At 36.4% G+C, this 144,179-nt stretch overlaps 1 protein-coding gene across 3 annotated transcripts; it reads right to left on the bottom strand.

Moving 5' to 3' along the window:
* Nucleotides 1-63,045: 63,045 nt before the first annotated feature.
* LOC100255190 (DNA (cytosine-5)-methyltransferase CMT2) lies at nucleotides 63,046-141,722 on the bottom strand. Of its 3 annotated transcripts, XM_010666729.3 has the most exons (24): nucleotides 140,020-141,722; nucleotides 139,237-139,369; nucleotides 108,089-108,123; nucleotides 106,065-107,940; nucleotides 103,324-103,358; nucleotides 103,088-103,193; nucleotides 95,696-95,800; nucleotides 95,486-95,605; nucleotides 95,177-95,270; nucleotides 80,647-80,852; nucleotides 80,477-80,542; nucleotides 80,136-80,384; nucleotides 77,807-77,865; nucleotides 77,664-77,730; nucleotides 77,198-77,527; nucleotides 76,858-76,926; nucleotides 76,691-76,777; nucleotides 76,484-76,571; nucleotides 64,903-65,024; nucleotides 64,720-64,824; nucleotides 63,963-64,006; nucleotides 63,826-63,895; nucleotides 63,647-63,750; nucleotides 63,046-63,432 (listed from the first exon to the last, which is right to left on the bottom strand). In XM_010666729.3, the coding sequence occupies exons 2-24, from the start codon at nucleotides 139,357-139,359 to the stop codon at nucleotides 63,294-63,296; spliced, it is 4,299 nt and encodes a 1,432-aa protein (XP_010665031.1). In that variant the 5' UTR covers nucleotides 139,360-139,369; nucleotides 140,020-141,722; the 3' UTR covers nucleotides 63,046-63,293. The 3 variants fall into 3 exon arrangements, with proteins under 3 accessions (XP_010665031.1, XP_010665035.1, XP_010665041.1); XM_010666733.3 differs by lacking the exon at nucleotides 140,020-141,722 and having other exon boundaries at nucleotides 106,065-107,934; nucleotides 139,237-139,541; XM_010666739.3 differs by lacking the exons at nucleotides 80,136-80,384; nucleotides 140,020-141,722 and having other exon boundaries at nucleotides 139,237-139,544.
* Nucleotides 141,723-144,179: the final 2,457 nt, after the last annotated feature.

The following is a 144,179-nucleotide window of genomic DNA, read 5'->3' as shown; positions in this document are numbered from 1 at the left end:
CCCTTGTACATTTAGTACATTGACCTTGTACACTTGGTGTAAATGCCTTGTACAATTGTAGAAATTCAACCTAGTTACAACTGAACTAATGCATATGGGCGAGTTAACCACATTCCAATGTCATGGCTCAGTTAAAAGGGGGAAAATGAAACCCAATTTAGGTTTCTATTCATCATAAGTGCGCTATCTCATCCAATGAATGTGTACAAAGGGAAATGATGAATGACTATGAGGAATGTCCCCCTTAGAAAAAAATAAATGAGCAAACAATTTTTTTCAAAATCATTTAAAATTCTTCAAAATAGGTGGCATTGTACACACTTGTACAGTTAGCACATTTGCGTTTTACACTTAGTGTAAATGTCTTATACAATGACAAAAATTTGACATAGCTACAACTAAAAGCGTACATATGGGTGAGCTACCATGTTCCAATGTGATGCCTTAGCGAAAAGGGGAAAGTGAAACCGAATATAGGTTTCTATTCATCATTACTGTGGTAGGTCATCCAATGAACATGTATGAAGTAATAAAATTGAATGGGATGAGTGCGTGATCAAGGAATGTGTGTGAGGGAATGTTCCTCATCCTTTCAAAATGGAAATGATTTTAAAAGGATTGCAAATCCTTCAACATAGGTACCTTTGTACACCTTTGTACATTAAGCACATGTACCTTGTACACTTAGTGTAATGTCTTGTACAGAGACAGAAATTCCATACAACCACTACTGAATGTCTGCTCATGCATAGGTTAATCATGTTTGCAATCTTTGGTTCATAAAATAAGGAAAAACTGAAGTATCAATTTGTTCCCTAACTACTAGTCATCATATTAATAATCTTCTACTTGAACATAAAGGAGTTTCAATCATGTAATTAATAGGGTTGTGTTTTGGATCATAGCAGAATAATTTTCACAAATATGAATGTCACAATTCATCCCTAAACATAATAAAAACACACTCAATCTTCCATTAACCTAGGTTTGAATTCTAGAAAATATACTTACCCCACAATAGGGCATATACCCTATTTAACATATTTCCATCTTCACAGGAGGTTGTTGGGCCACTGCCATCATCACAACCACAGTTGTAGCAGCTTTATATCTTCATCAGAGTTCTTCATTTTCTCCGTTTCGTCGGGTGGACCAACTTTTCTGCTTTCGAAATATGTTTGATTTGAAGGATAGCTATTCTGAATGAATTGCATCATCACCGGACAATCTTCTTCCCCAAAGCTCATCGTCTGGACGATACCCATTTATGCTCTCTGGACGATAAACCCAACAAGCAGATGCTAAAGTGAAAAAATTTCACCCAAGTAAACTGCCATTTTTGAGGAGATATTTTCCATAAGATTCACTATGAGTTTCTTGAATTTACTTATGCTATGCTACATTCCTATGAGCCAAAATGGATATGATCAAAACCTCATTTATCCCCCACCCTACATCCAAAAACGCTCTATTATTAAGTTAAAATTTTTTTTAAACACCCCAAGACGAGATCAAAACGACTGTCTTTCCTAAAAACTTGTACTAACCTAGGAAATAAACATCCAACACATCATCAAAGGAACCAACCTGATCAAATCAAAATGTGAGAAAATAATTCAAACCCCCTCCCCCTCCCCCTCCCCCCCATCATTTGGATTTGGGAATGATGATGATAAACTACCTACAAACGCTTTTCTAAAATGCTCACAATCCTCAGCTGCTGAAGAAACCGATTGGGGGACAGTCACAGTCGTCATCGTTTGTGAGTATGCTGTTTACGGAGGGAGAGAAATGGGTAGGAAGGTGGTGACCCTTACGGTTTTATTTTAGAATTTTCAGTTAGGTGACATGACATTTCAAGTTTACCAACTGTGAAACCCATTAATTTACAACCATTTGAGTTGGAAATATAAAGGGCATTTTGGTCTGTTAACATCTGATATCCTTACCATTAATTAGGTAAGTTACATGGACCATAACTTAATTTTTGGGCCCAGCTGGGCCCAAAACACAATTCTCCCTAAATTTATCTCTATTTAAATAATAGTATCTTAGGTTTCCGTATATAATTTTATTTTTTTATGTTAAAACATAATTATTTTTAATTTCATGTAAAAATATTATTAATTGTACATACACAAATGCTATGAAGATATATTTCAAAATTAGTTAATGAAATTAATTTGAAAAATGTTTTAAGTGTACACACAATCTATTATTATTTTTATCAATTTATCTTTCTTGAAGTAATATTAGATATTTAAGTTTAAATATATAAATTTCTTATTGTTAAAGCATGTTTTTTCAATTTCATTAGTAATTTTTAGTTTAATATATTTTTTATTATTAAATTTTAGGGAGAATTATGCTTTGGACCTAGTTGGGCCTAAAATTTGGCCTTCAGTCCATGTAACTTGGCCATTCAAGCCTAAGACCCACCAAAAGGCTAAAAATTGAGAAAAAAAAGGATATTATCCTTCAATATTTCCTAATAAGGTCTTTGTTGATTATGAAAAATAAAATAAAATTACAGGGAGGAATTTCAACACTTGGTTGTATTGTTGCCTAATGACCCAAATATTTCCCAAATCTTTGAAAGGAGAAAACCAAAAATCCTCAAATATTTTAGTTTAGTCCTAGTTTCCAAAGACTCGAATGTCGTTGTCATGCCCTATCATGGTAGCCACACTTAAATCGTTGTTGCTCCTATAGGCATTGCCATTGTCTGGGTCACCTTCTCGCTCTTTCTCTCCCTATCTTTCCTTCATTGTCATCTCCAACCATTATTTTGCGATTCAGATCTCTCGCTCCAAGAATCAAAACCACCACACTTTTTTCATCTGTCTTGAGATTTGAGATTTTCTAGGTATTGATTATTGCTTCTTTATGGTTTTTATATATGTTTTTCCTTCGTTTGAATGCTAAGAAAATATTGGAAAATGGACATGGACCTTGTGTTTGAGTGGTTGATTTTCAATGCCTAATGCATTTGTTTGGTTTTGTTTGAGAATTTTTTGTTTATTTTTTATTTTTAATGGTAATTTGTTTTGTCTTGTATGCAACAGACGATGTATATTTGTTTTGGATGGTGGAGTGTTTGATAGGATGATAGGTTTTGCTTCTTGTTTATTTTGTTAAATTTATGGATTTGTGTAGGTTGTCAATGAATCATATTAGAGAGGGTTGAGAGTCTTCCGTTGGTGGTTGGAAGTGATTTGCAGGAGGATTTTTTTAGACTGTTTTTGATTGATGGCATGATTTCGGAAAAGAAAAAGAAAACAACAATCTTAGTCTTGATTATATTAAATGGTAAATTCATGTATACATTATCTTGAAGGATGTATCATCTCTGTTGAGCAATATGATATTTTCTATCTAGGTTTTCATTAATTTGAGTGGTGGATCGATTTTATTTGATGATATGTATGATATTTTTTCCCATTGGATCAACTTAGTTTTTTTAATAATGGATCCTGGTGATAGGATGTCGCTCACATTAATTCATATGGGAACATTATATATTCTAAAATGAAAATAATTTTTGGATGACATTGAATATGAATAAATTGTGCTTTATATTTGGAGAGGTGTGTTGTCTAATAAGGTTTATTTTTTATTTTTTATTTTTATTGTTTTAATGTTGTGGATTTTTCTTTGATCTCAATTTGTGTCTTGGTGGTTGAAAGAGGCTTAAGGTAATTGCATTGTTTGGATGACAACCAATGATGCATGGTATAAGAATTTGAGAAAAGTGTGGGTTATGTTTGCTCAATAATGTGAAAGTGGTGTCTTATGTTTGAACAGGTTGATGGATGTTACAAATAAAATATATTGTTGCATTTTCGTGAAAGATAAATTTATCCAAAAAAAAATGATGGATAGTGGGAATATGTAGGTAGAAGAAGCAAAGGTATTCACATATATAAAGGAATGTCATTTCAAGAATTCACTCAAAGAGTATTAGAGAAATTCAACATCTCCCCTTATGTGATGAAAATGCACTATACCCTCAAGTTTAATCCCAAAGTCATCCAAGATTTAAAAGATGAGGATTTTTGGATAATGTGGTTTCCCACAGTGATGACTTTGCAATTGTTTACATAGTGGAGTCACCCCATGTGGAAGCTATTAAAGAAAATAGGGAAAGTTGTGTTTGTAAGTTGCTATTAGGAAGATATATGGTTTTGGAAACCCACGTAAATGAAATATGAGATGTCCTTGTTAATGGGAAAAATATTATATTTCTCATGCACTATATATTATTTAGGTATGCATTTCCAAAATTGTCCTTTAATATTTCTTTGTCAGCAGCCATCAGTCTCCATGTCACCAGGCAGGTGTACAATTTAATAAACACCAAAATCTGAAACCCACAAAACACCCGACTCGAGAAACATTTAAAAGTTGGGAAACTCTCTCTATCACTTCCTCTCGTTTTGCCCTAGCCCGATCTAAAAAAATTCCTATTTTCATAGCTCGTTTGATACAAGAAGGTAGGTAGCCGATCTGTTTATTGACGTTCTGACCAGGCGATGAATACCCATCTTCCCAAAGCCGTTTTCGTCTGATTTTGACCTAACCCTAGTGTGTCTCTCTTCAAGGTTGACCACCCAAACCCGATAGGCATCTTCTGAAAACCTTCAACGAAGCCAAAGTCAAGACATATCTTCATATTTCTACATCAAAGGTTGAATTTTTTAAGGTTTTTGGAAACTGAAGTGGAGCTTCCTCTTGCTGTGGATTAATCAATCATAGGTGAGTTTTCCATTTAAGGATTCGTTTGGCTGGTGAGAAAATATTGGGGTGAAGGTGTTATATTTTGGGGTTTGTTGTGTTTTGATTAATGTTTTCTTGAATGAAGATGATGGAAAATTTGTTTTGGTTAAAGAAATTTTTAGATGGACCCACTTTTTTTTGAATCGATTTTTTTTTTCTTATTTTTCTATTATGTTTCGGGGAATATGTTGATATGGATTCTCTTTCTATTTATGTTCACATCCATACGAGTTTAGTGTGAAATCAAATCGTGAAGCAGGATTTTAATGTATAGAGAAGGGTCAAGGTAATTGGGTTTGATTTGGGTAATAAGGGTCTGCAATTATTTGTCATGACTTTCTTTTCTATTTGCTTCTTTTGTTTGTTTGCATGATTCAAATCAATCTAAAATCCAAAAGATCTTAGGTTTTAAATTTTGTTTTTGTTTGTTATTTGTTGTTTTAAATTTTGATGATGATTCAAATTTAATTCCTATTTCATCATATACTTGTCCTTTTGAGCCTTCTATTTACTGGATAAGAAGTGGAGAGGGGGTTTGTACCCTCAGCTCACCATACTCTATTTTAGGTTTGTCCGTTAAGGACACAAATAAGTTTTTGAACGTCCATCGGGACCCTAAAAGAAGCAAAATATTGAGGCGTCATAGGTTGGAAACCTAAAAAAGTATCTAGATGAAAGAAGGGGTTTGATGGTAACCATCTAGAAAAAGCATTTGTAGAAACTGGGTTTTGTTCAGAAACAAACTCAGGCAGAAATATTAATTCTAATAAAAGAAGCACAACTCAAAAATATGTTGATGGAAAATGTTGGAAAGAAGACTAAGAAACTAACCAAATTAAGTCCTAGACAAATCAAATCAAAGAATACCATCATGCTAAAGTCCAATCTCAACTAAAATTAAGCCTTTCAACAAGTTCCGAATTCAATACAATACACTTCCCTCCAAATTTTTTGTAATAGAGACTATAATGGAATTCTAGCACTAACCTAAATCACGCATGACTCACTCAACAACAAGACAATAATGAGTGAAAATCTTGAGGAGATTAAAGTTCTGTTTGTGAACAAGATGAAGAAATTCACAAAATATAACTTAATATCCTTCTTTCTTAGACATTAGTCAATTACAAATCTAAAGGTTTTAGGAAACAACTTCACCAATGTCTTGATCTATGAGACCCAAACTTTTCAACTTCATCCAACATAACCATGACCACATGACATGACAAGGGTGTGGGTGTACGATCCTTGGTGGATACTACTTGTATTTTGCATCAAATATTGACTATTGCTATTTTTTTTTTTTCAAAAATAGGCAATAAATGGAAAAAGAAAATTTTTTTTTCAAGGATATGTTACTTTTTTCTTTCTTATTGAGTAATTGATTTTTTTTTCTTTATTATGCCACATCTAAATACCATTCAAGATTCTTTTCCAAACGAGTCATTATGTTGTAGAATTTGAAATATGAAGGATCAAACACCTACACACACCAACACAATACCCATACCTAAAAAGTAACATAGGTGTTGGCAATTATTAACTTAATTATGATTTTTAGCGGCACACATGGCCTAGTGGTAAAACCGTAAGCCTGGGGTGAATTGTAAACTCAAACAACTTGGCTTGACTCTTATAGGCTTTCAAACACCCATATTTATTAGATACAAGTGTTCTATGAGTGATTGCATGTATTTTTCATTTTTCATGTTTCCCCCAACTTAGGAGAAATTCTCAAACACATTTTCAGGTAGAAGAATATTTTAGGAGGGTTTCTACTAAAAAATCTTATGCAAGTTTTAGGTTTTTTTTTCCACCTAAAAATAAAATAACTATTCTAATTACTTGTAAGTTACTAAATGTTAGATTTGGTACAAGATAAGACATAGGTAGATGTCCACCAATATATTCAATCAAAATCATACCCCAAATATGCTACTGTTGTAAATTCTGAACTACTAAAATTTAGAAATGGGATCCCTGATCCACCATTCCAGTTTGTCAGAAACCTTCAAGATAGGAGTTAGAAATAGTGGAAGCATTCCTTAAGTAGATTCAAGACACGAAGGTAAAAAGAGAATGTTAGGGCAAATTAGTTTCGAGATTTAACAAGGATGGGAAGTTCTCTATAAAATCCTTTCATGGATCATCAGGGTTAGTTTCTCCAGTTCCTTTTTGAATCAAACACATAAAACTTTTGAATCTTCCCATTTTTTTTTTCAAGCGAAGGACTAACAATTTACAGGAAGAAATGATGATGTATCACCCACAAATTGAGTGCCTTTTTGGTGCTCAATTCATTCAACTGAACTTGTGAGAATGAGAGATTTTTTAGATTGTCTTTCCTTGCAACTGGAATATACTAATATTCTTAAGAAGAGGGTGAATCTACACAGTCAAGGCATGACAACAATACCATGGATATATGAATCATTCCATGGAATTATGAATCATTCCATGGAATATGAGTATGATGTTTTGCAAGATAATCTTCCAAAAGGGGAAAAAAATTGTGACTATAACATGGCCAATTGCTAAGGGGCTTCTTGAACTTTGCTGCGTGTCTATTTTTAGCTCATAGTTCAATTCACATACAAATTAAATTAATCTTTATTTATATTGGTGTGTTTTGCAAATGCATTTTGGGAGCAACTAAAGGTGGTTGCATAGAGGAAGGTGTGAATTTTGTTATATTTTGTGCACTTTGAACCACTTACAACATTCAATTCTTTGGTCATGATTAAGATAGAAAATACACATTATTGCTTAAAGGCTATTAATTGATAGGCTATGTTTATGCTATGCCTGTTTTTTTTTTTGTTCTATAAAACTTTTATGACGTGCTTGGATGTCCTATTAAGCATAAATCACTAAAGTATGTTATTCATTAACATATGAAATCAACTCACACTGTTATTCGAGTAGCCTTATTTTTAATTTTCATGGCATACTGTCTTTCAATTTTTCTTTCCCTATTGATTTTCTTGATCATTCTATTATCTGTGTTTGCTCCATCTTTAGATTGATTTTCTGACTTTAAATATATGAAAATGACATTGCATTGCTTCATTTTATTGGATAACACATTGTGCTTATTCTCTACATGAATTTCTATATATATTATAAGAATATCAAGGTTGGGTGGGTTGCATGTACCTTAGTTTGTGTTTAAGTTGCAAACATTTCAATGTTACCCTTGTATCATCAAGATTAGGTTATATATGTTGATTAAGTTTCGAAGATGGGTTAAGGTGCCTCATTATTGTACTTGACATGAGCATCTCCCTTATCTTATGATATATCAAGGTTTTGGGGAAGAATTACATTTATTAATATTACCTTATAATGTAAATTGCGTGTCATATTGATACTTAAGTTTCTTGAACTCACTATCGACCTTAACTGCTTACCAAACCTTAGGTACTTCCAAACTCAACCTTAGGTAGTACTTTAGTTAAGTGCAAAACTAAATGCCAAAATGAGTCAATAACGATATTTAAGCTAACATCATTATAATTACTGAGTGATCCTTAATATAAAGAAATCTTATATTCATACATAATCCCTAGTTACTTTTGTTGTCGTTTTGTTTGTAACAAGTTTTTATGTAATTAAGGAAATGGAAGGGGACATGTTCTGCTACATTCATGAAGGCGGTCAGCTAGTTAAGTGTGCTGGTGGGTCCGTAGAATATTAGGGTGGTCGGACTGAATGCATTGTTGTTAGCTTGCATATGTCACATAGTGATTTCATTTCAAAATTGTTTGATGAATTGAACATTGATCGGGATTCAACCAAATTGGAATTCACAGTCAAGTTTGACCCATCATGTTTACTATCGTTGGATGATGATGCAACCATACTTAAGATGTTCAGATTCAATGAAATGTTTTGTCTTGTCTATGTCTCACCATCAAGTGAAGTTGCTGCAGCTTGTATTGCATTGACTAGGTATATATAGCCTTACCAACATCACATTCACTTTGTCTAATAACTTTTGAAATATATGTAGATGGATGAAGAATTTGTTTTTATGTTTTATTTGTAGTGCCCCTACCCCTATTGTTGTTTCAAATTCAGCACAAGTAGTTTCCTTCGGTGATGATTCGCCAATGGATATCTATAATGACTATCTTACAATTGAGTCATATGGGTTTTCCTAAAGATGTGTCGAATCAAATATACTTGAACATGACTCAAGGCGGTTTGAAAATTCCATTATGGGTAGTGGACATACCTTCCCTAATGCTGTCGAGTTCTTTGATGCCATGTATTTGATGTCAATTGCTAGTAGATTCTATTATTGCTTCAAGAGGAATAGTACGAAACACATGACAGTAGTTTGCACAGTTAATGAATGTCCTTGGAAAGTCACCGCTCATGCAGTAGGGGATTAGAACATCATTCAGGTTCACATTTTTCGAAACCTCCATAATCATAGTTTGGAAGATGTTGGCGCATCCCAACCTTTAGTGAGATCCAATCGTGTCTCACTGCTTATTGATGATGTTATACGGTCTACTCCTGATTACCAACCCTGCTAAATTTCTAAGGACTTCCAAAGGCAACATGGGATGCAATTGATGTATCTTCAAGCATAGGATATCAAGGAGAAGGTGAATGAGCGCATTTATGGAGAGCCCAAATATTATTATAAATTGTTGTCTTGGATGTGTGCAAAAATGGTTGCAACAAAGTCGGGAAGCATTGTTGAGTTGAGGCATTCAAGTGATGGGCATTTTTAGCAACTCTTTGTTGCTCATTCCATATCTATCCAAGGGTTTGCAATGCGGTGTTGACCAATCATTTCTATTGACTCAGCCTATATGAGTGGCCCATATAGGGGGCGTTATTTTCGGCCACGACATACGATGCTAATGACTCCATGTTTCCCTTAGCCTTTTGTGTGATGAGCTTCGAAAACTATGAGAATTGATTTTGGTTTTTGCAAAACTTGAAGAAGGTTGTTGGAGATAAGGAAGTCGTTATTATCTCGGATAGACATCCTACCCTCCTTCGTAGTGTTCCTAAAGTGTTTGGACTTGAAAACCACGCCTACTGTTACAATCACTTGAAGGGGAATTTCAGCTCTCTTTTGAGCAAATATAACACAAGAGGCAACAAAGGTAAATAAAATGCACTCCAATTCCTTGATAGTATTGCCTATGCAAGATTAGAGCACGATTACAATGTTTTCATGTTTGAACTACAAAAATACAATGACACTTTGGCCACATGGGTTGAAGAAAATGCACCCGAACATTAGGCTATGTCAAAATTCCCAAAACAAAGATGGGATAAAATGACCACAAGCCTTGTCGAGTCGTTTAATGCTTGGTGAAGGAATGAAAGACATCATTCCATTTGTAACTTTCTAATGGAGCATATGGCTAAGTTAGGTTTTATGTTTGTTAAGCATAAAGATGAATCGAATAATTGGAAGGAGTCTAAAGGGCAAAAAATTGAAGACAAAGTGTTGTAGACAATTGCCAAGGGTGAGGTGTATCCAGTCACTCCTTTCATGAAAGGAATATTTTGGGTTTGTATTGGGATGACCTTCTTGAATGTGGACATTATGAAACGTACTTGCACATGTAGGGGTTGGGAAATGTTGGGAATCCTTTGTGAACATGCGGCAGCCATTATTCTTTCCATCGGTTAGCATGTTGCTCATTTTGTTCAAGATTGGTACAAATTCCCAATGTAAGAGTTGATCTACTCGGGCACCTTCTCCGGTATAGGGACCCATGACATGCCATTTGTGGATAATGATGGTTTGGTATGATCTATCACCGGTGAAGTTTTCTTCTCTCTTAACCCTCCCCATACCAAACGCCTTCTCGGAAGACCAAAGAAGAAGCACATTGAGTCCTAATTTCAAGATAAATGGACTGCCTATTGCTGTAGATGTCATAAGTCCGGGCACACCAAGAAAACAAGTAAAAATCCTTTGTCTTAAGTGCCTTGCTGCTACTTTCTTCCATTATTGAAACTTTGTTCCATTGTATTGCCATTATCCTTTTTGAAGATACTTTCTAAAGGGTGTTACCAACCAAGAACATATTTCTAAAACTTATCATCGGTGTGTTGTCATGGTTAATATTACATCCAAATTGTTATCATAATTCCTTCACTAAATTTTTTAGTTGGATAATGTTGTTTAATAGCATAATTTACGATATTTCAAACTTCAAATTTATGTTATATGGTAAATATCAACCATCCGTTTGTTCAGAATTGTGTCGTACAATACTTGAGCATAAGTTATAGTTGTACGAAACAAGCTTAAACAAATTGGAAAACAAAATCCACCATTTAGAGACAAATGGACAACAAACCTATAGACCGGAAAATTGATATTCAAATAACATTAGGTCCTCTAACAAGATTTCATCCTTCCATACCCCTCGTGTTACAAGCTCCATCATAGAATCCAGATCGTAAAAAACTGCAACTCAAGATTCAATTTGAACATAAACAAAAAAAATTCCATTTGATGAAGAGCTTTGATACAATGATAGTTATATAAGGAAAATGCTCAAAACTTCATTTCCTTGACCTAAAATTACATATGATGAAGAACCATAACACAATCCAAACTCTATAAGGCAAATTCTCAAGAGCTCATGTTCCCCAACCTCTACTAGTCTGAAACAGGGCAATGTTTCTATTAGAACTCTAGTTTTGATCAGACATATGTATAATGTACAATCACCTCCTTCCAAAATCATGTAATCAACCTATGCCCTACCACATGTAATTCACCAAAATATATGGGATTTCTCCCCCAACTTTTACACTCTTGTCTTTTCAAGAAGCATATCTTGAAAACTAATAGTATGAGGTACAAGCAAAAAGAACAAAGGTAAAATATGCAAATGGATTAAGCAAATCGAATAATATAAATAATAAACATGTTTGGACCTCCCAATCCGGAGAAACCCGTAGCCAAAGCTTTAGATGCCAAATAGGGTTAAATAAGAGAAAAACAGGAGGGGGAGGGAGGTTTGAGTGTGGCATAAAAGGGGGAAGAAGAATAATTTTTTTATCCAACTTCAATAAGCTGGAAGTGGCTGTAGATGTTTTTAGCTCCAAATACAGTAACACTTATATTTAAATTAATGGTAAATATCCATATTTTCCTTTAATTATGTTCCTATGGATGGGGGGAAGAGAACCTCATGGTTATCAAAACCACTTAGGCAATAATCTGAACCTGCAATTAGAGAATCATTATTTCAATAGTAAGATGTTTGAACCTTTTCTTCAAGTATGCCAATGCATAAATTAGAAGGCAATAACAAATGTAGACATAGTTAGTTGTCCCTATGATAAGCATTAACTAAAGCCTCTATCCCCATTGTCCAGTGGTTCCACTACCATGTGCCACCATATTAAGACGGAAATAATTTATGGCATGCATACTAATTTTAAGGTGGTCATCTTACAATTCAATATACAAGCCATGCCCTAAATATTATCGATTCACCTGATTCCATGTCTCAGAAGCACTTCAAGAATGCAGAAGGCCATCTTAGGCACCTTAAGAATGAGACTTTGGTCAAATGATAATACATCATATTCCACTACTTTAAAAAACAAGATTTCTTTGATTTTGTTCATGCACAGATTGATGGTCTTCTACAGTTTCTACTTTCTTCATGTTTGTCTTAATAGAAATTATTATCTTTTGTTTGAATGATAGTAAGTTGTTAGTAACTCGCAAATTTTGTGTGCTACACCCATTTCCACTTGCATGAAGTGTGTTGCCAATGGCTGGATCTATGTGCAACTAAATAAACTTTCACTCAAAAACACTAAAAGATTTCTCAATAGCATGTATAAAAAATGACCACAGTTGTGAATCTATGAAGTTTGTACTGCATATTCCTATAGAAGAAAATACGTTGGCAAGGACATTATTGGTATACTTTAAAATTTTTGTGGCTAATGAATTATTTTGGTTTGAGATTGCTTCTATGCCTAAAATTTTCATGAATCATGCTTTAAACACTCATTGCAATAGGTACATGTTTGTCATTAAGACAAACACACATGCAATTGAATTGATATATGTTGTACCATATCTTTTTTATCATCATATTTGTTATTTATTTTCCTTTTTTTCTTCTTCATTGTATTTCAATACTCCATAGAAGCTAATTTTTTAGTTTGCTTATGCTTATTTAACAATATTTTCATGCAATATTGAGAACTTGTGGGTAGCACTAATGAAGGCTTTTGGAAAGCATTAACTAAGATTCTTAGTTTATCCATTTGTACTTGTAATGCATCATTTATAATATGATTCAAGGTGAAGTTATTGGTAGAAAAATAAAGACTAAAGAGTTTTGATGGTGGGTTTTTAGTAAGAAAGAAAGTAAGCCACGAGAATCGTGAATTGTCAAAGTATGAGGCAATGTTTGAGTAGCCTAAGAGGAGAGAGGGGTTGGAGAGTGTTGGAGGATCAAAGTTCTAAGAGGAGAGTTTACATATTCTTGGAGAACCATATGATGGGCTCAAGAGCTCTTTCAAAACAAAAAAAATCAATCCCTTCAAAGCAAAGCCTTTGAGTTCTTTGTATGAAGCTTAAGGGGGACAAACCATTTTTGAGACGAAAGTGCCAACTGATAGGAGGCTTGTAAAGCCCAAGGCTTAGGGTTTCCTTGACTCAGGATGTGGAAATGATGACATGTGCCTTTTGGATCTGCTTAATCTCCCTCTTTCTCGATCAATTTGAAATGAGTCCAATATATGCTCTGTATATCTTGTCTAAACATACTTCCAGCACTATTCATCAAGCCAAATCCTTGAATAAATCATAAATATATACAGATGGGATGGATACACTAAACACATGTAGGAGTGATGCAGTGCCAAAGTGATAACCACATCATTGCAGAGCAGAAACTAAGATGACCTAGCTATTCAATTATATTTATATGCTTGATAAGTTCTGCTTTATTTAAAGTATCAAGAACTCAATTTTGACCAAATATAAAGCATCGAATATGTGGCCAAACTAATCATCTTGATAATGTACTCCGTATGCTGTCTTTAACCTTTTATCTTCAATTGAAGTTAATGACTACTATGTAGTCCATAGTAGTTGATGGCTACTTTATCCAAGGTTGATGTTGAGCTAAATTTCATTAAGGATATTTTGGACACACCCTATAATATGTTTCTATCATGGATTTGCTCATTTTCTTGTAGAAAACCCATATGATGACAAAAATTGTTTTTGATAATTAATGTTTGTTTATGAAAACATTGGTGGCTTGCTCCAATCACGAATAAGTTATGGCACATTTGATGTGGGTGTGAATGCACTTGCAAGAATGCAACTTGTCCATATGAGTTTTCTACATATAGATATGACAAAGATGCTGAAGTCTGTCTACATTGACAACTGCATTCAAGACTCTATGCTCTCCCATTTTTTCATTTTTCCAATTTTATGGCCAAATGATGTGGAAAGTATGGTGGAGTAGTGGCTTCTGTTGGTGTTTCTTATCATTGTGATGAAACAAAAAAACTAAAACAATCCTACAAGAGCCTTTAATATATGGCAAAGGAAATTCTTCAGGAATAACTTACATATGAAAGTTTGAACAAATTGAAAGGTTCCAATAAGCTATCAATGTCAATACCTAAATATATAACATCCTTTATGTAAAAATCTCATCTTGGTCCCTATGCTCTCTTGACCTTTTATCTTTAGTCGAAGTTAATTGATTATGTACTCCATACTCAAAGGCTACTTTGCACCTTCATCCAAGTTTTATTTTGAACCAAGTTTCATAACAAAGGTCATTTTAGACACAACACTTAATAAGTTTCTAGCTATTGATCTACTCCATAACTTCAAGAACTCAAGTCTAGGACATCTTGGATTCCACTTTGAAGTAACATGGCTGCTGTATTTGCATTGCATCATACTCTGATTCATGCCCAATTGGTGTCTCAGTTGATTTGTGTCCAGCTGGTGCTCTTTGATTGAGGGAGTAATCAACAAAATTTATAACCTATATCACCATGCATTAGGATAGATTTAGCTAATATAGCATAGTGGCTCTAGGATCGTTCTCTGGGAAGGGTTTTCAACTACCCAATTGGTGTCTCAACTGATTCATGTCCAGCTGGTGCTCTTTGATTGAGGAAGTAATCAACAAAATTTATAACCTATATCACCATGCATTAGGATAGCTTTAGCTAATATAGCATAGTGGCTCTAGGATCATTCTCTGGGAAGGGTTTTCAACTGCCCAATTGGTGTCTCAGCTGATTCGTGTCCAGCTGGTGCTCTTTGATTGAGGAAGTAATCAAAAAAATTTATAACCTATATCACCATGCATTAGGATAGCTTTAGCTAATATAGCATAGTGGCTTTAGGATCGTTCTTTGGGAAGGGTTTTCAACTCACAACTGATACCAATTCAAAGTTAAATTGGTGCTTTTTCATTTCAAGGTTAGCTTAAGAAATAAAACACAAACTTTGGTTGAACGAGGTTTTGCTTCAAGCTAACTAAAAAGAAAGTAATGGAAATTACTTATGAAGAAAAACATTCCTTGGAGGTTTAGGTTCACAGGGGAGGTTCCTTATGCAAAAATAGAGCTCCGGTCATTTGGTTCATTTCCTCGCATTAGAGAATTAACATATAGTCAATTCTCTAATCGGTGTTGTACAGATGTATCCTTTAAATGGCTTTCAGCTCTAATTCCCTCTCACTGATGCAACGTGCAATGGCTCGTGCCTCTCACTTAGCATTTGCCATTCAAGGTGATCTTTAACTTTGGACTTCCCTTCTCAAGCTCGCAAGAGATAACTAATGGATGTCTCCTTGGAGTCCAAAAGCTTACCAAGTGTTGGCAATTCTAGAAAATCCTATCGTCAAGTCACTTCCCAAAAGCTCGCAAGAGGTAAACTAGTGCATCTCCATGGATGGAGATCACTTGCCTTACCAAGTGTTGGCTCAAGTGAATTGAAGGTGTTTTAAGTTAACTAAAAACATAGAAATCATTGAAGGATCACACTTTCTCTTCATTAATGGCTGAAACCAAAAAGCTACTAATTCTTGCACTTGGAACCTTTCTTGGTAACCTTAGCTCCAAGGAACTAAAAGTCTAGCCACTCATTCTCCAAGGAAACTTACTCAGAGCTTGTTTGGCTAGTAAGAAAAATTAGATGAATATAAACAATCAAAACAAGTAGGTAAGGCAAAGCAAAAACTCTCAATTTTACTTCTTTCTAAAAACTATACAAAGCGTCTGTGTACAAGCCTTGTTTTTCCATCCGTTCCCCCTCTGAGGAAACTTACAACCATTATATATGGGTTTATTTACCCTTTGTTCTTGCTTAAAGACTAAGGAATCCTATGATAGGTGGGTTACAAGGAGAGTTTGGGGATTTAAACATCAAATATCTAAAGCAAAAAATATCAAAATGTTGGTCGCAAATATCGGGAAGCTTCAGGAGAACACCTATGCACTGTGCAAAATGGCTGCGAAATTTTTGCAGCAAAAGGATAAGATTTTCGCAACAAAAGGCTGATTTCGCAGTCGTGCAAAAATCTTCCTTCAGCTTGGAGTGATCTGCTTGCAATGGCTGTAACTCCTTCATTTCAACTCTGAATCGCGCACTGTTTGAAGCATTGGATTGTTGACTTCATGAGCTTCGAAACGACATATATCATGAATAAATTAAACTTCAGGAAGTGCTCCAAAAGTGGCTGAAATGACTATCATCAAGAATGCTTCATGGCTGGTTCTTCTTTGCTTCCTCTCCTTGCATTCCGGATTTGCTTATGGCAAAGGACTTTAAAGCTTCTGTTCTTCATGTTTTTGAGCTTTCCATTGCTTTGCCAAGGATTCCAAAGAACTCTCCTCAATCTCGGATTGCTTTGGTGATCAAATTACTAACAAAAACACCAAAACTTACACACTTTGATTAGAAATGCTTGCAAAGGTCCTTAATATGTTAATTGGGTTAAAAGGTGATAACTACTACTCAAAAGTGTTTAAAAAAGTTAATTACAAGCTATCAAATAGCACTTTTTGAGTAGTAATCATACTCTTAGAGTGGAAGATACCTTTTTATGAATTTGTATCAAACCCTCTTAATATTATGATAAATCTTAAATGTTAAAAGGTAGAATCATCTAGAGGTGAATAGGCTAATTCAGTAATATTCTAGCTAGCTATTTAAAGTGTTAGTAGTCACAAAGGAGTTGGTATCTAAAATCGAGTGGAGGAGGCCCACCTCATGTAGGAGATAACTTCTATTCCTTGACATCTTATTTGTAGGTATTCACATAATATGGGTATCCAATACTCACAAAGGTCTACCTAAGGAGTTGGTAACCATGTTGAGTGTCATTTTTGTTTTAACGATTAGACGTAAAGTGAAGAGACTTACAGAAAATGTGCTTGTGGTGGTGCAAGATATGAGGTATCATATAAATGGAGGATACATGGGACTAAGATATTCAATTGAAGGAATAGTTCTTAATAATTGATATTTTCTAGTAATGTAAACCTTATGGATAAAACATTAAGTCCAAAATCAGGAAAGAAAAATTCATGATTTATGGAAATTTGGTGGTCAGTGATAGGAAAGGAAATACAAAATCTTATAAACTTGAAGTAAGTTTCATTCAATTAAAAATCATCTTTATCTTTTCTCATTATGATGTTTTTGCTAAAGAATTGTGAATTGCTTTTCATGAAAAATTCTATTCATGAATTGCAATTTTGTTATCAAATTCTCCAATTAGCAAGTAGTTCTAGTAACAAATGATTGTAATCATTTACATGATTACACACCCATATATAATCCGTGTAAGTTTCTTAACTAAGCTTGTGAGTTATGAATTAATGCAAAAATCATTTAGAAGGATAAATCTAAAACCTTTGTTTCACACACTAGTTTGTCATTGTAACTCCTATATAATTTCTGGTATTTGTGTGATGGCCTTTGTACATACAAAGAGGAAATTCACTTGGAATCTTGATACTTCTCACCCATAAATATCTATCTACTCTTTCATTTGTCTTTGGCTGGTGTATCTATTCAACTCTCAGATATTTTCTGATCATTATTTCCTTGCAAGAGTGTTGGATAACTTTTATTTATCAATGAGTATCTTACGTATTCTTTGAATTGAAGATAGTTTAAGCTTACTGAGGACTTATTGAGTTCTTGATCACAGAATACTAAATCAATTCTGGTAGAATTTTTTTTCGAAATCATTAGTGGAAAATCACCAATCCAATTCATCTAATAAATCTCTTGCCTTTTCCCCCATTATTTAAAAATGTGAAGATGAGGTCGAATATAAATGAATATTTATTCTTCTACCAAAAGGAGGTCAAATTCAATTTTAAGAAGCATTTTTCATATAATGGGTGGAAAAGGGGTAATGAGGAATAAAACTACTACAAATTTTTATGTGTCCATGTGGGTAAACATGTCAAGATCCCAAATCCAAACATTTTTATGGATGTATTGGTGCCATCATTAATAATAGGTGACTACTCTTGTCCATGCTTGACTTTATGGAGTGATTAGGCTCTATGTAACTCATGGAAGACCCCAGATACTTCTACATTTCTGATTAATTTATGGGAAATCATAAAATATAATCAATAATTATTATGTGTTCTCACACTAAAATACACGTAATTAAGAGGCAACAAGCACTACAATTAATATTACCCCATAACATAGAGCCACATTGCTTAGAAACCGATCACTTCTCACCAAAGTCATGCCTTTAACCACTTTCTTGAAAGCTGGCCTTGAGGATATGTCCTCCCACCATGCCTTCACTTTGGGACGACTGTTTATGAGGGAAGCCCATGGCGTCTTCATGAAGTAGTAAGTGTAAGAAAGATGGTGATGATCAACCAAGTTGTAGAAATCTTCTGCTAGGCACTTTGTGGTGCTCAGTCTGGCCTCGTACACATCCAGAACCTTACCCAACTTCTCTAGATTTACATCAATAATGGCTTAATCAACCATCTTGCCTTGTAGAGGCAACACAAAGAACTAGTGCACAATTTGGTATATTGTAGGGTGATAGCGTTGGGATTCAACCTCCAACCATACATTTACCAATTCACCTTTTTCTACTTCTATTATAGTATTATTCATTTAGGTTGGATGTCACCATTGCATGGAAATGGAAACCTCCCAACTGGTTTTTTTAAAATTTTGGAAGAATTCTGATAAACTATTAGAATGACGCACTATAAATGTGGTCAGTTAATGTTCTTATGCTTTTAATCAGGAATTCAAATTTAAATTTGGTTAGTTCATTACCCATTCTATTACAGTTGATACAGTGACTGCCCTAATCAAAATCCCTAGTGTAGATTTGTCCACCAAATTGCCATTCTCCGTCCTTGTTGAAAACAATCAATCAAAAGAAGCTCTCCATTTGCAAAAAACATGGACAGCAAACAAAGGAAACGAAAAGATTATGCAGTTCTTTCAGTAATTTTTATAACTCTTAACCTTTAGGCATAACTTAAATATTGCGACATATTTGTAATATTTTTTTTTTCTTATTTCATGTTGTAGGTGAAGTTACCGAAATCCCGATGCTCAGGAAAAAAATTCTTGACAGTCATTGAGACACTCCCAATAGAGAAAAAAAATGTCATAGTGGATATGGGATTCGGGGGTTTGCTGCAGCTGGGTTGCAAAGAGTTGTGGTATGAACTAATAACGTAAATAATCGCCAATTACGACATTGGTTATCATCGATTATGTAAGCAGACAAATGTTGTTGCCACAGTTACTCCCCAAGATGTTAGAGAGGTGATAGGCATCTCGGACAATGGCGTGGACATTATCATTTATAATAGGCGCGACATACCCAACAACATACGACATTTAGATATTGGAAGATAATATGCGTAATCTGCTGCTTGGCGATGAATTCAAGAAATCCTTCCTCATATTTTCCTGTGCCACTATCCTTGTCCCTAACTCAAAACTTGAAGGGATGCATGACTTGTTGGACATGATTTGGGATAGTGATGTGGTTGTCCACAAAAATTGGGTGAAGTTCGTGCTACAATATGTAGAGGATGGAATAAGGGATTGTTGTAATAGTCATCCGACATACATTAGAGGTTGTATGTTGTTTTTTCAGGTAGTGTGTTATCACCCTCTTCACATGAATGTCATATGCGTTTTTCATATTAATTTGTGAAGCTGTTGATCTTCAAAAGACTCCTCTAGCTCACTTATATTTGCTTCCCATTGCACAACATTTTCTATATCACCAAGTTCTACATGTTGTTTGTTCAAGTTGAAGTGGGAACCCCACTATGTGCTGCATGGACAAATGACCAAATTAAGTGGCGTTTAGCAGCAGAAATTCAGGCTTATGGAAAGTATGGTCATGTCCAGGTATTCTCAAATTCAGCAACTCTGTAAATGTAGATTGGTTTTATCATTAATTTTTGTTTCAAATATAATCATCTATGTTTGTTTGATGTATGGGCAGGTTCTACAACCAAAACAACCAGTTGCACATATGGTTGTACCTCTATATGAGGCCACATGCTCACATTTTGATGACCCCACCGAGGTACTCCATGGCTATAAAACTTTAGAAATGCACAAAAACTTGAGCACCGTGATTATTATAGTTGACCTTGCTAATTGATACTCCATGTGCCTATCACTAGACCATTGAAGCACCAGTGATTCGAAAATCAGAACAGCTTCTAAGCCTCGCTTCATCTTTGGCATAAGACATTGCCATACTATGTTCATGATCCAGTGGAGGAAAAACTGGTTGTGCAGTCCCCTCACCACATGCACCAGTAAATGTCGAACCAAACAAAGAGGAGGCAAGCACCGACGTTCATCCTTGTAATGATCAATTTATTGGAAAATGTACCGGTTCAGCAAGAACACATTCTTCGCTAGAAAATGGCACTACTACAACAGTAGATGCTTCCCCATTGATTGACCAACAGTCATGTCCACCTTCCAATAAGGGTGCTGAATTGATTAACCTAAAATGGTGAAAATTGGTTTTGAAGAAGATGGTGGCAGCAACCTGGTTATCCCTACCTCTAGGCAGAGATATAAACAGACAGCGAAAAGGCTTTTCAAGCCTGCATCCATTTGCAAATCCCCATTTGTGTCTCAATGTCTTGGACAATTTCCTAAAATCAGCCATCAAGAAAGGTTGGTTGTTGATTATGCATTGGCGGAAGACGGTGAGCCGAGGTATTTCACATTAGTTCACCATATATTGTTAATGCGAGCATAATTTTTTTAGCTTTCAGCTATTGATTTAACGCATTTTGTACATTGTAGTGAGATATTGTGCAATATGAATGGAGCAAACATCACATGGGATGAGCTTTCTTCGCTGATTGGAGGTCGTTGGGTTAATAGTGTGGTATGTGTTAAATGTTTCTACTTGCTCCATGGAGGTTAAATAAGAATCATATAATTTTGTTTTATGCTTATTAACATGTGTACATATTCAGATTATAGGAGTGGTGTGTCACATGCTGAATTCAAAACAAACACAACCACCGCAAGCACACTACTTTGACCCATCAGTCTTGGTGAGGCCTTTATCAGACTTCTTTAATGTGTTTCTCAATTATTTTTAATTGGACACCATATATTGTTAATGCAAGCATAATTTTTTCAGCTTTCGGCTATTGACTTAACGCATTTTGTATATTGCAGTGAGATATTGTGCGATATGCATGGAGCATACATCACACAGGATGAGCTTTCTTCGCTGAATGGAGGTCGTTGGGTTAATAGTGTGGTATGTGTTAAATGTTTCTACTTGCTCCATGGAGGTTAAATAAGAATCGTATAATTTTGTTTTATGCTTATTAACATGTGTACATATTCAAATTATAGTTGTGTGTCGCATGCTGAATGCAAAACAAACACGACAACCGCGAGCACACTACTTTGACCCATCATTCTCGGTGAGGCCTGAATCAGACTTCTTTAATGCGTTTCTCAATTATTTTTAATTGGACACTATGTGGTGAGCTGTAAAAACACTTGTATAGGTGGTGCTGGGCAGCCTTACGAACAAGGCTAAAAAACATGAAATAAGAGATAGGTATAAAATGTTTCTTGATGCTAAAATTATGGGACACAATACTCAACTTGTGAGTTGGTACTAAAAACTTGTTAAAATGGAATTGATTACTACTCAAAAAGTACTATTTCATAGCTTGTAATTAACTCTTTTAAACACTTTTGAGTAGTAGTTATCACTTTTTAACCCAATTAACATATTAAGGACCCTTGCAATCAATTCTAATCAAATTGTGTTAAAGTTTTGGTGTTTTGATAACTTTTTTATCACCAAAGCAATCCGAGATTGAGGGGAGTTCTTTGGAATCCATAAGCAAATCCAGAATACAAGGAGTATGGGATCCTGCTCATTCCACCCGGACGGGAATCATAGCTCATTCCACCCGGGTAGGAATTCCATCCGGCTGTTGCCACATTCCATCTGGATGTATCACATCCGGAATTCTGCTACCACAACCATTCCATTTGGATGTCTCACATCCGGAATTCTGCTGCCGCCGCCATTCCATCCGGATGTCTTACATCCGGAATTTAGGAGCCGGATGGGAGAGGAGGGCGTTTCAACTTCTCCGAATATACATATCCAGATCCTCTAATAGTGCTCACCCGGAGAATTTCGCAGCCATTTTGCACAGTGCCGCAGTGTTCTCCTGAAGCTTCCTAATATGTACGACCAACATCTTTAGATATTTATCTTTAGATATTTTTCTTTAGACATTTTGCTTTAGATATTTGATGTCTAAATCCCCAAACTCTCCTTGTAACCCACCTATCATAGGATTCCTTAATATGTAAGTAAGAACAGAGGGGTGAATAACCTCTTATAAATAGTTTGTAATTTCCTTTACAGAAAATATCGATGATAGATCAATCAGAATGTAATCTCTCGGGAGCTTGTTCTCAGATGTAGAATATGGGAGCTTGTTCTTAGAGACGCATCCTTTGTATAGTTTTGTAAGGAAGTAAAATACAGAGCACTTACTCTGCTTTTCATATATATTTTTGTTTTCTCATTCTTTTTCTTTCTGGCCAATCAAACTCTGAGGATTTTTCCTCAGAGGATGAGAGGCTAGGCTCTTTGTCTCTTGGAGTGAAGAAAACCGGGTAAGTTTCCAAATGCATAAATTGGAAGTTTTGTTGTTTTAGTTTTTAATGAAGATAAAGTGTGATCCGTTAATGGTTTTTATCTTTTTAGTTAACTTAAAACGCCTTTAAATCACCTGGGCCAACACTTGGTAAGGCAAGTGATCTCCATCCATAGAGATGCACTGGTTTATCTCTTGCGAGCCTTTGGGAGGTGGTTTGAAGGTAGGATTTTCTAGAATAGCCAACACTTGGTAAGCTTTTGGACTCCACGGAGACATCCATTAGTTATCTCTTGCGAGCTTTTGACGGGTAATCCAAGGTTAAAGATCACCTTGAATGGCAAGTGCTAGGTGAAAGGTATGAGCCATTGCAAGATGCATCAGTGAGAGGGATTTAGTGTTTGAAATCATTAAAGAGAAGCATCTGTACAAAACCGGTTCGGGAAATAACTATATGTTAAATCCCCAACTCAAGGAAAATAAACAAGTGACCGGAACTCTCCTTTTTGCATGAGGAACCTGAGCCCAGTGATCTAAACTCCAAGAAACACTTTTCTTTGTAATTAAAATCAGTTACTATTTTTGGTTAGTTTAAAACCAAACCTTTTTCCATTAAAGATTATGTTTTCTTTTAAAGCTAACCTTGAAATGAAAAGGCACCAATTCAACTTTGAATTAATATTAATTATGAAGTGAAAACCTATCATAGTGAACGATCCTAGAGCCATTATGCTATAGTAGCTTTGTCTTTGCTACCCTAGTTTATGGTGTAATAGGTTATAAATTTTGTTGATTACTACCTCAATCAAGGAGCACCAGTTGGACATGAATAAGCTGATACACCGACTGGGCACAAATCAGGAATCATAGCCAATTATCCATTTCATTTTTAAAAAATCTGATTTTTTTCCTACTGACTTATTAATGGAAATGTCCTCAATCATCATGCAACTTTTCTTTCCAGTGTGTGACAACAACCATTGGTACGCCCATGTTATTAATATTCCAGCAGCGTGAGTCAAAATATTATCTTCTTTGCCTTTATGAAGGGGTAACGACATAAGTGTCGTAATGAGAAGATTGTCTGAGGTGTTTGATAAAGCCTTCTATGCTCATGGCATGCACAGAAAATTGGAGGTGTCTAAATTAGTGCATGTGTAATCCCCATATTGTACAACAACGAAATGGGTAGATTACTTTCGTCGTGATAATTTTCGTATCATGAGCTATGTGATGGTAATGTAGTATTTTTCGCTTGATGCATGTATATGATTGGTGAAATGCAATTGGTGGTGTAGATATGACTATGGGATATTTGCTATCAAGTACATGCAATATTGGAATGGGGCCACACTAGCACATTCAACCGCGGAGGTAAGCACAACTAAAACATTATTGTTTGGTTTTGTGGAAGTTATTCCATACTAGGCTATGATTTTTGTGTGCGTTGTACAAGACAAGATGCATCTATAAAAATTGAGGCTTGCTGTGAACTTGCTTACCAACGAGGCAAACAATGCTAGAGAGAAGGTCATGTAGGCATGTCCAATGTGACGTATGAGGGTTGTGCCCCTTTTGTTAGTTGCAATTTATAATAAACTCAAGCTTGCCTATAACAAACCAAAATCTTCCTTTCCACATCACCCATGATAGTGGAATTTTTTGCTTAGGAAGCGGCTAAGGGTAAGATTTTGATCGAGGACCAGCTAATGAAAAGAGGTGTCATTTAGAAAATTTTTGCTGCTTGTGTGAAAAAGAGGAAGAGCTAGCCAATGACATTATGATCCAATGTAGCCTAGCCATAATCTCTAGAATTTTGAACTCTCTTAGTTTGGACTTTCTTAGATTATTCCTAGGTCATCCAAAAAGCTCTTATTAGGGTCGCATGGTAGACTTGTTAGGAAAAATCACAAAAGTTTGGACAGTAGCTCCCATTTGCTTTTTCTCAACATGGAGAGAGAAATAAGGGGATTTACAAAGTTTTGGAACTTTCGATTCAGACTCTAGAGGAGTCTTTAATTCATTCTTTCTTCTAATGGTCTAAGTATTTCGATTTGCGTCTTCTGTTTTTATTGAGTTTCATAAATGGTTTAAATCCTCACTAAGATTCTAATGCTAGCTTATTTAGTCCTAATGGGCATTCATTGTATACCTCCTGTGTATATGGGTGGCACTCCCTTTCTTAGGTGCCTTTTATAATAAATTCTTTCTTATTGGGGAAAAAAAAACAAATTAAGAGCAATTCTACTAAAGGAATCCAATAAAAATAAGGCAAAGTAATTTGGCATAGATTGGGATAGAAACTTGTTAACAAAATCAATAAAGAGAATGAAAAACAACAAGAACTTTTAACACTTTACTCACTATCAAAGACTAAACGATTAATGTCAATGTTAACAGATTAAGCAACTGTGCTATAAAAGAATAAGATAGAAAAGAGGAATGACCAACTAAATAATATGGTGTCCTGCTGTGGGGTCTCGATTACACTGAGACCTTCTTAAAGAAGTCAAATTTAAAGGTTCTATTATTTAACTCAGTCCCTTGTATCTTAACTTCATACATATAAAACTAGAAAATTTTTTCTCTACTTAAGTGTGAGAAACAACTAGTTTGAAGGGTTGAAATGTTGATATTGGGAATGCTATCTTTTATGGCTAGTATAGTTGATTATTAGATCACATGAAGGCCCTGATGTAAGGGAGAAATGAGAAGATCTTGGTAGAATGGATGAAAGGTATTCCATAGATCATGAAGTAGAATAAGGGAAACTTGTCACTCTATTCAGTGCTCCAGACTTTCTACAGTCTCAAGTCATTTTTGTTAGTTTCTTTGTTCCAACAGTCATTCATATTCTGAAATCAATGGTTTCACAATTTACAACATTGAATTTCTCTTTTAATAGCTTCTACTTAAACACATCTTGTATAGATTTTATGCGTAAAGGTAGAATGTGACATCACATGGCCTAATACTCCTTGTATGTCAACATGGCCATGTTTAACATGTACATATCACCAGCAACACAAGTAGGATGCTTAAAACCTTAGGACATAGTCATGCTTATATATCATTTGAGTTTTCACATGGAAAGTGAGAACTATTGCTTCCATTGCTCTAACTTATGCTTAAGACATTAATTTTTTAGGAGAAGATTATCATGTAATTCTGGAAGGAATGTGAGTTATTGAAATTATATATACACACATGCACATATAGATAACAACTATTTCACATAATTAGTTTGGACTTCTTGGGAAACTTTGATCTGTAACCATCCAATCCATGGAGCATATCAAAATTTTCTTATTGGATCTTTATATGGAGGCATTGGGTTTCCCCTTACAAATGTTATGCTTGACTAACAACCTTCAAAAAACGTGTATCAATATGTAGGGAATAGATAAAAGGTGGAACAATGATCTGGAAAGAGATGATGAGATACAAAAGAAGACAATGAGAAAATGGAATGGATGATGATCAACTCATATTAGTACAATAAAGGAAAGTCATATCACCAATGATGGAATGGTGGATAAGACAGTGATCTAGAGACCCTAGTAAAAGGTCACTCATCTCTCATACCTAACACATATCTACCATGACCCGAGAAGCATAGGATACCGTAGAACTCTCACATGAACCCTCGACACTCCAAATGCATGACAAGAGTGGCTCAAGGAGTGAAAACTCATGAAAATCTCATAGGAACCCACAATGACAAATATACCCAATAAACAGACCTCAAAAGTTGACATAAGTGCCCAATAGAGCAAGATGCCATATACAAACATATCATTGCGTTTTTTCTCTTCTTTTTTTTTGTTTTTGTTTTTGAATGCGCATGTTCTGATCATCAATAAATCGAACTCCAATGGGAAAGATACAAGGAGTGAACAAACTCTCTCAAACCATTGATGAATACATGAACCCCAACCCATGAGACAACCTCTCAAACTAAAATCTCCGAATCAATGACAAATGATGGGATGGATGTAGTGATATGACTGCCCTCTTTTACACCAAGATGTGAAGAATCATCAACCCAATAAAGAGAAGAGATAAGATGAAGCAAATAATGATAAACGCAAGAAAGATAATGAAAATGTGATGATAGTAAAATAGAACAAAAGGGGTGATAAGGGAATGGTAACGAGAATGAGAAGATAGACCTATAAGTCTAAAGCTCATGAGACTTTCCTAGCAAAGCATGCATATACATCAAAGGGCCCCAACCTGGGTGTAGAAATGGTAATCAAGGCTATAAGAAAGAAATAAGGCTATAACATACCATGTGAGGCTCAATGGGCTAGCAACGGTTTAATACATTAATAAAGGTGATAAGGTGTAAGGCTGACCGAAATGATGGCCACCCATCCTGCGACCATAATCTCAAACATAATACTTCTTCAACTGATCCACATTGGTAGGCTCTGAAAAATGGTTTCCATCTAAGTCAGTCAACCATGCAGCCCATTCTAGAGTCAACTCTCGAATAATATAAGGCCCAATCCAACTAGGTCTGAACTTTTCTCTAGGGTCTCTAATCAAACCTCTGAGAATCCTTAAAACCAAATCTCCTTTCTATAATGGTCTAGGCTTAACCCGTTTCCTGAAGGCACGAGCCATCTTCCTTTGATAGGCCTGAATATGATCGGTTGCTCTCAATCTCTTCTCATCTAAAAGGTTAAGCTGGTGAAACCGAGCCTGAGCCCACTCTGTCTTAGAAATCTACTGCTCAAGGACTACTCTCAAAGAACCCATCTCTGTCTTAATTGGAAAAACAACCTCCATACCATACACTAAAGAGTAAGGTGTAGCTCCTGTAGAGGTGTGAAAAGAGGTACAATATGCCCATAATGCAAAAGGAAGTTTCTCTGACGAATCTTGAGAAGTTTCAACCATGTTCCTTAAAATCCTCTTAATATTCTTATTCGTAGCCTCTACTGCCCCGTTGGTCTACGGCCTATATGCTGAAGATCTATGATGTCGGATGCCATACTTCTGTAACAAAGTATCTACCTCAGCTCAAAAGTGCACTCCTCTATCTGAAATCAACTCATAGGGAACCCCATAACGGAAAATGATGTGTGACTTGATGAAACCGGCAACCTTAGCAGATGTCAACCTCGCATATGATGCGGCTTCCACCCACTTGGTGAAATAATCTATGGCAACTAGATGAACTCATGACCACTGGAAGATTTTGGTGAAACCTTCCCAATAATATCAATACTCCATACTGAAAATGGCCATGGCGAGGTCAAAGCATGTAACTCTGATGGCGGTGCATGTATGAGATCACCATGAATTTGACACTCGGGGCATTTCTGAACAAACTGACAACAATTTGTCTCTATAGTCAACCAGAAATAACCCGTCCTCATAATCTTATGGGCCATCATGTGTCCTCCCATATGCGGACCACAAACTCATGCATGAACCTCTCTCATCACTCGATCTGCAGAGGCTCGATCTAAACATAACAGAAGCATACCATCAATTGATCACCTGTATAAGGTATCTCCACAAATCACAAATCTAGTGGCCAAATGCCTCAGTGCTCTCTGATCCTTGGTAGTGGCTACCTCGGGGTATGTGCCAGATCTAAGAAACTGATAACTGTCATGATACCAAGGTAGATCATCCTGGACCTCTGTTTCTCCAATCAAACAATAGTAGGTGGGTGCAAATCTCAACTCAATCAACAATGGACGTACAACTACATCAATCGGAATGTCCACGGAAGAAGCTAGGGTAGCTAAGGCGTCGGAAAATCGGTTATGCGCTTTGGGCAGATGAACATATCTCAAGTCATCAAATCTCGCAACCAGTAACTCCAAATAAGCGTGATACGACCTAAGCTTTACGGCCCTAGTCTTCCAGTCTCCCTGAATCTGTTTGAGTACCAGATTGGAGTCACCAATACCTCCATCTGTCTAATGCCAAGCTCCAATGCAGTCTCTAAACCAAGGATACAAGCCTCATACTCAACTATATTATTCATGATAGGATGTTGATTAGAGAATGTCAAACGAACAGACCTCGGAATGTCATTCTAAGGGGATATCAACAGAACACCTATCCCATACCCTGACTGATTGGCTGCACCATCGAAGTACATGCACCATCCTGATAAGCTAGTCATAACAACAAACTCCTCATCTGGAAAATCATCATCAACTGGTCTATCCTCAGATGTCGGTAGTGAGGCTAGGTGATCAGCAACAATACTTCCCTTAATAGACTTTTGAGAAACGTATTGGATATCGAACTTTGTCAAAAGTACAAGCCATCTCATCAGTCTACCAGTCAATGCAAGTCTATCAAATAAGTATCTTAATGAATCTAGGCGGGATATCAAATGCATTGAGTACTCTGTCATGTAATGCCTAAATCTCCTGGTAGCCCAAACTAGTGCTAAGCATAGGCGCTCAATCATAACATACTTCATCTCATACTCCAACATCCTCTTACTCAGATAGTAAATAACCCCTTCCTTCCCTGAGTCATCAATCTGAGCTAACATACATCCCAAGGCCATGTCTGAAATTGACAAATATAGAAGAAGTGGACGTCCTGGCGTAGAAGGCATTAAAATAGGAGGAGAATGTAAATACTCTTTAATCTTCTCAAATGCAAGCTGACAATCATCATTCCAAACTGTTGGTTGGTTTTTCCTTAAAAGACGAAAGATGGGCTCACATATGTCTGTCAATCTGGCTATGAAATGACTGATGTACTATAATCTGCCCAGAAAACCTCTAATCTCTTTCTCAGTCCTTGGCACAAGCATGTCAAGTATGGCTTTGATTTTATTTGGGTCGACCTCTATGCCCCGCTCACTGACCATATGTCCCAATAATTTCCCAGAAGTCACTCCAAAGGTGCACTTCTTGGGATTTAATCTCAATCTAAACTTTTGGATCCTCTCAAAGAATCTCTCTAGGGCCCCTAGGTGATCTGCTTTTCCTTGGGATTTCACAATCATATCATCCACATAAACTTCAACGTCCCTATGCATCATGTCATGAAACAAAGTAGTAACGACCCTCTGATAAGTGGCTCCTGCGTTCTTTAACCCAAATGGCATAACCTTGTAACAGTAGGTACCCCACTCAATAATAAAGGTTGTCTTCTCCATATCCTCTAGAGCCATCAAAATCTTATTATACCCTGAAAACCTATCCATGAAAGACAACATCGAATGGCTTGTAATGCTATGAACTAACAAATCAATATGTGGGAGAGGAAAGTTGTCTTTAGGGCTGGCTTAATTAAGATCTCTGAAGTCTACACAAACTCTAACTTTGCCATCCTTTTTGGGAATTGGGACGACATTAGCCAACCACTCTAGATACTCAACCACTAATATGAATCTAACACTGAGTTGTTTTTGAATCTCCTCTTTCACATGCAGACTCCAACATGGATGTAACCGTCTCAATTTCTACTTAACCGGTCTGGCATGTGGTAGGATAGGTAAGTGGTGTTGAATATAGAGGGATCAAGACCATGCATGTCCTCATAAGACCATGCAAAAACATCCAAGTATGACCTGAGTAAATGAATAAGTCTATCTCTCTCATCTTGCTCTCTAGGTTGATCCTCTGTGCCAAAATCAACAATCTCAACATCCCCTGTAGCAGGTGAAACTCATCCACAGGATCGGAGTCATCATCATCTATATCAAATATTTGTGAAGTGGATGAGTGGGGTGCAGATATAGAGGTACTATCACAAGAGGCAGGCGAATACTAAAAAAATACTCAAATCCATAAATGAAGCAACAAAAACATCGTCAAAGCGGGAGACAAATCCCAATAAAACATAAAAAAAAAAAGGTGGGTCCACAAGGTCGGACGCTCCCTCAACTAGGCTAACAGTGCCCTCAAACAAACTACTATCATCCTTTAGAATCTCTGGAACAAGAATAATCTGGGTCTCCTCAAGAACCTCAATGGTAGACACCCTAAACATATCAAATGGTGAAACAGGATGAAGCTAAACAATATTAGTAATCTGGATCACGGTCATCATGTCCATCTCATCTCGGTACTCATCATGAGAAACAACTCCATCAATCATCTCAGTAGGATCAATAATCACTCCATCATCAATGATCTCCTCTGGAAAGCATAGAGACAACATGCTAGCTTGATCTGGAGATGTAGGAGTAATCGCCATAGAAACAGAAGTGCTGGGAGCCTCATCACTCAACTGTAACTGGTGAAATAGATGCTGGAGCTTAATCTCTCTATCTGTATGAACCACACTATGAATTTCCTCTATACAGGGTTGAATCTCTGATCCTCTGACAAAGTAGTCGGCCAAACTCATCCTATAAGGTCGAATAAGATAATCAAATGGTGTGTGGGATAAACGGGCCCTCACCCCCTCCTTACGTAGCCGCGCCATGTAACGGTAATCGGCCTCGGTAGGAATGAACCCAAGTCCAAATGTCGTATCATGGTCAATGGCAGTTATAAACTCGCTGGGTCCCTGCTAACGTATGCCAGGTATAAAAGTCATACTCTTCATCATATCAAGAACTACTGTGCTGCTGTGCTGATCAAAAGACATAGCTAAGAAATCTCTACAAAAATCCTCGATCTCAAGAGTCTGTATCTCATCAAAAGTAAACCCAGTAAGAAATAGTTCATTCTCACTATGACTGATCTGAATTACTGGCTCAAAAAAGGCAAACATATCTCTGGTAGACCGTACCGTGATGACCTGCCCATCATGAATGAACTTCACCTTCTGATGAAAGGAAAAAGGAATAGCTTCAGCTTTATGAATCCATGGTTAGCCTAGTAGCAGGTTAAAGGATGTAGGAATCCTCAAAACCTGGAACAAAGTAGAGAATGTGGCTGGACCAACCTGCAAATCAATCACCAAAGTACCCATAACCTTCCTCTTGGTGCTATCATATGCTCTGATTGTCTGAGTAGAAGGACTAAATCTGAAGGTGCAAAACCAAGAGTTACAGTAGTGGCTAAAGGGCAGACGTTCAGGGTTAAGCCATTGTCCAACAAGACAGGTGGGACTCTATGGCCTGAACAACCAATTGTGATATATAGAGGGCGTACGTGGTCTGAACCCTCAGGTGGCAAGTCATCATCTGAAAACACAATGCAAGTGGCCTTGCCTACCGTCATCATATGAATCAATCTCTCTAGAGTGGTGGTAGTCTCTACCCTGATCTGACTCAAGGATCGAATCAAAGCATCTCTATGAGTACTAGATGATGCTAATAAACTCCAAATAGAAATACGGGCCTGAGTGCTCTATAACTGTCTCAAAACTTCATCATCCTCTCTCCTAACCTCCTCATAAGATGCGGCACCCTCAAATGGTCTGACTGCTGGTGGTGGTGGTTGAGCTATCCTACCACTACGAGTCACAATCTGTATCTCTCTCCCCTCCGAATCATCATTCTCTGGCCATAAAGTGAATGGGACAAAAGTATCTTGACATCCAATAACCAAGGGTGTAGGATGAGTCAACTGGAAAGGTGCCTCGTCTGGGATCAAACTGAATGGTGTAGGAGCTTGAGGACCCAATGAAACCCCGTCAACCTCATAACTGTCGTACAAAACAATCGGCTCGGGTAATCCATCATCCCAACTCAACATGTGTATATTATCATCCTTCATAAGGTCTATGTGATGAATATCTCCTAGAGGTGAAGACACTGCGTGTGTAGAATGGGCAGGAAGAGGGTTAGTGGTCACACTTAGTTGTCCCAAGTTAACCAAACCCTGGTCTATCAAATCTTGAATAGCATGTCTCAAAGCGTTACAGTGATCCGTGTCATGTCCTAGTCCCTGATGATAAGAAAAGTGTAGGTCTAATATGAAGCGAGGCGGTACTGGATGAGGTACTGGCTTGGGTGCCAATGGAGTCAATAATTCACCCTATATGAGCTTCTGAAAAGCTTAACTCAAAGGCATACCCAACTGAGTGAACTGACATGATGGCCTCTGCATATAAGTAGTGGTCTATGAAGCTCGGGGTCAGGTGTATGGGGTAGGAGGTCTCTCTGTGACATGTGCAGCAAAAATAGGCTATGAGACTGGATGTAGGTAAGTAGGAGGCATGGGTCTGGAGGGAGCAGGTGGCCTATACTGCACATGGGGTGATGGTGGATAGTAGAATCCAAAAGTCTGTCCAACTGTCTGATAATGTCTAGGAGGTCTCATCCCTGCTGAACTGATAGTGCCAACATCTCTAATCTCTGTTCTCCTGAAGGCTTCTTCCCCTTAGAATCAGTAGGGGAAGACTCGGACCACAATCCTCTAGCAATGCCCTCCTCTATACCATACAAAGCCTGTACCAAAGATCCAAAATCAGTATGGAGAAATCCCATCAAGTGTCTAGCAAATCTAGGTTGCAAGCTCCTCAAAATCATGCTAATTTGATCCTTCTCTGAAGGACGATCAATGATCTGTGCAATCTTCTCCCTCCAGTGGAAGATGAATAAAGTGACTGACTCCTCTAGCCTCTGTATCAAAGCCTCTAGCTCTCTCCTCAAGACATCAATGTCAGTGTTAAATGCAAACTGTCTCAGAAACTCTTGGGCCAAGTCGTCTCAAGTCCTACGACGTGATACATCCAATGAAACGAACCAACGCTGTGCTGCACCACTCAGGGACATAAGGAAAAGCATAACCATCTAGGCCTCATCCAGTTTGTGGGCCCTCATAACTGTACTATAAAGCCTCAAATGGATGCGAGGACAACCTATGGTCATGTATCTCTCAATCTCGGGCATCCTGAACTTGGCCGGAAGATTGGCCACTGGTGCTCCATTAAAATCCTCCCAAGTAATAACTTCGTCTGAAGCCCTCATCTGTCTCAACCTTTGCTCAAGTCTATCAATACATGTGGGTCCTCTAAGGTCGGGATAGGTAATGTGACAGGAGGCGGGGCAACCTCGGTCTGACTATGTAGAGTGAAAGGTATAGCCTGTGGTACTGACTGACTGGGTGGAGAAGGTGGCGATACTGTGGTATCGAGCTGGGCACTCTCCTAAACTGGAACCTGCTGGGCCTGCTGTCCATCTATCCTCTGACCAAGGTTAGCTATAGCCTCCTGGATAGAAGCCATGGCTGCGGCAAACTGGTCAACGGTAACTATCTGTGAGTCCATATCCATCTTATCTAACTGGTTTGATACTCTGGTCAATCTACCTCTAACTCTAATCCACAAAGGTGAATCCAGATCGGTCACGGTAAACCCTCCTAAAAATATGGAAACACTAGATAAGGTGCGGTACGAATGTGACTCTATAGGAATTAAGTGCGTAGAAGTATAGCCCAAATATACTCAATCTAATACGCATCTCTGATCACATCAAAAGGAGACTACGGAAGGGATAACCGTACCCAATCGTGACCAAGGCAGCTCTGAAGGTTCACATATGCACCCACGTGTAGGAAGGAAATCTTAATTGGATCTTGGCTAACCTTCAAGGTTAAGGTGGCTCTATAGGATGAAATGGGTGGGTTAAAGGATCCCTAGCAAAAACGATTGTACCCTCCGACGGTACGCAACCCTCTACACGCCTCCAAGGAGACGGGGTGCTTCCATGCAAGGTGGTCATCACCTCCACACATGCACTTCCTCGCGTTCCTAGGGGGTTTCTTAAAGGTGAAGGCTCTCCCATATCTCAACACTCAGGGATAATCTAAAGTGCACAATGAAGGATGTGGGTGCATCCGAAAAACCTAAGATCTAAAGTGAGTTAGTGGACAAAGACAAGCAATCATACAAACATGCAAGAGAAATAGTTGTCATGCAATAAGCAGTCATACCAAGCAGGTAAGTATCATACAATCAAAGTCCTATCTAGCATATGTGAGAGTGAATCATACTGAAGTGAGCAAGCAATCAAGTGATCATTCAAGGCAATCAAACATGTTAGGACAACTCACCAAACAAGCAAGCAAATTGAATCACCTTGCCTAGAAAAAAGGGGTACCCTCTAATTGACCAATTAAATGCCACATTTTCCTCAACTAGTGTTCAAGATTGATCCTCAAAATCCCCAGTGGAGTCGCCAATTTGTGGACCCGCATTTTTCACGTGCACCCCTACTTGATTGGCGAGACTCGCTTTTCTATTTGTGAAAAATTCATTTTGGAAAAAGTCGGAGTCGCCACTTATTTTATTTTTATTTTAAAGGGAAAATAAAACAAGAAAGAAAAATCCTAAAATGTGACTCCATAATTTTTGGAAAAAGCATGTCTTTGAAAAACCTGAGTCTAGGTTTGGGGATCAGGTTACTTACTGGGAAGGTACCTCTAGGAGGTAGCACCCCTCTAAGCCCTAAAGAGGTCTCTACTGACTAAGTTGAGGGAAACGTGGCAATTAAATGGTTGATCATGGATACCTAGGTAGGCTAGGTGATTTCAAAAAATAGCATACCAAATGAGAAATTCTGATCATAAGAGAGAATCAAAGTGCGTACTTGAATGGCTTCTCAAGCGCTATCATGAAACATAAAAGTTAGTATAGAAATATATCACAACATGTGTCTTTGTCAAAGATAATCAAACAAGCATCAAATATATATCATGGCAATCAGATAGGATAGCAAGCATGGGCATAGTACGCAATGACAATCATGTTCACGGGGTTTAGAAAGTGGGTATTAGGGAACGTACCTGGATAGCATATATAACTCATAGCGTGCTTCCGTAGAACAGAGAGAGGTTAGATAATAAATAATATAGAGCAAAAATCCTAACATGCACATGTAATTAATATAACAAAAAAATGATCGAAGTACGCTAAATTACTAGTCATCACACATGTCTTGTATAGAATTCTTAAAAAAGAAGAAGATAAACACGATTTCAATAAGTAGCAAAGGTGGTAGTAAAAAAAATAAATTTTTAAAAAATATTTTTCTTTTTATGTAAGGGTTTCATTAATTCCCCAATTGATATACACGAATTTAGCTCATAATTATCTCATTTATGTGGGACCACGAGCTTTGATTCATGTCTGATTTAAAGCTAAGATTTTCATTAAAAACCGAGAAAGATGCAAACCGATCAAAAAAATGGTTGCATATTATTTTAAGAAAATGAGATTTTTATTCTAAGAACTCTAAATGAATTTTTTTTTTTTTAAAAAAGAATTTCTTAAAGGGGTCTTCGGAGAAAAAGGCTTTGATTTTAAAATAAAAGGAATTAATTTTTAAAATAATAAAACATAGAAAACAAAATACCAATCAAAATAAAAGGAAGCGAAAATCACAAAATAAAGATTTAGAAAATCATGTCAATTAAAGTGGTGAGGGTAAGACCAACCTTCATGAGTTTCCAGTGGCCTTCAAAAAAATAAGAATTTAACCAACAATCACTAAGGCATCAAATTTATGACTTCCCAATCAAACAAACTAACAAAATATTACCCAAGACTAACATTTAGATTTCAAGAGACACATGAATTAAAATAAAAATAACCAATCAAAGATTAAAGCCAACAAACTTAGCATATGGAGATAATAATATGGAATCAATTAAGGTAAATTAGCATTTTAACAAAATATGATAAATCAAAGACCAAAGTTCAACAATCTTGAAGGTATGAAAACAATGACATGCAATTAACTGGATTGATTATCTAAAATTCCTAAAGCTCATACTAAATGTCAATAGATCAAAGCCAAAATTACCATACTTAAAACATGAAAATAATTACACATGATTGACTTAATTAATTAAACAAAATTATAATCAACTGCAAAATTGGATATAAACGAATTAAATTCAAAGTTAATGAAATAAAAAACACACAAACACATTCAATACTAAAAATAATTAATACTAGATTAAATTAAGAACATCAACATCATCTAATAAGATTGGCTAAACTATCAAATTGAAATCACAAATATATTTAAACTAAAGCAAATAAATAAATTAACAAAATAAAATTAAACTAAGATCGAAATTAAAAATATGAAATTTGTCTAAGAGGGTTAATCAAACAACTGAATTAAAATCATAAACGCATTTAGATTATAAAATAAATTAAAATCAAACTAAATTGAAATTAAATTCTACTTAATAAAGTTATTGGAATATTAAAAACTCAAACTTTACTTGATACAATCATTTAAACTAAAGAATTAAGATCCACGAATGCCTTTAAGTTAAAAACGAATTAAAATTAAAGTAATTGGAATTAAAAACACAAACTTTATTTAGCGTGATTATTTAAACTAAAAACGAATTAAAATCAAACTAATTAGGATCACTAACACATTCAAATTAAATCATAAACTAAAACTTAGTTAATCCGAAATTAAAAAAATAAACTTTATCTCACAACTTATTTAAACTAAGGAATTGAAATCATTAACACATTCAAACTAATAGCTAAATTAAAATTAAACTAATTTGGGATTTTAAAAATATGAACTTTATCTATCAGGAATACTTAAACTAATGAATTAACATCTCAAACACATCTAAACATATAGGATATATTAAAATTGAACTAAATTAAAATTAAAAATAAGAACTTTTCTAATATGAATAATTAAACTAACGAATTAAAATCACAAAAACATATAGGATATATTAAAATCGAACTAAATTGAAATTAAAAATAAGAACTTTTCTAATAGGAATAATTAAACTAACAAATTAAAATCACAAACATATGGGATAGATTAAAATTGAACTAAATTGAAATTAAAAATGAGAACTTTTCTAATAGAAATAATTAAACTAACGAATTAAAATCACAAACATATGGGATAGATTAAAATTGAACTAAATTGAAATTAAAAATAAGAACTTTTCTAATAGAAATAATTAAACTAATGAATTAATATCACAAACACATCTAAACATAAAAAATATATTAAAATCAAAATTGAAAATAAGGACTTTTATAATAGAAACAATTAAATTAAAGAAAACTACAAACACATCAAAACATAAAAGATAAATTAAAACTAAATCGAATTGGAATAAAAAAAAAAAAAAGAACTTTATCTAATGGGATAAATTAAACTAAAGAATTAAAACCACAAACACATCCAAACTAAAAAAGAAAAAATAAATTAAAACAAGAAATTTATTATATAGGATTAATTAAATCAAAGAACTAAAATCATTAAAACACTCAAGACTAAAAGGATGAATCAAAACGAAATCCAAATAAATTTGAAAGCGTACACTTACCTATAAACCGTTATTTTTGGAGATTTTGTGGGCTACTCCTCTCTTTTTTATGGTTATGTGTCGGCTCCTCAAAGTTCTTCGTGCGTCCTCTCAAAAGAATTGCTCTCGTGTCCTCTCTGCCCTCCTAAAAGAAAGTTTCGGTGTGAAAATTCTTTCCGCCTGTTCCCCTCTAAAAAAAAAAATTCCTCTATCCTTGGATTCTCTCCTTTATTTATAAGGCAACCCACTCCTTATGGAATATCTTATTTCCATTTTTTCCTACGTGCGCGTGGATATGGGAAGTCCATTATGTGTGGCTCACTTGGAGATTTCGCCAAGGATGCAGTCGTATATTGTTTGGTAAGTGATCAGATCCCCTTTAATCTTCTTTCCATATGCTCCTGGATGTGCCTCAGTAGTGATCTGCCCACTTTCTATATGTTGATCGGATTCCTTCCAAGTTTCCTTATTTGGACATGATCTCCTCTCCTTGATGGCTCCAAGTCTCATGCAAAATTAAAAATAAAGTTGAAATAAGAAATCATGTAATTGGAAATAGAATAAAATAAAATAGAAAATCAAATCACATAGCCACAAAAATCCAAAATGTCAATTCATGGAATTAAAGAATAAATGAATAAGTGAGCAAATAAACAAATAAATTGATAAGGGTATAAAAATAAATATCAAACGTATGCAATTAGAAAAAAATCAAGAAATTAAAGTAATGCAACGGATTATAATAATTTAAATGTCAAACTCAAACCCTCAAAAATAAAAAATAAAAATTCATTTCATGCAATAAATAGTCAAGTCAATACTCATCCTATCTTGGAAAAGGAAGTAACCAAAATCAAGAACACGCCTAAGTGGGCTATGCCAAAAGAAGTGTCCAAGTGACCTATTTTGAAAGATTGTCTAAGTAACCTAGGGTGAATGTGTGCAAGCTAGAAGGTTCCAAGTGCATCTAAATGGGCTTAAGGTGATGCCTAATGGGTCAAGTGTATCTAAATGGGTTTAGGGTGCCTAAGTGGGCCTAAGTCTAAATTAGGGCTGCCAAGAGTCACAACGGGGTTAGATAAATCCCTCAACCAAAGTCTCTGAGGTGGCTAAAAAAAAGATAAGTTGTATGAGTAGCTATGGGCCACCAAGGAACTATTGTAAAGTATCGAACAAGTATCTAATAGGACATGTGATAGGAGGACAAAATTGAGGGTCTACAAACATAATTGAGTATGAGGCTTGTATCTTTGGTTTAGAGACTGCACTGGAGCTTGGCATTAGATAGATGGAGGTATTTGGTGACTCCAATTTGGTACTCAGACAGATTCAGGGAGATTGGAAGACTAGGAAAGTAAAGCTTAGGTCGTATCATGCTTATTTAGAGTTACTAGTTGGGACTTGAGATACACTCGTCTACCTCGAGCGCAAAACCAGTTTGTTGATGCCTTAGCTACCTTAGCTTCTTCTGTAGACATTTTGACTGATGTGGTTATACGTCCATTGCTAATTGAGTCGAGGTTTGCACCTATTTACTATTGTTTGATTAGCGAGACAGAGGCCTAGGATGATCTATCTTGGTATCATGACATTTATCAGCTTCTTAGATTTTCCACATACCCAGAGGCTACCACAACTAAGGATCGGAGGGCATTGAGGTAGTTGGCCACTAGATTTATGATTTTTGGAGAAACTCTATATAGGCGATCAACTGATGGTATGCTTTTATTATGTTTAGATCGAGCCTCTGCAGATAGAATGATGAGAGAGGTTATGAGTTTATCCTAGTTTCCATATCACCAAGTGGGTGGAAGCTGCATCATATGTGAAGTTGACCTCTACTAGAGTCGCCAGTTTCATCATATCACACATCATCTATCGTTATGGGGTGTTGCATTAGTTGATTTCAGACAAAGGGGTACACTTTCAAGCTGAGGTTGACACTTTGTTGTAGAAATATGGCGTCCGACATCATAGATCTTCTGCATACAGACCACAAAAAATGGGGCAATAGAGGCAACAAATAAGAACATTAAGAAGATTTTGAGGAAGATGGATGAAACTTCTCGAGATTGGTAAGAGAAACTCCCTTTTGTGTTGTTGACATACCATACTTCTTTTTGCACCTTTTCAAGAGCTACACTTTATTCTCTAGTGTATGGTATGGAGTTGTTTTGCCAGTCAAGACAGAGATGGGTTCACTGAGAGTAGCTCTCGAGCTGCAAATTTCTGAGACAGAGTGGGCTCAGGCTAGATTTGATCAACTTAACCTTTTAGATGAGAAGAGATTGAGAGCAGCAGATCATGTTCAGGCCTATTAGAGAAAAATGGCTCGTGTTTTCAGGAAACGGGTTAAGCCTAGACCATTATAGAAAGGAGATTTGGTTTTGAGGATTCTCAGAGGCTTAGTTAGAGACCCTAGAGGGAAGTTCATACCTAGTTGGAGTGGGCCTTATGTTATTCGAGAGTTTACTTCAGAAGGGCTGCACGGTTAACCGACTTAGATGGAAACCAGTTTTTAGAGCCTACCAATGTGGATCAGCTGAAGAAATATTACGTTTGAGATTATGGTCGCAGGATGGGTGGCCATTATTTCGGTTAGCCTTACACCTTATTGCCTTTATTGATATATTAGACCATTGCTAGCCCATTGAGCATCACGTGTATTGTTATGCTTTGCTAGGAAAGTCTCATGAGCTTTGAACTTATAGGCTTATCTTTCTCATCTTTTCTATTATCACATCACCACCCCGTCTATTATGTTCCACCATTTTCACATTTTTGTCTTTATCTTGGCTTTCACTATTGGTCATTACACTTTAGATTCTCTTCATTAGGAATGTTGATTTTTCACATATTAATGCATAGGGGCCAGTCGTATCACCCATTTCATTCCATTATTTAGCATTGATTTGGAGATTTTAGCTTAAGAGGTTGTCTCATGGGTTAGGGTTCATGTATTCATTAGTGATTAGAGATAATTCATTCGTTCCTTTTAGTTTCTCAATGGAGTAAGACTTATTGATGACCAGGGTATGTGCACGCAAAATAAAAAAAACAAAAAAAATGATATGTTTGTACTTGACATCCTATTCCATTAAGCATTTGTTGTTATTTGAGGGTTGTTTATTGGGTTCATCATTGAGGGTTTGTGCGAGTTTCCAAGAGGACTTTTTCGCTCCTTGAGCCAATCTTGTTATACATTTGGAGTGTCGAGAGTTCATATGAGAGGTCTATGATATCCTATGCTTCTTGGATCATAGTTGATATGTATTAGGTATGAGAAATGAGTAACCTTTTACTAGGGTCTCCGGGTCATTGTCTTACCCACCATTCCATCATTGGTGATATGACTTTCCTTTATTACACTAATTGTAGACCCTCAATTTTGCCCCTTGACACTTGCATTTTATCTTATGGGTGTCACATACACCCATGTTTTCATATGACCCCGCCATGGCCCCCTTTTGGCTTTGATCGGTTTCTAAGCCTTGTGTAGGTTCATTTGTGGTCCAATGTAGTGCGGGTGTGTAGTTCATTTTGGAGTTCCATCATGGCTAATTTCTCTAGTTGTTCACATCATGCTATAGGGAAGGAAGTGAGGCCCCTCAAAAATTTCAGTTTAGTTGGAATTCATAAGAGCAAGTTAGAATTTAGAGCACTTGGGCTTGTTTTGATCATATCTCCCTCATCCGAACTTGGAATCATGTACCGTTTTTTTTATGGACACCTTGTTCTTCAAGGAACATTATGTCAAAATTTCAAATTTTTTCTCAACCAGATCGATCGGTTCCCTAAGTTTCAGTTTAGACAAAATTCATTAAAGCAAGTCTGAATTTGGAGCACTTGGGCATGTTTTGATCATATCTCCCTCATCCAAACTCGATCATGCACTGCTTTTTTTATGGACCCCTTATTCTTCAAGGAACATTCCATAAAAATTTAAAATTTTTCCTCAACCGCTCGACTGGTTCCCAAAGTTTTAGTTTAGGCAGAATTCATTGAAGCAGGTCCGAATTTGGAGCATTTGGGCTTGTTTTGATCATATCTCTCTCATCCGACCTTGGAATCGCGTACCATTTTTTATGGACTCCTTATTCTTCAAGGAACATTCTGTAAAAATTTCAAAATTTTTCTCAATTGGCTCGACCGATTGGCATCCGGCTCGACCGGTTGGCATCTGGCTCGACCGGTTGGCATCCGGTTCAACCGGTTCATCGAGTCAGCTTGTATGGAGCACTAATTTTGGTGATTTTGGAGCCCAATTCCTACATGGCTTGGGCCCATGGACTTCAGATCAGTTTTGGGCTGTATTTTGGATCCATTTTGGGCCTTATTTCGGATTCCTTGCAGCCCACCATGAATCCATATGGATCCTTGGTGGGGAAGCAAGTTGAAAGCTTAAGATAGTCAGCTTGCACGAAGAATGAGGAGAGGAGTTAATGGGAAAGCTGATTCCGAGACTGGTTGGAGCTCTTTCCAGAGCTTGAAGGAGAGAAAAACGAAGAGGCTTTGATGGTTGGAGGTCTGGGACTATAAAAAAGGAAAAAAAAATCATATTTGAAGGGACTTCTTTTTCTGAGAAGGAGGACTCTGTGGAATCATGGGGGAAGAATTTTATAAGAGGTTTTTGGAGGGTTTCTTTTCGTGAGTGGTTTAAGGGAGTGGAGTGAAGAGGTCCTCAGACTTTTGGGGGTCTTGGATACATTTGGAGAAGCTTTGCAAGGTGAGGGAGCAGATCCTCTGTTTTTAGAAGAAAAGTAGAGTAAGGAAACGTTGCTCATGTATAGATCGAGGCTGCCTCGCTGGGCCTCACTTGAAAGTGGGAATCTTCTGACATTTGAAAGGCTCTCTGCACATGAAGGAAAGAAGGAGAAGGAGGTCTGAGTTTGGATCTTCACCAGGTAAGACTCATGAGGAAATTTCAGGAATTTCATCTGTTTGATTGAATTGTCTTTTTTTTTTTATGCTCAGCCAATCTTTGGATATCATCTTCTGATTTAAGTAGATTATTCCAACTACATGGATTGTTTTAGACTTGCTATGTATGCACTCATGCTCCCATTCATGGATTTCAATATTCTTTGTGTTTAGTTGATGCATGGGTGTCGGTTTCTTTAGAATCTGATGCATGCTATGTAAGGGTTGGGCTCACAACCACTCTTAACTATTTCCATCCCTCAAAGTATTGCATGAAATGAGGATAAGGATGAAGGTAGTTTGGTTAATTTTTTTTGGCACACTCGTTTTGCTGTGTTTTCTTATCTTTCCTCTGTTTGGGAATGCATGAGAATTTGGTATGACAATTGTGGTTTCCTTCAGATTATCTCTCTATTCAGATGTTGGTGAATATGTCTCTCCTATTGGTTGATTGATGCTTAATGTTGTTAGGTAAGGAGAGGAAGGCCCGGGCTGTGAGACCCTTTTGTTTTTTATTATTCAAATGTTTTCTGGGTTCAGTATAGTTTGGATTTAAGTGGGATTTAGGCCCACCCCTGAGTGTTGTTTTGGTAGGATATCTCAATTGAAATGTGAGAGGGTCTTGATATCATTGGTTTGCTTGTTGAGAAAAAGGGCCACCATGGCCACTTAGTGTGCCAAGGGTAGTGACCTTTGGGCCGTTCAGATCTTAGTTCCAGATTTTCCCACTTGGGGCCTAGTCTTTACTTGAGCATGAATGAGTGGTTAAAGCCTAGGTTGTGCATTTGAGGAAATATTGAATAAAATTCTGATTGCATGTTTGTTTTAGATTTGGGAAATGGGAAGGGTATTGATAATTGATTTGGGGAACTCAGGCCATTCTTGTCACATTTCAGTTGATTAAAATCAAAAGACAAAGTAAAGCTTAGGCTTGGCTTGCTTGAAGTCAAAGTTCTCCTTAGCTTAGGATTTGGGTGGAAGACTTTCGCCCTCCTCGTTTTATCAATGGATGAGGTCTCCATGGCATTCTTTATGTTGGATTTAGGGGCTGCCCATCTTGGACGCTCGGTTTAAACTTGAAGTCAGGGGCACTTGGTTGTGTATGGGAGGGTGCCCTCAATCATCATTGCCTCATACGGTCATTAGTTTAGTTTGAGATGGTGGCCTTCATTTTAGTATGATGGGGTGGTTCTGTGGCAGCCTCGTTTTATAAACGCTTTGCATTGTTTCACCCGGTTCTCCCTCATCCAGGCTTGGAATTGAGCGTTGTTTATTTTTTTGGATTCCTTATTCTCTGAGGAATCTTCTGGTAAAGTTTCAGATTTTTTCTCAATCGGATGAAATGATTGGGAACCGGTTCAACGGGTGGCTTGGTGGCAACCCCGTTTTATAAATGCTTTGCATTGTTTCGGTCGGTTCTCCCTCATCTGGGCTCGAGAATTGAGCGTCGTTTGTTTTTTTTGGATTCCTTATTCTCTTAGTAATCTTATGGTAAATTTTCAGATTTTTTTATCAATCGGATGAATCGGTTGGAAACCGGTTCAACAGGTGGCTTGGTGGCAGCCCCATTTTATAAACGCTTTGCCTTGTTTCGGCAGATTCTCCCTTATCTGGGCTTGGAATTGAGCGCTGTTTTTTTTTTTTGGATTTCTTATTCTATGAGGAATCTTCTGGTAAAGTTTTAGATTTTTTTTTTCAAACGTTTCTACTAGGTAGATCTAGTTTCAAGGTGTTTTGACCCCCATTTTTGTTGTGGCTTGGGCCCTTAGGCTCCAAGGCACTTATAGGCCACCTTTAGGGTCTGAATCCAGATTTGGTTTGAATTAATGTGGGCCCACCTATGAGTTGACGGTATTATTGGCTAGGAAGGCCGGGGGCTTATTGTGAATGTTTGGCTTGGGCACATTTTGATGTTTGATTAAAAATGCTTGTGTCTATTGATTTGCCCCTATTTGCAGCGCTTGGCTGCGGACCCGAGGTACGTACTTGACTTGTTGGGAATTGGATTCATTTGCATGCGTGGGCTTGGATATGTTTGCTCTTTATGTGTTTATATTTCTTGACTAACCTCTTATGTAGCGCTTGGCTAGGGACCTCAGGTACACACCTTTTAGCTTTGATTTGTGGAGACTAAGTGCATGCTGAGCAAATTTGTGTTATCTATGTTATTTGTTTAGCTTGATTGATCGATTGATCTTTGACCCATATGCTCCCATGTACCCAATTCATTAGTAGAGATCGAGTTCAGGGCCTAGAGGGGTGCTACCTCGCATGAGGTACCTTCCCAATAGGTAACCTGATCCCTAGACCCAGAATCTAGTTTTCGCAGACTGTTTTTTCCATACTGGAGTCATTAAGGGTTTTTGTTCTTACTTGATTTTCCCCTTTATAAAATAAAAATAAAAAGTAAGTGGTGACTCCAAACAAAACCGTTCCTCATCGGGGACGGATTTTCCAAAACCTGAAAACACACTTACTTTCTTATTCTTTTAAAAAGTGAGTCGCGCCGGCCCATGAATCGGGTGAGGGTCCACACTAATATGTGTTGATCATTATTCCTTCCACTTTCTCATTGTCTTCTTTTGTGTGTCATCACCTCTATCCAAATTTTTGTTCCACCTTTTATCCATTTCCTACATATTGACACACGTTTCTGATTTGATATCTTTTTCACATCATTCATATGTTTCATTGATGGTTTGACCACTTATCATTTCTTTTATTTCTCCATCGACATTTCCTTTTATTACCTTTAGGTCCATGGCTCATGAGATTTTTTCTATGCAATTACATCTTGTACATAGGGTATGGGTTTGATCATTGGGTATTTGAGCCTAGTTTCCCTTCGTTGCTTTCACCCTAACACCTTGGCCTACGTTACATCCCGTGTCTTAAGACCACCCTGAGGCCGCGAGATCAAACGTTATCCTTGACAGTTTTCACTTGGACGGGCTTATGTAGACTAGTTGAAGTATAGTCGTTACCATGTTTTCTTTTATGGGCAATACTTTTGGAAGCATTTGGTTTCTCCCTCCTGCTTGATATATCGATGTTTGCTAGATTTTTATGTTGGAGATAGTTGCTTGATGATATTGGATTCATCCTTTTGTTGTGCATTAGATATCCATGCTGGGGCATATTTCCATCTTTCTTCGATGAGGTTGTATTTGGGCAGTGGTACAAGGATGGACGATTAGTGTTGGTTGTTTACCTCACGACTTCGACATCATACATTATACTGGGGCATATTCTCCTCTTCTTGTCGAGATTTTGTTTGCACAGTGGTATGGGGATGGATGATTGATGTTGGTTATTTACCTCATGACTTTGACATCAGATCTTATACTGGGACATATTTCCCCATTCTCTTTTAGTATCCTTGAGATTGGGACAATGGTCAGCTTGGTTTCAGATTGAGTACTAGTATGGGGCTTTTGACGATTGATTGTATCAAGACCTCCCCACATGGATTTATTGAGATAGAGGTGGATCGCATCAGGTTTTACTCGAGGAGTGTTGATAGTTTCTTTGATCAGACACTCATGAGATAGATTGTCTTCGTCATTGTTACCTTGTGGATGGGATTATCCAGATGAGCAGTATTTTGTGCACTTCAAGATTTGCTTTTAGATGAGTTGTGATACACACTCCGAGATTTACATTTTAAGGTTTGTCGCCAGTGCAGCTTGTGAGACATATAGAGTTCTTTCAGTTCAGATTTTTTCAAAGGTTTGTCATGATGCATAGGTTTTTGACTCATTGATTTCAATGAATGATTGATTTACTGGTTTTTTTAACAGTGCGAGTACCTTGGATACTGGGGTATATTTTCCTTCCTGACTTCAGTAGTCCGACCCTCAGCATTTTGAATATACGACTTTGAGCTCATTTGCTTCCTATCCACTTTCGAGTTGGTCTTCATTTCTTTTCCATTTAGAGCCTAGAGCTCTTGACCCAGAGTCGATTTTCATTTATGACCCAAAGTCATTTCTTTTTCATTTAGAGCCCAGAGCTCTCGACCTAGAGTCGTTTTTCATTTATGACCCAAAGTCATTTCTTTTCCATTTAGAGCCCAAAGCTCTTGACCCAGAGTCGATTTTCATTTATGACCCAGAGTCATTTCCTTTTCATTTAGAGCCTAGAGCTCTCGACCCAAAGTCGATTTTCATTTATGACCTAGATTCATTTCTTTTCTATTTACAGCCCAAAGCTCTCAACCCAGAGTCGATTTTCATTTATGACCCAGAGTCATTTCTTTTCCATTTAGAGCCTAGAGCTCTCAACTTAGATTTGTTTTTCATTTATGACCTAGAGTCATTTCTTTTCCATTTAGAGCCTAGAGCTCTCGACCTAGAGTCGTTCTTCATTTATGACCCAGAGTCATTTCTTTTCCATTTAGAGCCCAGAGCTCTCGACCCAGAGTCGATTTTCATTTATGACCTAGAGTCATTTATTTCCATTTAGAGCCTAGAGCTCTCGACCTAGAGTCATTTTTCATTTATGACCTAGACTCATTTCTTTTCCATTTAGAGCCCAAAGCTCTTGACCTAGAGTCAATTTTCATTTATGACCCAGAGTCATTTATTTTCCATTTAGAACCCAGAGCTCTCGACCTAGAGTCATTTCTTTTTCATTTAGAGCCCAGAGCTCTCGACTTAGAGTCAATTTTCATTTATGACCCAGAATAATTTCTTTTTCATTTAGAGCTCAGAGCTCTCGACTTAGAGTCGATTTTCATTTATGACCTAGAGTAATTTATTTTTCATTTAGAGCCCGGAGCTCTCGACCCAGAGTCGATTTTCATTTATGACCTAGAGTAATTTATTTCCGTTTAGAGCCTAGAGCTCTTGACCTAGAGTTGATTTTCATTTATGACCCAGAGTCATTTCTTTTCCATTTAGAGCCCAGAGCTCTCGACCTAGAGTTGATTTTCATTTATGACCCAGAGTCATTTCTATTTCATTTAGAGCCTAGAGCTCTCGACATAGAGTTGTTTTTCATTTATGGTCCAGAGTCATTTCTTTTCCATTTAGAGCCCAGAGCTCTTGACCTAGAGTCGTTTTTTCATTTATGACCTAGAGTTGTTTATTTTTCATTTAGAGCCTAGAGCTCTCGACCCAGAGTCGATTTTCATTTATGACCCAAAGTCATTTCTTTTCCATTTAGAGCCTAGAGCTCTCGATCCAGAGTCATTTTTCATTTATGACCTAGAGTCATTTATTTTTCATTTAGAGCCTATAGCTCTCAACCCGGAGTCGATTTTCATTTATGACCCAGAGTCATATCTTTTCCATTTAAAGCCTAAAGCTCTCGACCCAGAGTCAACTTTCATTTATGACCTATAGTCATTTCTTTTCCATTTAGAGCCCCTTTTCATTTAGTGCACGGAACTCTCGACCCGGAGTCGATTTTCATTTATGACCTAAAGTCATTTCTTTTCCATTTGGAGCCCGGAGCTCTCGACCCAGAGTCGATTTTCATTTATGACCTAGAGTCATTTCTTTTTCATTTAGAGCTTAGAGCTCTCGACCTAGACTCAATTTTCATTTATGACCCAAAGTAATTTTTTTTCCTATTTAGAGCCCGAAGCTCTCAACCTAGAGTCATTGTTTTTTTCATTTATAACCCAGAGTCATTTCTTTTCTATTTAGAGCCTTAAGCTCATGATTGAAAGTCGTTTTCTCATCTATAACTCAGAGTCATCCTTTTCCACATAGAGCCTTGAGCTCACGACCTAGAGTTGTTTCATTTTTGTGATCACGGCCCCGTGTTCTGAGCTTACTCTCATCATGTGCTAGGAAGAAAATATCTGGTTCTTCTCTTTTCGTTCTTCAGTATAGTTCACTTCATCCCACTCATTATTCGTATTTTACTCACATTCCCTACACTCGTGATCTCTACCGAAGAGGGGTATATTTGTAGACCCTCCATTTTGTCTTCCTAGCACATGTCCTTTACAATAATTCCTTGGTGGCCCATTACTACTCGCATAGCCTATATTTTCTAAGCCACCTCGGGGACTTTGGTTGAGGGATTCATTTACCCCCATTGTGACTCTTGGCAGCCCTAATTTAGACTTAGGTTCACTTAGATGTACTTAGGCAAATTAAACATAGCTCTAGGCCCATTAGGCACCACCCTAGGCCCACTTAGGCACCTTAGGCCCACTAGGTACCATCCTAGGCCCACTTAGTCACCTTAGGTTCACTTAAACTCATTTAGGTTACTTAGGCCTATTTAGATATATCTTATCCCACTTAGGTCACCTTTTAAGTAATTTTTGTGTGATTGTGTGTTCTCCCTTCTTTGTTTATCTATTTGTTTGTTTATTTATTTATTTATTTTAGGGAATTGTTTATGGTTAATGATCTCGATTCTTTTTATATTGCATGAAATAATATTTCGTTCTTCTAAAATGTGTATGTGATTGGCTTACCTTTATTTGAATTGCATGATTCTATTTCTGAATTCTCAATTACTTCATTCTGACTTTAGTTTTAATTATATTTTTTTGCATGAGATCATGGATCGTGCACGAACTGAAGCTAAGCACTCCTATGGGTCAATTTTTAATAAGCAAATATTGTGGCTACATGAAAAATTCTTTGAGAAAGGGAGATTCAGCCATGATTTGAGAGAACATTCAGCCCAAGACGGATATGAAGAAGAAAAGGCTTTTCTTTTGGAAAAATGCTCCAATTATCATGCTGCAGATTGAGAATGAATATGGAAAGGTTGAAAGCTCATTTTGGTCTGACAAAGAAAACCTTTGCTGCTATTCCTTCCAGGACCGCGGCTGGAGAGAGGAGTTGAATGACGATTATGGGAAGGTGGGCGAAAAAAGGAAGGAGCATGTAGGAAAATGGTAGGGGAAGGCGGTCGTTCGGAAAAAAAAAAAAAAAAAGGACAGCGTGAAAAAAAGAGATTTTTTTTGGAGGATCACGAGACTACTGTTGTTGCCATTGGCATCACGCTCAGCCCATTGTCATCTGAAAGACTAGACATAGAAACCTGGAGCTCTCTAATGTTGGACCATCCACACCATTTGAGACTTTTAGGCCGCATCCTTGAGAGATTTCTCCAGAACAGTCGCACCAAGTGAAAGAAAGAGGAAGGTGATCTGGAATAGCCACATCCTTAAGAGATTTTTCCAATACAGCTGCACCATTGGAGGTGCAAGGTGCAGTCGCATCCTTGAGGGAATTTCCGGAACAGCCGCACCGGTGAAGGACGGAAAGAAAGCTGAGTTTCGGAAACAATTTTGGGTTCAGTCCCTCTCATCGGAGACACCACAACCGCACCAGAATTTTAAGGAGAGAGTCTTCCATCTGGATAGCTACCGACCGATTCCAAAGCGTGATCCTCCATTGTCCGTGCTACCGCAACACTTTGCGTTGTACCCATGCATCTTCGACAACACCCTATGGCCATTGGAGATCTGCACTAGCTTGTTAGTCCCGCCACGTAAACATCACAGCCACACCAGATTTTCAAGGGAAATTCTTCTCTATTAACACACAACACTTTGAGGACTTGCAATGCATGGGTATCCACCACACCATGCATCCTTGGAATTGTTTTTTTAAATAAAAAATCCTACGTGGTGGAAAGGGGCCTTCACGTTTTGAAAAAGTACTTTGAGAACTTGTTGTGCATGGGTATCCACCACACCATGCATCCTTGGAGTTGTTTTTTTAATTAAAAAATCCTACTAGTGGAAAGTGGCCTTCACGTGTGGAAAAAGGTAAACTAATTCCTCCCATTTCAATTTTGTTTCATGAAACATTCAATTCAATTCATACTTGCTTAGGATTTTATCTATTGTTTAGGTTTAATTATTTCCAATACCATTATATTCATGATGTCAATTTGCTAAATTTAGCTTTAAATTATTCCTATTTGGCCTATGCATTTTAAAATTTTATTTTATTGTAAATTCATGTTTAGTTTAGATGTTAATTTTTTATTTTTCTTAATTAAACAAATTAATTATTATTGATTCATTATTCTAGCTTGAAAATTATGATTTTTGTTTAATGTAGTTACAATTTATTATCCTTAGTTTGACAAATTAGAGTTTTTAAGTATTGGTTTAGGCAATTTTTGTTGATAATGGAAAAGTTAGAATTTTTAAGAGTTTGGATAATTCATGATGATGGTTTAAAATTTAGAATTTTGATTAGCATTATGTTTGTTCTCAATTAGGAAATTCATAATTTCATTTAGTTTAGTTTTAATTTATCTTTTAGTTTAGATGTTATTAAAATTTTAGTTTATTAGTTCAATTGATTCCATGCCACTCTTTTCATATCCAAAGGTTGTTAATTTTAATTCATGATTCATCCTTTTAGTTTATTAGTTTTAGAATTTAAGTTGGTTAATTTATTTTATTTTGCGTTGATATATTCATGTTTTAAAATAAATAAATAAATAAATAAAAATTTACTCTAGTTTCGATTGATCCTATTTTGGTTGAAATTTTTTAGAATTTTAATTAGTTTGATTGGTTTCATACTATTTGGTTCATGTTTTAAGATTATTAATTTCAATTTTCTATCAATTCTATGCTTTAGAATTGTAGTCAATTAGTTTAATCCATCCCCATGTTATCATTTCATGTTTAAAAATAGTCAATTTTAATTTTTGACTAATTTTATTTAGTTTATGTGTTTGTTTTCTTTTATTCAATTGATTAGTTTAGTCGATTAGATTTATGACTCCAAATTGTCAATATTAGTTGATACGTGTTGTTTGTACTATTTTAAAGGTCAAATAATATTTGGCGCTTGATTGAGTTTGTCTTAAGATTAAAAATTTTATTTTGTGATTTTGTTTCCGTTTATTTTGCTTGGTATTTTGTTTCTCATACGTTTCATTGTTCTCAAATTAATTTCTCTTATTTTAATATATAACACTTTTCTCGAAAGATCCCTTTAAAAATCTATTTCAAAAACTCATTTACAGTCCTTAGAATCAAAATCTCATTTTCTTAAATAATATGCAACCATATTTTGATCGGTTCACATCTTTCTCGGTTTTGGATGAAAATTTTGGTTTTGAAAAAAACACGAATCAAAGCTTGTGTTCCCAAATAAATGGGATGATTCTAGGCTATATTTGTGTATACCAACTGGGGAATTGGTGAAACCCCTACATAAAAAATAAATAAATAAATAAATTTAAAGCCCTTCCTTGCTACCAGTTTTCACTCAGCCACTGACCCTTTAGATTCAAAATTCGTTTTAACAACTTTGGAATGTTTTTAAAAATTTTACAAAACTTGTATGAATTTCCTCACTTCTTTAACTTGAATTTAAAGATTCGTTTTAGTTAGAAAGTCATTCTGGAATGGAAGATATAAACAAGTCTTTAGGGGCTCTCTGTTTTCACCCAATTCTAGACACCTGAGATATTTTTGCAAAAATAAAATATTGGACGAATTTTTAAATTTAATTCAACATTTTTAATCAATTATAGGCTTCTTTAAGTTGATATTAGACACATAAAATATTAAAAAATATACCTTTTTGAGGGAAATATGATTTTTTTAAGTATTAAATATTGCACATGATGAATTCTGGACATCTGATTAGCTTGAGTGTTTTAAAAATATTTTTGAGTATTATCCGACCTTGGATTCACTTTTTATGTGATATAGACACTTTTAACTATGTTTTATTTTTTGTATGGTTTTATGTGATCATTTATTATTTAAAAAAAAATCGTTTATGCATGTCAGATTTTCTTATCTAATTTGGACTTTGTAGAGTCTTTAGGTGTCTTTGATGTAACATGTCCTTTGAATGAGAGTTTGGCCTTCGGTATGTTGATCTAGATGTTTAGGAGTAGTTTCCTGAATTTTTTATTAATTAAATTCCACTCTAAACCATTTTTTAGAAATTGTTTTTTTATGCTCCCTTTACTATATGTATGCTGATGACTCAGTACTTGTTTGAATTTGTTATCTGCTTTTAGAGTCATTTGACTTACTTTGGCTTAATTTTGATTTTTGCACTGTATACTAAACATAATGAATATGTTATATGATTCATACTTGTCCTAATCACTCTAGCTTTTTTTGTTTTCTTTTTCAGGAATCATATAAATTCTGCATGTTATCCAGATACGTGCTTTATCGCTTATTTTTCAAAATTTTATGAACATGCATAATATTGTGAGTCTTATTTATGCTTGATGTGATCCTGAGGTACTTAGATGTATTCTTGATTTGCTTGGATAAAACACATGTTGTGTGCTATATTTCCAAACTAACCATTGATGTTTTATGATAGCGCTTAAGAAGCGGTCCAGGTACGCATCCTAACTCTCTTTTATGAGTATGATTGGTTTTTCTTGTTTGGCATGCTAGTTTGGAAATCACCTTAGCCTACCATGGTACCTTCAATTAATCAATTGATTGCCACATTTCCCTCAACTTAGTCAATAGGAACCTTTGTAGGGCTTAGAGGGATGCTACCTCTTAGAGGTACCTTCCCAATAAGTAACCTGATCCCCGGACCTAGACTCGAGTTTTCGAGACATGCTTTTCCAAAAATGTGGAGTCATTTTTTTAGGGTTTTATTTCTTGTTTTATTTTTCTTTTAAAATAAAATAAAATAAGTGGCGACTCCTACTTTTCTAAAACAAGTTTTCACAAATAAAAAAGAGTCTCGCTGATTGAGTGGGGGCGCACGTGAGAAATGCGGGTCCACACAAATAACCCAAGTTAATAAGCATCTCCCATCTTTATATAACTCAACTACTATTGCACCTACCGCTGAACTAGCCACCCTTCTATTATCAACAACAATGAGGATTTGTTTTGTGCAAAGTAATTACTAATTCAAGTTGTAAAAGACTCAACTTGGTGAACTCCATAAATTTCGTTAAAGAAAAAGAATTTGTATGTTCAAAAAATAGAAACCAAAAAAAGAAAAAAAAAAAGACATGAAATTTGGTCACATACATGATGTAATTGTTCCTTATAGGTTAATATGTGTATTGTGATTAATGCTGAAATCAAATCTAACTAATTACTACTTTTTTCGAATAATTATCTAATAGGATTCCTAGTCTTTGTAAACAACACACTCACTAGTTTCTTTCAATATTCATTAGGTTTAAGGTAGGGTGATCCTCTTTTCTAAAACTTTTTTTTAATCCTCGCCATACAGGATTTCGGTTGTCTTTTGAGTTTTTCCATAAATTAGCTAAAAAATAGGGAATGGTGAATGGATGCTTTTTGTGTAAAGATGGGAAAAAAAATCAACAAACCACCTTTTGTTTCATTATACCAAAACAAGAATCCTACGGTGACAAGTTGTCTCTTGTGAGACAATCTTTAATGACATCTCATAGGTCAAGATCAGTTGATTGTAAAAACTAAATCATTTTTATTTTTCAATAGGGGTAATTGGTTCCCATAAAGAATGGAGGTCGATTGATTGCAAAACTTTCCAAATAGGTTGAGTTTGATGAATTAATTATATCCTCTTAGATTGTTAAATTCTTAGCAAGAGGCCTACCTTTAACACCAATTGTGAATTAAAGGCTAACACCCAATAGAGAGGCATGGGAGGGGGGTGTTGGCGGGGGTATTGAATTAGGTTTAGAAAAACTTTTTCGAAAAACTACTATTATGAAATAATTAAAAGAATAATAAAAGTTAAGAGATAAGAGTGAGAGATATTGCAAACACATTTATAATGGTTTGAAAATTCTCACCTACATCCACTTCTCCTCAAGCTCCTTCTTAGTGAGGGTTCCACTAGTGTTAAGCTTCAACTAAGTTTCCAAGCACTTACAATTGAATTCATAGCTCCAATGGGCACTACAAGAAACCCTTCAAGTTTATCCCCAATTTGAAGCTTAAATCCTCAACCATACTGTAGTCAAGAGGTTTTCACCCAATCCTAGCATAATTAATTTACAAGTACAAAGAAAGTTAGGATGAAGAGACGGGTGCACTAAGAATGATTTGCAAGTGTAGGTGTAATGCACTAAAGAGAAAAAGAGGGCTTTTAATGTGAGAAACATGTAGGTAAGAATTTTAATGCAAGTGTTCTCTTTTCAATAAATTAATGAGAGCCTTCTATTTATAAATGACTGGGCCTTTATTTATAAGTTTCCAACCTTAGACACCAAAAAGTGCACTAATAGGCCTTTCCCCAATTGAGCTCTGGTCGATTGGTTGACTAGTCGTTGGACATTTAATACTTGATAGGTGATTTTTGGGGGCTCGACTAAAGCTCAATCAAGAAAAGGTACCCCTTAACTACTAAAGGGTTTTCCTCAATCGAGAGAGCAACCCTTCTAAAAGAGAGAGAAGTTTGTTACACCCATCAACCAATCCTCAACTAAGAAAGGGCAACTAATCGACCGGTTTCCTAACTAGTTGATCTGATTCAACCTACCCTCAATCGGTTGGCCTTTTTCAACTCCAAAAGCTATCTTTTTCATTTCAAATCAGTTAGCCTTTAGGTACCTTTATAAAACAATTTTGAGAAGTTTTGAAAATACTCAAATTCATATAAAAATACAGTATTCAAGGCTTAAAACGAGTATGAAAAATATGCATGCTCAAGTAAAAGTCCTAGGTGCACCTACGTATTCATCTTACGTTGAGTTCCTAAGCTTGAAAGGTTTTCATGGATTCTTGATCTTGCTCTCCATGGTTCCTTCCATTATTTAATTTATTTCTCATTTGATTTTCTTGATTAAAACTTGAAACTTAACTTAAATTTACACCATTAACAAGTTAACCATGATTTGTATCAAAATACACTTAAGAGAACCTTTGGGCTAACAATACCTTTGTCTCAAATCACATTATCCATACCCTAGTTGCATTATTTGTACCATGATCACATTTTTAATACCCTAGTCACATATTTTATAGCTTGATCAACTTATTCATACTCTGTTGACATTGTCTATATTTTGGTCATATTATTTATAATCTTGATCAAAATTTTCATATCTTAGTCACATTGTTCATATCCAAATTATTTTTACTTTTGGTAGTAATTTTGATAATACATTATATTAGTGATTTTGCCTTTTATTTTAGTGTTCCAATAGATGATAAAATTTAAAAAAAAATTAATTTTTGAAACAAATACTACATCAGCATGCAAATTATCAATAATTAATTAAACTACTCATATTATCTATAAACTTTTTTTTATAAATCTTCTTGTTTATAATTTACCTCAAAAACTTCATTTTATTAACATATTCTTGTTGTAATTTGTAACACCTCACTTACAACATCACTTTTTAAACAAAAGTATTTTTGTTTGTTTTGACTTATCTTTCACAATCAAATCACTTAACTTTTCTATTTCATGTATTTTTTTTTAATTTAATAAATATATTCTTGAAATTATTCTCTTTTCATTTTGTTTTTTTTTTCTTTGATTTGATAACTCTTACTCTTTATTTTCACATTGAAGAGAACAAAAAAGAAATGATAAAATGTAAGTTTACGTTTAATTTGGAAAACATTTTTTAGTTTTCATTTTCAATTTCATTTTCTATGTTTTTTATTTTTTAAAATACGTCTAGGTAAAAAAAAGTGAAAATTATTTAAAAAAAATAAAAATTGGAAAACCTTATTTCAAATCAAACGATACTTAATGATTAATAATTTTAAAATAATTTGAAACTCAAAAGCAGCAACTGCCTTGAATATGCTTTATAGTTTTCCTTTTGGCACTATTGATGATAATATAAGTAATTAATCTAATTAGTGCTAGAAAGTTAAAGAACTCAAAGGTGATCTAATTAACATTTAAAATTTATAAATTAAAATTCATTATGAATGACTTTACTAGTTTTTTCTTTACACATTATCATATTTAAAAAAAAATCAATATGTAAATAAACTTCAAATCAAGCAAGATTTAATAATTAGATTCATGAATCAATTTATAAATTTTAAAACCAACTGAAAAATATTATAAATTTATAGACAAAAATTAGACCACAATGACCCTATTATTCTTTTTCTTTTTTTTTTTCTTAGACAAATAGACTTTAAATCAAATGAAACTTAACATGTTGAATTCATTAACAAGTGTATTAATTTTAAAAATAATTAGAACTTAAAATTATAACAATTATTATTAAAAATTCATACACTAAAATTGGTATAGAATGAAGTTATTGTTTCTCATTTGCACATAATTGTTTTATGAATTGCTTATTCAACAAATGTATTCCAAGACAAGCGAGACTTAATGTGTTGAATTTATTAATAAGTTTAATAATCTTAAAAATAATATAGAACTCAAAAATAAATTTAATTAATACCAAAAATCATAGATCAATATTAATACATAATGAATCATGACTTGGTTGTTTTTATCATGTATACAACTATACTTTTCCAAAATCTCTCATAGATTCATTCATGTTTTAAATTATTTAATAAATTTTATAATTTTAAGAATAATTTGGAATTAGAAAATTAATCCAATTAATTTCAAACTAAATTTAAACTAATCTAAATGACTAATTGAGCACTAAATATATACATGTTTACTTATTTACATATTAAAAAAATTAAAATTTGTTTATTTTCAAATTTGTTTTAAATAAAATATTATTAAATATTATCATTATTATTTATTTTTAACAAAAAAGTTAACTTTGTTTTTGTGAATGTTAATATCTATAATTTTATAATATATAATAAAATAATATTGTTTACTTCATTTATAAAAAAAATAATAATATTTATGATTTTATTATAATATTAGTATTCATATTTTACTAAGAACTATTTAGTTTTTTAATGTATTTATATTATAAAACTATTTTTATTTTAAAAAGACTTTGATGAAATTTAATTAAATATCATATATATTGAACTTATAAATTCTTTACAACATCAAAATAGAAAAAATATTTTTAAAAACAATTTATTTAAATTGAGTTTATTATTTTTATTATTTTTTATTTTTATTTAAAAAAAAACTATTTGTCCAAGTTTGAAATATCAGTAAACATGGGATATATCTGTACTTTTGGATTTTATAGATATATCGAAAATATCGGTGGATATTTTGACAAAAATATCGATAGAATAGAAATAGTTCAAAATTCATGAAAATGTTTAGAAAACTATAAAAAAAAATTATAAAATAAGTAAAAATATACATATTAAAGTTATTTTATAATTGTAACTAACATAAATATGATTAAAAAATAATATTTATCAAAATTTTATAAAAATTAACTTAAATTCTTTTAATATATTTTTATTTATTTATTTTAAAATTTTAAAAATAATTTTATTAAAACATGTTTTATTAAATTTTAAATAAAAAATTAAATTGATTTATATAAAATATTTTATTTGAGATTTAATTTCTAATTTTTTTATTACAATATGTGGTGACAACTTTTTCTATTAACATTAATTTCTTCAACATATTTATATTCATTTATTTTAAAATTTTAAAAATACTTTTATTAAAACATGTTTTATTACATTTCAAATAAAAAAAATTTAAATTGATTTATATAAAATATTTTATTTGAGATTTATTTTTTTATTTTTTTATTTTTTTATTTTTTATTACAAATATGTGGTGACAACTTTTTCTATTAACATTAATTTATTTAAATAATTAAAATTATTAAAAATTTATCTTATCAAATTAATTTTAATTTATAAAAGATCAGGATTTCATTAAAAAAAATTATATTGTAGTAATTTTTGAGTAAAATTATATTTTTAATATTTTAAAATAAAACATTTAAACTTAAAAGGATAAATAAAAAAAATTAAGAGTGAAGTAATAATAATATTTTAAAATAGGATTAATGAGATAAATATAAAAAATAATTACAAATAAAAGGATAATTGTAGACCCCTTAGATGGGGGCATTTCTTTGGTTTTTTATTTATTTATTACTATTTTATTATTTCTTCTTCTTTTCTTCTTCTTCATCAACCTGATGATGTGTTATATGGGGAGGCTGGACAAGACTGGCAGCCAAAGAGGATTGATGGGTGTGCTTTATTGGGTAGCTAAAGATGATGGGAAGTAGGAAGGAAAATGAGGGGTGAGTTGTTGGGTACAGAGGAGACAGCCGTTTGAAAATGAAGCAACTGAACAAAAAAAGGTGGCTGGTTACAAAGGAGGGGCGAGTTGTAAGGGACAAGGAGAGCATGTTTTGCAAGCTGTCTAGGGATTTTTTAGGAAGAAAGATTTTTTTTTTTTTTTCTGAGAAGAATGGGAGAAAACTTGAGAGTGAACTAGTGAGGAGCCTTAGAAAGAAACTTGAGGAGGAATGGAATTGGAGCAGAGAAGCAACTGAGCGAAAGAGGAAATCATTCTCAAGGGAGGGGAGCTCAAAGACGAGCAACTTTTTGCTTGAGGAGGGTCTTCCAGGTTTGACTAACATAGCTCCTTTTTTTTTTCTTTTTCATTTCCACAAGTTATTTATTTATTTATGGGCATCAACTTGTTGTTTCAGTATGGATAGGAAGAGCCCTTTGTTTGTCTTGGTTGAATTTATTCTTCCATGTGCATACTCTGTTTTTGGTGTTCTTTTTCCCTTCTTTGTACAAGATTGATGCATGAGTTTGTTTCTGAAGCTTGATATATGAAACCCTTGTTTATTTTCCTTGTTAATCTCACTTGTTTTAAGCTTATGGGCGTCACCTGTAATGGGGCTCCGTATCATCATGTGTTTCATGTTCTTGTGTTTGCTTAATCCTCATCACTCCACCACCCTTCTTGCCCACCCATCTAACCCACCTTCAACTTACTTCCACCATTTCCCCATGTGCATGAGGTCCAAAATGCATGGTCACCCTCACCTCATCATCCTTCTAACCGACATACCCGTCACCACCCTCCTCTCTCTCTACATTCACATATCCACTTGCCACCCTCCGTTACAATCACCATACCCATGTTCGTACTACCCACCTGATCCTTCATAACCTCCCATGCATCCCCATTCGTTCATTTCCGTCATTCCCCACGTTTGCATGAAGCTCTATGCATGCATGGGAGCCATGCAAGCATGGCCACCTCTTCATACCCACTTCTCTCTCTACACCACGTACCCATTTTTCAAATGCCCATGAGACCCATTTCTCCCACCAATACTCATTTTCAGCTCATTCCCACCCTTTCTCACGTGCATGAAGCCCCATGCATGGCTACCCATCACACCCGGCTGCCCCACTGCTCGTTTCTCACTCATGCAAAGGAACCTTGCATGCATGGCCGTTTTCATTTTCTTCACACACCACAAACCAGGAAGAAGGGACAAGGAGAGTGAACCCAAACGATCAAAGGTGTGGGAGCGGAAAACCCCCACATTTTCTACGCTTTCTCTTTCTAGAAATCTATTTCTCGGGAAAAAAAAAATGGCTACAAAAGTCCCCATTGGTGTCAGGTTAAGCTTGGTTTCACTGCCATGTGCTTCCAACGTCCGTTCACTTGTCCTCAAATCTGCCTTCTTCGATCATGGTGCATAAAGTAGCAGTTTTTTGAGCTAGAAACATCTACTTGCATTTGATGGAGCTGGTGGAGCACATCCTCATTACTCGTTCTATGTGATGGCCTTCTAGTTTGTGGGCATTGTTTTTCTCCTTGTTCAGGATGTGCTGAGTTCCTTCATGGTTAAATCAGAGTGGTGTTGCTTTGTTCACGTAGTGGCTCCTCTATAGTAGCAATTCTAAGGCAGTTTGGAAGGATGACCCTCAACCTCTTTGTGTTTTTTTTGTTTGATTCAGAAGAGCACAACAAAAGAATCTTTGAAGGAGTAAAGTGGATAGAATTGGTTGTGGAAAGGCAATTCCTGAAGGATTTATTTTTATTATTTAAAAAAGGGGTGGTGGGCAGTGATGGCCTTCCTTTTCTTGATTTGGTATATTGTGGCATGGGGGTTTGTATTAGTGGCAGGGGCAGTTTAAGTTCTCTAAACAAATAAGTGGCAATGGCATGGAGAATTATTGTTATTATTATTATTTTCTCTCACGTGTCAGGTCTGATTTCTGTAAATTCCATCTTTAAATAAATCTTTAAAATTCTGATTTCCAAATTTAATTTCCAATTTCGAAAACTCCAATTTTCACATTCATTTATTTAATCGTTATTATTTTCATTTATTTATTTATTTTAAAATTTCATCTTTAAATAATTCTTTAAAATTCCTATTTCCGAATATAATTCTCAATTTTTGAAATTCCAATTTTTCAATTTCCGAATTTAATTTTCAATTTCCAAAATTCCAATTTTCACATTTATTTATTTAATCATTATTATTTTCATTATTATTATTATTATTATTCTATTTATTCATTTTTTTTTAAAAAAATCCATCTGTAAATAATTCTTCAAAATTCTGATTTCCAAATTTAATTTCCAATTTCCAAAATTCTTTTTTTCACATTTATTTATTTAATCATTATTATTTTCATTATTATTTTATTTATTTATTTTTAAAATTCCATCTTTATATATTCTTTAAAATTTTGATTTCCAAATTTAATTTCCAATTTCCAAAATTCCAATCTTCACACTTATTTATTTAATCATTATTATTTTCGTTATTATTTTATTTATTTATTTATTTTTAAAATTCAATCTTTAAATAATTCATCAAAATTCCGATTTCCAAAATTCCAATTTTCACATTTATTTATTTAATCATCATTAATTTCTTATTATTATTATTTTATTTATTTTTAAAAAAATTTCATTTTCAAATAATTCTTCAAAATTCCAATTCTCAAAACTTTTATTTTTAAATAATTTCCAAGTTTTCAATTTTCATTATTTAATTTTCAAAAACTCTAATTCTCAAATAATTTTTAAAAATATCAATTTCTTTCAAATTTAATTTACAAAATTCAAATTCTTAAATTTAATTCCCAAGACTCCAATTTTCAAATAATTTTCGAAACTCCAATTTTCAAATAAATTTAAAAAATCCAATTTTCTTTCTAACAGTTTTAATTCCACTCCGGTTTTCAAATAATCTCTTGTTTCTCTTGATTTTACATAAGTAAGAATAGATTTTTTCATAATTTCGAAATAATAAAATTTGTGAGACCAATTTATGCAAGATAACTTTTCCAATGAGTAACTTGACCCCCGAACCCATACTCGATTTTTCCCAAACCTATTTTTCCTTCAAGAGTCACACTTAGGGTTTTTATTTTTTATTTTGTTTTTCCCCTTAAAAATAAAACAAAAATAAATGACATATACAAAATGGGAAAGTTAAGAAAAAGCGTCTGACAAAATGGCATATAAATGACGTACGTATACAAAAATAAATAATGTATTTGCTCTAAAAAATCATATTTTTCATTAAATAAATAAAAAAATGAGTTTCGCCATCGAGTGAGAACACATCGTGCCAAAATACGGAGTCTACAATAATATAAAATAAAATAATAATATAAATTTAAAATAAAAGATAAATTAAAAAATATATGCTGATTCTATGGCTTCTTGTATCATTATCTTCATTAGCTGCTTCTATACAATTTTTTTGTTTACTACAATGAATACCTTCATCCAACCAACCGATCCAAGTTACTAGAGGATACAACAAGTTGCCTTCTCTGTTGTATCTACTTATATCAACACATATCATTCAAATCAATTGAAATCTTCTATGTTTCATTGTTGCAGCAAATTCCTTCTGCTGAGCATAAACTAACTCATGCAATAGAAAAAGATAAAAGATCAATTTTTATTTTTTAAAATTTTTTTTTAAAACATTTTTCTCCAAAAGTAAACTTATAAGGTGATATCTTCTAGATTTAACTTTGATGTTCATACGCTCCATCAAGGTTTTTATTTTATTTTATTTTTTTATTTTTTATTATTTTTTATAGTTTTTCTTTCCATTATATGCTGCCAAAAAAAAAAAAAAAATTCCTTTTTCACATGTGCAAATAAATTTATAAATTAAGAGCAAATACATTAGAAAAAGCGTATGACAAAATGGGAGCACAATTTAAGCACAGAGAAGTATACAAAATGGAGCATTAAGGCCAAAAGAAAAGAAAATACATTTGGCACCAATGGCCCAGACTCACCCATTAAGTCTGAAGTCAAGGGAATCAAAACAACGATGGGTGGGAAGTATATTTTGCCTTATCACTTCAGTAGTTCAACCATACCAACATGACCTGGAAATGAGAGATGATTTCAACAAAAATGGAGACAAGATTCCATCAGTTACCTAGACCATTGAATGAGAAAACTTGAGTGGAAGAGTTGCGAGCGCTTCATTCCCACTCTGATTCTGAAACGCCATCCCCAGCATATATCCCAAGGCTCGTGCAACTGGAAATGCAACTGCATTTCCAATTTGACAGTATCTGCATGGAGGATGAAGAGCAAACAAGTTGCAGCAGGCATTCTCATTGCAAAAGATGAATCACTTGCATAGAGAACAGTAACACATGAAGCAATTATTTCTTTTCTTTTCTTCTCTTTCCTTTCATTTTTCCTTTTCTCCAAACACAATGTGTCTTAATGTTCATTTCATCAAGAAAGCATGGTAAAGAAGAAATTCTTCACTAGTATCGATACCTCTCTTTAACTGTCCCACGGAACCTATAATAATCAGGAAAGCCTTGCAACCTTGCACACTCGCGTATGGTGAGGACACGGTCCTGCTCTGGATGTAATATTGCCTACAAGAATTTAGGCCTACAGTTAAATCCAGGACGTTTAGTCACATTGTGAAATGAAGTACTAAGAGAAAATACCTGGTTGCGAAGATATGGAAATGTCAATACAGTTGGCACGGTCTCATCCCACCATAATCTTGCAAATGGCCTACAACATACACCAAAAAGAACTTAGAGCACATGAATAAGTAGCAGAAACGAAGAAAATATCTCACCTTTTAGACTTCCCTTGTTCATAAGAAAAGACGCAATCTGGTACCTGTAATCAGAGAACATAATTTAGAACATTACAAGTGTTTTATTGGTCCTTCCTATGTTGTTATTGCATTCCAATAGGAAACCCAGATAAGAATGGATAATAAACTACAGGAATGAAAAATTAGTAACATTTTTCTTACTGATGTCTACCTATTTGGCAATGAATTTAACTAAACTGGGGCTTCTGGCAGTTAAAACTCTCTCTTAGCTATATTACTTCTCATAGATTACTTATTTTTTATATATTACAGAAGAAAAAGGAGAAAGAAATCGAGAAATTTAATTCAAAAATACTTGCTGCTATCTTTGAAGAGAGTCAATTGCAGGATTTCTATGCATATAATGTTCCAACATTCGCCAGTAGGCATATCTTATATGCAACACACACATTTTGGGTTCAGATGTTAAGAGACGATGAATGTTTGATCTATTTTCTCCAATTTCTTCCCCTGTCCACCGGATATGAAATAAAACTTTTGGTTAAGTTATATTTAATCTTAATATTTCTCAACTTCAATTCTGATGCAAATTGAAGGATAGTTGGCATGATTTCTGACAAACTTTGTATGATTAGTTTTGTCATCATTGCAAAAGCCAAAAGAAAATCTTGAAAACACAGACACAGAAAGCCAGAGAGTGAGAGGAGTCAAAGCCACATTCCCAGTTTGCATGGCCAGAAGGATAATCATCTGTGGAAGCAACAAGACCACTAACCAGTGGATGTCCAGATGGCAAAAGTATTGGCTTCATTGTTGGATCCCGTACAGCCACATTATCAGTTCCTACAATTACACCGGAGAGGTCCCTGAAATTTGCTCCCTACAAAACAAAAGGATTAGGAACCACTGGAGTCATCAAATTCCAACTAATCAATATAAAAGATCACATTTTTCCGACCTTCCTTCGAGGAATTTGACAAATCCGTAAATAATTATCCTCGTTTAATGGGTAAGGCCGATGGTCATATAGTATGGAGTTGTACCCTTTTGTAATACCACTTGATGAAGAACCAGCCATCGCTAGAGAATCAGGAAAGAAACACATCCAAGTCAACAATTAAGATCCATCATAAACATATCAACATTATCTGTGTGTGTGTGGGGGGTGGGGCATGGGATCATTGAAAGGATTGAAGATGTGGTTGACTGTAGGATATAAGTTTGTCTACAGTAAAAATAAAAAATTTCTGGACTAAAATGTAGAGAAAGCTATAAGTCATCTACAAGCCAAATGCTGATGCAGCAGTAATTCAATAAAACCCCAAGCTAACTCTGGTGGATAAACAAAAGACTTGAGATGGAGATGGACACCTTTTCCACATTGAAAATATGTTTCCACAGTGCACAAAACATGTGAGCCTTCACAGAATCAGCTAGGGATATTAGGAATAGAAACGAAATCAACTAAGAAACATTTGTCCAATCAATAAATCCTCCAAGTATCCCAAGTAGCCACTAGCCACATCTATTATAGCAAAATTTTCATCCTACTCTAATCCATAGCGGAAACAACATAAGAAAGTGTTGAACAACCAATTTTCTCAAAAGCTTATCAGAGCTTGATTTGAGAAGAGGTCTCGTGTTTGAGACACTTCTCCACAATCCAAATTATGTCTGTCTCTCCACGTGCAAGTATGGGGCCATATGTGAGGGAGGGTATTAAGAATTATGATATGCATAGTGAACCCAAATCCTACAAGCTTAAACTTTTAGGAAAATTGGTTGTTCAACATGGTATCTGAGCCAACATCCAATAACGGAAAACAATGGCCAAAATGACAATGACTAGAGCAAGCAAGGGTGGCAGCTTTGAGGAATCTTCAAATACCTCTCAAACGATCCCTACAATTGCTCCCACTATTCTTTCAGAAAATTCCTCTGTACAAATAATAACCCACAAATTAAATGGAAAAAATTTTCTTCAATGCTCATGCTCTATTCAAATGGTGATACATGGGAAGGGGAGATCCAACTATTTAAACCGAGCACAAATGATCCCTTGTACCAAATATGGGATGCTCAGAACTCAATGGTGATGGCATGGCTTATTCATTCAATGCAGGATAAAATCAATGAGACATACCTATATTATCCTATCGCGAAGGAAATTTGGGATGCCAGGACTTGCGCATACTCAAATTTAGAAAATTATTCTCAAGTGTTCGAGTTAAGAAATAAAGCTTAAAACATGAGGCAAGGAGACCTTGATGTTACTCAATATCTCAATGCTATAACCAAGTTGTGGCAAGAATTAAACCTATTCACAAACTGTGATTAGTGCTGCCTAAAAGGTGGAGTGCGATACAAAAAACTATTGGATAAGGAAAGAGTCCATGATTTTCTTGTAGGACTCAATAGAGAACTTGATGAAGTATGAGGACAGATTCTTGGACTAAAACCACTACCTACTATTGAAGAGGTATTTGCTAAGGTCAAGAGGGACGAGACTCAAAAACAGGTGATGCTTGGAGATGCTAGATCCATGCTAAGTACTGAAAATTCCGCTTTAACAGCTCTTGGTCCAAAAAACCGAGGAGACCAAAAGAGGACAACAATAGTGTTGGGATTGAGACCCTAAAAGCAAGATGTGATGTAACAAAATCAGACTTGACTATCCCCTAGCTATCCCTTTTATGCATTGATATTGATTTAAGTATTCAACCCATATCTTTTACATTATACATGACTTTGTTGCATTAGGAGTTATACAAAGGATACAAATCATTGGTTCCTTGTAAATAGAGAAATTGTTCAGGGCCAGTTCATGGATTTGGGCAATCCAGTAGAAACTATATTACTAATTAGAGGGATGACTTGTCTTGGCCCTTGCGATGAGTTTCCCATTAGTGCACTAGTATATATGATGTACACTGGACAAAACCTGCAATGAATCATGACTTAAGACTTTCAATTGTCATGATTCATCAAGTTATTACACAATATGGACTCTCCACCTTGAGAAAATATTGAGTCTCTCTTGAAATCAACAGAATGTTTTGACCTATGGATGAGACCTTAAGGTGGTCTTATATCCCTATGGATTGGGTTACTATTGATAGATACTGGTAGCAACAGGTATTCTCAATAGAGAAACCATTATATCTTATGGAATTGAGACAGTGTATCCCCTTGGATGATCCAAAGAACATGTTATCATAAAATTTGTGGCCGTAGTAATTCCCTTAGTGGAATTTGATATATACTCCTTGGAGCTAAAGTATATCAATTGATCACATAATAATTAGGATTTGTAACTCAAGGATTAGAGAGATAATCTTGATAGGTGATAGCACTACTTTGTTAGATTACAAACACCAGTTCATAGGGACTCTACATGTAGTGGATAGTAGGTCACAAACCCGAACTTTGTCTTATTGTTATTTACATAGGGTACTAGAGTGCAATTGATTCTCTTTAGTGAAATGTTGAATCAACTTCAAAATTGGATTATGAGGGAACTAGTACTCTTATGGGACCTAGTGGTCCCCACTTTGAGCTCATACACCATGATGACACGATTTATAAGGGTTAGATTGACTCTTAGTTCACTCTTGTGCATAATGGTGTTTTGGTAAATAAGTAAGGTTGCATAAGGGATAGTGAACAAGTTTACTAGATTAGGTTAATTGATTAATTAGATGGTCTTATGTAGCTAATTAATTAATTAGAACCCATTTGACAAAGTGACCCAAGCCTTGGTAGGCTCAATTTACTCAAGTATAAGACACTTGGTCTTTTAATTCGCCTAATGCCACCTTTGATATACCACTCTTTCTTTCTAGTAGGTTAGTTCATAAGGAATAGTTAGGTCTATCTAAACTAGCTTCCATGCAATTAGTTACTATATCCAAAATAAAATTAGTCTAAATGATTAGTTAGGTCTGGTCTACTGTGAGAAAGAGAGTGATAATAAAACCAACATGATAAATGTTATAAGGAGAACAATCAAGAATAGAACATAATTGAGCATTCAAAGCAGTTAATAATTAATTTAACAAAAATGTAGTGCTCTCAAACTACATGTCCTTTTGCAAGGTATTCTAGTATCATAAAAATCAAGCCTACGTGAGATAGATCATGACCATATTACAAGTTAGAGATCCCTTTTAATTGATCTCCCCACCTTAACCATAAAGGTATTTAAAGGCTAGATCAACATACCTTTAGTTTGACCCATAGACTATGCAAGTGGAACCGCATGAGACACTTCTACTACTTCATATCCAATGTCAAATGTATAACCATTGTCCTTGAACTATAAATGCCACCAAGTAAAGAACCCCTCTATGGAGGTGGTCGCTCCCACCATATCTAGTCTCATCCCTGTGGAGAGTCCATATCTCTTGATTCTTAGGGCTAACCTATTGTGGGAGTGGTATGAACCCAAATTAAGATGGACTTGATAATGGAGGTTGTGGGCTTCCTAAGGTCCTCTCCCACTTAATCTTTTGAGATAAATAAGAGTATTTTAAATCCTTAGTAATTATCTTGATGAATAAATTATTTACTTTGAGAATTTCCAAAAATATTTATTTCCTAATTGAAAATCTAGTATAACAGGAGAATATCAAGATGAAAATTTTAAAATTTTCATGGGAGTATTTTTCAAAGTGAATTTTGATAAATTATCTACTCTCAAAATTTTAAAAACTATTTTTCATAAAATTCTCCTTCTATACACAATTAATTCAATTAATAAATATTTTATCTAGAAAATGTTTTCAAAGAAATTTATCTTCATCAAAATACTAAGGCTTTTGGTAATAATCTTTAATCATAAATTATCTATAATGAAAATTTTCATAATATTTATTTTCCAAATTGGAAACACTACTATAATAAGGAAATTACCAATTTATGAGATTTTGAAAATCTTAAGAGTACCTTATCCAAGAAAGGAACTTTAACTTCTCATAACAAAATTCCTCACAAAGCCTATAGAACCACTGATCCCAAAACCAAGTGGATAGTTTCAAAAGGAATAACATTTTTATTAGCAACATCCAATTTAATAAATAATCTAGGAAAAATCTTCTCATAAAAATTTACCAAGAATACCAAAATATTTTTCTTTAAGTTCTAACACTTATTTTGGTAATTTTCTTAATTATAAATTATCTATCATGAATTTCTAAAATTAATTTATTTTCTTTAAATCAAAATCTTGTGCAAAATAAGAAAAATATTATTTTATAAAGATTTGGAAAAATAAAAACTTTTCCTTAAAAAAAAAATTATTCTTAGAGATCTTAAAGATTTGAAAAGATTATAAACAAAATTAAAATCTCTAACAAGTAATTTAAAAAGGGAAAGAAAGCTCTTAATCCTTTTCCAACTTATTTTTTCTTAAAATAAAATTTTCTAATCATGCACATTCCAATTTAAATAAGTTTTCCAATTTTGAAAAATCTATGAAAATTTATATTCAATTAAGAATACTAAAATATCCTATTTTAGGTCATATATGTGATTAATAAAGTGCATAAAGAATAAATAAGGAAATAACTAAATAGATCATGTTACATATTTGGTAATTAAAAAATGGATAAAATCTAAATTACCAAAATAGCCTTGCAACCAAATATTAGGGTTAGTAAAAATTGAAAAACCCTAAAAGGTCAATTGCCACAAAAAATGAGCCCAAGAAAAGGCCCAAAAAATAAACCCAAACAATCAAAAGGAATTGGACTCGCATATAATCTTGTAACAACATGCTCTTTGAACAACCTTGCTTCAATTGACCATATCCCCCTCGTTTTAGTTTTGAATTGCAAACCGTTTGAAGCATTGGATTCCTAACTTCCTAAGCTTCAAAACCCCATGTGATTTGCCTTAAGAAACTAACTGGAAATAGTTTGACTCAAAGTTGACATCACTGTGCTATCATGCTCTTTATATAACCTTGCCTCAATCGACCATATCTCCCTCATTGCAACTCTGAATTCCAATCCGTTTAAAGTACTATATTCCTAACATCCTAAGCTTTGAAACCATATGTGGCTTGCCCTAAGAAACTCATGGGAGGTAGTGTTGATTTCAAGTTAGAGTTGACATCACTATGCTGCCATGGATCTCGAAGCAAGAACTTTCAAGAATATTTCCATTTTTCTTTTTCTTAAATCACCATAGGATTTCAAAAAAGAAACTTCAAGAATTCTTCCTTTTCTCTTGAGTCACCATAGATGGATATAAAAAACTGAAATTTTTACAATAATAAAAATTTCAATGCCCTTATAATGTAACTTACAACTTATCTATTGAAAAGAAAAGATTTTTACAACAAAATAAAAATCTTATACCCCTTATAGGATGCACAACCCAATCTAGAAGAGAATAAAAAAGCAGAAATCATATTCATTCATATTCATTCATTCAATTGAATCAATAAAAGCATTTCATTTATTCATCCCTAGGGGCCACAACATAATGAACCCAAATCCTAAAAGCTTCAGTTTTTAGGAAAATTGGTTGTTCCAACTCTTTTAGGACATCTTAAGGCACAACACTTCACAAACCCGATGTGTCATCGCTCTAAATTCTAACTTCACACTACTCCTAACTACCACACTTTGTTTTTTACTCCTCTAAGTAACCAAATTTCCCTAGATAAACATGCAATACGTTGAAGTTAATCTCCTATCAGTTATTGAACCAGCTCAATCTGTATCTGTGTATATTTTAACTTTTTGTTGCTCATTCTTCTTAAAAAATAGTCATTTTCTTACTGTACTCTTCAAGCATCTTAAAATTCTATAAATTGCTTCAAGATGCACTTCAAAAAGTGAATGCATATATTGACTTGCATACTAATTACAAAGGCAATATCCTTTCATGTGTGAAATAGGTAAATCATACCAATCAATTTTTAGTACCTTGTAGTATCCATCGGACCCTTAGTTTCTACCTTTCCAAGCTTTACATTAGGATCTATAGGGGTATTTGAAGGTCAACAACCACTCATTCATGTTTCTTTAAGAAGATCAAGAATATATTTTTATTGTGAAACAACAATTCCCTTCTTTTACTATGTTAATTCCATTCCAAGAAAATATCTCAAGGCTCCAAGATCTTTAATTTCAAATTCAGTAGCTAGGTACTTCTTCAAATGATTCATCTCAACCATATATTCTCCAGTTAGAAGAATGCAATCCACATAAATTGTTAACACTATGACTTTATCTTTTGGACAGTATTTCAGAAATAGGGGTGTGATCTGTTTGTGCTTGACAAAACTTATTTTCTTCATAAAGTGGGTGAGCCTTTTAAACCAAGCCCAAGGAGATTGCTTAAGGCCATATAATGAATTTTTTAGTTTACAAACCTTTGAGCCAATCCTTTTATCAAAACCAAGAGGTAGATCCATGTACACTTCCTCCTTTAAGTCTCCACTGAGGAAGACATTTCTAACATCTAGTTGTTGTAATGGCCAATCCAAATTTGCAGCAATTAATAAAAAAAAACTCTAACTGTATCTAATTTTGCAGTAGGAGAAAAAGTTTCTAAGTAGTCAATCTTATATGTTTGTGTAAATCCCTTAGCAACAAGACACGCCTTTTACCTTTGTAGAGAACCGTCAAAATTATATTTGATAGTGAACACCCACTTGCAGCCAACCATAGTCTTCCCTTTAGGTCGAGTTACCACCTCCCAAGTCTTATTCTTTCCAAGGGCCATCATTTCCTCAAGAACATCCTCCTTACACTCTAGAATTTTTAAAGTATCTTGTACATTCTTCAGAATTTCTACACTAGAAAGTTAAGAGGTAAATGCGAGCATGAAAGATGACAAATTCTTATAAGACGCATAATTGGACATAGGATGTTGAGTACAATACTTAACACTTTTTTGGAATGCAATAGGGACATCAAGATCACTAAGAGACTCTCCATGTTTAATATTGGAAGAAGAACATGGTTTAGATGGAGGCTTGCCTTTCCTACTATTCTTTCAAGATTTCACTTTAATACATAGTGACATTTGGGGTTCATCTCAAGTTCAAAGTATTACAAATAAAAGGTGGTTCATTACTGTTAATGATAATCATACTCATGTCTATTGGGTTTATCTTTTAAAAGAAAATTTTGAAGTTGATCAAATTTTTAAAAATTTCTATTCCATGATTCAAAATCAGTGTAATGCAAGTATACAAGTTTTTTGCACTAATAATGGAAAAGAATATTTTCAGTCTATTATTAGGGATTTTCTTGGAAAAAAAAGGGATTATACAGCAAAGTTCTTGTTAAGCAATCCAAAGCAAAATGGTATATCAGAAAGAAAAAATGGACATCTCTTAGAAGTAACTCATTCCCTAATCTTTACTATGAATGTTTCTTAACATTTTTAGGGGGATGCAATTCTCACATCATGTCATTTGATAAATTGCATGCCATCACGAGACCTTCAATTTCAAACACATTTGGATAATCTCAGTAATCTTTAGCCACAAAACTGAGTCTTCTCTTCATTGGATCCAAAAATCTTTGATTGCACCACCTTTGTCCATGTTCATGAACACGACCAAACAAAAATTGATCCAAAAGCTATGAAATGCGTGTTCCTAGGATATTTTGCAACTCAAAAGGGCTATCAATGTTATTCTCTAGAAAAGCATGGGTACTTCACTTCTATAGATGTCACATTCTTTGAAAATCGACAATTTTACACCAAAAATTCCCGTCAAGGGGAGAAAGAAAGTGAAGAAAATTTTTGGGAAACATGTAGGGAAACACCCATTCCTCTACCGAGCCCATCTCAATTCCCATCTCATCATGATTTTGAGCTACAAAATCAGCCAAGTTCCTTGGATTTATCCAAACCAAATCAATCCCATTCCCCTCATGTGTTTGAGCCAATGATGCCTCCTACCAATGAACAAAACATGATAGGGGGAGATTTGCTAATGCAACTAGAGCTACTTGTTTATTCATGAAAGAAGAATTCAGAAAAAAGAGAAAATCCCATAGTTCTTCAACAAGGTTAAGAGCCTGAACCAAATTCAAATACATCTCCTTCAAACTCTGATTCTAGTCTTGAATTTGTTGATCTTGATGAATATTTATATACCAATACATTTGATTTCTACTATAATTCAAACTCTATCTCCTATTCTAATTCAAACTCTACATTGTACTCTAATTCAAAGAAATAATAAATAGATACATGCTAATATTTAAATTAAAGATAAACAATATTCATAGTCTCGACAAAAAGAAATGTTAGGTGAGTGATAGGCCACTACTATTTGCAATTCTTTAGTGGCCTTCGATCACAAGAACCAGACATGTCTTCATCATAAATTTCAAATTGAATGCAAAGTTGAAAACAAACTTTCACAAGTACTTTTGACAATGCTAGATGAATTGGGAGTTTGTTCAAGAACATAAAAACTCTATTTGATAAGTTCCATTATGCAAATAATTCTGCATGGGTTTTCAATATTTCAAGGCAAAAATATTAAGAAGGAAAACTACGTAAGTGCTTCCTCAACTAGGGACTTAATATATGTGCTTTTCCCCAAAAGGGCATTTTTTTTTATTAGGAAAGGTAAGTATAACTAAGAAGTCATGAAGAAGGGTAGAAGATTCTTAAAATCATAAAATAAAGAAGGAAAAGGACTACGTGCATAATAACAAAAAACCCCTTCCACAAAATTGAATAAAGTCCGAAACAATAAACAAACTCAATAGAGAAAGCAACTTTCCCTCTTAGCTACCTAGCAACTTCCTAGTTGCCTAACCTAAATTCCCTAGGAAGGAATAACCCATGCATCTAGAAAGTTCAACAATATGGTCATGCCCCTATGACACACCTCTTTCATGCCTTTCTTTGGAAGACCAAAATTCCTCTTCAATTGCCATCCTAGAATTGCTAGGCTTCCAGAATGCCCTAATAATCACACCCTTATAGTCTTGAAAGGTGTTAGGCACAAGGCAAAAGACATCCTATCTAATAACCAATTGACTTTGAATAAGGACAAGCTAATTGTCTTTCATGTGATTCAATATCACACCTATCCCAACACCATCCTAGGACAACACCTATAGCAAGGCATACGCATCTATCCTAGGATTTATTTCTTGAGCCATCAATTCCTAGGAAGTAGCATTATTACATACCCTAATTATATCTCTACTCGCATGATGCTCCAATGACTCAAACCCATAACCCAACTCTAACACCATTAGCTAGTCCTAGGGCTTTAAGCCATGAGCCGAATAAGTGGTATCAAAAACAGGTCATGAGTTTGAAATTTTGAACCACGAGAGCATCATTTTAGGGGAGGGATTGTAGGTATGCAACAATACCACTCCTTGAGAAATGATGGCTTAAGAAATGAACCCTAGGATGGGTTTGTATGCATTAAGTCAAGATGTCTCTGAATTAATGATTCCTTAGGATGCCTTAGGATGAGTGTAGCCTCAAGATAAGCACAATATCAAATGCCATAGAAGGGTATAGTCACACCTTTACATCTTTACCAACAAGCAATTAACTTTCAAATGAGATGGCAAACATTAGGCCTAAACAGAAAAGGTCACCAACACTCACCTGTTCTAGGTTGCCCGTAAAACACCCATCAGTATTGAGCTCAAAGCACTAAATAGGTGGGGGATTCTACTTACCCCTGACAATGACTCATGGAAGCAAATTGATCAGCAATCTAACAAAAAGGTAATACCCATGCTTGCTTGGATAGTAAGGGGTTTTGGGTATTATGGGAAACTTTGAGATTTGACTCCATGCATAGTAAAAAAGAGTAACCTAATAAAAAATATAAAATCATGAACAGTCCTCTCATTCTCAAAGATTCTGATATTCCTCTCAAACAAATCTATCAAAGAGTAATTGAAAGAGTCTCGTACCATAATATCTCCCCCTAAGGCTCCTCTCAAGCACTGGAATAGAAATAACTAGCATGTCTGCACCATTTTTTTAGGCCAACCAACATAATACAACCTCTCTAGTATTCTTAAGTAAAGATTTAAAGGAGGAAGAGTTGGTCAACCTCTTGTTTTTTGATGACCTTTCTCTTCCAAATCCTTCTTTCCATGGCCCAATACCTCTTGGTTGTTGAGGATGGGGAATGAAAAGTTAATATAATATGAACAATAGGGAAGGGAGGTCAAAAAATTCCTAATCCCTATGCATTAATGTTCACCCTCTTATAGGCCACAAACCAAGCTAAGACTTTGATTTTTAGAAGAGAAAGGTCATTGCAGACCAAGGCCCAATGCCTTGTTCATATAGGATGATGAGCACTAAGCTTTCTGCAATGCTAACAATAGGGAAGGGAAGTCAGAAAAATTCCTAATTACTAAGGGGTCTTGGAAGTCAAAGTTCCATCATGTCAATTATAAGCTAACATTCAGGAAATTTTCAATCTATATAGGAGGTGAGATGAAGGGAATAAATAACAAACAAAAAGAAGCATTTAGAAGCTAAATGTATCAAGTGATTATTTGAAAACATTCACCAAAGAATCATTAAAACCATGCCTATTGCTTACCATCAAAAGTGAACGTTGATTTGACATGAAATCTATCTTCACTAGAAGCTCCCCTTTGAAAGTACCTCAATCTTTCTTATGCCCTACGGTCATCTCCTTCCTATGGGCCACACTGAAAAGCTTATTCTAGCCAATGACATTTGTGGATCATCTTCAATGAAGTTCCAATGGGAAATAGCAGAAAGGATTGCCTCTCTATCTATTTTATGAGATTTCAAATCTTCTTAAATTAGGTATGAATTGGAATTTGGAGGGACCAAGGCAAGGATCATTGGTTTTTTTCAACATCCAATTGCTGGTGTATCATAGAAAGCAAGATTTTGAGATTTCACCCATATTTCTAGTCCCTAACTCAACTTAGGGGCACTTCCTGATGTTTTCCTTATTTTATTTTATTTTTTCAAAAATTTTCAGGTATTGATAATTTGGTAGTTCTCAAGTTATTCATTATGCACATTAAACACCTTACCTAAAAAAAAATGAATCTTGCATAGGATGGTTCAAAATTGAAATGCATTACAGAAGCTTAGCATTCCAATCTACAGATATGCTAGGATATCTAAATCTTCCTTCATTTAATCTAAAAAATGATTAGTGCTGTTGTTCTGGTTCTTGAATTATGTCTCATTCTTGGCTGGTAGAACCACTCAATCGAAAAATTGGTAACCAATGACATGTAGCTAACAGAAATGGTTTATGAAAGATGATGGCTCTCAATCTGAGATTTTTTTTCTTCCAAATTTCACATAACCTATTGCTGGAAAACTTAAGACATGATATTGCATTTGATTAAATATACAATCTAACAAGAAAAAAGAAAAAGAAGACAACAAAAAAGAAAAGATCAAGAATATAACTAGCACATCAAATGTAAATGTCAAGATTCAGAAGGTTTTGCGCATGATACAAATTAGATTAAGACATGATATCAAGATTAACCCCAATATTTTCATTTAGAAAGACAATACATTACCATCTTTAGTTGACCTTATATATTTTTGAAACTCTGTTTCTGGAGGCTTTCCATAAAGCATCTCATCACGAGTTTCATAGTTTGTGACCTAAAACATTACAACCCAAAAATAAGAAAAGAAAAATTACGCGTTAAGTTAGCTGAGATTATTAAATTATGAGAAAGCAGCAATCCAAAAATAAGCCAAATTAAAAGTAGTGATCATACAGCTGGAAGATCAGATATAGCATCACGAAGAACAACGGCTTTTTCTAGTTCACGAGGTTGGCCTTCATCATAAGCAACAATATTGCACTACAACATGAAGGTCAGAGGAGTTAGAAATAGACAGTAATTCAAATTACCCACATAATTTAATGAAACAAAATCAGCACCTCAAACTCAGATGGAGGCCAATATTTTGCAACAACATCATGCGTAGGAAGTGGAAATTGGGGTAGACTCTGCAAGCAAAAGACTATCAGGTAAATGCTCATTTGGACACCACATAGAGTTGAAATCATTCATTCTGTAATATTTAGCAAATCCAAACAAGTATCTCAAGTTGGTTAGGATTTATATAAGTTCTCCCACTGCATGAATAATGCACATTGCACCTTTTTACACAATTGCGTTTCTAATTTTTTTGACTTCAAATTTAGTGTAACTAGAATTACAAAGCCATTGGTAAATTCTTTCCATTTGAAATTAAACTTGAGATGAAAAAGTATTTACCTCACCAGGATGAGCACCCCACAGGAAAACACGCAACCGAAATTGTGGAAGACCATAACAGCCTGCAGCAATCATTCCTAGCCTTGCTTGGTATTTCATGTGCACCAAACGGCTAATGGCATATCTTCCCAAAGAAGCTTTATCCAACTTTAATAGGTCAACCACATTTTCCATTAACACATATTTGGGCTTTAAGAATTTCACTATGTCCATGAAGATTACTATTTGGTGATTTCTTTCATCAGAAAGTGGGGAATCGACATTTCTAAAGCGATTATAACCACTAATCCCTTGGCAAGGAGGGCCCCCACAGATAACATCAACATCACCCTGGAATATATTGATGCATTCAAGATGACAAAATTCTTCAGAAAAGATATCTTTCTGACAGCAATTTTCTGATGGTATGCGTCCAGCTTCTATAATCAATAAAGGGGACAAGAGGAAAGAAAAGAAACCAACTCACTGGGCGTGGCAAAATTTTAGATTTCAGTCCATTTCTTACAAAATCGTATATCCCTTCCTGGCAATTACTGAGAAAAGTACATACAGATAAGCAATACTGAACCCGGTAGAGCATAAATTTATAGTACTCAGCAAATACAATACCTCAATCCTTCAATTGGTTCCCATGTATCTTCACTTGGACCATAACCCTTCCAGCGCACCTAACAAAATAGTGATGCATAGTAAAGGAACCCAACAAGGGATGTGGATCATATTCCAATACATGCACATGCCAAAAGGAAAATAAATCAAATTATTTGTTGTGTTCTTCAAGCATTTTCAAAAGACAATATTATGAATATAATGTTCACAAGGCTTTTTATGTGGTTAACAGTATATTAATTCCTCTAATAGAGCACCCACAAGCACACAGAAAACACACATTTGTTTCTTAAGCTCCTCCAATTTTTCATAAAAACAACAAAGGTTATGATATTGTCTACTGAACCTAATTGATTTGTGTTATGATTTTCAGCACATGACTAAAGAATGGAAATGGATGAACAGCATCTTTTCAACAGTGGAAGGGACAGGCATCCATAACTGGACAAAAAAGGCACTTGAGATCCAAGGCCTAAGAGATCTTGAAAAATATCTCACAAACATAAACAAAGGTGAAAGGCTAGAGTTGATGGTTACCAGAATACTGATAGCAGCACCACCCCTTGAGCAAGAGATTGCCAGAGTTTGGGACAGAACAGTTTCTGCACTGGCCTATAATCTTCCAGTGCCTGACACCAAATCATGCATAGCTTTCACTGAAAATATTTCCTGACTTTGGTGGGGATTAAGCTCTCTAATCATGTAATAAGGGGTGTAAGAAAGTTGCGCCTTTTTGCAAGCGCTTTTAATATATTCTGCTTATTTACCTATCAAAAAAAGGGGGGGGGGGGGGGGGGGGGGGGGGGGTGGAGCGGTGGGTATAAGAAAGGATTTCTTTCTGGAGACCTTGAGGGTATGAATCATAAGAAATCCTAACCACTGTATGCCAAGAAATCCTAGGGCTTGTCAGAGTGCCAATGCTGGTGCTCACCGTCAATGTTCTTTCAAGAGTTAGCAAAGCTTGAGTTGCCTAGGCTGAGTCCAGAACCTTAAACAGTGCAATCTGAAGCCTAAGAGCTGTTCCAAGAACAATTCCTTTTGCAGAAGGCAGGGCACCTTCATCAGGTTGAGTAGCTAAAGCAGGCAAATGAACAGTTAAGACAAGAGAGTGCGATTCTTAGAGCTTAGGTAGGGACAATATTACCCAAACCTAAAGTCTGACACTCTCAAACCAGGGGCAAACACACTTCTTAGAGAGGAAGGGGAGACATATGCTAAAATCAACCTGAGACATCAATGACAGGAGTGAGAAGGCTGGGAATAATGACAAGGGCAACTTACTGGATGTCCTTCAAAATGACAACAAAAAATAAGGAAAAGCTTAGTGCTAGATTAGATAGCATGGAGAAGACAGTTGAGGAAATCATGAAATGAGTGGTTTACTGTCTATCTCCAATCCATCCATTGCTGAGAGCTTGCAGAAATATGCCATAGGAATTTCTTGGGCCAAATTTGATCAACTCAACAGCACTATGAACCCTTTAGAACACATCATGCGTAAATGACCATAGAACTTAACCATGATGCATTTTTCAACTTTAGGAAGCTTGAAACTGGGTCCCTCAGTGGACAAGTGAAGTGGTTGTGTCGAGCCCTTGCAAATTGAGGGATGTAAATAATGCAGTAGCTATATGGAATTATCAGAAAATTCAGATTTATCCATGCATTTTCGTAGAAGAGAGATCTTCTAGGCTAGTTGGAGGAAAGATTTGATGCCGTCATCTTGGTGAATTTTCATTGCTAACACAGAACCTAGATCAAAATAAAGAGAAAGCTCTTGACAAACCTAGGTTTTAAACAAGAAGGAAAAAATAAATTAAAAAAAAAAAGAGCTTGGAAGCAAATGAGCCATAAGACAAGGAAAGATGAAGATTCGGGAACATGAGACAGTGCTTGGAACCGGTTTTTACTCCTCTTAATGCATCCTATGAGAGGGTATTTTATGAGTTGAAAAGGATGCAAAGAGTTCAAATGGCCAGCTCCAATGCAATGGGAACTATTGGAAAGAGACCAGTCTAAGAACTGTTGGCAATCACCCGAAACAAGTCATACAGAGTAGAAGTACTAAAGGCTCAAGGATGTGGTGGAACTTCCATTCAAAAGCGTTATTGAAGAGCTTTAATTGATCAAGGCTTGGCTGTCAGGAAGAAAGGGGAAGAGCAGTAGCAGAAGGCAATGGATGAGGGCTCTCCATTAGGGTATGCCCCAGGGGCGAGGAATATGATTATTGTCATCAATGGGGAGACATGAACAGAAGCGGAAAATAGATACTCTGACACTAAATACGAATCTCTTCAGAGAAAAAATATAAATATATTTTTCTGAGTACCTTAAATTTCAGCCCACGTTTGCCTGTTTCGCTGGGATCACCATAACAAATATCAACAAGTTTCAAAATTTCAAGTTCATCAGTGGCAACTTTAATGTCATGTGGAGAATTTATATTGCTCTTGGATGTTCTCAAGACATTTGACCTAGACTGGGATTTTCTTTCTACAAGATTGAGTGCATACTGTTCACATAGCATTTCCCATTCTTTTAATAGATCCAGAAAATCCTCGGCAGTTTCATTCCTGACCTATAAAGAGATGAAAAATAATATCTGAGAAATCAGAACATTTGGGTACCACCAACTTGACCATAATCAAATAGTACAAATGCAATACTTACTTGAGTTTCTGGATGATTTAATTTCAAACTCTCACAAGCTGATTTATCAAAATCAAGGGCCCACTTCTGAAATAAAGAGGAGAACAACAACGTAAATAAGGCCATAAAACAATTTAAGTTAGCTTAAAGGTGGTCACCAAGAACTAAAACCAAATGACTTAAAAAATTACCGTCACAAGATTAACACAAGAAAGCTTGGCACCAAGGCACAAGCCAGTTGACATTCCACCACAACCAGAATAAAGATCTAATAATGCTAATTCGGCTTTGTCAGGTTTGCAACCATCCATATCCTCTGGGAAAGTCGTATTGGCTACACTAAGGGGAGTCTCAATGCAATTAGGTGAGACTAAATCATAACCCTTCACTGAATTGTCTGAATTAACACAAAATAGGCAGTAGAGTTAATGGATTTAAAATTAGGCATCAGCATAAGCTGCAGTTACATAGAAAATGTTTAGATTTTGCTGAAATTAACAGAAGTCAAGGAAACATTGCAGGCACATGGAAATGAGAGGAATCAAGTTTCTTTATTTTTGAAAGTTTATTAGGACATGCTTAAAACATATCAAATACCAGTAAACAGACATTTAAAGTACGACCTAACTTGGGATAGCTTAAAGCTGATTCAAAGCCATAATTTTCAAAGGATAAAATATCAAAAACATAAAATAGATTATTATATAAGCTAAATTATAGAGCTTCTACAAGAAGTAACATCTTCTTGCCTTTCCCATCAAGGTTAAGTGATAAGCTACTTTGAACTTAATAAAGATATGATCATTACAGAATTTTGGTGATATTCCAACAATTTATTATTTGGCAGCCTGATTCTAGTTAAATGGAAGAAAAAGATAAATGGATCCTATCATCAATTTGCTGCCAACTGTACTAATAAAGCTCTAGAACCTTTAGATGTTACCAATTTCTTAAGATGGATGAAAAATTTTACTAATAATGCTGAAAAACCTATTATTTTAAATGACCTAAAACCATGCTGATTTTTCAATGTTTGAAATCTCCTGCACTAGCCCCACGTTTTTTTCTAGGATTAATCACAACAAAGATTTAGCTATAGAAAGCATTTAAGCCCATAGAAAGACAAAATAAAGCATAATAACAAAGAAGTCAGGACCAAATAAAGGAAAGAAAAAACAGCTTATACCAAAACTGACTTATGGGTTTCTAGATGATGTCCATTTACTATAAATGAAAATGTCTTCAACTGCTACTTGTGGTTTGGCCATTTATGTAGAAGCCAATGCACTACTCCTACAAATTGAGTTGAGACATCCTCATTGGATTTTAATAACCTCTTGGAGGAGGTGGTCAGTTATCTCATAGGTGACACATGGAAAAAAAGAGCTATGAAAATTGGATTCCTGGATTTGTAAAATTATAGATCTTTCAAGTGGTTTTGTCTATTGCTTTGTTAGGAGGCCTATGTTGATAGATCAGTAAAAAACAAGTTGTGAAGCAAAGAACCTATGATATCCCACATCAGATATGGGAAAAAGTTCCTAACACTATATATGTCTAGGCTCCCTTAACCATGTAGATGTGTTTTAAAGCCGGGGGGGCTTCAAAGCAAATAATATCCACATGGTTAGGAGCAGATCGGTACAAATGATATTACAGCCAATCCTTGACCCCCCAGTGTGGGACTTTGTTTAGCCCTATAAGGAATGCCTATGCATTGGGCTCGCAATCTTGTAAGATACAACAAAGATATTGAATCTGCATTAGGATTGTGATATCCTCCATTAGATAGGGAAAAAGTTCCTAAATACATGTATAAGCTTCTCTTAACCATGTAGACGCATTTAAATTATAAGGGTCTTTTATGCCTAGAGCAAAAACAATATCTACATAGTTGGGTGCAGGTCATTGCAAAACCTCTTCAAAAAAGTGTTTCTTAGAAATTACCTCTTCAAGTGTTTAGCCACTGAGAATGTAGATTACTGATTCTATTGTGTGCTTTTTCGTGTATCAGTATTGGATAGACACTTGTACACTACTTTCTTCTTTCTAAGTATTGGTTTTGTTAAAGGGTTATTAGTGATAATTTCATTAAGGGCAAGTTTAGTCTCTCAAGATATTTTAAAGGCAATATATACATGTTGTTGACTAATATGATTAAAAATACCAAAAAGTAAATCCCTAACTTTCGAGATTTGATTGAATTTATTTATTTAATTTTTTTTTTATAAAAGAAAAAAGATATATTAATTATGGATAAAAAGTACATGAGAAGGATGAGGGTTCCTCCCCACAATATACCAAAGAAAAAACAAAACTAATCAAAGCATAACTAAACTACACTATACAAGGAGACCTATACAAAAGGGTTACTCTACATAAGGACATGCATAGATGTCACTTCCTCAATCAAGACTAAGCTCCTCTCTTTGCTATCAAACCCATTTGATTTACATACTGAATGATAATTGAGTTGAATAACATTCAAAGGAATGTCATTAAAGGTGTTGGTATAAGAGACTCAGAAAGTGGAATAGAAGTGAAGCAAAGCCCACAACATCTATATCATTCTCCACTTATCATCAACGATTCTGACATTTCTTTCTCACCACACAATCCAAAGTAATATGAGAACAAGCGATTTGCCAAAGGGTCTTCCCATTAATGGAACCCCACAACCCCTATATTAAATGATCATTGTGCCTCATATACGCCTAGGCAAAACCCAATCCACCCTAGCTTGTCTGAATCAACTATGTCATAGCCCCAAAGTTATTAGGTAATCTAGAAAGAAATGGGTAATCGACTCTCCACTCCCCATATATGAGATGCACCTATAAGCACTAAGGGATTTGAAAGGTCTTTTCAACTATAGGATGTCCTTGGTGTTTACCTTCTTGTGCATTACTAGCCAAGCAAAGGCTTTAACCTAAGATGAGACTTTAAATTTCCATAAAAATTTGGTTGGAGAGAATGAAACTAGAACTGATCTATGGATGAAGCCATAAAGAATGATTTTGTTGAGAATAAGCCTAAATAGGATAAAAACAACCCTCTCGCATTTGGGATAGATGAAGACAAGTGCACAAAGGTGAGTGAGGACATGAGTTCTTCAAGGTTCTCAATTTCCAAATCAATAAGGTTGCAAAGGAAGTTAAGGTTCCAAGAAAAATGGGAGTTGCCAAGGATCGCTAATGTGATGAGATTTTTAACAATGACAACTCATAAAGACCTCAAAATTGTGAGCACAATGGTTGGTTTCCCCACCACAAATCTCCCCAAAAACGAATTTTCACCCCATCACCCACCATAAAGTAAGTATATGTAGAAAAATCCAAGAATACCTATGCAATGGTAACCCAAGGACGTTGATGTGACCATATTCGGATGTGTGCCAGAGAACCTCCAAAGCCATTACCCTAGGAGAGCATGATTCCTTAAAGAAACCTTCCCAAACCTCAGAGAATTCTCTTTCCATTTTTTAGGACTGCAAAGCTCACGGAGTACAAGCAATCCCTCATCCAAGACCTCTATTTTGTGTTCAAACTTTTCTCTCTAGTATGCGATCCAAAAATCCCCAATCCGCATGATCATAGGTCTATTGAAAATCAATTTTGAAGACTACCTCGTCCTCTTCTAAACACATTTTGTCATCTACCATTTCATGAGCAATCAAAACATCATCCAAAATTGGTCTCCCCTCAACAAAAGCTCCTTAAGAAATATAGATGGTTTCGTGGAGGATTCTTTGGATGCACCCTAATGAAATCTTATCTATGATCATGTACAGACTAGTAACTAAGCTAATAGGTCTGAAATCTTAAATTCTATTAACTTGACTCATTTTTGGTACAAAAGCAATAAAGGTAACATTAGTTTGATTTATTGCCTCATTATTGTGAAACTCCAAAAACACCCTTCATAAATCCTCATTAATCATAGTCCAACATTTTTGAAACATTGCTATGGTGAATCCATCATGCCTAAAGGCCTTTTCCTTGTCTAACTAAGAAATAGCATTGTTAATATGGGAGACCAAGTCAATCCTTCGAACCTCCAAGAATCACCTAGGGACTTGTAGTATAGCTTTCCAAAAGAATGCACTATGTCTTCCGAAATGTTATCAATATTGTCTAGAGTTATTCCTTCTTCAAACAACAAGGACTTCATGAATTTCCTTTTTCGCTTATCATTGGCCACCTTATGAAAATACTTGGTTTCAATCCTCTTCTTTTATCCATTTGACCCTTGACTTTTACCTCCAATGAATCTCTTCCTTTAATAGTAACTCCTCCAATTCCCCCTTCCTTAAGGCCCTCATTATTTAAAGTTCAAAAACCATAATCTCTTCCTACTCACTAGCATCAATTATGACAATGTAAGTATGTATAGAAAAAGACATCTTATTTTGTTCTTTCAATTTAGATTTGAAAAATTGTAGCTTCTTCCCGCCTTTGTGACATTCCTATCCTAAAACCCAGCACTCATGACCCAAAAACTAAATCCTTCCTTTAAAGTCAAGTAAAGTAACATGTTCTCAAACTTGAGTGAAGCTAGACCTCCCGTAAATGGATTAGAGTCTAGGATGATTGACTAATGATTAAAAGCTAGCCTGGGAAGCACTTCTTAGAGGCTTTAAGGGAAACTTTGCTTCCACTCATTTCAGTATAAAAAATTATCTTATCTCTTATAAACAAGTAAATCTTGCATGTTTGACCAAGTGAAAGACAAGTTGCTAAGGGAGGGATCAATTAATTCACTCTCTTGTGAATTCATCAAAAAAACCCTCATGTTAGGGGTTAATCTTGAGCCACCTAACTTTTTTGAAATTCTTCTTATGGCATTAAACCACCCACCCCCTCCCCCCTCCCCCCAACCCCCAACCAACACTATTTCAAAAAGTTTAGTCTAAAAAAGTCTTAAAGCACCATTCAAAAATCCTTCCTCAAATTGGAATTATTAGGAACATAAACTAAGTTGAGCTAAAAAGTCCCCTCCACATTTGAAACAAACTTAATTGTTACCAAAAAAGACCTTAACGTCATCTCTAAACAATTGAACTCATCTAAGTCCCACATTATCACAACCCCTCTCGATGATCCACAAGCCGAAAGAACCACCAACTCTTTATTTTGACTTTCCACACACTAACCACAAACCATCTATCACATGTCTTCCTTTTTCTTTCTTGAAGCATCACAATGTTTGGGGTTTCATGGCTAAGACAATCCTTAACCACTCTTCTTTACTTTCAAGAATTCAACCTTCTAATACTCCAATTAATGATCTTCATGTGAACACTTAGACGCTAGAAAACTATGTTAGGAGAAAATGCCTATTCATGAGAGCAACAACATCCAAGAAATAGAAAATAGATAGAACACACACGATTATAGTGGTTCGCTCTCAATGTGAAAACTACATCCCCCTTGCCACTGCAGAATTTGCACTATGATCAAAGAGAAAAATACAAGGTGATCTCAGGCCTAATACCACTCCTCTATTTTCACACATCCTCACCCTAAAAAGGGTCAACAACCAAAATTCCATCTTCCAAAACTGGTTGTATGTAATGATATCGAACTTGTATACACTTAGTCTTAGCATAATAAACTGGATTCTTTACTAGATGAATAGAGCTCTGACCATCACAATACAAAATGTTCTTTTCATGTTCCTGGCCTCACTTCTCCAACAAATTCTATAACCATACCAACTCCTTGGTAGCTTCTATCATAGCAACATATTCTGCCTCAATCATGTATACATACCCAATAGTACTCTTCTTGTTGTCACTATTACCAACCATAGCAACACCAACATAGCCTTACAGATCCAAGTCTAATTTCTTAAACTCTTTTGACAACTCCACTTCAAGCTTATTAATTTCTTGTATGCAAGCTCCTACAACAGCATGTCATCAACATTTAACAACAAGATAATAAAAGAGTTGTCAAATTTCTTGACATAGCAACAAGGATCTAATTGACAACACAAGAACCAGTTATTACTCATAAACCTTTCAAATTTCTTATACCATTTTCTTCAAGTCTGTTTTAGACTATACAAACTCTTTTAAAGTTTGCACACCATTCTCTCCTTGCTTTGTACTTCAAAACCCTATGGTTGTTGCATATAAATTTCTTCCTCCAAGTCACCATGAAGAAAGGTTGTTTTTATGTCTAACTGTTCTAGTGCGAGTGTTCTTTTGCCACTAGTTAAGGCACCAATCAGATTGTGGTCAATTTTATCACTGAGAGAAAATTTCAATATGGTCAATGCCTTCTTTTTATTGAAACTCCTTTATAACCAGTCTTGCTTTATACTGCTTACTCTCATCATGTTCTTTCACTTAATAAATATATTTTTTATTCAATGCCTTCTTAGTTTTTGGTAGCTCAGTCAGCTGCCATGTCTCATTAGATAATAAAGAGTCAATCTCATCCTTTATTGCTAGCTCCCACTCAACTGATTCATCAACTTGCATTACTTCCTCATAACTTTCTGATTTACCCCAATCAATCATCAAAATGTAGTCTAATTTAGGGTTGTATCTCTATAGTTGTTTGATGTTCCTAAAAGATATCATGAGTTCAATCATGGGAGTATGTGGGTCCACCTCTGGAGTTACTTTTTGTTGATCATCTCAATCATTTTTCTACAACCCATTCATTAGAAAATCTTTCGACTCAACTATTAATGGATTTTTAACTTCAGAACATACGCTTTCATATTTTATGCTCAACCTGTCCTTGCACATTACTTGTTCACTAAAAATAACATCCCTACTCCTAATAATCTTGCAATTTTGGTCATCCCATAAGTGATAAACAAACTTGGTATCACCATAACCAATAAAAAAACACTTCACGAATTTTGGGTTAAGTTTACTTCTAACAACAAAGTCAATATGAATATAAGAAACATAACCAAACACTTTCAAGAAAGAAAGGTTTACCTTTCTACCATTACAAACCTCCTCTGAGATTCTGCACTTCAATGGTGCTAAGGGTCCCCTATTTATCAAATACACTACAGTGCAAACTACTTCAACCCAAAAGTTCTTTGGAAGCTCTGCATGCAATCTCATGCTCCTAGCACATTCATTGAGGGTCTTATTCATCATTTTTGCCAAACCATTTTGCTGAGTTTTCCTGGAATGGATTGCCTCATCTTGATCCTATTATTAGCATAATATTGGTTGAATTCTTGATCAATGTATTCTCCCTCATTATCAAACTATAACCACTTCACCTTTAAATTTGACTCTTTCTCAATTTCCACCTTTTGAAGGCATAAAAAATGTTAAATTTATTCTTTAAGAAATAACCTCATACATTTCTACTCAAATCATCAATGAATGTCACATAGTAACTGGAGCCTCCAAGGGATGTAATAGGAGAAGGTCCCCACACATCAGTATGATGCAACCTTCACATAAGCAATGCTCAACATATTTCAACCTTGGTAGTTTTCCCTTTGACAAAAGCACTTTAGTCAGTTGTTGGTACAGCTGAGTCCAGTTGTTGGTACAGCTGAGTCCAGTTGTTGATACAATTGAGTCCAACTATCGGTACAGTTGTGATGTACAGTTGTGTACAACCGTTTGTATGGTTATCGAATTGTTGTGATTTATTCTGTATAGTTGTCGATTATTTTGTATAGTTGGTTATCCTAAAATAGTCTTCTATATCTTGTATAAATACCTTAGAAATATATGAGAATATTCATTCAACAATTTATCAAGTTGGTATCAAAGCAAAAGTCGAGAATTTCCATTGCTACCTAATCAACACTTCTTCCTTCTTTTCACCTTCTTCATTACCATATGGTGTCTACAAACACAGAAGTGGGTATTTATTATAGCAACAATTCATCCATGGTGACCATTCATGAGACTACCTCTCCAACAATTTCTATTAAGTTGGACGGTACTAATTATAGTGTTTGGTCTCAAATTTTGGATATGCATATTGTTGGCAAAAAGAAAAAGGGTTATATCACAGGAACAAAGGTTGCACCCGTAGAGAATGATCCAAACTATGATGAATGGAAGGTCGAAGATGTTTTAGTCAAGTCTTGGCTCATCAATTCCATGATTGATAAACTAATGTCACACTTTCTATAATGTGGAACGGCTAAAGAGGTTTGGGATGCAGTCAAGAGAAGCTATCTTGATGTCTTTCACTCTTCTCAAGTACATGAATTGATGAAGAAATCCTTTCAATCACACCAAGGTGGTTGTCCTCTTACAAAATACTACAATGAGTTAAACTCAATATATATGGAGCTTGATTATCAAAGGTCCAATGATATGACGTGTGTAGTTGATATTAAGAAACAAAGGAAGCGTACTGTTGAGGATCGGGTTTATGTATTTCTTACAAGTCTTGATCACAATTTGGATCAAGTTAGTGGTCGTGTTTTGGCCACCTCTCCTTTGCCAAGTCTAGAGGAAACGTATTCATTAGTCCATCGTGAAGCACAGAGGCAGGTCACCATGGGAATAGATGATCACTCTAAGGTTTCTGAATGGCTATCCATGAGAATAGCACACAACCAACATCTTTTACTCCTAATGACTCCTCTTCTCGCTTCTGCACTCATTGAAATAGCACCAAACATACAGTAGATGTTTGCTGGAAGAAGCATGGTTCTCCATAGTAGTACAATCTTAAGCAAGCTAAAAGGAAGAACAAGAAATCAGCACAGGTTGCCAACGTTATTCCTCTTGCTTCTGCTTCTCAAGTTTCTCGATTATCTTCTTAAGAAGGTAATTCTGGTTTGGCCCTTATTTCTACTGCCTCTAACACTTGGGTTATTGATTCAAGGGCCAAATCATATGACTAGTCATTCCTCTTTATTGACTCTCTACTGCTCTCATCTGTTAAGTCTGTTTAGGTTGCTAATGGAACGCCTATGTCAATTTTAGGAGTCGGGAATGTCTCACTTTCCCCCACACTCTCCATGTCCTTTGTCTTACTTGCCCCTAATCTCTCTAATAGTCCTCTTTCTATTAGCAAGATTACCAAACATCTTAATTGTTCTATAACCTTCAATTCTACTCACTGTGTTTCAGGACAATCTCACGAAAATGACGATTGGCATTGGTAAGGAGATGGGAGATCTTTACTACTTAAAGGGGGTAAGACAATTACAATTTGAATCTAACCGTGTTTTTCAAGTAGTAAGAGAGGCGTTTGATAGAGAAAAGATTATTTTTGACATTATTGATTAGGTCAACCATCTTTTGCTAATTTGGAACGTTTATTTCCTCAGTTGTTTTGAAATATTTCAGTTTCTAGTTTTAGGTGTGAACAATGCATTTATGCTAAGAATCATCGTGTGCCTTTCAAAATAAGCCTCAATAAAAGTTTGATTCCTTTTACCCATGTTTTTATAGTGTTTAGGGTCCTTTTTCCTCTCTTGTTTCGAGTCATAAATACTTTGTCTTTTATTGATGACTGTATTAGGGTGAGTTGGGTATATCTGCTTAAGTCTAAGAATGATGTTCTACATGTCATTCTTCAATTTTCCAAAATTTGTCACACAATTTAATACTCAGGTTAAGTTCTTTCACTCTGACAATGGTCATGAGTTTGTGAATTAGTCCTTTGTTGATTTTTTCAAAGAAAATGGAATCCTCCACCAAACAACGTGTACATACAGGCCACAATAGAACGGCATAGCAAAGCATAAAAACAGCCACATTCTTGAGGTAGCCCAAGCTTTATGCTTTACTATGCATGTTCCAAAACATTTCTAAGCTAAGGCTATCATGACTGTTATCATTCTCATCAACTGAATGTCTGCTCGTGTCATTGATTATTAAACTCCTTTGTGAATGTTATCACGGTTTCACCCTATTCCTTCTACTTTGAATCTTTATCCTAAAGTTTTTGGTTATGTTATGCTCATATACACTCTCATCAAAGGGACAAGCTTGATCCTCGTGCTCTTAAATGTATTTTCTTACTTATTCTAATTCCTAAAAGGGCTATAAATGCTTTCATCCCCTTACAAGCAAATACTGTCTCCATGGATGTTCAATTTTGCAAAAGGGAGTCTTATTTTTCAGGGAATGTGTCTTTGGTTCCTCTTCAGGAGAAGATTAGTAGTAAGGAAGAGGAAAAGTTATGGTAAGAAGAAAAAAAGGTATGGATTTCAGGTTAGGGGGAGGATTCAACTAACTTAGGTAAGGAGGAGGCACCTGAGTCTGAATCTGAGGAAAGAAGTGATGAAAGACCAGCTAGATTATTCCAACAAGTTTATACGGAAGGACAAAGTTTCTATTGTCATACGCCCTCCAGACACCAATACTCCACTTAATGATACTACCATGCCATCGGAAGACTCTTTTGAAACCAATCCTAAGGTACAAGTTTCTTCACCTTTAACATTAGACATTGCTACCTTAAATCCACAAGTTGGTAATCAAGGTAGGAGATGTCCTCTTCGTGATCGTAAAGAACCTAATAGGTTCGGTTTCTCAAAATCATTTTCTAATATTGTCTATCTCATTTATGATTTTTCTCTTATCATCGTCTATCTAAGACTCACCTTGCTTTTGCTCTTCAGTTGTCCTCTATGTCAACTCCTAGTCATTTTCAAGAAGCACTTGAAGATCCTAAGTGGAAGTCTGCGATGGTAGCAGAAATGAAGACTCTCCAGAAGAACTCTAATTGGAAGATGGTTAAGCTCCCTCAAGGAAAGAAGACAGTGGGATGTAAGTGGGTGTTTTTAGTAAAGTACAAAGCAAATGGGACAATTGACAGGTACAAAGCTAGACTGGTTGCCAAGGGATACACCTAGACTTATGGAATTGACTACCAAGAGACCTTTGCACCTATGGCCAAGATGAACACCGTTAGAGTCATACTCTCTCTTACGGTCAATCTTGACTGGCCATTAAGATAGTTTGATGTAAAAAATGTCTTTCTCCATGGTGATATGTTAGAGGAGGTGTACATGGACCCCCCCACCAAAAGGAGGCAAGGTATGCAAACTAAAAACGTTTTGTATGGATTAAAGTAGTTGCCAAGGGCATGGTTTGGCAAGTTAAGCTACTCGATGAAGGAGTATGGTTTCAAACAAGCGATGGCAAATTACAGTCTATTCTATAAGAGAGATGGTGATGATATTACTTTGCTTATTGTTTATATTGATGACATGATTATTATAGGTAGTAACTCTACAAAAATAGAGAAGCTTCAAACTTATCTGGAGAAGGAATTTGAAATGAAGGACTTAGGTGCTCAAAAATACTTCTTGGGTATTGAGGTGTCTTGGTCCAAGCAAGGACTCTTCCTCTCACAAAGGAAGTATACATTAGATCTCTTGGTTGAAACCGGTAAATCTGCTTGCGAACCTGTAAATATTCCCATTAAGATAAATCATAACTTGTCCATCTACCATGATCAGATTCCAACGAATAAAGAAAATTATCAGAGACTAGTACGGAAATTAATCTATCTGACCCACACTAGACTTGACTTGTCAAATGCAGTTAGTGTTGCAAGTCAATTCATGCATAATCCAAGTGACCGACACATGAATGTAGTAAATCGTATCCTAGCCTCTCTAAAGTCCTCTCCAAGCAAAGGTATTATGTTCTCCAAACATGTGCATTTAGATATTGAGGGTTACATAGACTCTAACTTTGTTGGATCTAGATTGGATAGAAAGTCTACTTTAGGGCACGTTTACATTTGTAGGAAAAAATTTGGTGACTTGGAGGAGTAAGAAACAAAATGTGGTTTCATTGTTTAGTGCAAAAGTTGAATATCGTGCACTCCATCATGCGATTACAAAACTTACTTGGCTAAGAATTCTCTTAAGCAAGCTTGGGTTTGGTCTCAAGAAACCTATGGTGCTTTTTTGTGATAACACGATAGCTATTGAGATTGCAAATAACTCGGTACAACACGATCAAACTAAGCATATTGAACTTGATAGGAATTACATCAAGTATAAACTAGTGTTTGGCATAATAAAGGTTCCCTACATCAAGAGTGCAAATCAGATGGCGGATATGAGGACTCATGTTGTTACTAATGGTCCATATTATACATCATTATCCAAGTTCGGCATATGCAATATCTATGCACCTACTTCAAGGGGAAAGTCAACTATCGGTACAACTGAGTCTAGTTGTCAGTACAGTTGTGTCCAACTATCGGTACATCTGTGTCCAACTGTCGGTACAGCTATGTACAAGCATTTGTATAGTTATCAAATAGTAGTGATTTATTATGTATAATTATCGATTATTTTGTATAGCTGGCTATCATAAAATAGCCTTATATATCCTATATAAATACCCTAGAGATATAAGAGAATATTCATTCAGCAATTTATCAAATACTTTCATTCCCTTCTTGTTCATGTGACTAAGCCTACAATGCCACAAATTTGAATTAACATTGCCATCAACAACAACTATATTCTTGCAACTAAAAGTCATATACCATGTTCCAATTTTATTTCCTCGAGCGATAACCATGGCTCTCTTAGTGACTTTCCATGCACCACTAGTAAATGTCACATTATAACCCTCATCATCAAGTTGTTTAATTGAGATGAAGTTACGCATTAACTTTGGTAAATGTCTTACCCTCTAGACTTTCCTCACAAACCTATTTGACATCTTTAATCGAACATCACCAACACCAATAATGTTTAAAGGTTCTCCATCATCCAGATACACTTTTCCATATTTCTAGCAATTATCCGTAATTTTGTGGTGTGTAGTAGTATGAAAAGAGACTCTTGAGTCTAACACCCAAAAACCAAAACTATCAACAAATAAGAGTAATGCATCTTGTACCTCCTCATTCACAACATTGGCCGTGTCGTTTTTATTCCCATCCTTCTTCAATTTTCTCCAATTCTTCTTTATGTGACCAAGCTTGCCACAATTCCAGTATTCCACATTTTGTCAAGATCTGAATTTGCCTTTTGCATTTTTTAATTCAATCTACCATGAACCAAAGTATAATTCCTTACATAACTCCTACCCTTGGTCCCAATATTAAGGGTAGAGTTTGATGTTGCTTTATTCGAATCTTTCCTACAAGCTTCTTCAGTAAGAATTTGATCCTCAACATCATTGAACTTTAATGTTGAGTTCCTTATAGAATTACTAAGGCTCCCAACTATTTGCTAGTGAGGCTAGAAGAATTAAGACACAAGCTTCATCATTGAAATTGATTTCAACCGAGGACAATAGGTTGACAATCTTGTTAAATTCATTCAAATGCTCTACCATTGCAGCACCTTCTCCCATCTTTAAATTAAATAATTTTTTCATGAGATATACCTTGTTATATGCAGAAGACTTCTCATACATGTTAGACAGGACCTCCATTAGTCCCTTCATAATTTTATCCTTCGCCAAGTTATGTGCCATGTTCTTTACCAATGTTAATATGATGACTCCCAACACTTGTCCATCAAGGAGATCCCAATCGACTTCTTGCATTGATTCTGATTTTTGTTCGAAAAGAGACAGATGCAGCTTTTCACCATAGAGATCATCTTTAATTTGCATTCTCCAAAATGCAAAATCCATACCATTGAAATGCCAATTCCAGGCTTAGATCCATCTTCTCAATCCTTTGTTCTCACTCAAATCAGGCTCTACTACCACTTGTTAGGGGAAAATTCCAATTTACAAGAGCAATAACAATAAGAAATATAAAATAGATAGAGCATGCACAAGATTTATAGTGGCTCACTCTCAATGTGAAAGCTACGTCCACTTTGCCGCTACAATATTTCCACTATGATTAAAAAGAAAAATACAAGGTGATCTTCGCCTAATACTACTCCTTTGTTTTCACACACTCTCACACTAAAAAGGGCCCCCCTAACAATCCCTTATATAATGAGAAAATTAGAGCAAAACTAATACATGTGTAGACTACCTAAAATAACCCTTAAAAAATTAGGTTCCACAACTTAACAAACTATAAGATCAAAAACTAAGAATCACTAAAAACTCCAGGAGAAGTTTTATACTTCTTGATGAAATAAACCTTATCCGTAGAACGTACCCTACTATTGCCTTTGGGATGGCAATCTCACCGTATTTGACTAGCTTGATGTTCATAGTTGCCAAAACTGATTATAAGCTTGCTATTTTACGAGGTGTGTGAGACCCTCTAAGTGAAATCCTTCCAACAAGGAGGAAATTGGTTCCAGAAATTGACCTGTATTTATAGAATGTCTCACTAGGGCTGCTATATCCTAAGCTATCAAAAGAGATGCCCCTCTTGGCTAGGGATAACTCAAGGGGACTCCAAATCTTTGAAATTAGATCTTACCAACATTAAAGATAGACACTAGGACAAAATCACTCATTGAGGTTACGACTGAGGTAATTGGATTAGACCCAAATGGTTGTATCAAGGTAGACAAAGGTTGTTCAAGAAAAAAAATGGATGCAAGGGGAAGAGGGTGTAAATCAAAAGCTCCATTTAGTATCTAGTCCTTAGTAATGGTTTTAGAGTAAGAAATATTTGGGTGTGTGGCATATATGTGCATATTCATGATTAGGGGTGAAGTAAATTGGAACCAAGAGCTCTTAAATGTTTATTCATAGGCTATACCATGAATTAGAAGAGTTACAATGATTTCACCCCGCCTAAAATAGGAAATTTTTGAAAATGCCAAAGAGATAATCTTGCAAGTTAACACAACCATTGCAATGAACACTCTTACCACTTAGCAAGGTGTGAAATGTTGAATATTCCACATTGTACTTCATATCGTAATAATAATCAAATGGTGGAATAGAGTCCAATTTCAAACTTACCTGTAATGAGTCACAAATTTGCTAAGGTATCAACATAATGAAAAGCAACACCAACATAAAAACAATAATAAATTTTCAATAAAAAAAAATGGAAAAAGAAAAAAGAGGCTCAACAAAGAAAGAAAATGCCACACAAGCTTTCCAAAGAGTGAAAAATAGCAATAGAACTAGAAAAGAATAAATCTGAAGAGCTCGAAATCAAGTTTGAAGCATACCCTAGGAGTTAGTTCTAGAACATTGACTTTAGAAATAATACAATCTAGTGAATTATCATTCATTATAGTGGAACAGAATATGCGCTTCTTGTCATGGGAAGCAGCTTCTTCTTTCATAACCTGAAATATAGAGAAAAAAGCAACAAAGATAAAGAGACAAATAATAAGTAGTACAAGACGACCTAGAAAGGGAGCAATCCATATACTCACTGTATCTTCAGCTCTATAAAACCATTGAACCCTAAAATAATCTTCACCTTCTGTTGTTTTAAAAAACTCTAAGATTCTGCCAACATGTTTTTGTTCCCCTTCACCCTGAAATAATTTCTTAACATGTAAATGCTTTCCATTGCTTTCATAATATAACCAGATGATCAATATGATTGACATGTACAAGTGATATAGCCAATACAAAAATGATAATCTCATATATGAATGGCAATGAACAGCCCTACAAAAATTATAAATGTAACTGCTTTAATAGCTAAAATTTTCAGGTGGAAATTAACAATATTTGACCAGCATAATAACGCTTAAAACATAATAAATTACAAAAATTATGCTTTTTCGGTTTTGTTTTTGTTGTGGATGGGTTGGGATTGAGTGATGATGGGCTGTGATTTGGTTGAGAACTTAAGCCAATTTGTAATAGAGAAGGATGGTAACAGAAAAAGGTTCCCAACATCTGGACAACTACTTGACCAGATATCTACATTAGCATTTGAATGTATGAACAAAAAAATTTTCCTCTTGCATTAGAAAAATTTTATTTCAAGGAAGAAAAAAAAAGGAAAAAAAGGAAAAAGATAGAGAGAGGGGAGGGGGAACGAAGGGTGAGGCACCTCCTTAATCCCTAGAAAATAAGAGTGAACCTTGTGTAAAACAACAAATCAAATCAAGAACAGAAAAAGGAAAGAAAATCTCAACTACTAACAACTCTCCTGCGAAGCCCCATGATACAGTAAGAATGGTAACCATTGAAAAAGGTAAGCCTCAGCTTTAGACTCAACAATGAAAACATAAGAGAGATGCGCTTTACATTTTTGGGTTTTCCTTCCTCTTTATAAACTCAAAACATTTTTCATCTGGGATACAGAAGCCTGAGCATCAACTCAAGAAAAGGCTTTGAAAAGAAACAGGAAACACCAGCAGTCCCAAAATTAGGAGCAAGCCTGAAACCACATTATTGAGGACAAAAATAACAGCAGATGAACAAGTAGCACACTGAATCTTTTAAACACAAGCACATCGTTAAAGCATAAGAAAAATCATCCATCTCAATCAAGCTATGTGATAGGAATTCTATCTAGCCTAAACTAGATAACAGACGATGCAACCATTTTTTAGTTAGGGAACATGATGTAGAGGCTATTGAAGAGCAGGTCCAAGTGCCACATCAGCAAGTCCATTGACAAGTCATCTTTGACTATCTATTCTAGATTATGCTTATTGCTCTGGAGTTCTACTAGCTTTTAGAAGTCTAATTGAATTATTTTTAGTACAGTTATATTTCGATTATGTGATTAAGGTTCTATAGTAGGAGAATGTAAGTGGAACTCAAGTTATATTAAGAGGGAATTTTCATTACTAGCTATTATTTATAAATAATTAGCAGAGACTTCTTGAGTGGTTATTCGCTTCTATTTGTGTTGAAGTCTCTTCAAATAACTTTGCATCCCAGGGATTCATTGGTATTGCTCCTTTTAGTTTGATCCCATTTTAGTTTGCTTCAGTTGTTATCAGACCATTGTGTTGTTCAATTATAGACATTGATCCACTACTGAGTTATCAATTTTCCTAAAAGCTTATTAGGACTCATGCAGCCCCATGTCCATTAATGCAAGACATAGACCACAGTAGCAACACACAAACAAATCATAAATTTGTGATAGAAGATAATAAGAGACAAAAATAGACAAGGGAAGAAGTTACCAATTTTCCATAAAGCTTAAGCTATTAGGACTGGGTTCCACAATGTATATCATATTTCCATGGTCCATCATGTTAAAAACTTGCAATGTTTAGGAGGAATCAACCACATCATATCTAGCAGGCCACAGATGAGAACATGGCTGCTAACAAGACGCAGATTGTAACCATGTTGACTAACTTTAGACAACAGATGGAAGTTCTCACTCATTGCTTTGACTTCATTCTCCATTAGCTTGGAATAGCACAAAAATATTTTCATCCTCAAAACTGCATATTGAGTACCTTTCCAACAACTGCTATGCTGCTAAGCACGATCCAATTTCTCCACCCAGATCCAATTTTTCTTTCAATTTTCAGAATCTCCTATAAGCACAGTCCATCTCCATTATTCCTCCTCTACTCTTAAACATCTTGTTGAACAACCAATTTTCCTAAAAGCTTAAACTTGTAGGATTTGGGCCCACAATGTATATAATGCACTCTAACACCCTCCCTCACTTGTAGCCTCATTCCCACACGCGAAAAAACACACAAGCCCATTGGCAAACAACCACAATCAGCTTCCTTTTAGGCTAACTTAATAAAATGGGGATATAAATATATATGGTAGTGGGGTTTGAACACATGACCTCCTTACAAATGAGGCTCTAATACAATGTTAACAACCAATTTTCATAAAAGATTGTAGGATTTGGGTCCTGTAGGTTTTTGATAGAAACAGAGTGTAGGTTTTGATAGAAACAGAGTGTGGAAACTCTTTGGAAGCAATAGAACGTTGAGGAATCTGAAGTTATAATTTTATTAAGCTTCAAAGCACTTATTTATACAGCTAGCTTAAAACAGAAAAATATAAAAATAGCAACAAACTTGCTACCTATAGATAATTCCTAAAGAATAGAAACAACCAACAAACTTCCTAAGGAATAGGTAAATCTTCCACATGACTAACTTATTTGACTACTTCCACTTCAATCTACTCAGCTCCATGTCAACCACTCCTATGACATGTCATTCAACACTCCTCCTTGTCTTTGGAGCTGCAAACTCCAAGCCTTTGCCTTAAGAACTCATATCTAGCTTTGGGAAGTGGTTTGGTTAAGATATCAGCATTCTAACTTTCTGTTTTGCAGTAGACCAACTGAATGTCTCCCTCCTTCTGTACCTCTCTTAGGAAATAGAGTTTCAGCTTGAAATGTTTTGTTTTTCCATGGAACACCGGATTATTTGCAATTGAAATTGCAGCTTGGTTGTCTACGAGTATTTGTGTGCTTTCCTTTTGCTCCATAAACAAGTCAGCCATTAATTTCCTAATCCAGAGAGCCTGATTCACAGCAGTGGCAGCAGCTACATATTCTGCTTCTGCTGTAGATTGAGCTATGACTTCTTGCTTTTTGGAACACCATGAAAAAATAGCAGAACCAAAGCTGAAACAATAACCTGAAGTACTTCTCATGTCATCAACACAACCTGCCCAATCACTATCTGAATAACCATGGAGAGTAAAGTTTTTAACTTGACAAAACCTCAAACCATAGTCAATTGTACCCTTGACATATCTAACAATTCTTTTTGCTGCTTGAAAGTGAATTTCACTAGCACAATGCATGTACCTTGAGAGCAAACTTACAGCATTCATAATATCTGGTCTAGTTGCCGTTAGGTACATCAAGCACCCAATAATGGTCCTGTAAAGCCTTTCATCAGCTTTTGCAGCTCCATCTTTTTTGCAAAACTTCTCATTTTGATTCATTGGAGTTGCACTTGGATTGCACTCTTCCATCTTGAACTTTTTCAGGATTTCCTTGGCATATTTCTGTTGACATATGAAGATCTCATTTTGCTTTTGTTGTACCTCCATGCCAAGAAAGAATGTCATCCTCCCAAGATCAGTCATCTCAAAAACATCCTTCATTTCCTTTTTGAAATTATCAATTTGCTTCATACTGCTTCCTGTCACAAGTAGATCATCAACGTATAAAGATACCACAAGTGTTTCATCACAAACCTTCCTAAAGTATAGAGTAAATTCACTTAGGCTTTTTGTAAAGCCTAAGCCTAACAAATGTGAATCAATCCTACTGTACCATGCCCTTGGTGCCTGTTTTAAACCATACAAGGCCTTTTTCAGCAAATATACTTTCTCCTCCATTCCTTTAACAATAAAACCTTCAGGCTGCTCCACAAAAATTTCTTCCTCCAAGTATCCATTCAAGAAGGCTGATTTGACATCCATCTGATGTATATTCCAGCCCTTTTGAGCAGCAAGAGCCAGCAACATTCTTATAGTGTCCAATCTAGCAACTGGGGCAAAAGTCTCAGAGAAATCCACCCCAAACATCTGAGCATATCCTTTGACAACCAGTCTTGCCTTGTGTTTGTTTATAGAACCATCAGAATTGAGTTTGGTTCTATAAACCCACTTGACTCCAATTGCTCTTTTGTGTCTTGGTTTGTCCACTAGCTCCCAAGTTTGGTTTTTTTCAATCATTTTAAGCTCCTCCTTCATTGCATCCATCCATTTTTTATCAGCTGCAGCTTCTTCATACCTTGCAGGCTCTATTATAGCAATATTGCACCTCTGATAGATATCAGAGAGTGATCTGGTTCCCCTGACAGGTTCATCATCAATATTGGCATTCTCCTCCTGAAACTCAAGCTTCTTATCATTCTCCCAACTCCAACTTTCTGATTCGAAGAATTTGACATCTCTGCTAACTATGACTTTGTTGTTTTCTGGAAGATAGATTCTATAGGCCTTTGATATTGAGCTATAGCCTATAAAGATCCCAGCTTCTGCTTTCTTATCCAATTTGTCTCTCTTAACATGTGGAATATAAGAGAAACAAAGACAACCAAATGTTTTTAAATTTTGCAGCCTTGGTTTATAGCCATACCATGCTTCAAATGGAGTCTTTTGTTGCAAAGCTTTTGTTGGCAGTCTATTTAGCAGAAAGACTGATGTATGTGCAGCCTCAGCCCAGAATTTCTTTGGCAGCCCTTTCTCATGCAGCAAACACCTTGTCATTTCCATAAGTGTTCTATTTTTCCTCTCAACGACTCCATTCTGTTGAGGGGTATAAGGTGTTGTAAGCTGGTGCTCAATGCCTGCATCCTCACAAAATTTGTTAAATTTCTCCGAGGTGTATTCAATTCCATTATCAGACCTGATCACTTGCATTTTACATTTACTTTGATTTTCAGCCCAAGCTTTAAACTTCCAAAAGATGTCAGCAACCTCAGATTTAAATTTCATGAAATAAATCCAGCACATTCTTGTGTGATCATCAATGAAAGCAATATAGAACTTACTACCATTCAGTGATGGTGTTCTCTGAGGTCCTCCCACATCAGTGTGTACTAACTGCAACTTCTGAGTAGCTCTCCAGGCCTTGTTTTGTGGGAAAGGAAGTCTTGTTTGTTTCCCGTACTGACATGCTACACAGGTAGGAGGCTTCACCTCTAATTCAGGCAAGCCTTCTCCAAGATCGTTCTTCTTCATAAAGAGAAGGGCACTATGATGAAAGTGGCCCAAACGCCTATGCCAAAGCATTGTATTGCTTTCTTCTTTGTGAATTGCAGCCTGCTCTTCTTGCATCAAATCCAAGGCAAAGCCTTTGCCTTTCATTTGAACTATAAATACCTTTCTGCCTTGTGCATCAGCAATCATGCACTGATTGTCCTCAAACAGCACCTTATAGCCTTTTTCCAGCAGCTGACCAACACTCAATAGATTTTGATTAATCTCAGGTACATATAAGACATTAGAAATTAATTTCAAACCTGTGTGGCCTTCAATTGCCACTGTTCCTTTGCCTTTTACTGCAAGATATGCTCCATTTCCAATTCTAACTTTGGAAGTAACAGTTTTGTCAAGTTCCTTAAAGAGCCCTTGATCATAAGTCATATGGTTTGTACAACCACTGTCTATAAGCCAAGTTTCTGGGGAGCTGCTAGTGGCAAAGCATGATACCACAAATAGTTGCTCATCTGGAAGTTCTTCCACAGCAGCCTTGACTTCTCCTTGCTGCTGTTGAGATTTGCAAATCCTTTCCACATGCCCTAGCTGACCACACTTGTGACATCTTACATCCGGCCTCCACCAACACCTTTTTTGTGGATGATTGGATTTTTTACAGTAAGGACATGGTGGAAACTTTTGAGTGTTATTGCTGCTGTTATTGTTGCTTTGCATCTCTTTTTTGTACTGAGATATGGCTTGAAATGCACCCTCCATAGATCCTTCTTGTCTCATAAGCCTCCTTTGTTCTTGAGCCTGTAATGCATTCAACAACTCTGCCAAGGTGATACTTGACACATCTTTTGAGTTTTCTAGAGATGATATTGTAGTCTCAAACTTTTCAGGAATTGTTATAAAAATTTTCTGAACTATTCTAGAATCAGAAAAGTCAGTACCAAGAAGTCTTACTTTGTTAACAATACTAAAAAGTCTGTCTGAGTAATCCTTGATTGTTTCTGATTCTTTCATCCTTTGCATCTCAAATTCTCTAATCAAGTTCAGCACTTGCATACCTTTGACTCGTTCATTTCCTTCATATTCCTTCTTCAAGAAGTTCCATATTTCATTTGCTGTCTTCAGTGTCATGATTCTGGTGAAAATTGTGGATGAGACAGCTGCAAATAAACTAGCTTTTACCTTTGATTTCCTTTGCCTCCTCTCATTGTGTAATTTTATCTGAGCCATAGTTGGATTGTCGGACAGAGGAGGAACTTCATATTCCTCACTAACAGCTTCCCACAGATCACTAGCATCAAGGTAGGCTTCCATACGGACAACCCACACTTGATAATTTATTCCATCAAACACTGGAGGGGCTAGTGCATTCAGTGAAGCTTCTGAGGTCATTTTGGATATTGTTTGTAGGTTTTTTTAGGCTCACTCACCTCACAAGTTACTCAAGAACCTTGCTCTGATACCAGATTTGTAGGTTTTTGATAGAAACAGAGTGTAGGTTTTGATAGAAACAGAGTGTGGAAACTCTTTGGAAGCAATAGAACGTTGAGGAATCTGAAGTTATAATTTTATTAAGCTTCAAAGCACTTATTTATACAGCTAGCTTAAAACAGAAAAATATAAAAATAGCAACAAACTTGCTACCTATAGATAATTCCTAAAGAATAGAAACAACCAACAAACTTCCTAAGGAATAGGTAAATCTTCCATATGACTAACTTATTTGACTACTTCCACTTCAATCTACTCAGCTCCATGTCAACAGCTCCTATGACATGTCATTCAACAGGTCCACAATGTTTATTATACACTTAATGACCACAACTCACAAGGATAGTCTCCAAAACCTACCTAACCCTCACAAAGGCACCTTGGGATTTAGCAATCATGTCATGGGGTACGCTACCAAGTCTTCTGGTGAGGAATCTGACTATGACTAAATATAGATTCATTTCATGTAGCTCCATAAACTGCAAGTATATGTAAAAGAGTAGAATAGATAATTAAGAAACTACTTAAAATGTACGAAGTTTAATAAGAAGTGCCAAATGGCTCAAAACCAGTCTTAATAAAACATAGCATTTCAAACTACTTAACACTTGAAAAAGGTTGATACTTGATATGTATAAAATGACACTGTAGAGAGAGAGGAACAAAAAGTAATGTTAACAAGTAGTCATAGAGGACTAGGGATTTACCTTTATGTGCGCACAATCTCCAAGATTGAATATTGTCCCATCAAGTTTAGCTTGAGTATAATGGCATTCAACATTAGTAACTATTTCTTCTTCATTATCATCAGCACTACAGCAATGAGCATGCACAGTAAAAGAAACGAAATTAGAGAAGAAAAAGAAAAATGAAAAATGTTCAGTAGTAGTAAGAATGACACAATAAAACCCAATTAAGACTGGGTCACAAGATTATTACTCACTTCAATTTCAAGCCTTGACCCTTGAATCTTTTATTCTGCAAACTTCAGGACATCAATACTCAGAACTTTAATATTTTAAAATACTAGAAATTGGTCAATAGAAAACAAAAGATAAAATGACATATTAGAAAAGCATAGCAGCAAAGAATAGTGAAGTAGCATAAAAAATATTATGAATCCTATTGCTTTATCAAATGACTCTAACTATAGAATTAATTAATTGAGGCTCTAATGTAATGATATAGTGATGAACAACGTCAATAATTATTAAGCATAGCACCTGTTGGACTTCCCACATGAAAACAAAAAGGGAGGAGATGTTGTCTTTCAAGTGGTGGCTCCCTCTTTCCCTTGCCCCTTTTTCTTGGTCCTTGGTGAATAGCTAGTGGTGGAGATGACAACATTTAACAATACATTAGCCAATTCAATGACCCCTTTGGCTCTAAGAAAGAATGAACAGCCACTTTTTTGGCATTTTCTCTCATTTCACTTGGTCCACAATGCACTCAATTTGTGAGAGGGTTTACAAGAGAAGAAAACAATGGAACAATCAGTCAGAAGATGGAAGACAAGATGTTGGCGTTTCTCATTCGAAATTTGTCATGCTGTTACCTATGAGTCCAGGCTCCTCCAAGGGCATTGTTCAGAAGAATCTTCTAGACTTTAGAAGTTTCTTTGACTTTGTTAATGTCACCATTTTGGTGAAGCATCATCTCCAGTAGATGCAAGATTGTCTGTCCTTGATGTTTTGTCTCCTTCAGCATTGCCAAAGGAACATTGAACAACATTAGGGTAAATGTATTTTGAGGACTACAACCTTTTCTTAATCGGAAACAAACATATTCATTCATTGAATGATAAAGACAAGAAGGACAAGCAATCTTTCCAAATGTACAACTGTTGATCAGAAAGTAAGCATGTATACTGTTCCAAAAAAAACTAAAATCATCAGCCCAGACAAAAGGGAAAAAAAGGCAATGTACACACACCTTGGAAACTTAATACACTCTAGGCAAAAAGGTCTCCTAAAAAGGGGACTAAGTGCTTAGCTCCTTGATTAGATAACTGGTCTGTAAGACTGCAAGTTTATTAGCTGGATGAGGAACCTGAGAAAAGGAGCATTCCACCTCAGTAGCAACATTTAGAATTTTGTGGTTCCATTTGTTGAACTTCCACTAGTCTCTCTTCCTATTAGACACCCAAGATATTACAATAGCAAAACATCCTATCATTAGATTGAATAGGCACAAAGCTTTTAGCCGGCAGCAAGCCCTTTAGTAATGCTAGTATCTCTGCCTCAATAACTAAATTCACTCCAACAAGTTTAGAGTAAGGTCGCTTACTACTGGTACTAAATGATTTCTAATCACACTTCCTATACTTCATTTTCCATGACTGCCCAAAAAGAGAACACCCATTAATGGAGCCTCTTGAAGAGGGTAACCAATAAAGCCTTTGTGATCTCTTTGAGCAAGGCCTAAAGGAGCCAAAATCTCAAATAACATCCATGGATCTCTATCTATCCTCAAATATCCTAACATTCCTCTCTAACTGGAAACACTCTGCCTAGTGCCATTTATTTGGATCATTTAGATAGCAATCCAAGGTTCGCCATGAAAACCATATCAAAGGTAAGATAGCAACTCATCAAGAACTTTACCTCTGACTGACTACAAAAGTCTCAAAAGAGATTGCCAACATCTCTACCATAACTCTAGGAGGTGCCTAATCAATCATGACAATATGGAATAACCTATGTCAAAGTGTTAGTGCAATGAGACAATAAAGAAAGAGATGATCAGTTGATTCACTACTCTCCAAACACCAAACACATTGGTCCGGGCTAGGTGATTTATAAGGCCTCGATCGAAGCAAGTTGTTGGTATTGATCTTCTTGAAGACTACAACCACCATAGTAGCAATATTTTCTTCTTAAAAGCTAAACACAGTCCAAATTTTTACTCATTTTCACACCTATAAGAAAAGGGAGATTTAGATGAACTACGCTCAAACAATTTATCTCACTCTTATTATTTCAAGTAAGTTTCCTAATTATGACAGATGTAAAAAGACAATAAAGTGAGCCAAAACTAAATTATACAACATACTATGTGTGTGCGCCTGAAAAAGAAAACAAAACAATGATGCACATTTGGTTGTTATAAAGGTAGGAAAGAAAGAAACTCTGATTTTTTAAATCTTAAATTTTCATTAGCATAGACCTGAGAGAACAAAAACTCCATTGAGTTATTTAGAAGCCATAATAGTGGAAGGCATAAGATTCCAAAGGATAGGATGTATTGATCTATATGTCCACAGAACAGTTCTATAATATAGAAGTCTAGAATAGAAAAGAAAGAGAAAAAGAAGAAAAAACAAGAGTTTAAAAAACAGAAGGAATTGTTTGGGGGCATTTTTTTTCCTTAATTGTATAAGAAATTTTGATTGTAAGGATGTATTTTCGGTTAATATCAAGAAAAATGGTTTTTTGGTTTCTGTACAAGAAAAATGGAACAGAAAAAAACAGCCTGTTTCAGAATATTATTTTGTTTTTCTGTGAATTCATTTCTTAAAGCTGTTTCAGAAAATAGCTTCAAACATGAACTTATTTTCTTTTAGTTTTATCTGGTTTCTACACAGACAAAGGGATAATAATGGAACACTCTTTGCAAATTGCACGCTAAGTAAAACCATTGCAAATCAAATCAAAGGAACCTAAAGAAAAAGTAGTTATGCTCCACCTTCAGGTCATAACGCCAGTGCCACCTTTCTTGAGCTTCTTTATCAGGAACTGGATCTCCAATAAAGAAAGATGTCCTTTTGTATTGTCCATGTCTGTTTTCTGAAGTAGGCAGCACAATCTTCTTACAAGGCCGTTTCTCAAATGAATCGGATGACTCAGAACAGGAAAATACAGGTTTGCTGCTTCCAGGCCCTACCAGAGATGAGGATAATCTTGGAGATCTTCTTAAGCATTTTTCATCCATAACTGTCACATCAGATGTTCTGAAAGACACAATCTTAGCATCATTTCCACTTTCTGAAGATTGAGAACTTGTCAGAAATATCTTTTGAGGAAGCAATGGGTTGAATGATGATAATCTTGGTGATGTTCTCAAGCACTTATCATCCCACATCAAGTCAGAAGCTCTTAAGGAGAGAGAATTTTCAATTTCAGGGGATTTTGTTTCTGCTGAACTTGTAAGAAATCTCTGTTGAGGCTGAACGAAGTTGCCATCCCACATTTTGAGGTCAGTAGCGCTTAAAGAGACAGAATTTTCAATTTCAGGAGATTTCATTTCTGCTGAACTTGTCAGAAATCTCTTTTGAGGCTGAACGGAGTGGGATGATGATAATCTCAGTGATCTTCTCAAGAACTTGCCATCCCACACTTTTAGGTCAGTAGCTCGTAAGGAGACAGAATTTTCAAGTTCAGGAGATTTCATTTCTGCTGAACTGGTCAGAAATCTCCCCTGAGGCTGAGCAGAGTTGGATGATGATAATCTCGGTGATCTTCTCAAGCACTTGCCATCCCACACTTTTAGGTCGGTAGCGCTTAAAGAGACAGAATTTTCAAGTTCAGGAGATTTCATTTCTGCTGAACTGGTCAGAAATCTCCCTTGAGGCTGAGCAGAGTTGGATGATGATAATCTCGGTGATCTTCTCAAGCACTTGCCATCCCACACTTTTAGGTCAGTAGCACTTAAAGAGACAGAATTTTCAAGTTCAGGAGATTTCATTTCTGCTGAACTGGTCAGAAATCTCCCCTGAGGCTGAGCGGAGTTGGATGATGATAATCTCGGTGATCTCCTCAAGCACTTGCCATCCCCCACTTTTAGGTCAGTAGCTCGTAAAGAGACAGAATTTTCATGTTCAGGAGATTTCATTTCTGCTAAACTTGTCAAAAATCTCTCTTGAGGCTGAAAAGAGTTGGATGATGATAATTTCGTTGATCTTCTCAAGCACTGGCCATCCCACACTTTTAGGTCAGTTGCTCTTAAAGAGACAGAATTTTCAAGTTCAGGAGATTTCATTTCTGCTGAACTTGTCAAAAATCTCTTTTGAGGCTGAGCGGAGTTGCATGATGATAATCTCGGTGATCTTCTCAAGCATTTGCCATCCCCCACTTTTAGGTCAGTAGCTTGTAAAGAGACAGAATTTTCATGTTCAGGAGATTTCATTTCTGCTAAACTTGTCAAAAATCTCTCTTGAAGCTGAACGGAGTTGGATGATGATAATCTCGGCGATCTTCTCAAGCGCTTTGCATCCCACATTTTTAGGTCAGTAGCTCTTAGAGATACAGAATTTTCAATCACTGATGGAGACAATTCAGGGGATCCTGAATTGACCTTTCGCTTTCTGAAACCATCTCCAGTTGCGGAAGGAGTTGAAATAAACCTTGGGGATCTTCTCAAGTGCTTCCCACCAGAAAAGTTTGGGTCATAAGTTTTCAGCGGAACAGGTTCTCCATTGCCATTTTCATGCAATGATAAAGGTAATGATTTGGTTTTGAAGTTTCTCAGCCATTCCCTTTGTGGTGTAGCATTTACTGGAGATCGCCCAGAGCTCATATCTTCCACATTCAAAAATATTTCTTCTTCACCACAAGCCCTACAACTAGGAGCATGAACAATGTGCCAAGCCACAAAAATAGAAAAATGGGAAAAAGAAAAAGGACAAATATAGAAACATGAAAAAACATGTAAACCAGGAAAGAGGAGACAGTAAAAACCACCAAAAGACAAGTTTGCAGAGTATCACTCACTTCAACGTCAAGCTTTGATCCTTTTTCTGGCAACTCTGCAAGATATTCAATTCCCAATCAAAACAATGAACATAAGAATTGAAGACAAAATAATATTTTAATCAGATGATTGACAAACAGCACTCAAAAGCATGAATATGGAAATGGCTCATCAATGTACAAGTTAATTGGTCAAGGACCCCTACAATTCTTTTGTCTTGATGGGAAATAGAAATATTATTAAAATATAAAAGTATAAAATATATCAAATAAGGAAAAGAGAGGCCTAAAATGGCAGCTACTGAAGTAAAAGGAGAAAAGAAATAAAGAGAATCACCACAGGAAAAATACATCAAGGACATATTTCAGCCATATTTATTTGAACTAATCTTAAAATCAATCACACCATCTTTTATTAACACTTAAAATTCTAACTCTGGATCAGCTAAAAAGGAGGAGTTGGAGCCTTCCAAACAGATGTTGTTTGTTAAGGGTGAAGAGGAATCAACAAACCATATTCTCATTCATTGTCCTAAGGCAAGCATGTTGTGGCATCTTATTTAGGCTATGTTCAATGTTCAGTGGGTGATGCCGTTCTCAATCAAGGATGTCCTCATTAGTTGGTGGGTTGCCTTTGTTGGGAAGAAGAGGAAGAAGGCCTGGAAAGCTGCACCTTTGTGTCTATTTTGGACATAATGGAAGGAGAGAAATCGAAGAGCTTTTAAAGATTCTGAACTAACAAACCACGTGATTTTATGCTCCTTCATGTACATGTTCTTGGAGTGGGTTAGGGTACATATAGAGTCTAATTCTTTATCCCTTTTAGATTTCATAAATTGGTTGGGCTGTAAGTGAAATGAGGGTGTTGGTTTTTTATCCATCCCTCTTTTTTTTTTTGTCCTTGTATACATCATGTATAATTTTAGTGCTTTTTGGCACTTTTAATACAATTGTCTTACTTATCAAAAAAAAAAAAAAAAATTAAAACTTGTTTTTGAATGAAACCCCTTTCAGGAAAAAACATGGAACCATGTCTTGGTGAAAGCAGTACACTGCGAAATCAAATGTTTACAAGTTAAAAGTAACACCCAACTTTACCAACTTAATCCCAACCTAGAGTCCATTGAATATCCAAGTATCAACCCTTAAACCTTTTCTAGCCATGAAATGAATCCATGATCTACCCTTTCCAGTCCAAATCCACAATTAGCGTCATGTCCAAACAATTTGGAACCTAACATTGAATGGAAGTATACTGAAGATTGTGGAAGGTTTAAGGCAAGAATTGACAAGGAGCGTATTTAAAATTTTCGGTCTGGACTCAACCAAGACCTCGATGTTGTTTGTAGTCAACTCTAGCCACCAAACCTTTACCCAAAATTGAAGAAGTGTTCACTGAGGTACGACAAGAAGGGACACAGAAAAGAGTGATGCTCAGTCCAACAAAGGCCACTATTTCAGTTCCAGCTGGTGATAATTTTGCCCTAGCTACTCATGGAGTTGATGGAGTTCATGAAGATGCCCGCGGGGATACTCGTAATGCATGAAAAAGTGGTAATCTCTGGTATGAACACTGCTAGAGATCTAACCATAATCGTGAAAATTGCTAGAAGTTGTATAGGAAGCCACAAAATTGGAAGGACAATAGAGGAAACAAGAGTAATTTTCAGAACCCAAGAGGAATCCATACTATGTCAGAACCTAGAAACAAGACTGATGAGAATTCGTTCAATGTCTCACTAAATAAAGACCAACTTGAACAGTTGTTAGCACCATCAACTACCACAATCTCACCTCCATCAGGCACTATTTCTTCTCAGAATGCCCTTAACACATCTTTCCTAGCCCAAAAAGGCACTTTTCGGACTACTTTAAATAGTATTACTAAAAAATTGGACCCTTGGATCATAGACTCTAGTGCTTTAAATCATATGACAAGGTACACAGGTCTCTTCTCTACTTATAATCCTGGTTTAGGACATATTAAGGTGAAAATTGCAAACAGTTCCCTTGCAACAGTTGCATGGATTGGTACAATTGTTCTAAACCCTCGTATAACCCTTTATGATGTTTTACATGTTCCTCAATTAGCCTGTAACCTAATATCTATAAGCAAACTCAAAAGATCTTGATTGCTCAATCCAATTCTTACCATCTCATGGTGAATTTCAAGAAATGACTTTAAGAAACAGGATTGCTAGTGCTAAAGAGCATGGTGGACTCTACTACTTAAGGGTGACAACTTCGGGAATAAACAAGCATCCACAACAAACTATGCATCTTCTTCTTTGTCAATGAAATAATGTTGTGGCACTTTAGGTCAGGCCACCTTAATTTTCAGTACTTGAAACATTTGGTTCTTTCCCTTTTCAGAAATAAAGATTGAAAGTGAATGTCAAATACGGACTATACCTAGAGAGGGGTAAATTGGTGTTGCTAAACTATTTAAAAAGGTCTCCCGGCACAATTTATCTAATCTTATAAATTATAACAAATCTCTTCTTTTCTCTTCAAACACTTTTCAACACAAATAGAGATCACATGCAAATATGAATGCAGCAACATTCACCCAACAGATATCAAATGAAAGTCACATGCAAATGCTTCAAGACTCCCTAAAATTAATTCATAAAAACACTTTTCTCCTTAACTGATTTCCAATTGGTATAAGATATCATTAACCAAAATGAACAGAAAAAATATTCAAGATATCCAATGGATAATCACACCTATTTCAACTCATTTTTCTTCCATTCAACATATATGCCCAAGTAAGTAATGAAATCAAATGTAAAACTAAATAGAAAACCTCCATAGCCACTTCCCTAAAATAGCACGATTCCTTAAAGAAATCTTCCCAAACCCCAAACCCCAATCCTCCTTCCACCTTCGGATTACACACTAAATCCCAACTAATAAGATGGGATTTACCATCTTATAAATATTACCAGCTTCCTTCTCAAAAAAATTTTGTTCCTACCAATGTGACCTTTGTTGATAAAGAAAATTATTTTACTCATCCTTATCTTCAAGGGGAGACATCATTCTTGGAAGATAAAGGCAATGACTCATTCTTACTTGAATTGCCCTCCATTTCACAATCTCCCTCATTTGAGGCCACAATCAGTCCCAGTCTCACTCCAATTTTGTCTACTATCAAACCATTCTCTTCTAGTCCCATGTCATTGACTAAGGAAAGTCCAGTTCACAATTCTACTCTAACCGCTACAGGTATGCTCAAGAAGAAATGATTCCTTTGTTGAACCTATGCAAATCTAAGAGTTAGAACCAATCTTTAAAAATGAGGTTAATGTTTTACTCAAATCTTCTTTTGATGATTTTTGTGTTGTCATTGATAATAATGATTTGTATCTACCCATAGCCTCAAGAAAGGTACGAGAGAGTTTACCAAACACCCTTTATACCCACTAGTTCAATTTGTATCCTATGATAGATTGTCACCTTCCTACCAAGCCTTCCTTACCCAACTAAGCATTGTTACTATTCCTAGAACCCTATTCGAGGCATTAAATAGTGAAAAGTGGAGACAACCCATAAGTGTTGAGATGGAAGCACTAGAAAAAATAAAATAAAGCATGGGAGATAGTGGAGTTGTTAAAAGGAAAGAGTCTAGTAGGTTGTAAGAGGGGTTTTTATTGTAAAATACAAGGCGAATGGATCAATTAAGAGGTATAAGCAAGGCTTGTTGAAAAAGGATATACCTAGACTTATGGAGTAATTTTTTTTAGAGACCTTTGCACCCATAGCCAAAATGAATATAGTTCGCGTTGTTATCCTTAACCGTCAACTTTGAGTAGAATTTACAACAATTTGATATCAAGAATGATTTTTTTACATAGGTATCTTGAAGAAGAAATTTATATATAAGGTCCTCGACGATTTGGCAAGAATCTAGAAGGTAGAAGCTTAAGAAGGTCTTGTATAGTTTGAAACAATCTCCTCGTGCTTGGTTTTGAAGATTTGCTAAGGTGATAATTACTGATGGGTACAAGCAAAATCAAGGTGACCACAACTTATTCATCAAGCACTGCTTCAGGAGAGTTATGGCCTTGTTAGTTTATGTGGACAATATAATTGTGATTGGAAATGATGAAAAGGAAAGGGATAGTTTGAAGAAGTGTTAATGAAAGATTTCAAGATTAAAGAACTAAGTCGATTAAAGTGGCACAGTCACAACAAGGAATTTTTGTATCCCAACAGAAGCATGTGATGGATTTGTTAAAGGAAACTGGGAAGTCAACTTATAAACCAATAGACACACCTATGGAGCCCAATCACAAGCTTGGTGATAATAGCAATGATAGTGTAGATAAAGGAAACAATCAGAGATTGATGGGTTAATTAATCTACTTATCACACACAAGATCTAATATTGCATATGTTGTCAGCATGGTGAATCAATTTATGCACAATCCTTTTTTTTTTTTTTGATTGGAAACGACACAAAGATATATTGATAGAAAAAAGACGTACAAGAAGAAGGATGAGAAATCCTCCCACCAAACACAACTAAATTACAGGAAAAAACACATAAAACAAACGAACTCCCTCTAAGGACCAATCCTTATGGAGTACACACCGTTATCCAATCCAGTTGAATCACATTAAGGGGAGTCCCCTTAAATGCCTTGGAACAGAAAGCCCAAAAGGAAGCAAGGAAAACAATAGAGTCCCAAAGGAACTCTGAATTCCTTGCTTTATCCTCGAAAATCCTTGCGTTTCTTTCCCACCACACAACCCGAATTAGAGCGATGCTCGCAGCTTGCCACAAAACTATCCCTCTCTTAGAATTATCGAAGCCTCTAAATTTGATGGACATCATGTCATATATGCTCCTTGGGGGAACCCAATCCATCTTAGCTAACTGAAATAACCTGTGCCACAACCCAATCGTCAAGGAACAATGAAGAAAAAGATGATCTGCTGATTCCCCATGCTTCATGCATAGAATACAAATATCAGGACTAAGGGCTTTGTAGGGTCTTCTCACTTGTAACATGTCATTAGTATTCACCTTCTTGTGTGCTACTAACCAGACAAAGGACTTCACTTTGAAAGGAACTTGAGAATTCCAAACGAACTTTGAAGAAAAGTCCTGAGGAGATCCAGAAGATTGAGATATTGCTAGAAAAAGGATTTGACTGAAAAAAGCCCTGAAGAGGATAATGGCCATAATCTGGCATCTGGGACCGAAGGAGATAGATACAAATCATCAAGTGACCGCATGAGGCCTTCTAAGTCCTCAATCTCAGAATCTGACAGGTTACGGCGGAAATTCAAATTCCAAGAGAAGGGACGAGATGGACCGAGAACCGAATTCTTTCCCCGTTTCCTACCACATACCGAGTAAACAAGGAAACCCTGAAAGACTTGTGCAATAGCCTTCCAAGGACAGCGATGTGACCATCTGACTAAAGTGTAAGCATCCCAACCATTAGAGTGTGAACCATAAATGCTTAAAATGACCTGATGCCAAAGAGCTGAACCCTCTCTAGGATACCTCCATAACCATTTCCCTAGAAGAGCAAGATTCCTCCAAGAAATATTCCCAAAACCCAAACCCCCTATTGTCTTCGATTTGCACACAACATCTCACCTCACTAAATGATCCCTTTTGCCTTCCCCAACCCCTGACCATAAAAAATCCCTTTGCAACCTCTTGATTTTTGCAGCCACTGAAGCGGGAATCTTAAATAAGGAAAGGAAGTAACATGGCAAATGGGTAAGGCAAGATTGGGTAAGAGTTATCCTCCCCCCGAAGGATAAGTAGGTCTTTTGCCACCCATCTAATCTACTTGAGATTCTCTCAATCATTGGATCCCAAAAGCCACACGCCTTACGGTTCTCGCCCAAAGGGAGACCCAGATAGAGAATAGGCCATCCAGACGCCTTACAATCAAGCATCACAGCCAATCTTGAAAGATGAGCCTGATCAAGATTGATGCCATAAATACTACTCTTGTCAAGATTGACCTTGAGCCCAGAAATGTGCCCAAACACTAACAAAAGACTCTTCAGAGTCTGCAGCTCTTCCTCCCTTGAGTTAGAAAAGAATATGGTATCATCAGCAAATTGCAAATGGGACACCCTAGTTCTATTTCTACCCACCCTGAAACCCTCCATCATATTTCTTTCCTCTGCTCTCATAAGCATCCTACTCAGTACATCTGCGACTAAAGTAAACAAAAAAGGGGATAAAGGGTCGCCTTGTCTTAATCCTCTTGATGCCTTAACCCACCCTTTAGCGCTACCATTCACCAAGATTGCATAAAATACCGAAGATAAACATCCACTCATCCATTTCCTTCATCTAGGATTGAACCCCTTCTTTTCTAACACATGATCCAAAAAATCCCACTTCACGTGATCGTAGGCCTTTTCAAAGTCTATTTTGAATATGACGCCTTCCTCCCCTGACCGTCTTCTCTCGTCCACTATCTCATTCGCTATAAGAACCGCGTCCAATATTTGTCTCCCTTGAACAAAAGCGCCTTGAGTATAGTGGATGGTCTCATGTAGAACCCCTCTTAGGCGCCCTGAGAGCACTTTGGCTATTATCTTGTAGAGACTAGTGATCAAACTAATGGGTCTAAAGTCTGATATTCTCTTTGACAAACTCTTTTTGGGTAATAGAACAATGAAAGAGGCATTAGTGCTTTGATTGATAATTCTGCTCCTATGAAATTCTGCAAACACTCTCACCAACTCCTCCTTAATCACATCCCAACACTCTTGGAATACGGCAATAGTAAAGCCATCAGGCCCCGGAGCCTTATCCCTATCCAACTGAAAAATGGTCTTAGAAATCTCTTCTTCAGTGAAAGGGGAGTCTAACCTTAACGCACTCTCTTCCGAAATAGGAGACCAATCTAATCCTTCAACACCCCAAGACTCTCCTGTAGGACTCGTGTAAAGCTTTTCAAAGTAATGTAAGATCTCCTCTATGATACTCTCGGCATTCTTCAGCACTAAGCCCCTCTCATTCTCCAACTCCTTGATATATTTCCTATTTCACCTACCATTAGCCACTTTATGATAAAACTTAGAGTTGCAATCCCCTTCCTTGACTCATTTTACCTTAGCTTTTTGTCTCCAATGGATTTCCTCCCTCAATATTAATTCCTCTAGCTCCCCTTTTCTTGAGGCTCTTTGACTAAACAAATCAGAATTGAGACCCCCTTCCTGCTCAATGGCATCAAAGTTAGCTAAATCATTGAGAATACTTTTTTTCTTTTCTTTAAGCTCTCCAAAAGAAAACTTATTTCACTCCTTCAATTTGGCTTTAACATATTGTAGTCTCCTCATGAACTTATGGCCTTCCCATCCGTTTCCTTGAAACCCACTCCACCAATCTCTAAAGTTCTCCTTGAAATTAGGGTGTTGTAACCACATATTCTCAAACCTAAAAGGTGTTGGCCCCCACATAAACGGGTTGGTATTCATAACAATTTATGCACAATCCTAAGGAAGCATATCTCTTAGTAGTTCACAAGATACTACACCATCTCAAAGGAACACCAAGGAAAAGGGATTCTGCTCAAGAAAGGAACGAGTTTGACTCTTGAAGCTTATATAGATGTTGATTATACAAGGTCAGTGGTAGATAGACGCTCAACATCAGGTTATTGTACATTCCTTGGTGGAAACCTAGTAACATGGAGTAAAAAGCAGAATGTAGTAGCAAGGTCAAGTGTCAAGATGGAACTTAAAGCAATGGCACTTTACATTTTTGAATTGCTATGGCTAAAAATAATCCTAGAAGATCTTGCATATAAGACTTTATTGCAACAACGAATCAACGATCAATATTGCATATAATCCTATGCAACATGACCAAACCAAACATGTGGAGGTAGATAGGCACTTTATCGAAGAAAAATTCGACAATGGCTTCATCTGCACATCATACGTCTCCTCAGGTGGTCAACTCACGAATTTTCTAACCAAGAGTCTAAACAATACCATGTTTCAAGCAATAATTGGCAAGCTAGCAATGCCTAATATTTGCTTAACAGCTTGAGGGGGGTATGGAGAACATGTTTTTTTAAGGGTGTTGAATTTGTATTTTCTATAAATAGGTTTAAACTTAGGAAATAATGTAATCCCTGATTTATAGGGATTTAGTTTACTAATTTATAAGGATTTGGTTTAAGGTAGTTCCTATTTTCTATAACAAGCCTATGGCTTATCCTTTTGTATATAACCAAATGTGTATTCTATTCTAAATGAATGAGATTTTCTTGTCAATTTTTTCCACAATTTCCAAACAAAATAATCGTAGTAAATACCTTAATATTTTTAGACCCACCTTGTTTAGACACCAAAACAATAAAAGTAACATTCCAACTTTGCCCAAGATACCTATGTCAATGGAAGCCACTAATGAAGCTTATCACATCTCTTCAAACCATAGCCCAATAACTTAGCAAGAATTGTGGGAAAACAACAAAATCCCCTAATCTTAGGGTCTGATCAACTCTAAATGGCCTATATGTGGTATATATTAGTTGTTAATATTTTTTTTTTTTGATAGGCAAAAGCACAAAGATATATTAGAGAAAGGGAGCTTGAAAGGCAACCCAGAGCATACAGGGAGTATACAAGAGACACCTAAAACAAGCAACAAAAACACAAGCACTCACCAGCCCTCAACAAGAACCCAACCAATCCACAAAGTTAAACAAAGATAAAGGGCCTACAACTATAGAAGAATTAGCTAGGATAAGAGATTACAAACAAAAGAGTTTTTCAATCTTTGAGTCGACAAAGCCTCGTTATCGAAGACTATCCTATTTCTTTCCTTCCAAACTGTCCAAAATAAACAGAGAAGAGCTGCCCGCCAAACCTTTCTATGATTCTTGTCCTTAAAAGAGACATACCAACTTAAAAGAGTGTCTTTTACCGAAAATGGCAACACCCAATTGACCCCAAAAAGAGAAAACACAAGATCCCACAAAATCTTCGTCTTAGAACAATGAACAAGGATACGATTTATTGTTTCCTCTTCAGCGCAACACAAGCAAAATCTATTGGCTAGAATCCAACCCCTCCTCTTGAGCTGATCTTGAGTAAGAACCTTCTCCCAAGAAGCTTCCCAAGCAAAAAAACTCACCTTTGAAGGAACATACGGACTCCAAATAATTTTGCCCGGAAACGAGACTGCACAGCTATGATCAAGAGACTTGTAAAGAGATTTTATAGTGAAAATCTCATTTTTCGTCCCTTTCCACAGCATCCTATCCTCCCCATCAGCATCCAACCTCTTATCTTGAATGGACGATAGGAGTCTCTCCACCTCCTCCACCTCCCAATCGTTGAAAGGTCTAAGGAAAAGTGGAGTCCACCCTCCCACTTCCCCCATTGGGTCCCAATAGTCCGCAACCCACGCATCTTTAGAACCCGCTAAATCAAACAAGGAAGGAAAAGTCTCACAAAAGGGGGTGTTCCCGCACCAAATGTCTTTCCAAAACCTCACCCTTTTACCATCCCCCACCGAGAAAGATGCATTATTGAACAGTAGCAACCCTTCCTTGTTGATTTCCTTCCAAAGCCCAACCTCATGGCCCTCCCTAGCCCCGCAAGTGCTCCACCCTCCTCTTTCAACCCCATACTTCGTACTAATAATAAGCTTCCAATATGAGTCTCTTTCAACCGCAAAACGCCAACTCCATTTGCACAAGATGGCTCTATTAAGAATGGAGAGATTTCTAATCCCCAATCCACCCATCTTTTTGTGAGTACAGACAACAGCCCACTTAACAAGATGGGGCCTCTTCTCCAACGCTCCCCCTTCCCAAAGAAAGTCCCTTTGTATTTTCTCAAGTCTTAATTTAACCACTCTTGGCATGCGCAATAATGACATAAGATACGTTGGCGTGTTCGCCAAAGTACTCCGGATGAAAGTGATTCTTCCTCCCTTAGAAATGAATTGCCTCTTCCACAAGGCAAGTTTCTTCCTCATCCGCTCTTCCACTCTGTCCCAAACCTTCACAGACTTATGCGAAGCTCCCAAAGGGAGCCCCAAATAGGTGGAAGGGAGAGATCTCACTTTGCAGCCAAGCTCAGCTGCCAATAACTTAGCATTCTCCACACTACCCACCGGCAAAATCTCACTTTTATTCAAGTTAATGCGCAGTCCGGAAGTGGCTTCAAACCACATTAATAACCAACTTAGAAAGGCCAATTGCTCTTGAGAGTCATCACAGAAGACCAAAGTATCATCGGCGAACAGCAGGTGCGTAACTTGGATCCCGACACCTTCCCTTCCCCCTATCCTGCAGCCTGAAAGAAAACCCCCTCTCACTGCTCTGTTAATGAGACTACTTAAGGCCTCCATTCCTAAGACAAAAAGGTAAGGAGAGAGGGGGTCTCCTTGCCTTAACCCCCTAGAGCTCCGGGAAAAACCGGTAGGAGAACCATTGACCAAAACCGAAAACGAGGCGGTGGATTTGCACCATCTAATCTACCCAATCCATTTCTCCCCGAAACCCATTCTTTGCATCACTGATAGCAGAAAATCCCAATTTATTTGATCATAGGCCTTCTCTAAGTCCAATTTACACAAGACCCCACTTTCCTTTCTTTTCAGCACGGAGTCTATGACCTCATTAGCAACTAACGCAGCATCAAGAATTTGCCTACCTTCAACAAAGGCATTTTGGGTTGAAGACACCACTTTTCCCACTACCTTTTTCAATCTATTGGCTAAGACCTTAGCAAGCAGCTTGTAGAGACCCCCCACCAAACTAATGGGTCTGAAATCTCTCAAGTCTTCAGCCCCACACTTCTTTGGGATTAAAACTAAGAAGGTGGAGTTCAGGCTTCTTACAAATTTTCCCCTCTCATAAAAGTCCTTGAAGAAACCCAAGACCTCATCTTTGACAAAATCCCAACAGAATTGCCAAAATGCAAGGGAAAACCCTTCCGGACCAGGGGCCTTGTCCCCATTCAGATCTGAAAGGGCCAAGAACACCTCATCCCCAGAAAAACTCTCCTCCAGCCTGGCTGCCTCTTCATCCCCAATGCTGTCAAACTCAATATTGTTGCTGCAAGGACGCCATCCTCCTGGATCTGATAAAAGGTCCTCAAAGGCCCTCACCACTCCCCTTTGAATGTCATGATCTTCTGAAAGCCAGGTGCCATTGACTTTTATTTTTTTCAAACAGTTCCTCCTTCTGTTCGAATTTGTCATCTTGTGGAAAAATCCCGTGTTCTTATCACCTTCCTTCAGCCAAATTTCTCTCGATTTTTGTCTCCATGAAGTCTCCTCCATTAGAGCCCATTTCTTAAACTCCTCCCTAGCCTCCTTTCTCGCCTCTAGCTCCTGCTCATTTAAAGCTCTAAGTTGCTCCTGATTATCCCAGTAGGATACTTTATCCAGAGCCAACCCTTTATTCACCCCCACTTTACCAAAGACTTCCGAGTTCCATTCCTTCAGTTTAATTTTCAGGGCCTTCAATTTTTCTGTCAAGATGAAACTATAGGACCCACTATAATTAAATCCTTGCCACCAGCCCTTTAACAGCTCCTTGAACCCCTCCTCCTTCAACCACATATTCTCGAACCGAAATGGAATTGGACCTCTCCTCGTCCCACCCCAATCTAACAGAATTGGGAAGTGATCAGATACCGGTCTTGGGAGGGAACACTGAATCACCCCACTGAAGTGATTCTCCCAATCCTCCGAAATCAGAAAACGGTCCAGTCTAGACCTTGAAAGACCATTCAGCCCTCCACTCCATGTGAACAACCCCCTATGGAGAGGCAAATCTTTTAAAGCCAACTCCTCAATCACCTCCGAAAATCTTCTCATAGAACCAGTCAGTCTTCCTTCTCTACTGCGCTCACTAGGAAATCTGACCACGTTAAAGTCCCCGCCAATACACCAAGGGTCAAACCACAGCCCTCGAATGGCTCCTAGCTCTTCCCAAAACATCTCTCTATGCCATTTCATAGTAGGACCATATACTCCCGTGAAGGTCCACAAGAAGCCATCTTCACAATTTTTAAAGCGTCAGGAAACTGAGAAAAGACCCACCTCCATGCCCATTAACTCCAGAACCCTTTTATCCCAAAACACTACAACCCCACCGGCTGCCCCCCTAGCACTCATAGCACCCCAACCTAAGAATCTTCCCACTCCAAGACTGTGAACAATCCCTCTGGATATATCTTGAATTTTGGTCTCCTATAGACACACCAAATCCGCTTTTTGTGACCTGATCAAAGCCTTAATAACTTTCCTTTTATCCCTATCATTGGCCCCTCTTATGTTCCAAGATATGATCTTTATCTTCATCTATGGTTCGAGATTCTGTCCCTACCATCTCTAACCAGAGATTTCTCCTTCCTCGCCCCTTTGTAATTGATGGACCACTCTAATTTCTTCAATTCACGATCAAACTTAATGGACCCCGAAATATCTTTCTTAATATTCTACTCCCTTCTTCTCTTGTTCCTTAGAAGCAAGTTCAGAATTTCTCCTTCAAATCCTTCCATCGAAAAACCCAGGAACTTGCTAAATCTCGCCAGGCAACTATCATCCCATCGACATCCTCTTCCTTCCAAGTCTTGCAATAATATCTCAAACTCATCCCCCCTTCCTTCACCACCCGAGGATCTCTCCCCCTCTGGGCCCATCTCCCCATTGCTACCATCTGCCAGAATAATGCTAAGAGGGAGCTGCTCCTCTCCCTCAATCTCAGAAATCAAGCCAGACGGAACCCCCCCCTTCGTCCCCGCCTGATCGATCCCAGAAAAAAGAGAAGGAGAAGTTTCCCGGCCCCCCACAGAAGGCGAAGGTAGTCCGACATACCTGGAAGCTTCATCACGCAGCGCTTCATCAGTCAACGACCCACTTTTCGGCACCGCAAAGGCTTCCGACGGCGACGCAGCTCTCAAACTATCGATGATAGGGTCCTCCACTATAAAAACTTGACTCTCCGAGCTAAACGTCTGAGCCGTAGGACGAGAGGCCGAAGGCGCTTCCCCACGAACAAGAAGATCAGCATCTCCTGAGCCTTTCTCCACTTTTGGCGATTGTGCCCTAGCTCGAGGACTCGAGATGCCTTCCCCATTTAAATCTCCTCCTTCCGCTGCAACAGGCCCTACAGGCCCAAAACCCTCTCCCTTCTCCCCGTAAGTGACATTGGGCCTTAAGTCACAACCCAATACCTCCTGGGTTTCTTTAAAAGGCCCCTACCTTAACCCACTTAATTGAGACAGGCCCAGAGACACCCCATGAGCTGGCCCTTTTGGCCCGATACTTGGCCCAAGAGCTCGGCTTTCCAACTTATTCAAAAAAATCCCATCTCCCTCTCTAACCCGTCCATCAGCTGACCCTACTCTACCCTCCACTGCATCCCTTGCCTCATAGATCACAGCGGGACAGAGGGTAGAATCGCCTCCATAGGCTGACATGACACTCTCTCCCTGCTGCAACCTCAACTGCTCCACCTTCTCCCTTTGACTTCCACTGCTGAGATCACAAACTGCTCCGCCAGCCTCTTCTCCTTCCCTTGAGCTACCTTCCCCGCTGAAACATCCCGCTGGCACCACCTGCGTGAACCAGGGGGAAGATTCCCACCAAAGTTGAAGGGAATAACAACCCGACCCCACAACAATATGGGCAGTGCTAGGCAACTCCCTGTCCACGCACCTCACCAGTAACCGAGCCCATTGCATCTCATGCAAAGGTGATTTATCCGCAGCTATGAATCCTCCGCATTCATCTCCAATTCTTTTAAACACCTCTGAGCTTCTTAAATGAAGGGGGAGTCCAATCACCCTTACCCATACTTCTTTTGCCATGGGCTCCTTGCGAAGACACCCCACCTCAGGGTTCCATCTCTCCAAGACTATAACATTCTCCTTGAAGTTTCTCAGACCTCTAGCTAAAACACGCTCAGCCTTGTCTGGCAACTCGAAGTCAAATAGCAATAATCCTCTGCCTAGCGTGGCCACCCTCAGATTCCCCTTCAAAGCCCAATGCTTCAATGCCCAACTTCTAACGTACTCCACCTCAGGGCAAGGAGCTGAATTAGGTCCCCACCAGCCTACCAGGCACTGACTCATTTGTTCTATTCTTCCACACACTTCTCCTTCCCCCACCTCTATCCAAACTGACTGGCCTACCCTTCTCGGGTTTTTCCTTACAGCATCAGCATATGTTTTCAGCTCCACCCCTTTCTCCCTCCATTGGACCTTCGAGCCCCCTTTCATCCTCAACAAGTCCTCTGATCTTTTAGGACCCTGCAAGCCACCTAAGGGGGTCACACCAAGATCTCTCAGCCTCTCAACCAAGGAATTCCAACCAAAAGACTGACCCTTTCCCTCTGGAACAATAATACTATACTTTTTTGAATCAATGTCGCAAACTGAGCAGAAGATGAACCTACCTGCCCCATTCGAACGACGCTCCATTCTATACTTTCTATTCCCCTCCTCCCAGCCAATAGCCCAAACACTATTGTTGACCTCTCTACAGCAAGCTTCCACTCCATCTAGTAAACATCTTAAGCTAGCCTCCCCAAATCTAATCCATGAGGAGACCCCTTTGCTTCTCTCCCAAATGCAACCTCTCAGCTTGCCTCCCAACTCTTCAATCAAGATTTCGAAAGATTTGGCCTCCACCACGAAGCAACATCTTCCCCCCCTTGATCCACCAGCTTCACCCCTTGCTCTCATCCTCTTAGGCCTGGGCAGATCACCATTTTAGTTGTTAATATTAGCTAGTAGAATTACTCAATCAATGTACAAATTAGGATAACTGTAATAGTCAACTATTGACTAGGATTTCAGTAAATTAGTAATTAGAATAGCTGCAAATTGGGTGTTTGCCTCTTAGACATTATTATATATGTTTACTATTTTTTAATCAAATATTAGAGTTGTTTTTCCAACCAATATGGTATCAGAGCCACTGGTTTCTTGGACTTAATTTTCTCAGGCAACTTTGCCTTACTTTTCTTCTCCCTTTTTTTTCTTGGTGTCTCCGTCCTTCCTTCTAACTTTGGTGTCTGCTCCTTATTTCGCCCCTTCTGAATTTTTTTTCTTCATTTTCAATTCTCCTCATGGCTTAACATACCTCCCAGACTTTCAGAATTCCTAAAGTCTCCAATCAACTTGATAATCCTACTCTCCAAATTACCATCAAAAAACTCAATGATCATAAATTCCTTGAATGGTCTCAATCAGCTAAACTCTTTCTATTAAGTCGAGGGAAGATGGAGTATCTACGTGGCACAACAATAGAACCAAAAACTTCAGATCCTAACTTTGAATCATGAAGCTAAAAACTCCTTAATAATGTCCAAGTTGTTGAATTCAATGCAACCAGAAATAGCCAAGCCTTTCTTATTTTTCTCTACAGCGAAGGAGACATACCTATTCAAAGCAAGGAGATGCTGCTCAAGTGTTTGAATTGATGAACAAGATTCATGCAACCAAACAATGAGAATTGACCGTCACAGCATACTATAATACATTGAAGTTATTATGGCAAGAGGTGGACATTTATCAACACATTGAAATGGAATCACCAAAGGATGTTGCAAAGTTTGTTGATTTATTAGAAAGACAGAGGATCTTTGAATTCCTTGTTGGCTTGAATCCGAAGCTAGATCAGGTAAGGAGTCGAATCCTTGGAAAATTTCCCATTCCTTCATTGAATGAAGTGTGTTCCCTTGTGCGTAATGAAGAATCCAAAATTGATGCTATTATGAAAACACCATATCATGATAATTCTACTCTCAATGTGGCCATGGAGAACAATTCAAACACAAACAAAGGAGGAGAGAAAGATACAAGATGGTGTGATTATTGCAAAAGACCCAAACACACAAGGAAGACATGCTGGAAACTAAATGGAAGGCCACAACAAGGGAATAAGAATGGAAAATTTTCCAAGCCTAGCAAGAGTTTTCAAGCTGAGACAGTATCAGGCCCCGCCTCTGCTGCTAATACTGTATCAACAAATGAGAATCTGCCTTTTACAAAGGAACAACTTGATCTTTTGAATAAAATCATAGGAAAGACAAAGGTTACTCCCACTTCCACTTCTTGTGCTTTTGCACAATCAAGTACACTCCATAAAGCTCTTACAACCACTAGTGTATCTAATTCTAACTCCTGGATCATTGATTCAAGAGCTAGTGATCATATGACCAAAGAACCCAATTTTTTCTTGTCATATATACGCTGTTCTAGCAAACAAAAGGTGCAGGTTGTTGATGGAACTTTTAATCCAATTATTGGTAAAGAAAATGTCTCTTTTGCCAAAGATTACCCTCACTTTGGTACTGCACGTTCCAAAAATGTCTTGTAACCCTTTGTCTAATCAGCAAACTTACAAAAACCTGCAACTGTTCAGTAACTTTTTTCCCAAATCATTGTGATTTCCAGGACCTCACTTAGGGGAAGATGATTGGTAGTGCTAAGGAGAGAAATGGCCTATACTACCTAGACACCGAGGAAGGAGGAAAAGTTCAGGCTTATCAAACAAAGGGGACTGCTGAAGGATTTTTTGAAAGCTATTGATTGATGCATGAGAGACTAGGATATCCAATTTTTGCTTACCTGCAACGATTTTATCCTAAACTTTGTATCAACCTAGATAACTCTAAGCTCAAGTGTGAAGTGTGTGAATTGGCAAAAAACCATTGGATTCGTATCCTTTAAGTAATAAGAGAAATGAAGTTCCTTTCTCTATTATACATACAAATGTGTGGAGACCTTCACAGGTAACTTGTCTTTTTGGAGCTAGGAGGTTTATTAGTTTTATTGATGATTGTAGCAGGACTAATTGGGTGTATCTCTTAAAGAGGAAATCTGAAACTATTCCCATCTTGCAAAACTTCTATAAAATGGTGCAAATACAACTTGGTGTCCAAGTACAAGTGATTAGATCTGATAATGGAATTGAGTTCCAAATATGTTCTCCTGTCAAAATGGCATTATACATCAATCTACATGTGTGGATATCCCTCAACAAAATGGGGTTGCTGAACAAAAGAATAGACATCTCCTCGAAGTAGCTCAGGCACTTATGTTTGCAAGAAATGTTACAATGACTTTTGGGAGGGGATGCTATCCTCACAGCAGCCTACTTAATAAACAGTATGCCTTCAAAAGCCCTTGACTGCAAAACCACCTATTGAAACCTTGAAAAATTATTTTTCCCATATATCATGGTTTGGGACTCTCTCCAAAAGTGTTTGGATGCACTGTTTTTGTTCATATCCCAAGTAAAGGCAGATCTAAACTTGACCCTAGAGCTACTAAATGTATCTTCTTAGGCTACTCTCCCACTCAAAAGGGTTATAAATGCTACCATCCTTCTTCTCGAAAGAAATTTGCTACAATGGATGTTAACTTCTTTAAGGACAACCCTATTATCAAAAGACTAATCTTCAGGAGGAGAAATTGGGAGCAGAAGATCGGTCCCAAGATTGGTCCCTACCTTTGCCATTGCCTACTTGGGAGGGTGAGAGAAATGAAATTCAGGGGGAGCCTAAAAAATGAGAGCTACGAAATCAAGGAAAGTGTCAAGCTTCAAAGTTGTTTGTTTACTCAAGAAGACCTCAGGAAACTAGGCTGGAACAAGGTCAAAATCCTCCAAAGCACAGTCAATCATTGACCCTAGAAGAAGGTATGTCTCGTAATCCTCTTGATTCTATAATTTTAAATCCTCCCAATGTTGTCTAAGTGGATGATACTAATTTGGACATTCCTATAGCCATCAGAAAAGGCATTAGGAATTGTAACAAACATCCTTTGTCGAATTTCTTGTCTTATCACAGGATGAACAACAACTATAAGGCCTTTTCTATAAAGTTGAGTTCAAGTCTAGTCCCAAAAAATATACAAGAAGCACTTGTTAACCCCAAGTAGAAGGAGGCAATAGATAAAGAAATGAAGGTTGTATACAAGAATGATACGTGGGATATAGTTGATCTACGTAAAGGAAAGCATCCAGTTGGATATAAATAGGTGTTTACCATCAAGTAGAGATATAAAGCAAGACTGGACGCCAAGGGGCACACCCAAACCTATGAGATTGACTACCAAGAAACCTTTGCACCTATTACAAAGATAAACTCCATCAGAATCCTACTATCTCTTCTTGCAAATTGCGATTGGTCACTTCAACAATTTGATGTAAAAAATGTTTTTCTTCGTAGGAACTTGGAAGAAGAAGTCTTCATGTACCTCCTAGATTTGAGGGGCAATTTAAGGATGGGAAGGTGTGTAAGTTAAACAAGTCTTTATATGACTTGAAACAGTTCGCAAGGGGTTGGTTTGAAAGATTTGTTCAGTCCCTATGGGGTTTGGATATCAACAAAGCCAAGGAAACCACACATTGTTCATCAAATGTTCACCAAGAAAAAAGATGACTATTCTTACTATCTATGTGAATGACACTAGAGTCATTGGGGATGATCATGAGGAGATACAGAACTTCAAAGGCAAATTAGCCAAGGAAAGTACATTCTTGATCTTCTAGAACAAACCGGAATGTTAGGGTGTAAGCCTTTGAATACACATATAGATCATAATCATAAGCTAGGGATAAACTTAGATAGAGTACCAATTGATAAAAGAAGATATTAAAGGCTTGTTGGAAAGTTGATATACCTATTTCATACAAGGCCAAACATTGCATATGTTGTTGGTGTCGTGAGTCAATTCATGCATGCTCCCTCAGAAGATCACTTGCAAGTTGTAATGAGGATATTGAGATATTTGAAGGCTACTCCAAGCATGGGTTTGTTATTCTGTAAAAACGATCTAAGGGCTACTCCAAGCATGGGTTGAAATTCTCTAAAAACGATCACATGCAAGGCTTGCAGTGATGTTGATTATGCTGGATTTATAACCAACAGGAAATCTACTTCATGGTATTGCACCTTTGTAGGGGACAATTTGGTGGCTTGGAGGAGCAAACAACCAGTAGTTGCTAGATCAAGTGTTGAGGTTGAATACCAAGTTATGGCCCTAGGTATTTGTGAACTCATGTGGATCAAAACTCTACTAAAAGAATTACGAGTAGACATTGAAGAACCTATGACACTATATTGCGACAATAAGGCAGCCATAAGTATTGCACATAACCCAATTCAACACGACCACACTAAACATGTTGAAGTGGATAGACACTTCATCAAAGAAAAGATTAATAACGCTCTCATTTGCACTCCTTTTGTTTCATCTAAATTGCAGTAGGCTGATATATTCACTAAAGGAGTGTCTAATCCAAGCTTCAACTTAGTGACATGCAAGCTAGGAATGAAAATATTTTTGAACCAACTTAAGGGGGAATGTAGGTGTTAGCCCAAGGGTTCTCCTAATCAGGTTTTGTTGATAACAAACCATGGTTAAGTAACTAATTGTTTTAAATTGTTAAGAATCTTAGGCATAATCTCAAAAATTCATCAAGGACCAAACGAATACGGGATCGAGATCATTTGGAAGACTTGTGACCATAGGAAATGAATGTAAGATGATAGCATGAGTGCTCTTAGGATGTTCATACCTTTTCATGCATCTTAGAAAACTTGGTTTATTTTTTAAAACTTGATTTTCTTTAAAACCCGAGTTTTATCAAATATACATTAGGCAAATTGATTCAAAATTGGCATATTAACTCACCTAAAGACCTTGCCTAAGTGTTAGAAAAGAAAAGAATCAAAAAATAGGTTTTTCGGGGTCAAAAAGGGTCAACCGGTCGAGGCTATGGCCAACCGGTCAACCGATTGAGGAACCGGTCGACTGGTTGAGGTCGTCCGGTTAAGGACCGATCGAGGAAGGTTAAAAACCTTTTCTCTCTCCCAGTAGCCTTCTCTTCCCGGTCGAGGTGATTCCTTTACCGGTCGAGGTCCGGTTGAGGCAACGGTAACCTGTCATGCATTAAATGCTCCAACGGCTAGTGATCCGGTCGACCTTTTGCTCGTCCGGTCGAGGCTACTTTCTGCTGTTTTTGTCTCCCGAGCTTAGAAACCTATAAATTGAGAGTTGCACTTCATTTATTGACAAGAGAACAATTGCATTCAAAACCTACCTACCTGTTCTTGATAAAAAAGCTCTCATTTCTTTCTTAGTGCATTAAACCATCACTTGCATATTCTTAGTGCACTCTTGTAAATCATCCTAGCTTTCTCTTGTACTTGAGTCATCCTTAAGCTAGGTTGAGAGTTTCATCTTTGTGTAAACTGAGTGTGAAAGCCTTCAAGTGGTTCAAATCTTGAAGAGATTGTGTAAAAGCTCATTGGAGCCAGAATCCAAGTGTAAGAAGATTGAAAGCTTGATTGAAGCTTCAAGTTAGTGGAACCCTAACTCGGTTAGGAGATTGAAGAGAGTGGACGTAGGCAAGGGAGTGCCGAACCACTATAAACCCAAGTTTGAATTCTCTAACTTTATCTCTTTCCTTTATTTATTTTGTGCATATATAAGTGGAAAAAGATTTTGAAAAACCCAATTCACCCCCCCTCCCCCCACTTTTGGGTATTTTCCTTAATTATTCATAACCTTTGTTTTATCAATTGGTATCAGAGCTAGACCTCTTGCTTAAGACTTAATTGTCTAAGAGAAAAATGGTTGTTCCATCAAGCTCATCTCAAACTGAAAATTGTTCAAAACATAGAGCTCCATTCTTTACGGGAACCGACTATCCCTATTGGAAAGATAGAATGACTTGGTACTTACAATCAACTGATTTAGAAGTATGGGATGTCATTGAAGATGGCCCAACTTTTCCCACTAAATTAGTTGATGGAGTTTTGGTTCCAAAACCCAAGCAAGAATGGAATGAGCTTGATAGAAGAAATTTTCAATTAAATGCTAAAGTCGTTTTTACTTTGCAATGTGCTATGGATAGGAATGAATATAATAGAATATGTCAATGTAAATCTATTAAGGAAATTTGGAGATTGCTTGAAATAACTCATGAAGGAACTAATCAAGTGAAAGAGTCAAAAATTAATATACTTGTCCATAACTATGAATTATTTTCAATGAAAGAAACTGAATCTATTGTTGAGATGATCACCAGGTTCACTGAAATTGTCAATGGCCTTGAAGCATTGGGAAAGGTCATATATGAATCCGAAAAGGTGATAAAGATATTGAGGTCTCTCCCCTCAAAGTGGCATACAAAGGTCACCGCTATTCAAGAAGCTAAAGATTTGACCAAGCTACCTATGGAAGAACTCTTAGGGTCATTAATGACTTATGAAATCAGTTTGACAAAGCAACTACAAGAGAGTGAAGACAAAAAGAAGAAAAGCATAGCTCTCAAAGCTACAACCAAGGAAGAAGAAGATGTTGAAGAAGAAAAACCAAGTGAAGAAGATGATGATTTAGCTCTCATCACAAGAAAGCTCAACAAGTACATGAGAGGTGAAAGGTTTAGAGGGAAAAAGTTTACCTCTAGAAGAAATCCCTCAAGAAGGGAATCCTCATCACATGGTGACAAGGAAAAATGGGAAAAGAAAGGAGATTTGATATGCTTCAAATGCAAAAAGCCGGGACACATTAAATATGATTGTCCTCTCTACAAAATTGAAGCCAAGAGAAGAATGAAGAAGGCAATGATGGCCACTTGGAGTGAGAGTGAAGAATCATCCAAGGAAGAAAAGGAGAAAGAAGTGGCAAACATGTGCTTCATGGCAATAGATGATCTTGATGAGGTAAACTCTAACTCTAGTGATGAAGATATGCATGTTATTTTTGAAGAACTATATGAGGATTTTGAAAAACTTAGTTTGAAAAATAATTCTCTTAAAAAGAGAATTCAAGAACTTGAAAAAGAACTTGAGGAAGTGAAAGAAAAGTTTTCAATTGATGAAATCTCTAAAACTCATCTTGAAAAAGAGAATGAGATTTTAAGAAATGAAAATGAAATTTTGAAAAAGAAAAATGAATGGTTGACCTCCTCTCTTTCAATTTTCTCTTGTGGACAAAAGTCCTTTGAAATGATCTTAGCAAGCCAAAAATGTGTTTTTGACAAACAAGGACTAGGATTCAAATCTTCAAAGAACCAAAAGTATTTTAAAAACTATTTTGTAAAAGAATCCTCAAGTGAATGTCCTTCCACTATTTGTAACTTTTGTGGAAGAGGAGGGCACATTAGTAGTACATGTCCCTTAAGAAATGGTGCTCAAAAATGCTAAGGTTAAAAAGGTTTGGATTGAAAAATCCAAAGTCACTAACCCTCAAGGACCCAAAAAGACATGGGTACCTAAACCAACTTGAATTCTATTTTGTAAGGCTCAAAGGAGGATAAGTGGTTCTTGGATAGTGGGTGCTCAAGACACATGACCGGGGATGAATCTAAGTTTGCCTTCCTTACAAAGAGAAAAGGAGGATATGTCACCTTTGGAGACAATGCAAAAGGAAGAATCATTGGTCAAGGTAACATAGGTAATGGTACATCCTCCCTTATTGAAAGTGTTTTATTAGTAGATGGTTTAAAACACAATCTTTTGAGCATTAGTCAACTTTGTGACAAAGGTTTTAAAGTAATTTTTGAAGCATCTCATTGTATCATCAAGGATATTCAAAATAATAAAACCATCTTCATGGGCCATAGATGTGAAAATGTATATGGTATAAATATTTCAAAATATGATGGTCATGATAGATGTTTTTCAAGCATGCATGATCAAAGTTGGTTGTGGCATAGGAGGTTGGGACATGCTAACATGGACCTCATTTCCCAACTCAACAAAGATGAACTCGTTAGAGGCCTTCCCAAAACTAATTTTCAAAAAGACAAAGTTTATGAAGCTTGTCAAATGGGAAAGCAAATCAAAAACACTTTTAAAAACAAAAATTTCATTTCAACATCTAGACCTCTTGAATTGCTACACATGGATTTATTTGGTCCTTCTAGGACACCTAGTCTAAGAGGAAAATCTTATGCTTATGTCATTGTGGATGATTTCTCTAGATACACATGGGTCTTGTTTTTAAGTCAAAAGAGTGAAGCTTTTTATGAGTTTTCAAAATTTTGTAACAAGGTTCAAAATAAAAAAGGCTTTACAATCACTTGCATTAGAAGTGATCATGGGAGAGAATTTGAGAATTTTGACTTTGAGGAATATTGCAATAAGCATGGTATCAATCACAATTTTTCGGCTCTTAGAACTCCTCAACAAAATGGGGTAGTTGAAAGGAAAAATAGAACTCTTCAAGAAATGGCTAGAACCATGCTAAATGAAAACAATTTGCCAAAGTATTTTTGGGCCGAAGCGGTAAACACTTCTTGCTATGTTTTAAATAGAATATTGTTGAGGCCCATTCTTAAGAAAACTCCCTATGAGCTTTGGAAAAACAAGAAACCCAACATTATCTATTTCAAAGTCTTTGGGTGTAAATGTTTTATATTAAACACCAAAGATAATCTTGGAAAATTTGATGCAAAATCCGATGTTGGAATTTTTCTTAGCTACTCAACTTCAAGTAAAGCTTTTAGAGTTTTCAACAAAAGAACCATGGTTGTAGAAGAGTCCATCCATGTCATTTTTTATGAATCTAACAATTCTCTTCAAGAAAGAGAAAGTTTTGATAATGATTTAGGATTGGAGACCTCCATGGGAAAATTGCAAATTGAAGACAAAAGACAACAAGAAGAAAGTGGAGAGGATCCCAAGAAAGAAGAATCACCTTTGGCACTACCTCCTCCTCAATAAGTGCAAGGTGAATCAAGCCAAGACCTTCCAAAAGATTGGAAGTTTGTTATCAACCATCCACAAGATCAAATCATTGGTAATCCATCAAGTGGGGTAAGAACTAAATCATCCCTTAGAAATATTTGTAATAATCTTGCATTCATCTCTCAAATTGAACCTAAAAACATAAAAGATGTTATAGTTGATGAAAATTGGATGATTGCTATGCAAGAAGAATTAAATCAATTTGAAAGAAGTGAAGTATAGGAACTAGTACCAAGACTTTCAAATCAAAGTGTTATTGGAACCAAATGGGTCTTTAGAAACAAAATGGATGAAAATGGCATCATAGTAAGAAATAAGGCAAGATTGGCCCAAGGGTATAATCAAGAAGAAGGAATAGACTATGAAGAGACTTTTGCCCCCGTAGCTAGATTGGAAGCAATTAGAATGTTGCTTGCTTTTGCATGCTTCAAAGACTTTATTCTATATCAAATGGATGTGAAAAGTGCTTTTCTAAATGGATTCATAAATGAGGAAGTATATGTTGAACAACCACCCGGTTTTCAAAGCTTTAACTTTCCAAACTATGTTTTTAAACTTAAAAAGGCACTTTATGGTTTGAAACAAGCACCTAGAGCTTGGTATGAAAGACTAAGTAAATTTCTTTTGAAAAAGGGTTTTAAAATGAGAAAAATTGACACAACTCTTTTCATAAAAACCAAAGAAAAGGATATGCTCCTAGTTCAAATATATGTTGATGATATTATTTTTGGAGCTACTAATGACTCTCTTTGTGAAGATTTCTCTAAGTGTATGCATAGTGAGTTTGAAATGAGCATGATGGGAGAACTCAATTTCTTCCTTGGACTTTAAATCAAGCAACTCAAGGAAGGAACCTTCATCAATCAAGCAAAGTATATAAAGGATCTTCTCAAGAGGTTCAACATGGAAGAAGCCAAGGTGATGAAAACTCCAATGAGCTCATCCATCAAGCTTGACATGGATGAAAAAGGTAAATCTATTGACTCAACTATGTATAGAGGCATGATAGGATCCTTACTTTATTTGACCGCTAGTAGACCTGATATCATGTATAGTGTATGCTTGTGTGCTAGATTTCAATCTTGTCCTAAAGAATCTCACTTAAGTGCCGTTAAAAGAATTCTTAGATATTTGAAAGGGACAATGAATATTGGTTTGTGGTATCTTAAGGGTGATAACTTTGAATTGATTGGTTTCTCGAATGCCGATTTTGCTGGTTGTAGAGTTGAAAGAAAGAGCACTAGTGGCACTTGTCATTTCCTAGGACACTCACTTGTCTCATGGCATAGTAAGAAGCAAAATTCGGTAGCTTTGTCAACGGCGGAAGTCGAATACATAGCAGCCGGTTTGTGTTGTGCACAAATCCTTTGGATGAAACAAACACTTAGTGATTTTAACTTGTCTTTTGAGCATGTTCCTATCAAATGTGATAACACTAGTGCCATAAATATTTCAAAAAATCCCGTGCAACACTCTAGGACCAAGCATATAGAAATTAGACATCATTTTCTGAGAGATCATGCACCAAAGGGTGACATTACACTTGAATTTGTAAGCACAAAAGATCAACTTGCCGATATTTTTACAAAACCTCTAAGTGAAGAACAATTTTCCGATATTAGAAGACAACTAGGGGTTATTTCTCTTTGATCTAATGTTTGTATAATGAATTCTTGTTGGAAATGCATTATGATTGCATAAATTTCATCTCATACGCATCATATAGCAATTCCTTAGGAAATAGGTCAATTTTTTACCAAAATTCAAAATTCCCTTGGCATTGAACATAAAAAATTGGGGATTTCAACTGAAAAAGGTAGGGGGAGGATCACGAGACAAGAAAATGCAAGAAAATTTGGAAAATCTGACTGTTGACCATGGCCGTTGACCGTTGACCAGGCGGTCGACCGGTTGGGGAACCGGTCGACCAGTTCGTCGGGGCTGGGAATTTAAAAGGCCCCTACGCGTCAGTTTTTTCCACTGTTCTCCACCATTCCTTGAAGACTCTTCATCTTCCCGCCTTCAAAGACCAGTTTGGGTTATTCCTTGGACCGATTTCAGGTTTTGGAGTGTTTTTTTGACACGATTTTGAGGCTAGGGTTTCATCTTTGGACGAATTTGGACTTCAGATCTGGACGGGTTCCTCTCTGATTGCGCGCCATCTTCTGGTTTTGTTCCTTTCCCGCGCCCCTAGGGCTTATTCGGGTTGGTCTTCTCTCTTTGCCTGCTCGCTTCAGTTCTCCGAGCTTATCTCCATTTTTTTTGGATTTTGGATGGCTCCTCGAAAGGAGACGGGTACTTCCAGGGCTCAAGGCAAGCGCCCTACTGAGCCATCTCAGCAGCCTGAGCAGACTGAGGCTCGCCAAAAGGCGAGGTACGACACCGCACTCTTCAGTTCGAATGAGGACTATCAGCGCTACAAGCAAAAATTTGCTCAGAGGAAAGTCGTCCCAAGGAGAAGTGTCAATTTCTCCCAACTTCAGCACTTTGGCTTTGAGGGGTTGTTCGGACGGATGGGATGGCTGCCTGTAGTGATGATCTCTGAGCCGGTCTTCCCGACTCTGGTGCGGGCTTTCTATTCTCGGGCGACCTACAGGCTTGGAGGACCCTTATTATCCACTGTGAGAGGCGTTGAGATCCGTTTGAGTCCCGAGAGCATCTGCCGCATTCTCGACATTCCTTCGGTTGGACTCCGTGTTTATGAGGCCAAGGTGTGGCCCACTGTGCCAGGATTTGAGCCTAGAGAGGCTGTTCAGAGGTTGTGTGGACTTGCCGATCCTCAGGGGATGGGCAAACCATCGGCTCACAGCTTGACAGTGACTAGCCGAGTCCTTCAACATATGATTTGTTCGATTCTCTTGCCACGTGGAGGACATTGAGACGAGGTCTCCTACCTCGAGGCTTTCATTGTTGACTCGATCCTCACCGGGAGACGGATTCATGTTGGCTACCTTATGATGATGCATATGATCTCCTATGTTGAGAGCTCGACACGAGTACTCCCTCACGGCCGCTTCCTTACCCGTGCTTTCAAGGATGTCGGGGTCGACTTGAGTAGAGAGACAGATTTTGAGGCCCCCACCACCTATGACATGTATGATGAGCAGTCTCTGGGGCGCATGAAGTTCGAGAAGGCTCCCGATGGCTCCTGGGTTAGGAAAGCCGAGCGACAGGCCAGAGGACATGATCAGATACACCCCGGAGTAGAGGAGAAGGCCGAGATCAGAGAGATGGAGGATGGGTTGGATCCTCAAAGGGACTTTGAGCAGAGAGGGCCCAAACTTGACATTCCGCCTCCACATCAGTTAGAGGGCATTCATGTTGAGGCTACCTTCTCCGAGCCTATGATGACTGAGTCGTCCTTCACAGCAGGCCCTTCATCTCAGCCATCATTTACCGAGCTACCATCTCAGGCTCCTCATGCTCCTAATCATCTACCTTGGATGGATTTGTCGGCACAGATCAGCTCTCTTGGGACTCGTATGGAGGAGTTAGTTGTAGTCCATGATACACGCTTTTCTTCCATGGAGGATCGCATCGATCAGTATCAAGCCGGCTTCACCTCTCAGTTTGAGCATCTCGTACAGAGGATTGAGCGTCTTGAGAGCCGCCAGGAAAGTCAGCACGAGGAGACGATGGCTTACCTACGTTCTGTGTTTCCACCACCACCTCCTCAGCCTTGAGTTTGTTTGGGATCCCCCTTCGTTTCTTTTTTATGTTGCCAAAGGGGGAGATATGTTAGGATAGGGACCTTAGGAGACTTTTTCATTTTCATGCATATCATACTTATGCTTTCATGTACTCTTGCTCTTGCTTATATATGATATGACACTCTTATTGATTTACATTGTCTTCTCGCTTTAAATTTCCTAAATTTTGTGTTGATTATCCCATGGTTGGTTTGAGGGGGAGATTTCTCTGTCTCCTAGACAACCAAGGTTTGTCATCATAAAAAAGGGGGAGATTGTTAGTCCAAGGGTTCTCCTAATCAGGTTTTGATGATAACAAACTATGGTTAAGTAATTAATTGTCTTAAATTGTTAAGAATCTCAGGCATAATCTCAAAAATTCATCAAGGACTAAACGAATACGGGATCGAGATCATTTGGAAGACTTGTGATCATAGGAAATGAATGTAAGATGATAGCATGAGTGCACTTAGGATGTTCATACCTTTTCATGCATCTTAGAAAACTCGGTTTATTATTTAAAACTTGATTTTCTTTAAAACCCGAGTTTTATCAAATATACCTTAGGCAAATTGATTCAAAATTGGCATATTAACTCACCTAAAGACCTTGCCTAAGTGTTAGAAAAGAAAGGAATCAAAAAATAAGTTTTTCGGGGCCAAAAAGGGTCAACCGATCGAGGCTATGGCCAACCGGTTGAGGTCGTCCGGTCGAGGACCGGTTGAGGTCGTCCGGTCGAGGACCGGTCGAGGAAGGTTAAAAACCTTCTCTCTCTCCCAGTAGCCTTCTCTTCCCAGTCGAGGTGATTCCTTTACCGGTTGAGGCAACGGTAACCTATCATGCATTAAATGCTCCAACGGCTAGTGATCTGGTCGACCCTTTGCTCGTCCGATCAAGGCTACTTTCTGCTGTTTTTGTCTCCCGAGCTTAGAAACCTATAAATTGAGAGCTCCTCTTCATTTATTGACAAGAGAACAATTGCATTCAAAACCTACCTACCTGTTCTTGATAAAAAAACTCTCATTTCTTTCTTAGTGCATTAAATCATTACTTGCATATTCTTAGTGCACTCTTGTAAATCATCCTAGCTTTCTCTTGTACTTGAGCCATCCTTAAGCTAGGTTGAGAGTTTCATCTTTGTGTAAACTGAGTGTGAAAGCCTTCAAGTGGTTCAAATCTTGAAGAGATTGTGCAAAAGCCCATTAGAGCCGGAATCCAAGTGTAAGAAGATTGAAAGCTTGATTGAAGTTTCAAGTTAGTGGAACCCTCACTCGGTTAGGAGATTGAGGAGAGTGGACGTAGGCAAGGGAGTGTCGAACCACTATAAACCCGAGTTTGAATTCTCTAACTTTATCTCTTTCCTTTATTTATTTTGTGCATATATTATTGTGTGGAAAAAGATTTTAAAAAACCCAATTCACGCCCTCCCCCCCTTTTTGGGTATTTTCCTTAATTATTCATAGCCTTTGTTTTATCAGTAGGAAATCAACAAAATACCCGGATCTTAGGGTCTGATCAGCTCTAAAGGACCTATATATGGTAAAAATTAGTTGTTAATATTAGCTCGTAGAATTAATCAATCAATGTACGAATTAGGATAACTATAATAGTCAACTATGATAGCTGTAAATTAGTGATTAGGACAGCTCTATATTGGGTGTTTGCCTCTTAGAAACCATTATATATGTGTACTATTTTTTAATCAAATATCATAGTTATTTTTCCAACCAATAGGAAGGTACAATGATCTTTATCACCCCAACTCATAGTGCCCAACCCCACCCCCGAAGAAAAAAAAAAACTTTTTAACCAAATTCCTAAGCCCATCTTCCTTTGGTCACATGCAACCAAATCTAATGAAGATTTATCCCTTCTCAACCCAACACGATCAAGAAAAATAAAAGCATGATCTGATAAATGTTTCAGAAGGATACTTTGACACACAATTGAGACATGCTTTTCTTGACCCCCATAGAGCAGAAAATGTCCCAAAACAAGACAGACTATCCACTCTGCCCAACACACCATATAAACACACCACAGGCCAACGGAATCTCCAAAAAATTGAACTCCTTAATCAATTTCAAAATTCCTTTGGTAGCTAAAGAGGGCCTTGAGAAAACTGAATATATTAAAGCCACCAACAATGCACCATGAATCATCCCAAAAAACCCCCACATAGAACACCCTAAGAAAGTCATCCTTGCAACCCTTAGTGCAGCAAGAAAGGGAGAACCAGCATCCTCCATACCCAAAAATTCAAACACACTATCATTCCAAATCATGAACTGCATCGTCACCAAAATAGCAGAAATTGCCCCTTGTGAATCACAACAATATCACCACTGCCATTCTGTATAGGAGTTACTCCCAACTCTAAAATCTTTCACATCAGTGACATCTACATATCTGTACTTAATGTCAATAGCCGCCCACCACCATTAAATAGAAATCCTTCATGGAAAATGATGGAGGAAGGCATCCTCCAAAGACTCAAGATTTTATCTTCCCTTGTTTTCTACTGCTTTGTCTGCAATAAGACGAAGGACAAACAAGAAACAAACAAAAACGCACAAACCACATTTTGACGCAAGAAAAATGTATATAAAAAAAAAATTGAAAATAGAATAAAAATAAAAAGACAAAAAATAAAATTCAAATTTTATTTTCTCCTATTTTATACTGCTTTTTCAGCAACAAAACAGGGGACAAAGAAGAACAAACAAACAATACACCAATCCCATACATTTTCTCAGGTTTTAATGAAATTCTTCCTGTGGGTGCTGAAAAGATGTGGTGGAGAGTTTTTCCAAAAAAATTTAAATTTAAATTGAAAAAAAAAATGTGATTGAAATTTTTATTTTCTATCATTTTCAACTGCTTTCTTAGCAACCAGACAAAGGGAAAGCTTAAAAACAAACAAGCAATTCACAAACCAGCGACAAAGCTGCAGAGATGCTATCAAATATGCACTTTGAGAAAATTAGATGTTAAAAAAAATGCCAATTAGGCTTTTGGAAAGCAACATAAGTCATAAAATTCAAAATGCCATTTTCTCTTGTTTTCTACTGCTTTCTCTGCTATGACAAATTGGAGAAGATTACTCGTGCGGATACTACCAAAAATGCATATTGAAGAAAAGAAATATTATACTAAGAAAGAAAATTTCTAAAAGAAACAAAATAAAACATATAGTTCACGACTTTTTCCTCTCATTCACTACAGTTTTCTCTGGAAGCAAACAAAGCGCAAACAAGCAATGTGACAAATTAGAGATGGAAGTAATGATGGAGATGCTATCAAATATGCAATTAAAAAAAACAGTCTATAAAAACGAAAGACTTTATTTTCTCTCATTTTCCGATTTTTTTTCTCTGTAACCAAACAAAGGACCAAAAAAGAAAACGTATACATGCATTTTGGAACACAAACATTCAAATTTGCATGTCTCCCTCATTTCCTACTTCTTTCTCAGCCACCAAAGAAAGGGCAAACAAACCAAGACAAAAAACAACACAAAACAAACAAGCAATGCACGAAGCGGAAATGAGGCTGCTGATGGAAACGCAACCAAACATCCATCTTGAAAAAAATTTATAGTAAAACAGACAAAAAAAAATATCTATAAAGAAGAAAAATAAAACAACATAAAACATAAAATTGAAGATTTCATTTCCCCTCGCTTTCTACTGCTTTCTCATAAACCAAACAAAGCCCAAAAAGAGAAAGAAGCAAACAATGCACGAACCGGAGATGAGGCGGCTGACGGAGACGCTGCAACACCAGCATTTTGGGCGTTGGTGGGTGAAGAAGAGGATGAGAATCTGGAGGATCTTCTCAGTTGTGTGCGGGCGTGGTTGTGATTCAACATTACTGAGTAGCTGTGAGAGGCAGAAATGAACAGTGGAGTTGAAACTTATGAGCAAGGATCTTGGAGAAAGCAAAAGGTCTGAAAAAGAGAGCATGCATGGAGGGGCAGAGTAGCAGAGGAGCAGAAATGGCGGTGAATGAGACCCTTGGCCAAATAAAATAATGTCATCATGGTCTGTCTTTTTATTGTTTACTGTGGTAGTGGAGCTCTCTTCACTTCTGCTGTCGTTGCAAACTTATGTGACACGTTTACTGACTTTTTCAGAAAAGCCAATCCAAATGGAAAGGAAAGGAATTATTAAATTGAAATTCAATTAAATTTATATTTTTTATTAATAAAAAAGTATTAATTACATAACAAATGACTCTAATATAAATAATGTATTGTTATATTTAAAAAATTATTATTATTATATATTAGAAATACATGGTGGGTAAATTAGGTAATCCATTTATAAAATGAAATTTTATTCCTCAAATTTGAAGAATTCCATTCATAAAAGAGGCATGAGAATAGGATTCCTTGTATTTTATTTATTTGAAGAATGGTTTCCTTAAATTGTTGTGGGGTTAGTGGGCATTTTATTTATTTCAATGGAATCAAGTAAACAGATTGAAAAGAAAAATTACCTCAACTAAGATTAAAATTCAATAAACTTACCTCAACCTTCCTCCAAAGCTAAAAAGGTATTTTCATTGAAATTCCAGCTCTCATCCTTCAAAAAGCCACCGAGTTCAGCCACATTTCCTTTGAATTTTAACCACACATTCAGCTCCATATTATGCTCCATAAACTTGTTTACTTCGATGAATTTCTCCACCCAAACACACACCAACATGTAGTTCACATTATGCTCGATAAATCTGTCAATTAAAATGCGCACTAATCAGCCATAATTCTGCCCATGAAAATCTCTCAATTTAGATGCATTTTCTCAGCTACATGACCACCATATATATATACAACCACCTTCAATTTGTTTTTTCACTTGAGTTTCAGCACAATTCAGCCATGAAAATACCCACAAAACTTCACTTGAATTTCAACCATTCCATCACCCTATATGCAGCCACCAAATCTACTAAAATTCAGCCATATTTCTACTTAAATTAAAGAAATTTGCAGCCATAAACAATCCCTGTATATGCAACCATTGATCTCCACCGAAATGCAACCATGAAAGTCTATTATGTGGTTACAATTCAACCATCCAATTCCATTAATTTTCAGCTAGGAACTAACACTTTTTCCACTTGAATTTTATCCACATGCTGCTGCCATATGCTGCTACCACTAATGCGATCTCCACTAGCTGCTGTCACTTCTCAATTCCCCCACCGAGATGCAACAACAAAAGAAGAAAATGATTCATGATCAGTACCTCAATCTAGCTGAACGTGTTCCGATCTTCGATATTACAATATTCATGTCTGCTATTCTCAGATTCTCTTCCCATTCACCGAAATTCAAAGCTATAATCTCCATTAGAAAATCCCAAAACATCTTCCAATCATCCACTGAAATTCATGGTTGCGATCCTCAAAATCTCTCACCGAGATTCATGGCTACCATCTTCTAATCCTCCTGTTGAAATTCATGGCTGCATCCGTCTGAAGCGTGCCCGTCTTGCAAAATGATGAATTCCAAAATCTGGCGATGATCGGGTATGGTGATGGTAAGTTAACCTGCTGCAACTCCTCCATGGAGACGTGAACTGGTGGTAATCGGGAGGATAATGAAGATGTTAATCGGGAGGATAATGAAGGTGTTGCTCCTTGTTTTCAATTGCAATCGACAGTGGAGAAGATGATGCCCATAACAGTGATCCTTATTTAGAAGTGATGTCGATGTCCAATTTAAGTTTGCCAATGGAGGTGTATGATGGCTTCCAGTTGCAGACAAGGTGAGATGAAGAATCTGGAATTGCAGAAAAATCTCTTGTGATGTGCGCAGAAAACCCGAAAAGAATAGTGATGCCAGACAGAAATCTTGATTCTACTGGAGACTGTTGTTGTGTGAGTCTCCTCCACTCGGAACTGGCCATGATGGTCGATAGCAATGATCTCCTCCAGCTGAATCTATGATGCAGTCCCCTCAAGCCTATACGAAAACTTCTCTCAAGATCGGCCTCCTCTCTTTGTTTCTTTCTTTTCCCTTCTCTAACAGAATCCCGTTTTTTTTAAAAACCTCCCCTCTTCAAAGTCGGTGATAATATCCCTTCTGAGTCTTCCAGCGGCGGGCTCCACTTTCATCCAAATTGCATATGGTGATCATGCTGCCCACATGCACCAAGATGACCCTCTTAGACTACATGACAGTCATATGACGGAGCACTTCTCCATCAAAGTCGGTGATATCTCCTTCACCAAAAAATGCATAATGAATGACCCAAAATGAATGTGTAGTGATGGTCTTCTGATCTACTGGTGTTGCGCTCTCCCTTCGTAAACTAATGCCAATCAAGATAACATGGCTGTTATGATCAGAAACTCAAGCTTTTTCCCTCTCCTTCAATGCTCTCCACGTGATCTGCCTTATAGATGGCATGTGATGTGCTAATGGAGAAATCTCCATTGGCACGTGATTTTCTTAGCCGAAGTCTTTCTGCAAATGTATGGTGATAATGATTCCCAAGTTTGACTCTCCTTTTGATCCAACATGAGAAACAATAATGATCCTTTTGTCAGTCACCCATGAAGCAGCAATTCCAAGCAAGGAGGACTTAAGTTTGCTGTCTAGTCCTTGCCAACTTCACTTCTTATGACCTCACAAGAAAAAAGAGAAGGTAAATACATATATCAATGATCCACTATTATCTAAAAAAATGAAATATAAAAAGTCCAATGGTTAATCTCCATGCCACACAAAATTAAGAGGAAGAAAAGGAAAAAGAAGCAAACCACATGCGATTAAAAATTCAAAGACAAAAATCATATAGTAGACAAAACTGAATTTTCATGTTTTCAAAATCAAAACTCATAAAATCACAAATTAGAGCACCACTCATATGTAACCAAAGATCCAAAGCAACAAATCTCATGCATCAAATATCCAAGTAGCCCTCACGCAACCAAAAAAAAATAAAAATAATAATAAAAATAAAATCTCAAACCCCTCTAATCCTAAAACTAAAATATAGAAAAACAATATCAAATCTAAATATACAAAAAAAAAAATAATCAAACAAAAAATCCTCAACTAAAATCAGATGTCACTAAAAAATCACAGCGAAGATCCCTAAAAAATCCCCCAATATATCTCCAAAGAAATTCTAAAGATAGTGACCAAAAGACTAACAATGGACCACCCATGAGGACTAAAAAAAGGGGCTCATAAAAGGACCTTAACTATGCAACCAAGTGACAAAGGGTGGATTAGGCTAAACTCTGCATAGTATGTGTTGAGAAGACAAAATGGAGGGTTTACAAATATGCTCATCTTCAGTAAAGATCACAAGTGTAATGAATGAATAACGGATACGTGAGAAATGAATGACATAAAGTGAACTATACCGAAGAATAGAACAAATCTCGAAATTTTGTCCTAGTACATGACATAACAAACTCAAACTCAATCGAAGTCAAATAGTAGGGTAGTGGAACTCTGGATGAAGGGAAACATGGAAATCTAAACACAAAAAGAAAATGAGATCAAATGACTCTAAAATAAAACCAAAAACAAAATTCCAAAACATCAAAACTATAGGAGTGGCATGGGACACTAAACACTAAAAGGGCGAATGACTCTGAATACTAAAACAAAAAAAAAAGACTTTGAATGTCAAATCGAAAACATCGCTCTATCCATCAAAAAAGAACTTTGGTAGCTGAGCGACTTTGAATATTGAACTAATAGGTGTGGCTCTGAATGCTAATTTGGAAAGTATCTCTAAATGATGACTGGTGACTTTGAATGTCCCTACTTTGAAAGTTGACAAATCAGCCATAAAGGAGAATGCGATACACAAACCCCTGATCAATCACATGCTTTAAAAGTTCATACTCTAAATGATGACATTGAATGCCTCTGCTCTAAAAGTTGATAAATCGGTAGTGAAGGAGAATGTGATGCACAAACCCTTGATCAATTACATGCTTTGAAAGTCCATACTCTGAATGATGACAATGAATGTCTTTGCCCTGAAAGCTAATAAATCGGTCATGGAGGAGAATGTGATACACAAACCCGTTATCAATCACATGATCTATACTTTGAATGATGGCATTGAATGCCTCTGCTCTGAAAGCTAGTAAATCGGTCGTGAATGAGAATGTGATACACAAACCCCTAATCAATCACATGCTCTAAAAGTCTATACTCTGAATGATGACATCGAATGCCTTTGCTCTAAAAGCTAATAAAATCATCCGTGAAGAAGAATGTGATACACAAACCCTTGATCAATCGTATGATCTATACTCTGAATAATGACACTGAATGTTTCTACTCTAAAAGCTGGTAAATCGGTTGTGAAGGAGAATGTGATACACAAAACCCTAATCAATCATATGATTTATACTCTAAATGGTGACACTGAATGCCTCTGCTATGAAAACTGGTAAATCGGTCGTGAAGGAGAATGGGATACACAAACCCTGATCAATCGCAAGCTCTGGAAGTCTGTACTTTGAATGGTGACACTGAATGCCTCTCTTTAAATCCAATTGAATGAGTAGTGGACTTAACAACCTCAATGTGGGGAAATATGCCCCAGTATGCAAGGTCTATGTAACCCTGGTAAAGCAACACCATAACATCCGGAACACCTTGATGGCAAACTACAAATGCTCCATGGGACTAAAATGCCACTAGCTCATAAA

This window comes from Vitis vinifera, chromosome 2 (genome assembly GCF_030704535.1).
Source record: "Vitis vinifera cultivar Pinot Noir 40024 chromosome 2, ASM3070453v1".
Taxonomy (NCBI): domain Eukaryota; kingdom Viridiplantae; phylum Streptophyta; class Magnoliopsida; order Vitales; family Vitaceae; genus Vitis; species Vitis vinifera.
This window is presented reverse-complemented; position numbering and strand designations above follow the sequence as displayed.

Excerpts from the sequence above, each read along its gene's own strand:
- LOC100255190 (XM_010666729.3), bottom strand. The coding sequence starts at position 139,359 with ATGTTGAATCACAACCACGCCCGCACACAACTGAGAAGATCCTCCAGA. Across the intron at positions 76,927-77,197 it reads GGGGTGCTCATCCTGGTGAG|AGTCTACCCCAATTTCCACT; the intron begins GTAAATACTTTT and ends TTTTGCTTGCAG. Across the intron at positions 63,751-63,825 it reads TTCCATATCTTCGCAACCAG|GCAATATTACATCCAGAGCA; the intron begins GTATTTTCTCTT and ends AAATTCTTGTAG.